This window comes from Lissotriton vulgaris, chromosome 7 (assembly GCF_964263255.1).
Source record: "Lissotriton vulgaris chromosome 7, aLisVul1.2, whole genome shotgun sequence".
In the NCBI taxonomy this organism is placed as follows: domain Eukaryota; kingdom Metazoa; phylum Chordata; class Amphibia; order Caudata; family Salamandridae; genus Lissotriton; species Lissotriton vulgaris.
In genome coordinates this window covers 600,718,289-600,840,184 of record NC_141695.1, presented here as the reverse complement: position 1 = coordinate 600,840,184, position 121,896 = coordinate 600,718,289, and the positions used below count along the sequence as shown (strand labels likewise).

Here is a 121,896-nt window from a genome sequence, read left to right as displayed (position 1 = left end):
ACCCAGTGCACGTCATCACAGCAAGCCTCCAGTAACTGTTTGTATCATGCCAGGCACCATGCGCCTCCCTAGGCCTGAAGTCCATCGTCTAGATCCGGACCATCGGCAGGTTCTGCTGGAGGCTCCAGAGTTAAACCCCTATAATCAGCCCACCTTTTCCAAATTTTGTAATGTTTTCGAGGGCATCCTCTGGCCTCAAACACTGGGCGCTCTAGCCCCATAAAATAGTCTAGTCCAGCCTTCCATGCGCTCAGTGGGAGGGCTAGCTCATTCTTCCATGCTCGTGCCAAGTCCCGCTTGGCCACAACCAGACCCAGTAACAAAAGGTGACGTTTGTAGATATTCCCTCCCACGCCCTCCAGTACATGGAGAAGGCCCAAACGATGGGTGCGGGGGAGATCCCATCCCAGTACCTCCGACAGACAGCTCCATACACCATTCCAGAACCTAGTCAGGCCAGCACAAGACCATACAGTATGCAACAGAGTACCCATCTCATCTCCACATCGCAGGCACTCCGGGGACACAATCAGGCCCGCCTTCCACAGCCGCTCCCGTGTATAGTAAGCCCTATGCAAATATTTAAATTAGATTAATCGGAGTCGTACCGCGATAGCGGTCCCACGCGGGGACTCCAAGGCCTCCCTCCAATCATCCTCATCCAGGGGTCCGACATCCTTTTCACTGGTTTCCTTTAATGGAAGTAGGGAAGAGGAACAGTGAGTGACTAGTGTTTGGTAGATATGGGATACCTTCTTATCCCCGAGGTCTCCCATGGAAACTTTCGCTTCCACAGGGCTGAATTCCGGCAGCGACCCCAAACCAACTAGACTAGGCGCGAGCGCGTGACGAAACTGCAGGTACCTGAAAAATTGGGTCTTGGGCATATGGAATTCGTTCCTAAGCTCCTGGAATGACTTAAGAGTTACACCAGTCATAACGTTTCCAAGCGAAGAGATCCCGATAGAATCCCATCCGCCAAACCCCACTAGCGAGGCCAGTGCGGGGAGCCACCCGTTATTCCACAACGTGGTCTCCGCCGTCAATCTACCCCACCAGCCCATGCGACGCAGTGCTTGTCGCCAAATCGCAAAAACCACTTGTGTTGCACATGGCAGCTGCCCCCGCAATCTGGCCGAGTATAAGATTGTGTGCAGCGTATTGTCCCCCATCAGCGAGCGTTATAGAGCGTATGCCGCGTCTCCTCCATCTCCGTACCACCATTCATTCAGTACTAACACATGGGAGGCCTGATAATATGACAGTAAGTCCGACGTAGCAAGACCACCACAATATGTGGATAGGAAGCATGTACGCAGCGGCACCCCCAGCCGCAAGATGCGGCCTAGGACAGAATTGACCTGCGGGAACCACTGAGGTGCGATCTGGTGCGGATGGTTCTGCAGCTGATATAAAAGGCGCGGAAGTGCGACCATTTTAACACATGCTGCAATTTTGAGATTGATTCTATAGGTATAAGCTACTGTTTTCAATTCATACTAACACGCAGATAGTGTTAGAATGAGAATAATCTTGTCACTCCACAGGTCTGTCACATATTAATAGTATGTCTCAGCAGTACTATGATGAGTGGCACACTGAGGGTGATCTGTCCTCTTATAGCGGTATGCACACATATTTTGGCATGCCACGCATGATACACCTTTTGGATATAATGCACTGACGAAATGTTTCTGTATATCCTTTATTTGTGTCTATTCCTGTTTAAACCCTTCAGATGGCGCTTGGCAACATACAGACTTTTTAATACTCCACACACCACGAGGGGGGGCTACTACACCCTCGCTTCACGTATAGGATAGGGACTCCCCTTCCTGTAAGTCTCCACACATAGGTTTTTTTTTTCCTCTTGCCCTGAAGAAAGACCTGGACCTTTATGGCCGTTTTGGACTGAAACATGTCGGCACTAGGGTCTTAGGACCATTAAACTCTAATAAGACCCGTTTTTTAGATTTTTATTGACCCAGCCAGACCCAAGAATAAAGGGAAACCAGGGATCTGACTGAGCTTTTTTTATCTTTAAGCCCCCTGGTCTTCATCTATCCAAAGAGCTCCCAACACTGTGGTTGAGCCCACCCCGGCTTTTAGGGGTCGGGGTGACCTGATAATGAAGCATGACACCAAGAGGGTGTGTGAGGGTAATTAAAACAGAAGATGCTCTTTCCCAAACACACGGGTGTGATTAGCATATCCTTTCACTAGAGAGGGTCCCCTCATATATATAGATTTTTCTCCTGTTCTGTCCCTGACTGTGAATAGGACATAGACCATCCATATTGACCACTGGATGGTCCACTGGAGTATTTTTTGTGATATATAGTCTTAAGGAGGCTATACTCCGGTTACAATTCCTCTTCAACCCTTCAGATACTGGGAAAGTTCCCGGTATTTTTTCATGTTAACGGATTTCAAGCAGCGCACAGCTGTGGGTTTACAGATCCTTGAGATCTAATCAGATCCATATTTACTTGAGAATTAACACCACACCTATATATTTTTAGTTTCTTGCAGCATTTAACGCAACACATTTATTATACACACCAACATTACATTATTGACCTGCCATGGCTGAACAATTAGGGATTGGCTATACGGATGATGATGCATCCGCTATTCTAGCGGGACCATCCCTGCTTCCTGACACTAACATTTGCCAGAGTTTATCCAAAGCACAAAACTGGGATGAATTGAAAGAAGTGAAACACTGTCAGATGCGAGTTCTTTTACATGGAGCCATCATGACCAAATATCTTAGGGGGAATGCAGCACCCAACAGGCTTGTTGGTTACCAATGCTCCCAGGATATTTCTGGACAATCCCGTTTTCAAAAAAGAATGGTCACTGATTGCATGGCGCTGCTCTCGGGATTGGCTAATCCTGATCATCAGCACAGCTAAGCGTCTCTCAGATGCAATATTAATAAAAATCAAAACCAGTGAAGGTCATTTACTCACGGAGATCAAGCTAATGCTCTATAAAAAGAAAGTTGAGGAAGTTAATAAAGACATAACGGAACACAAAGACTATCTGATGCAAAATAAAATGGCCAAACTATAAAAAGATCTCAAGAAGTTTAGTCATGAGAAGGTTTACCCATATATAAAAGATGACTACAAGGGACAAGAACTCTCTGACACAGGGTCATGGCGTAGCGGACAGTCAGGATCATCTGATTCAGAACAAGAAGACTAGTCAAGTGACGGCTCCAACAGAAGCTGGAGTAACAAGTCAAGAAGACCACAACGAGGTGGGTATAACCATACTTTTGGACAATCCCAGATATATCCATAGCCAGGCCCTATGGACCAGGACCCTACCATGGACCACCACAATATCAGGTGGGACCTTACTTCCAACCTCACTTTAACCAACATTTTTAGGACAGGGCGGAAGGAGAGGCAAACGTGGCAAATGAGAAAACAGGAGAATACAATGGGAGGAAGACAGATCAGGCCCACACACAAGGAGCAACACCAGGGGCCAAAATCAACCAGGGACCAGCGGAGTGAGGGATTGATTGTTAACCTCACAGACACCATTCTTACCACTGATGAGATGAGCGTCCTGGAAAAAGGCTTGGGTTTTGTGCCCACCACCCATCTAGATAAATTCCAAATGCGCTGTGAACTGGGTGATTTCTTCAGAAAGATTTGGCTTAAACCCTTTCTCAACAAAGAGGATACCACCGAGGAGGGAAATTTTACTGACCTCAAAATAAAATTTACCTTCTATCCTCCATCACACCTTATGCCCCCAGAAGTCCTCGCGTTTGAGGAGGCGGTAATAAATGAGGTGGAAGAACTCCAACCACAGAGGGATGCTTACAACAACTTGACCAACAACAAACGCGACGCTTTGGAGAAATTGAAAAGGAGATCGGAACTGATCATCAAACCGGCAGACAAGGGGGGAGCCACAGTTATTCAAGACAGGTGTGCATATCAAACAACCTGCCTTACCCTCTTGAGTGACACTAAGTTCTATAAAAAGATCAGCAAAGATCCTACACAAAGACTGAAGAAAACCATCTGAACAATAACAACAGACGCCCTTGAGAAAGGCTGGATCTCTAAGAAAGAACATATGTTCCTCAACCAGGATGAACCACGGATTCCTCTGTTCTATACCATTCCAAAAATACACTAAGGGAAAATACCTCCACATGGCAGACCAATTGTTTCCGGAATTGGAGCAATCCTTGAACCACTGTCCAAATACACTGACTTGTTGTTACGCCCGATTCAAAACATCTCCTTACCCTCCTTATGGACAGTGAGTACAATCCAAATGATAACATCTTTGTCTGCCTCGATGATGAAGCACTTTATGCTAGTATTCCATAGAGTTTAGGAACTGGGGGGTATGGCCCTGCGGACAGAAGTGGGGTTGGGCCCAATATATTGACAAAAAACAGAATTACCCACACTTCACGTTATTTCAGCAAATCTTACTCAAAAAAAGAAATGAACCAACTTTATCATGTTCATCTCGGCAATTATTTATGCCTTTTAATCGTTTTTTTAGAATAAACTGTTGCTTTTTAGAAAGAGAAGAAGGAGTTCTTCACAGACATAGCCACACGTTTTTGTTATCTAAATTGTGCAACAACATATGTGCAAAAAAAGTGAAACATACAGTCAATACGATTCATTTCATAGTATGACGTGTTCTAAAACAAACAGGTGGAAAAAGAAATTATTAAAGTGAAAAAAGATGTCAAACTTGTTTCAAATAGACATCAACACATAGATACAATTATTTCAAAGCAACAGTTTATTCTAAAAAAACGATTAAAAGGCATAAATAATTGCCGAGATGAACATGATAAAGTTGGTTCATTTCTTTTTTTGAGTAAGATTTGCTGAAATAACGTGAAGTGTGGGTAATTCTGTTTTTTGTCAGTATTCCATAGAGAGCATTTAGGTTATAGAGAAACTACTCAACAAAGAAGATTGGGAGTGGACTGCCCCTGTTGAATGGGTAATTACCCTCATACGACTAGCCCTCACTGAGAATTTTTTCAAATTTGAGAACCAACTGTACCTTCAGATTCATGGTACGTCTATGGGCAGCACATTTGCTCCTAGCATTGCCTGCCTGTACATGAGTCACTTTGAGGATCAACATATATGGGCAACCAACTCATATACCAGAAACATCTGTACCGACAAGAACTGTCTGATGAGGTTTGATAGTGCACGCCCACGATCACTCAGAGAAAACTTACCAGTGGTACAGTTTTTATGCATCCGTAGAAATTGCTCTGAGCTTAAGGACTACAAAAATTAGGCACACATACTAACTGACAAACTGAAACAGAAAAAATATCCCACCAAAATCATCCAAAGATACAAGAAGAAAGCACGTAATACCCCTAGAGAGTCCCTTTTGGAAACCCATGAGAGGACTCAACCACAACAAATGATCTGTGTTACCACGTGTAACTCATCCTCAAACCAGGTGAAAAAGATAATTAACAAAAAATGGACAATACTTACATCAAACAAACTGACCTATGAGAAACCCATGTTTTCATTTAAGAGAAACAAAAGTCTAAAAGATTCCCTGGTTCATACAGACACATACCAGCCAAAGATTGACAGTCAACTCACGTTGTGGGATGCCACGCCGGTCACTGGTCATTTTCCATGTGGGTCATGCGTGGTATGTGAATTCACTGAACACACCAAGAGCCTTGTTAAGCCTACACACACCATGGGAACAAAGGTCCCACACTAATTGTAACACCGAAGCAGTCATTTACCTCATCAGATGCCCTTGCCACCTGCTCTATGTGGGCATGACATCCCGGAAAATCAAGACTTGCATCAGCGAACATAGGAGCACAATCAGAGGAGCAGTCACTGCTACGAGACTTACAGCCCACTATGTAGAAAAACAACACAGTGACACTGAAATATGGTGGACGATTATTGAGAAAATTAAGGGAACCTGCAATTTACAAAAAAGACTTCTAGACAAAGAACAACGTTGGTTTTACCGTCTAAAAACTCGTGAAACTGGATTAAATGACGGGATCCCATGGAGCCAACTCAATAAATGAACATAAGCCAACTGAACGTAAGAATGACATCGGGGCCACTGACTGACTGACTGTGTCAGGTCCTCCCCATGACCATCTCCAACCAATGAACATTGAACACTGTCCTCTATACATATATGCATATATGAATTGCAACTAACTACACATACATGGAGATAGTACCCCCTTTTAGTTTAGTAATCTGTACACTACTATCTGTAGTTTATAGAGTGTTATCTTACCACCATTATGGGAAACATAAGAAATGCAAGACACAGTTCCTATTTTCCGCTCGATAATTACTAAGATGAAGAATTACCATCCACAGCACCTGGATTTATAGTCAATGGGTAGCCCACCAATGTTTCCTTATTACTAACAACTATTATCACGCCATGACTGATGATGGCTAACAATTGTTCTCTCACATGTAAGGGACACATTATTTTGCCTCACTGACCTTTCTCTGTCCAAAACGAAATTAAAATGTTTATTTCGAACTCAGGGCATTCATTATGCATTCATTCTTATTTTTAATGATCCTTGCATACATACGGCCCGAAAACACTTTCATTTTCTAAATTGAGGCATAAATGACGGCTCGAGCACGAGAATACTGCATCTCCCATGAATATTGACTCATCCTGTTCACGTTGGGCACTCTGCGTCATGACACAACGTTCACGTCCTGACGCCACTTCCGGTTTTTGCAGGGGAGACGTTCTTCCTCCCCCGCCTTTTACCGCGTCCCCGTGGCATTTATACCCCAGCCCCGATCCATACTTTCGCACAAGCCGGGGACTGGAACCTTATTAGGTGGATACGCTGGGTGAGAACTTGAATACAAGTAAGTGTGCTGGCTTTGCTGAGACATGCTCTGTGTCGGCATCTGAGGGCTATGTGCCCTTCCGCATTTTTTCGACCACCTTATAACAAGAAGGCTATCTACTACTGTCCTCTTCCCACTTCAAAGTCAATGGAAATTTCCCTGCACTAATTTATGGAAATTAATTTTGTATCCTAAATGACATTTAACTATGACACACGCATATTATTATTCAAAATAATTTTTGCCACCAACTAAAATGTAATGTTTACACGCTTTCTTTATTATAAAAATCTTGTTCCTCACTTGACAGGGTGTTTTCCTTAACATAAGGAACCCAAAGACAATTAAAATTTCACGGAAACCAGTTTTCCTGAAAGACAGTTAACACCTTGGCTGCTAGGGGTTTCCCACCCCCCCCTGTGCTGAAAATTGCCATTTTGCTGGTGTCATGACGAGCTCAGCTCGTCATCAGCACAGCTCAACTGTGCATCATGACGAGCTGAGCTCGTCATGAGCATCGAAAGGGTTAAAATAAACCTTTCTTGATATACAATAAAAATTAATAAAACATTCATCAATACAGAAAAGCTATTACAGTATGCATGAAGAACATAAATCACAAAATAAATACATATAACTAGATAAAAAAAACAGACAAGTAACCCCCTTCTTTTCAATGGAACAACAGATGTTGGTCCCAGATAATCAGATCCAATAGCCTTATTGTTATTCGTGGGAGCCTTCCAATGTCCAAGATTGGCGTATTTATGGAAACCACTCGGCTTTACTTGGATTCTATGAGCATTATGCGTCGATGCGTTTCGGTGTTAGAGCCTTGGATATGGTTACACCTTCCTCAGGACAGAGTTAATTGGGGTCATCAACACCAAGTTTGTGGAATCCTTCTTTATATTAGATCTCGTATTATCAGGGTCCTTGATGGGGAAATATGTCCTATTACATACGGTTGAATGCTCATTGTTCCCTCATCTCACTGGTTATGATTAAAATAGTATCCTTATAGGAGCTTTTGTATTCTATATGTAATCTTTTTCTTTGCAGTTTTCATATACTGCACTGCTTCCCTCAAAATTTCGTAATATTAATATGGATTTTGGTACAGAATTCCGTAGTTCTTGTCTCTGTTACGATCACCGCAGTAACACCTTGGGTATCGACTTTCAGGTTAATTAATCAACAAGGTTCTTTGAACTGGATATGTTCTTTTAGCTCTCCACCTCGTGTTTGACAGGCTTCTCACTCTACTCCACATCCTGCAACAAGCTTATGCTAGGAGTTGTCTGCCGATACCGGGCAGAGGCGCCGGTGGGGCTAGGTCAGCATGTCCTTGAGGGACCGATCCTTCTTCTCTGACGCCATGGCCCATAAAGACCGCTCTGCTACCTCGTTCACCCCGTATGAGAGTTGCTGTCCGTCCCCAGAAGTGGATATCCCGGACTGTTAGGCCAGGGGCCGTTCTTTTACTTCGAATGGGCAAGACTCCCAAGCACCGCAGCCTATGTTCAATGACCCAAAGGCCTCAACCCGATCTCAGGTCCAGGGTTTCAAAGAAATCCGGGCCCTCCGGTATATCCACTGACGCAGAGGCATCCCAGGCCGGAGCAGGCGCCGTAGTCTTGAGGGCCAATCCCACTGCACCTTGGAGGCAGGGCCACACGTCAGGATCGGGCACCGCAGCCAGCAGGAAGCCCCTCATCCAGCTCGCTGCCGGGCCCCCATCTACTTCGCTCCCCGTCACCTACTTCTGCCGCTGCAGTCGCCGTCGCAGACCAGCCCCACGCTGCAATCTCGGCCGCCCCGCCCCTCAAGCTCCTTGGTCAGCTCTCACAGTGCAGGCCTTTGCAGTTGACGCAAGCCAAGCCCCGGTGAAACCAAGAGACACCTGCGTGGCAAGCTTGCCCAAGCTAGCACTGCCCCCTCTGTTCAGCCACTCCCCTGGCCTAGAAATCCACCCAGCAGTATGCAGTCTCTGCCGGGTGCTCCGTGCCGCGGGCTGGCATTCTAGGCCACAACTGCCATCTTGATGCGCCGGCCTCTGTCATTCTCTCCTCTACTGATTGCAGCCAGCGGGCTCGGATGGGAGGAATCTCCCCTTCCCCCCCATCTGAATCTTTCAGTCGGGACACTCCTCGATGCTGCTCGGGAATCTCGCTGGGCCCTTACAGTGCAGGAAATGGCCATGGTCGGCAGTAGGTACGAGGAGACGAGTCCTACTCGCCCGCCATCTTGCCCATGCCCCCCACATGCACACTTTAAACAGTGCACAGGAAGCCCTCTGCCCATAACTCCTCCTTGCTGCCACTCAGCAGGCCCCACCCTGTCCTTACACTTGGTTCAGGAAAGGATTATGACAAAAAATGGTTATAAATTAACATTTTATTTATGATCTCTAGGGCTTTGTGGGCATTTAAGCGGGGCGACGCTCTTCCGCTCTAACATAGGAACCGGGGGAAAAATGGGGTGTTCCATCAAACGAGGAGTCAAAGGCAACTGCCTCTGTCATAAATATATGAGCAAGACCATCCTCACCTCTGTAGTTAAGGATAAGCCATGAGTTCCTCTGAAAAGGCACTTTTTTATCACTTAGAACTTTAATTCCTCTTGACCAGTCTGCACCAAACTTTTGCACAACTATTTAGTCCATTACAAATGCATGTGCCAAATTTAGAATAGAACCTTGACGAAAAGGAAAATGTGTAGGGGGCTTTCCAAAACTTCACTTCTTCATTCAAACCTATTTTTGAATTCACTTTGGAACAACTCAAAAATTGATGAATGGAATGAATGAAAGTACATCAGACTTTAAATGCTTAGCTTCATTTGTTACATTTTACAAGCTTTGTGAATATTTTGTCTAGCTGTTTGGAAACTGAAGAAAACTGTTGCTGCCCAAATTGCACATCTTTTATGAATTTTTCCATTAAATGTTTACTAACAGTTAGAAAATAAAAAAAGTTAACATGGCACCATTCAGTTCTCAATCACAACCTGCACGCAAGAAACTGTTGAATGAGCAGTTCCTCGGTCTTATGGTCCGTCAGGGACCGGGTGCTGCCATATTGCCTGCGGCCTGATGCGATCAGGGCAGCAGTCTCCTTGTGGTGTTGGCCATTGGGGATGTCCGGCCATGTGGTGACAGACTTAAGGCTGGCGGACACACACACAAGGCACACGCTTAGTTACAGTAGTGGTCAGAGAACTAACCACGCCCGGGATCTGGGCTCTTTATTAACTTGTCTTACGCTGGACTGGCGTACACCAGTCTAGCCTACTATGCTTACACATAGGAGGGAGAAACAAAGGTAATACAAACAGCAGCCACCCCTGTTGGGTCAGGTGGCATGGCCTCACCCTTCCATCTACGACATTACATTTATCTTATACCGGGCAATAACAAATGCAAACAGATCAAACACAAGAGGCATTAGCCCAAACTTGTGCTTACAGTCTGCACGTTAGATTCCTGGTCAATACAGTAAATATGGAACACTCTTACTTGGTCGCTGGAGATGGAAGCTCTTCTGCAGCGTGCTAACAGCAGTAGTTGCCCACGGCAGACTGGCACTTCAGTCATGTCAGGTTACTTGGGCACAAAGTCTCTGTGATGGCTTGGGGCGGGGTCTCAGTTCATATCGGCTCTGGTTGCATCGCAGCGACGGTGTTGGTGACAGCATCGGTGGACTGCTGCCTGTGCTTGACTCGGCGATCTCCTGTCCTCCCGTCTGACTTTTGGGACTCGGACCAGGACTGGCGGCAGTGGGGGGCAACAGGTTGGATTCTTCTGCTGTGGCACTCGGCTGTTCCATGTTTGCGGTGGGAGGGAGCACCAGGGTGTGGTCTCCCGGTGGTACACTCTCTGGGAAGTCTTCTACGCTGTCAGTGGGAGCCTTCTTGAATTGTGACACATTGCATGTTATAGTCTCCTGGCCCTATTGAGCTATCACCTGGGTGCCTCTGATGTTCACTACAACCCATGGATCTATCTCAAAAGGCAGCCGGAACTTCCCACCGGGATGGCGATCCTGTACCAGTACAGGGTCTCCCACTTGAAGCGAGGGTTCTCAGGTGCATCTTCTCTGGGAAGCTTTGTCATTAATGCATGCTCTTCTTGAGTCATATAGGTTTGGTGGGTTTGGAGCATCTTCGCACGTTGGGTGATGTGGATTGGTTCGACCTAGGCACAATTTACTTGGAGCAATGCCAGTGGTGCAGTGTGGGGTGAGCCAATACTCCCTGAAGAATTGGTAGAGGGCTTGTTCCAGGTTGTGGTTTTCGGCAAGGGCGATCTGTATGGTCTTGTTGAGAGTCCTCATCGGGCGCTCCACTTCGTCGTTTGCTTGGGGCCTTATTGGGGTTATTCTACGGTGCTTTATGTTGTGGGACGCCAGGTAGGTGGTCAGTTCGTCGCTGGTGAATGGGGGCCCATTGATGGTGTGAATGTCTTTGAACAGTTCATGAGTTGCCATGATTTTCTCTAGTTTGGGGATCACTGCAGCGGTGGACATTGTAGGAACGATCTCCACTTCTGGGTACCTGGAGAGGTCGTCCACCACTACCATGTGTAGATCACATGGAAGGTTGCCAAAGTCTGCGCTCACACTTTCACATGGGGTGCCAGGAGCTGCCTCTGTGATGATCAGCGCTGGCCGGTCTAGCAGGCTGGTCGCCAGACAGACTAGGCACTGCCTTACCACCGCTTCCACTTTCTGATCAAGGCCGGGGAACCAGACTTTACTCCGTAGTCGGCTTTTCAATTTGACGATGCCTTGGTGCACCCCTTGTGCAAGGAGGGCGCTTTGTGGGTCAGGATTTTCGGTAGGACGAGGCGGGGGCCTCTCAAGAGGCAGCCATCTGAGGTAACAGATAGTTCATGGAGAACCGCGTACACGGCCTTCAGCACTGATTGGGCGGTATCCGTGTGGCGTGGTGTTGGGTGCTGCAGGAGGCTCCAGTTACCAGATGCTACCACTTGGATGGCAATTTGGAGGCAGTCGTCATCCTTGGTGGCTGCCACAACATCTCCGAGAGAGATTGAGAGAGGTCTGGCTCGATCAACGACCAGCCGCACGTAGTCCTCCGTTGCGGCCGCTTCATCCGCTTCTGGTGCAGTGGCGGGTCGAGTGTGTCTGGATAGAAAATCCACCGGGTTCTGGTGCCAGATTGGTACACCACTGTGAACTGGAATTCTTGTAGCTGTTGAACACACTTTTCAATCCTCGGGGTAGTGGATGAGCTGATTACCCTTGAAAGAGCGGCCGTACAGGTAGATGTGGAAGTTGTCGGCAGCCCCACAAGATGGCGATCGCATCTTTTTCGATTTGTGAGTATCGCTGTTCTTTGGGCGTGAGGGTGCGGCTGGCATACGCCACTCAAGCCCATTCTTCACATTCAGCCACATTCTTCACATGGGCCAGCACCGCCCTGAGGCCTGTGGGGTTTACGTCCATGACGAGCTGTGACTCTCACTTGAGGTCGAAGTACACAAGGGTGGTAGTTTTGGATAGGGCCGCTTTTGTCCGCTGGAACGCTTCTCCTTGCGCCGACTCCCACGTCGACGCCGTGGTGGCTTTTGTCAGGTCTCGGAGCAGGCCCTGAGGTCTGCTAGGTTCTTGATGAAACGGCCGCAGTATGTCACCATACCCAGAAAACAGCGGACCCCGGAGACAGATGTTGGAGCTGGCACTTCTTGGATGTCCTTCACTTTTTCTGGGTCTGGGCCTTTGTCGGAAAACTTGTAGCCAAAGAAGCTGATGTCCCGTCGCAGGAAGTCACATTTTTCACGGTACAGCGTGAACCCACGGTCTTGGAGGCACGAGAAGACATCTTGGAGGCGGACGAGGTGCTCTTCCAGTGTGGGGGAGTGCACTAAGATATCATCACTCACATTGAGTACTTCTTCTAGGCCATGAAGGACATTCTTGATGATGTTCTGGAACACCTCAGCTGCACTGGAGATGCCAAAGTTGAGCCTAGTGTACCTCCAGAGCTCAGCGTGGGTCGAGAACGTGGTAATGGGGTGGGAGTTTGGGTGCAGTGGTATCTGGTGGTAGCCAGATCGGAGGTCCATCTTTGAGGACCACTTTAACCCCCTAGTTCGCCCATTATGTCGTCCACCCTGGATGTGAGATGGCTTTCCCGCTTGATAGCCAGGTTGAGAATCCTCATGTCTACGCAGATGCGCACTGCTCCGGGTTGCTTTGGCTTTTTGGCTACTACGATGGGTGACACCCATGGCGTTGGCCTGCTCACCCGTTCAATGATGCCTGCTTTCTCCAGGAGCCGAAGCTCGACCTCCACTTTTGGCCGTAGATGAAATGCCACTCTTCTGTGCCTGAGGGTGACTGGGGCTATTGACTTGTTGATATGCAATTTGATGGCAGGTCTTTTTAAGCGCCCAATGCCTTCGAACAGTGGTGAGAAGACAAGGAGCAGATGACTGAAACCTTGGGCATGCACATCGAATGCAAAGTGGATCAAGTTGAGGTCTTGAGCCATTTAGCAGCTGAGGAGGAACCCTGACCCTTCTTGTGACACATAAATTTTAGCGCGTTGCCTGGTACTGTCGTGAGAGAGTTCCGCTTGGAAGACGCCACACAGCTTGAGCGGAGAACGGTTGTCAAAAGCATACACTTGAACGCTGGTGTTGTGTAGCCTCGGGGGATTTGGCAGGCCATGGTAGACGTGTTCGGCCATGAGGTTGATTGTGGACCCAGTGTCGATAAGCGCAGCTATGGCGTGTTCTTGCACTGCTATGTTGCAGATTGGTGCCGACTGATGGGCAGCTGCGCGGGTATTCAGCATCTGTACCACGTGAACTGTGGCAGCTTTGTCCTCATCCATGTCGCTGTCAGTGTCAGCTCCACCGCATTCACTTGCTTATGCGAGCTTCTGGGCCAGAGTCTTTGTGATGAGCGGCAGACAGTGGAAAAATGATTCAGTTTCCCGCATGCGCTGTAGGTCTTGCCATTAGTGGCGCAAACCCCAGTGTGCGGGTACGGGCCGCTGCACCATCCACATTGATGACCTTGCGGGCGGTGCTTGGTTGGAGGAGGCGCTGACTTGGGGGGGCTTCGATCGAGTGTCACTCGTGTCCGTGCGCAGTGCGTTCACCGCTCTTCCTTGACTGTCGTCAACGAAGTAGGGTCCATATGGGCAGCTCGTGCCTTGGCTAGTTCTTTGGAGTACCCCAGAGTCAGGATGTCCTTCATGGGCATGTTGTGCTCCTGCAGGATGTGCTCCCAAAGCTTGGAGGGGGGTGCACCCCTGAATGAACTGTGCCCGGACCTTGATGTCCTCGTCTGGGAGGGTACATGTGCTTGCCAGTTCTTTGAGGCGCCCGTAGAAGATGAAGACCTGTTCTCTGGCACTGTGACTTCTCAGTTTTTGTATTTCGGGATTGTCCGCATCATTGTATTTGTGTTTAACATGCCCTGTAATTGATGTAAAGCACTCCTATACCCACTGGTCAGGTCAGCGCTATATAAAACTCCGCAAATAAATTTGTCAGGTTGCTGACGGGCTTGGCGAGGGAGGAACCGCTCTTAGTCAGGGTTAGCATAAGGTTCAAAGTGAGCTGTGATGGCATCACTCATGGAGGCGTAGTTTCTTGAGGGCCCAGCTTCATGCAGCCGTTTGGAGATTTTGTGTATGTCCGCTCCTCCCTGATGAGGGAGCATGGGCCGTCTCCGTAGCGCCGGGATGTCTGCTGCGTCGAAGTAGGTTTCTTGGCGCTCCACCCACGCTTTCCAGTGTGCAGCTTGAGGCCGGGGAGGGACAGTTACTGTGAAAGGTTCCAGCGTCGGTACTGAGGCCATTCTGCCAGGTGCAGGAGGCGAGTGGAGGGCCGAGTGGTATGTAGCGATGACTCCGCACGCAAAGCACTTGAGGCAGGGAACTGATGCACCTTTCGGGGTGTGCAGCTGCAGATGGGGGTCCTTGTTGGGAGCTGAGATGGTATATGCCGGGGGTTCACAGTTGGTAGCGTCGGCTGGATGGTGGTTCTGCAGGGTTGGCAGACCACGAGCAAAGCCTGTGTAGCAGCGTGGTGACGGAGCCAGACGTTGGGGCAGCAAGAGTCCGCCTTGGGCCCAGCATGGGGCAGATAACATTGGGCCTAGGAGGCTGCTGGGGCCTTGGGCGTGTGGTGTAGGCTGCAAGGGCTGCGCGTGGAGGCCCTAGGAGGGAGGCGCTGACCGTGGCATGCATTACTTGCTGGTTCCAGCAGGAGGTGTAGCGGTGGGACGCCAGTGGCGCATCGGCTCCAGCGGGTGTGGGGTGGCGGGATGCCAGCAGCGCGCGGGTCTGAGAACAGGCCATGCATACGCCGCGCAGGATTGGCAGCAGGGGCGTACTCACTGCTTTGTTGGTGGTAGCAGTTGTCGGGTGTATCGAGGCAGCCACAGATCGGTCGGCAGGCGAGCGGGAGGATGCGGCTCGCGCCATGCCCAGCGGCAGCCGCGTGGCTGAGAAGGGGCGCCACTCTTGATCGTGCAATCAATGCAGGTGAGGGGTGTGCAGAGGTGGGTGCAGGGCGAAGCCACCTCATCGCCAGTGTGGTGTTGGCCGTTGGGGGTGGGCGGCCACGTGGTAACAGGTCTAAGACTGGAGGACACACACACAAGGCACACGCTTAGAGACAGGAGTGGTCAAAGAACTAACCACGCCCGGGCTCTGGGCTCTTTCTTAACTTGCCTTACGCTGGACTGGCATATGCCAGTCCAACCCATTATTCTTATGCATAGGGGTGGAGAAACAAAGGTAATACAAACAGCAGTCAACCCTGCTAGGTCAGGTGGCACGGCCTCACCCAGCCATCTACGACATTATACTCCTCAGCTTCGGTGTCTGCAGCTCCCAAATCGTGTCCCCTCCTTGCAAGCCCTCCTGGGTGTTGAACTGCCCCGACGGCCCAGATGAGCGTTGATGGTCGGGCCAGCTTGCAGGGCATGTCTGCCATCTTGGCAGGCTCGGCCACGCCCCTCAGACTTCCAGTCTTAATTGAATGACCCAAGAACTTATAAAAAAAAGGCCTTAAGCCTTGATGAAATCATTGTGTTATGCATGGATGACGAAACACTTTGTGGCGGCTTGAGATGTTTGAAAATTCTGGAATAAAGGACTAAATGGAGTGCCCTAAGTTCATGTTTATTTTATTCAAACTAACTTTCCAACTTGAGGAACATGGGAGTGGCTGCCCTTCCTTGTTGAGCACCCTATTTTAAATCAATTTACACTGTACTACATACGATTATTATTGAACTGGTTTATCGCGTGCCAATAATTTCTCTCTACACTCCAATTGTAATTAGTATCTTGTGCCTGCTGGGTAAATTTAAAGTTACTAATCTGCCTCCAAATTGTTGCTACATTTCGTGTTCTAGATGCTGTACCCTGACAACTTTAGGGTTGTCATAGTGACGTCCTCCAACCTCCAACACCTACCAACAAACCTTAACAGAACTTTACGTTTTTTCAGTGATATAGACTATGCTCTAAGATCTTGTAACACAATAAACATTTGTGCACTAGTATGTTCACAAGCAATTAGCAGAGTCTCTTAATATGATTTATTCTTCTGTGTAGTGGTGGTCAAGTAACAAATCTGTTCCGACAATCTCGCCAGTATCTTTGCCCTCTAAGCTGAATTCTGTTAATATCAGCTGAATCCCTTTGGGCCCAATGCTGTGGCTGTGGAATCGCTGTGCAGTCTTATCAATGTTGGCCCGCCTTTTGTTACTGTCTTGATGAGAGGTCCTCAAAGACTGCTATGTAGGGTAGCACAATCAAATCGAAATACACCCCCAACATTTAATGGCTAATGCCAGGACTTCCTTCAACCCATCATGCACATGTAAAAACATTTTCTCAGTTGAAGAATTGCTTCAGTTCAGACATGTCTGAAACCCAAATATGTCATATCAGCAAAGCAGGTTTAACGAAAGGTTAGAACATTTTCAGAATCTCCTGGTTAAAGGCAGCAGAGGGGATTTAGACAAATTCCACCCATAGGTGATAGGTAATTCTTGTTCTATACAGAGTACCGTTAGGTGTCAGCTTTATTCTATGTGATACCCTAACCAGGGCACCATACTATATAGAAGCATTCAAACATATTTTGCAATACCTAAATATAGGTCATCAACTGTTCATTTTATTTAAAATTATATCTGGCAGACATGAATGAGGCAGACGGAGACGTACTGAAATTAGCCAATGCAGCATTCCAGTTTAATGGCAGGGAAACACTGACAACATTGATTTCACCTCTGCCTATACCTGCCATTTGCTTCCTGAAAACAAAAACATTACATGTAGTTCATTATTTCAACCTCTTTCTTTATACAAATTCTTAATATTCAGTTGGAGTTAACCTAATAAATCTGAAAGTATCCTTCACAAATGTACTTTTGCTGTAAAATTTGAGATTAAACTAGACAAACACTTTCTATAAATTTACTTTGGACAGTGCAACATGAAAATAAACTATAACTTTTTATTCAGTCAATATTTCTATATTATGAGATATTTTCCGTGAGGATTAAAATTGTGCAACCATATTTCTGTGATGGAGTCAGGTTATATATTCCTTTTGTAAACCCACAGAACAAAATTTTAACTGTTTCCCCAATTAGCACACTGAAAACAGACCAGCTTCAAGGCACCAATAAAAAACTAGAAGTTCTAACAAGGCGGCCCGAAATGCTACAAGTGTATTTTGTTTTGATCAAAATACCTAAGGAAGTACCTAGGTGCTGTATCGTATTCATAGTTAGATGGCCGACAATGAATGAAGTAACCAGGGAGCCCGTTGTAGAGACTTCAATAGAGAACATTTCTCAATTCACGTCTGAAGTATGGACTTGGTCCTGCATGCTCCATGAACAATACTCGAAACCTCTAGGTGCTCTTCGGTGTTGTTTAGAGTGAAACATATGGGGCTCCCAGGAGTACACCACATATAGTGATGCTTTATTCTGCTGCAGCTGCTAGACTGCAGTAAGCAGTTTCAGGCAACAGGGTGATTTGTAATTTCATAACTTTTGTTAACACATTTTGGCTAAAGTACTATGAATAGTTATTGGGGCAATCTGCCTCTCTGAGCAGTCTCCAGGTCCATACCAATACACAGTATTTGCAGCCTTCAGCTGTAGGACGAGGTGTCTTACAGACCAAGGTTCAGGGTATCACTCCAGGTTGAGGCAGCGCTTTAACCACAAATTAAGAAAAGTAAGGCCTCATGCTGATTACGACTTTGGCTGCCTTCGAGCGCGCCGTCACACCAGCGCCCTGCTCTAAGACCACCAAAGTAATCCACATACTGCCCACCGGATTGCAAGTTAAAATCCGGTGGGTGATCCCACGGCAGTGTTCCCACTACAGTGCCATGGTAAGGCTCATAGCAGAGCCTTAGAAAGGCACCACCTTGGGACTGCACACATGGACTGTGCAGTCCATACTGTGCAGGAACAGGGGGTGCAGAATGAGAGGGAGGAACCCCATGTGCCCCTCTGCATGCCCCGTGCACAAAGGCACAAGGGGGGCCCCTGGCCCACTTAGATTTCTCACCACCACACTTTTCATGGTAGGCTCACCTCCATAAAAACTCTGGCAGTGAGGAAACTCTTAATATGCACGGCCAGCAATATTGCGAGTCTCAGACCACTGCGATACCACCAGGAATCGCGGATCCCTGGCAGTAGCAGCAGACCTATGGCTGTCTGACCACCCAACTCGTAATACGGCAGGCCAGCCACCAGTGCGGCAGTAGCCACACCGCCACCACGGGTAACTCGGAATCGGCTCTTAAGTATTCAGTCATTACAGAGAAAATGCTCACCAGGACAGCAACATGAGCTTAACAGCCCTCACTGGGCCAAGAGATAGCGTGTGTTGATTTAGGTTACTACACAAAGCAGAATAAACTACCTACAGCGGACTGGGACCTCTGCTTTGGTTTTAGGCACCAGAGACATAAAACGTCATCAAAAGTGAGTAGACACACCCTTGAGCTCCAACTACTGACTTGTCATCACAGTTGTAACTTGGTTGTGCTTTCTATGACACTTTCATATCATGGACACTGCCTGTATTGTGAATGAGCTCCCGAATTCATACACATCCTGAGTCACTCTAAAAATGTTCATAGCAACTGATCATTCAAAATGAATGATTGTGTAAATGTAAGCAATATGTAAAACCGATTTGGTAATTGACAATGAGAGTAGTACAAATTGAAAGTCTGAGCATGAGTATCCTTGGCTGAACATCGGCTCCAGCTGAATGTGACTGTCCATCAGATGCCTGGTCTTCTTATAGCTTGCCCCGTAGGGGCTTGAGGTACTTGTAGAAAGAATCATGCACCTTTGGAGACAAAGGAGGGAAAATAAACAGAAACATGCATTCAATACATACAGCAAAATAGTGACATTTAATACTTTTTCTCAAAAAATTTCAAGTTATGATTAATGAACAGTAAAAACTACTTTAGATTATTATTTTCTCAAATGGCGCATCACTTTTTATATGACTGCCATCGATCAGTGTGATTAGGAGATCTTGTCCCAGTGATCGTGCAACAATCTAAGTTATACTTCCACATACAGATTTACTCTATTCTTTGACATAGATCGTGCTTTTAAGGGGATTGCAAGTCTTCACTGTTGAGTTCCACACCCTGTATAAAATCTAAATAAGCAGATGTAATACCAAGGGTTGGCTGTTACTCCTTTGCCAATTCATGCACCATATGTCCATCTATGTTGTTGTTCATGAGAGCCATGCAACCATGCAAACGAATCATCACGTTCAACCCTCAATTATGACTTGGGAAGTGATTGCTTACATAAGATTTGAACCTATTAAATAGTTTATTTAATTCAGTACGTCAAAGAGGCCTGAGACCTCCGTACTATCGCACTATTTTTGACAGAATCCCATCCATATCTGGTTCTGCTGATTTCATCCGGTTCGGTGAAAGTCTATGAAACTGCCCAGCCGGATGATCTTTAAACCTAAAGAACAAGTTACTTACCTTTGGTGACACTCTTTCTGGTCCATACTTTATCTAATTGCAGATTCCTCACCTTCAGAATATCTCCAGGCGTCACACTGGTTCAGAAAGAATTTAAATATCACTCCGTCAGGGGGCTCTGATGTGGAGCCCAACAATAAATAATTAGGGGTACCACTGGGAAAATTCCTAAATTTAGACTTTTTAGATTGGGCAAAAGACCATTACTCAGAATGGGGAGGCGTGACAAATCTGCTCTTAGATAGAGTATTTATCGGAAAGAGTCTCACCGAAAATCATTCAATCAATCAATCAATGGATTTGTAAGCCATGAATAATCACGCAAGAGGGTATCCAGGCGCTGAGGAGTAGAAGTTGCCGTAGAGATCAGTTGAACAGTCAGATCTTGAGTGCCTTCCTCCACTGTTACTTCGGCGGATGAGAGGGGTGTGAGCGAGGGACAGGGATGGGGATCGCAGGTGTCTGGAGGGCTGGTGGAAGTTCATGCATTGGTTGATGTATGCATGACCTTGGTAGTGCAGGGCCTTGTAGGAGTGGAACAACATCTTGAATTGGCATCTCTTCTGTACGGGGAGCTAGTGGAGTTTCCTAAGGTGATTGGTGATGTGGGTCTATTTAGGGAGGTTGAGGAAGAGTCTGGACGTGGAGTATATTTGTTCTTCTGAAGGATTCTTTTAACCACAGATTCTTCACCTTTAGAAAAAACACCAAAGCAGTACCTCTCAAGGTGGTGGGTGTGTAGAATGGCTCAGATAAAAAAATCATGGTGGAACAATCATGCGAACTGCTCTTCCCATTAGACCTGGCTGGTAAGGTGGTAGTGCTTTGTGAACATGAGTACTGATGCCCATATCGCAGCCTGACAGATGTTGAGGACAGGCACTACACATACCAGCACAGTGGTAGCAGGGATGGGCCGGGTGGAAGGGGCCCTCAGTCCTTTTGAAGGCTGCTTCTTAGCCTGTGCATAGCAGAACTTAATGCATGGAACTATCCATCATGCCAGAGCCTGTTTAGTAACTGCCATCATTTTCTATGCCTCGGAGAACCCCACAAGGAACTGATAGTCCACCATAGAGCCGAGCGTTCAATGTTGCTGCAGTTCCAATTAATGGGAGATATGGAAGGGAGGCTCAATTGTCGTCGCCGCAGTTCGAACAATGTCGATGATGAGCCGCGGGTCACAATTGAGCTCGCGGGGCACAGCCGGCGTGCCTGGTCCTTACTGCCGGTTCCGGTTTGAACCGGCAGTAAGGACCAGGCACGCCGGCTGTGCCCCGCGAGCTCAATTGTGACCCGCGGCTCATCATCGACATTGTTTGAACTGCGGCGACGGCCATTGAGCCTCCCGTCCATATCTCCCATTAATTGGAACTGCAGCAACATTGAATGCTCGGCTCCATGCCGTAATCGGCACAACAGAGAGCCTCAAATACTTTACTTCTAAGTGAACAATCAGGGATTCAGCCTCGCGATCTAAGGAATAAGTACCGGTTTGCCCCACTACCACAAGCCCCGGCGACGCCATCAGCACCCTGCTTAAGGAGTTGTTAATGCCAAACAACACCACCAGCCGCGCCATCCGATACCTCTAATCAAGAGGCGTTCTTAATTCAGGCAATTCTAATTACATAAGTCCTGAAGATGATCCCCTTTATTAATTGAGCGAGGGATCGAAACGCGACACCCATGAGTGGTCATACATGAAAATATTTTGTATTTGTTGTATGTACTACTCCAGGCGTTACTGTCGATATTCTTTACTTTTAAACAGTACCCTGACTGCTCTTTTCTTTTGCCTGAAACACCCCTTTCACCCTTTCCTATTTCCTTTTTCCTCCCGGTACAGCACAGGATTGTGTCTTGCTACTGTTGTAGAAATGTATTATAACTACTTACCTTCTATTTGTTGATAAATAAATTCCTTGCCCGGCTGGACAAGGAAGCTAAACATATAGTAGCCTATTGTGTTCTATATAATATTTGTCCTATTTTTCAAAAAGCTAAGAACCTTTGTTCTGAAAAACTCAATTTAAGGAAAATTCCACGCCATACTGGAGAAAACTGTACCCTTGACGAGATTGACGAGCTTATTGAGGAGGTTGAGGGCTTTTTACAGCCACCATGACGCAACTCGAGGAGGGAGTCGTGCATACACCCACACCAACTTCTGATCCCCCCCGCACAGGCCCTTGCCGTATCTGCTCCTGCTACCAAGACTGGAGGGGATAGCCAAGCAGTACCTTCCATTGAGTCCCTCCTCACATCAATGAGAGAGAAGATAAGAACAGGGTTTTTGTTTTCAGCAGAGAATCAATCAGAAATGAGGGCCGCATGTGATATCCTCGAGAGGAAGGTGGACCGGCTGAACAACAGAACAGAGGCATTGGAAGGATCAGTAGATGCACTCAAGGCAAGCCTGGGATCGGCCGAGTTACAGATCCAAACACTGCGAAGGGAAGGGGATGCAGTATGTGAGAGAGTGGAGTCTTTAGAAAACTATTTTAGGAGGAATAACCTCTGACTTTTGAAGATCCCGGAAGGGAAAGAAGGGAATGACATCAAGACTTTTGTCGTCGCAATATTAAAGGACACCCTTAACTTAGAGGAGTCCACGGACTTCCTCGAAAAAGATATACAAAGGATTCACAGGGACCCTTTCCGCTTGAACCCTGGGAGAGAGAGACCAAGAAAGATACTTGTTAACTTTTTGACTTTCTCAATCAAAGAAAAGATCCTAAACTTGGCCCTGAAAGCTAAGTCTCTGAAACCTTGGAACTCAAACTTTCAGTTTGAGATCTGTTCCGACCTATCCAAGACTACGCTGGATAGACAATGGGAATTGGGCCGGAGGATGGAGAAGTTTAGGGGACTCGGAGCCACGGTACAGATGAGATTCCCTACTTTTTTAAGAGTTATGTTCAACAATAAGATGCATTACCTTAGAACCCCCTTCGAAGCTGATGAAATATTGGAGTCTATTAAGGACTTCTCTCGGGGGGGGGGGCAGGGGGATGGAAGTTAAATAGGGATACATTCCGAGATTGAGATAATGTCCTCTAATACACATTATCCCTATAGGTTACTTTTGGAATTAAGGATTTGAATCGGGAAAAATGAAAAGTAAAAATATAGAAAATAAATCACTATTTGGAAAAAAATAATAATAATAAAAAAAAAAACAACACTAATCAAGTATGGAAGGATACTCCTTTCCTCTCCCAAAAAAAAAATTGGGGAAGAATAAGAAAGGAAAGGAGCGGTGAACATACGTTAGACACTTAAAATGATTATACACATAGAAAACCATTGCTAGCCTATACCGACAAAGTTTGGGTTGTGGGAAGAGGAGAGGAGAGGGAGTGGAGAGAGGGCAGACTTATTAAGAATATTGAAAGTGTTCCATGCTACCACGTATGGCAGACATCCAATACATTGCATGCAATACACACTAGCCTATGGCCGTGTCCGTCGTGGAGTATCACACCCTCTACCCTGTCAAGTTGTGCCGCGGCCACCTCATAGCAAATGTCCTGACAGCGGGGTCAGATGGCAGCCATTTTAGATTGTTAAATAGTATGTTAAGTGCATCACCACCACTCAAAATGGTCTCTACTTTGTTCACATATACTAAATGTTAATCTTTTTTTGCCCCAAAAAAGTGTTATCTAGTACCTTAATGTGGTTAGAAGCAGTATTTGCACAGTGTTGTTTATACAGCCATTGGCAAAAGTTTGGATGACAAAAATGTAAAATATATAATTTGCACACGTAAAAAAGATTTTTTTTAATTTATGCAAAACATATTAATGTTCTGTATAATTATGCTAACAAAATGTATATGTATTGAAAATTAGATGAAATGTGTGTTTTATTTAAAAAAAAGTTAGCAAACATATTTCTCAATATTTTAAATGCAGACATATGAACCCAGGAAAAGTGAGCCTGAAGTGTTCAGACCCTTTCCAGACCTTGCCACTATGGAAAAACAGGATATTATTTTTTAAAAAAAACAGATTGAGTAGGCAAACAATTCTTGATTGATGTCATCAGCTGGAACCAGATCTTCTGCCTCGCAACAGGAATACCACAACAAAAACATCAGTAGTCACTACATTTTCTTGCCACAGGATCTTTCCAATACACTAGAAGTATCTGGTGGAATCTTGTAAGCACCTTTCAGTGGTGTGCTACATGAAGTTCTTTCTTCAATGATAAGACACATAAACAGTTTCATCCAGTTTCCACAAAACATGGATTTTGCCAATGTGAAGGGAGATTTTTATTCTTTGGGTCACCTACCACATGGGGTTGATGCAATTGATAACCACATATATTGCCTTAGTGCCACCACACGCCAGAGAACTAGTCTACCACAATCGAAAAAACTTTCATTCAGTCAATGTGCAAGTTGTCTGCTAACCAGATTTGCACAACAGTGTGTGTGCATATTTTCAGGGATCAACCCATGATTCCTTTGTACTATGGAACAGTAGCATACCCCTGCAAATGTCCCAACTTGGACCTGAGCGGGCCTGGCTTGTTGGTAAGTTCAATCTGTCAGTATATTGTTTGGTTAATTTCAAGTTTAATCATCGAAAATATTGTTACATTTTTTGGCATTTTTTTTTATAGTAACCTCAGGTTATCCTAACCAACCCTGGTTGCTTGCACCGCTGAAGAATCCAACAGCACCAGGAGAAGTACGCCTCAGTGAGGCCCATGGATGCACATGGAGGCTGGTGGAGCGGGCTTTTGGGCATCTAGAGGACAGATTTCGATGTATGGATGTCTGGTAGAACCTTCCTCTATTCACCCGATAAGGCGTGCTGTATCACCATGGCCTATTGCATGTTACATAATATAGCCCTGGGACGGAACATCCTATCCATCACCAAGGATGGAGAACATAAAAGCCACGGACGAGGATGAGAAATGTCAAATGAAGATAGAAGTGGTGAAGAGAAAGGAATTGACTTACGTCAACATGTTATTGACAGCTTCTTCACAAGAGCATGAGCATATATTTAAAGTTTATTACATTGCATTTTTAAACTAACTTTTAATCTAATGAGGATGTCAGTCTGTGCTGGAAATATTTTAGAAAGGGCAAGTTAAGGAAAAGTGCAAACATGTTTTTGATCAAAGTTTTGACACACACATTGAGCACTCTGTTAATTTACATTGGTTATCTTTGATTGCTCCTAGAAAATGTGTCCTCAAAATGATTAATTTGTTATGTGAAAATTATGTGATGACATCAAGTAATTGCTTTTGTTTTTTAATCTGTTGTAGGTTCCTTCGCCATGTCATTTTAGTTTGGATATTTCAAAGTTGTGACATTTACAATTATATGATTCTGTTACAAAGTACAAAGATAACATGGGTTGATCCTGGGAAAGACACACACAAAGGTTGCGTGTACCTATCTTTTACACAGACAACTTACACAATGATTGAAGTTTTTAAGATTGCAATAGACGTGTTTTCTGTGAAATGTTGGCACCAAGCCAAAGTGTGCTGTTTAAATTGCTCTACCCACATATGGTAGTCAACACAAAGCATACTAATCTGCCTTCACATTTGCAAAATCCTCATTTTGTGTTAAGTGTCTGAGGCTGTTGATGTGTGTTATTGTAGCACAACACTTAAAAGATGTTTGACATTGCCCCAGATACTGCAACCTTGTATTGGAATAATCCTGTTGCCACTAAATGGAAGCCTGCCATGATCTAGACTATTTGTGTTACTGATGTGGGATTCCTATTGTGGGCCAGAAGATCTGGCTACAGCTGATGACATAATTCAATAATAGTTAGTCTATTTAATCTGATATATTTGATTATAATCCATTCTTCCATGGTGACAAGGTCTGGAACTGTACATGAGAAAAGGGCACTAATTATATGGGTTATGCATCAGCTGTAATGTTTAAGAATTTAATAAGAAAAAGACAAACATGCATTTCTTCCAATGTAATAAAATACTAGTTGATGATCTGTGGTTTGTGTAATTTTTGCTTATTTTTGTAAAATGTGGAAATAATTTTATGACTAAACAATCATTTTGATGTTAACATTTCAAAATGTATGCTGTAAATAACACATTTAACCAATTGAGAAATGAAATACAATAACAGTCTTTGACTTTGTCAGTTTGGTTTTATTCAACATAACCCCAAAAGAAAATACACAAGGTGACATGAAAAAAACAAACCAAAGATTACAACTGTGAATCATGGTGACTGTCTGCCCAGACAGACCAGATAGAGCAGGCAGCTCCTCAACACCCAGACTTGCAAGAGTATAGTCCCCACTGAAGGCTTGATCCTGGTCTGGAGTGGAGGTATTCTCAGTGGTAGATGGTTGTCCATGTACTCTAGCTGCAGGATGCTCTTTTGAAAAACGATAATTATGTGCACTGCCTCAGTTGTAACTAAGGACTGGTTTGTCTTGTTTTGTTATGCCGTGTCATTCAGAAGTATTGGTTTGCTTTTGATGTCTTTGTGAATATGTTTCAATTTTGACCATTTCCGTTTTGTTTAACTGTTTCATGGTGTATCTTTCTTCATGACATAAATTAAATGTTTATCATGTTTGTACTTGAAAAAGATAGGAAAAAAGAATAAAAGCACCAGAACTACTTTAGACTCCAAGGTGGTTACTTTGAATGTAATAATTATCAATGCACGTTGGAACTCCTTTCTGTTTTTCATAATATTGTGGCCCAGTTTGGACGTAAGTATAAGCCCAACCCCTCTGTGTATCATTAGTTTTAGAAAGTGGGCATTTATCTTCTCTTACTGCTCTGTGTGCAGTTCAAGTTTATTTCACGTTTATTTGGACCATTGGTCCACTGCTCTGTGGAACTTCAGCCTGACTCACATGTCTGGGGTGGGTGACAGTTTCACTTTGTGCTTTTCCTCTAGATAGCCACAAACACAGGAAGGTTAAGTCTGTCTGAGCACTCATTTGCATTCTCCGTGGCCCTTCCTGGGCAGGAAGGGAGGGAGGGGCTGACACTTGCACCTGAATATGCAGTGTCCTGTCCCCACACAAACGGCTGATTCCCCACTACTGATAGTCTGGAGCCAGGGCTGGGAAGAATGGACCTGTTTGCACTTCAAAGACCCTTCTTTGAAGTCAGCCCCACTTTAAAAGGCACAACTGGGTCTAAGTACTCGGTCTCTTACCCTACCAAACCAAACACTACTGGACCTGTGAAGAACTCTGCCAAGAGGAAGAACTGCTGCACTTCTACAAGGACTGCTGGACTGCTGCTCTGGAAGCACTGCCTGTCTGCTGTTCTGTGCTGCCTGCTACTCTTTGCTCTGCTGAGGAAAGGACTGGGACTATCTTACTTGAACCTCCCTACCTCGAGACCTTCGGCCCCGACCCCTACGCACAATTGCTACTGGGATTTACCCATGAACTACCATCAACATTTTATTCACATTAATACAACAAATGATTTACTTAAGGTTGAACATTTATTTCAACACCATAAATATTCGCTAGTTTAACTTATTATTAGATCATGAAACACAAATTGAATGCAATACTTGTCATAAAGTCATTTGTACATGATTTTTTTTTTTTCATTCTGACAATTTCTTCTGTGTTTTCTTGAAGATGCTCTATGCATTTCGGGTCACACAGGACCCTTCATCAAGAGCAAGTGCCATCTAAAAAACAATATCACACGGCAATGAGCATTATATACCAACTGGAGCATACAATGTGTCTACATTTTTCAAAGGAACAACATGCTTGTTCGCTTTCACAAGGTCTAAGAATCTCAAAGAGATCTTGAAATTTTCCACTTACAAAAAAGGAACTACAGCCAGTAGAGGAATGAAAAAATTTGTAAATTGTGTGCACTGCAGCAATGTCATTACTGGAAACATCATACATCATCCCCTGTCAGGCAAAGAAATTGTACTACATCACAATTCAGATTGTAACTCTATGACATAAAATGTCCCTGCGGGAAAGTCTACGTAGGTAAGACAGAGAGAAAACTAAAAGTGTGAATTTCAGAACACAAGAGCACCATAAGGAATAAAAATATGAAGAGTAGTCTAGCGTCCCATTGGACACAAGAAAGACATAGTATATCCCAATTACAGTTTGCAGTGCTAGAACAGGTAGTTCTCCCGGAGGGTGTGGATCGCACCAGATCCCTCCTTCAGCGAGAAATATTTTAGATAAAAAAACTGGGTACCCAAGAGCCAAAAGGATTAAATGAACGGATTGATTTATCTTGCTTCTTGTACATTTGCTCATTATTGTGGATATCTGTTGATCAGTACTCGTGTATATATAATGTACACTTTGTTAATATGCTGTATGGAGAACTTTGAAAATTTCTAACCAACATGCAAGTTTATTACCATTTCCCCACACTTTCACGTTTTTGTCATGGTGCAAGCACAGTGTTTTAGTAGCATTGAGGTGTTAGGTCATTGGTTGTCGTGTTGGTTTTTGAGGGTCGGGCACGTCAGGAATCTTATTTTGTGGATTTCAACCAGCATTGTGGTTCAGAAAGTGACGTTTAGTTTACATGGCATTTAAATGCGTTTCGAGTGTTCAGCAGCTCGTTGTTCAGTTACTCAGTACCATTTAATAATGGCGGCCGTTGGATAGCCTGAAGAGTAGTCCGTCTTTTCTGTTAATCCCCGGTATTAGTTCCAACGCACATGCGGAGTTCGCGGAGTTGTATCAAACGGAGGCACGGGCCAGCGGAGTTGTGTAGTTTGCCCTTGAAAGACTCGGTAAGAAGTAATGATTGTAGATGCCTTGTGCCTTCGAATCGGTTCCTAGAGCGGAGCTCTGATTTACAGTCTGCTCGATATTGTCGTTTCAGGGTTCACGATTGTTGATTCCCTTCGGGCGTTGATAAACACGGATTCCCAGCAACAGGCACTATATTATAGAAGTCCTTCGGTAAGTTCTGAAGGCAAGGCCATATATGTTTTTGCATTACAAAACTAGAGGCACTTTTTCAATGAAGGTTCTTTTAAAGGATTGGCTCCTCTTTTTTTCAGGTCACGAGCGTACTTTATAGGATGGAACAAGTAAGCAGATATTAGGAAGTTTGGTTTGTTTTGAGCACTGCGGTGAAGGGTATTTTCACGAGGTAGCACACATTACAGAGTCATTTCAAACTCCATGTTAGCATGTTGTTCCTTTGAAAAATGTAGACACATTGTATGCTCCAGTTGGTATATAATGCTCATTGCCGTGTGATCTTGTTTTTTAGATGGCACTTGCTCCTGATGAAGGATCCTGTGTGACCCGAAATGCATAGAGCATCTTCAAGAAAACACAGAAGAAATTGTCAGAATGAAAAAAAAAATTTCATGTACAAATGACTTTATGACAAGTATTGCATTCAATTTGTGTTTCATGATCTAATAATAAGTTAAACTAGCGAATATTTATGGTGTCGAAATAAATGTTCAACCTTAAGTAAATCATTTGTTGTATTAATGTGTATATAATGTTGATGGTAGTTCATGGGTAAATCCCAGTAGCAATTGTGCGTAGTGGTCGGGACCGAAGGTCTCGAGGTAGGGAGGTTTAGTTTTGGACACGGAAAGGACAAACGTGTCACCCCTGCAGCACGCTGAATAATTACAGTTTAAATAGTGTGAATATATAAAACTGAAAGTATAAAGCAGAATAGAAGGTAGTGCATCTCTAAATTCTCAATAAACTATCTTACTTGAACCCAGAGTGACCTTGAGGGCATGCTAGCTTGCCTCCTGCTCTGAAGTGTCACGACCATCAAAGTATTCCTGTAGTCCTGGGCCTTTTGAAGTGAGTTTTCTGTGAAGACCCAGCAGAATCGACACATTGTCTCCATTGCACCGATCCGAACTGACACATCTTCACTGATGAATCACTGCTTAAGGATATCAATTCGACGACTCTGTGGCTCGACGATGCATCGCAAAGGGCTTCACCGACGAGGTTTTGCCGACTTCACGGATCAAAACTGACACTTCGCCTCCATCCAAGGGATCGACGATGACTGTATTTGATGTAGACACATCCTCCATCCAAGGTATTTTCTCAGCGGGCCATGGCTGGTCTCTGTTTCCAACCCAAGCTCCATTTCGGTCAGCCTGGATTTTGGATTTGTCCCGGTCAAGCACGGCCAGATGTGGTTTTGGTCTTGATTTAGTCATGCAACTATTATCTATTTTTCTAACCCCGTGTGGAGTCTTTTTGTGGTGATTTCATTGTGTGACTGTGTGTGTGTATGTGTGTGTGTGTGTGTTGTACAAATACTTTACACATTGCCTCTTTAGATACAACTGACTGCTCTGTGCCAAGCTACCAGAGGTGAGCTCAGGTTATCTTTTAGTGTGTATCTAGCTTACCCTGACTAGAGTGCTGGTCCTTACTTGGACAGGGTGCATACCTCTGCCAACTAGAGACCCCATTTCTAACTGCACCTTTAGCCAGAGTCATGATTTAGGCCAAGAAGGCTTCTGTAGCCCAGGCCTGCATTTAGCGCCAATGGCATCACAGCTGAGATTAGGTTAGAAGGTTACTCCACAGCAACAGCTGATCATAGCTCCCAAAACATGGGGCCTAGAAATATATAACTCCTGGAATGTGGAAGCTAAGAATAAGAGGCTCACAACTCCTTAAGAACTTCTCGCAAATGTTCTCTTTTCATCAATATAGCTGGGGAGGGAGAATGCAAAGAAGCTAAATTCTGGTACTTACAAAGTGAGTGTGGAGCCAGGCAAGAAGACAGTATCTATGACAATTGGTCTAAGGAATTGCTTCTGCAACTGAGACAATCGATTGTACTGAGGTCTTGCCTGTAGTCGTTGCTATAGGCTGCAGCCTGGAGTTCTAATTTCAGCCCAAAATACCACTGACAGGATTCTCAAAACCCGGGTGGTCTGTGGTGTCTCCATGATTCGATATCTCTGGTCATCCAGCTCATAGTAGTTGTTGGGTAGGGAGCTGGTCTCCTAGTTCGCCCCTATGGAATGATTCCCAGAAATAAACGATCATCTGATTTATCAGTGCTATGCCTGCAGATAGGGCACCTAGGCTCGATGGCCTCACCCCTGTGTTATATAAAGAATATGACCCACTGCTTGCCCCATATCTTCTCGCCATGTATGAATAATCTCTTTCCTCTAGAGGCCTGCCTCCCTCCCTATGCGAAGCCCACATTGTAACAATCCTTACACCCGGTAAAGATCCCCACCGCTGCAACTCATATCATCTGCTATCCATGATTAACACGGTTAAAAGATCCTTGTCAAATGTATCGCCTCACGCCTCCTTCCACTACTACCAACCCTGGCTTTTCACCTGGCAGGTCCATAACTTTCATGCTTTCTTTGCACTACACCACACCATTGACCCAGCCTTGCGTGCAGTAGAGTATTCCTAGATGCCACTAAGGCATTCGATTCTCTTAAATGACCATACATCTTTGCCTTGTTGAAACACTTAGGACTGAGCTCCACATTCATTAAACTAATTGGTTTGCTCTATTCTTAACCAGCGGCTCAACTACATGTAAACGGTTGAATCTTAGCCCCCTTTGTAGTGACAAGGGGTACCCTGAGTGAAGTTGCTTATTTTCTCACTGACAGACGAGATGTCCCCCATCGCTTAGAAATTCCCACTTGCCTGGGCAGATGGTCCTGTCAAGTATCTTGGGGTGTCGTTCAGAAGACATATCGATGACTTGTGGAAGTTCAACTATGGTTGACTCTTTGCATGGCTAGATGAGAAAGTTGAGGGCTGGAAGTGACTCCCTTGCCCCTGTCTGGCCTCATAGCCATCGTGAAAATGATAATCCTCCCTAGATTCCTCTATCTCTTAATTAACTTACCGCTTCCCTTACTACTTCACTTCCGCCAACAGCTTAGAAAGCGCCCCATTTCCTTGGCATGGGCGGGTTGGCGCTGCATATTCCCTAGGAGAGCATGACACTTCTCTTTGAGCAAGGCAGCTTGGTGCCCCAGATATGGACTTGTATTTCTTTAGTGCTCAGGCCCAGTTTGTCCACCAATAGCTCTTCCCTCTTTAATTTCTTGCCCAAACAGCTCTTGAATCTGATCACAAAGCACCCTGTCCTCTCCTGATGGTGATGTTTATGGCCCCTGAGCACCCGCGAGCGCAGATTGATACGGTGAGATGTACAGTATGGGCGTGGAATGAGCTCAAGATTAGGGCCCACACTGAACATCTCTTTGCTCCGTCTGTGCCGCTCATTGGACACCCTTCTTTCCCAATCACGTTCGACCATGGCACATACACTAGACTGCGCAAACTACACCTTACCTCTATGGGCTTGATTTATCCTGACGGCACCTTTATCTCACCGCAGCAAGCCCTACAAGGCGATGATATAAACTTGCTTAACACTTAAGTATTAATAACTACACTCTGTGACCTGTGCGATCCATGCTTCATTTCCAGATGCTCCACTTACATTTCAAGTGCTTGAGGCATTCCTGACTGCCCTATCTCCCTGCAAGCTCATAACGCGGCTCAATGCTGGAATACAGAACTTAGCATCCATACGCACTCTGAGGAGCAGCAGCTTATGGGATACAGCCATAACACCCCTTTCACAGATGAACAGTGGTGCTACTTCTGTGCCCAGGCATGCATGCTCTCCCCCAACTACTGCCTTCACCTTATTCATTTTTTTTGTTAAAGATATTTTTATTGAGAGAATAGAAAGATAGAAACAACAGAAGAGAAAGGGGATGAAAGCACATGAATTGCAAATCAAAGAAGTGCCCACGCAGGGGCCAATGCAAAAGGCTGAGCAGCAGTAACAGTTTATGAAGGGCTGAGCAGCGTCATCACTCAGGGCAGGACATAAGAGTTCAAAAAAAAAAAAAGTTCGAAAATCTGCCCGGGATAATGTCAAGCCCCCCGTGAAATCCGGAGGGGAAAGCCCGCCTTGGTATCGGGCAAGTCTATCCAAGTCAGAGGCTTAGTCGACCAAGTCCATGTACGCCTCCAAGCAGTTCGGCCATAAGAAAAACAACGCGGCAAAGAAGATCATAAAAATCAAATCGTCCACATCCCCCTTCAGAAAAGAAAAACAAACCAAACCCCCCCCAGAGGCTCCAACCTCCCCAGTGCACCCATCCCCCCCGATGGTGGCAGCCTGACAACAACCATTCACACAAGCACAGTTCACACCTGAAACAGATGTAAGGCACGTACAGTGGGCGGGCAAACCGCTGACGGCAACCCCCGAGAGAGAAAGCGGACCAGTGGGCCCCATCTGAAAGTAAAGTTCTTAAAGTTATTTCTGAAAATATCCACCATACGCTCCACACTCAGCAACCTCCATAACCTAGCAAACCAAAGGGAAAGAGCTGGGGCCTCCCTCTTTTTCCATGCAACAGCCACAGTCAGTTTGGCCGCTCCCAAACAGAGCCAAAGGATGTGCTTGTCAGCCCTGGTTTGGTGCTCCAGAAGCGGGTCCCGAAGGCCCAGGAGCACGAAGCCAATGGAATCTGGAATCGGGTAGCCCAGGATCTCCCTAATATGAGACAGAATCTCCTCCCAATAAGGGCGTATGATGGGGCAATCCCACCAGATATGGCGAAAGTCCCCCAGGAGACCACAGCCCCGCCAACATCTGTCAGAAGCTGAGGGAAAAATCTTTTTCAACCGGGTCGGATACAGATACCAATCTAGCATGGTCTTCATATGTGCTTCTCTCAGATCGATCGAATGATTGAATGTGTGTAGATCTCGCCAAAGATGGGACCACTCTTCGTCGGAGATGTCCCGCCCCAGGTGCTCCTCCCACAAACCCATGTATCTAGGGCGAGGTGAGATAGCCGTGGTTAACAGTAAATCATAGAGGAAGGAAATCACCCCCTTCATAGATGATGTGTGAGTAATGTAAGATTCGAAATCCGTGGGAGGCCTCGTCGCAGCGTCCCGCACCTCAGGAGACAATGCCCAATGTAGCAGCTGGGCGTGCCGGTAGCGCTCAGTAGGTGGCACACCATAGTCACGCATGCAATTTTGGAAGGTGAGCGGCTCATAGCCATGAAACAAATGTGTAAGTGCGTGGCAGCCCCCCGCCTTCCACCCATCAAAGGGCCCCTCAACAAGAGCCGGCGGAAACGCTGGATTAAAGTGAATAGGTGTGAAGGGGGAAGGAAAGGAGGTCCATCTTTCATCATTAGAGACCGAGTCCCAGACCTTCAGAGTGGTGCTCGTAGGGGTGCTAATGTATGCGTTGCGAGGCTGATCCCCCTTCGCCTTCCAAACCAGGTCCCAAACAGAGCGCCCCGCCACACTCCTGTCCATATGCAGCCAATGCTTCTCTGACTCCATTTGGGTCCATTCAGCCAACACCCGGAGTTGTGCCGCCTTGTAGTAAAGAAGCATGTCTGGAAGGCCAGCCCCGCCCTTCCTCAAAGGCCGGCGAAGCGTAAGAAAGGAGAGTCTAGCACGGCCCCCTTGCCAGATGTAACGCAGAACCATAGTCTTCAGACGTTGAAAAAAAACCCCGTCCAAGGGAATGGGGAGGGCCTGGAACAGATATAGAAGCTTGGGGAGCAGCGTCATCTTGACAGCATGCACGCGTCCAAGCCAAGAGATAAACATAGGCTTCCAGCGATTCAGCTCAGCCTGTATCTGAGTCAGCAGAGGAGGGAAGTTAGCTGCATACAAGGTGGCGATGGAGGAGGTCAGCTTGACCCCGAGATATTGAATGGAGGAGCCAGACCAGGCCAGGGGCGTGAGCGGTCGAATGCGCTCTACCTCAGAGGGCGGAAACGTGAGATTGAGTATGTACGATTTGCCGGGGTTCACCCGAAATCCCGCTACTGCTTCGAACTGGGACAGCACGTCCTGCACCCGCGGAAGGGAAGTCCCGGGGTCAGCTAGCGAGAAGAGGACATCATCAGCAAACAAAGATATTTTGTGCTGTTCCCCCGAAAAGGGGAGGCCCACAATATCTGGGTCCTCTCGCACCCTAATGGCAAGAGGCTCAATGCTAAGCGCAAAAAGTAAGGGAGATAGGGGGCAGCCCTGCCTTGTGCCTCGGGAATGAGCAAAAAATGGTGAGACATGACCATTCACCATAACTCTCGAACGCGGGCCCTGATAGTTGGCCCGAAGCATATCTATAAATTTGGGAGAAAAGCCAAAAGCATGAAGAGTACCAAAGAGAAAGTTCCAGTCCACCCGATCAAACGCCTTTTCAGCGTCAAGGCCTAACAGAACAGCTGGAATCCTAAAGCGCTCGGCTTTCTCAATCAGGTGAATCAGCCGTCTGGTGTTATCATGGGTCTGACGACCCTTTATAAAGCCCGATTGATCCGTATGGATGAGAGCAGGCATAAGGTCCTTGAGCCGGGTGGCTAAGATAGAAGAATACAATTTGGCATCAACATTCAGGAGGGCTATGGGCCGGTACGATTCACATTTGGAGGGGTCTTTCCCCGCCTTGGGAATAATCGAAATCATAGCCTCCGCCATAGTGCCCGAAGTGTGGCCCGCCTCCCTCATGTTGTTGAAAAGGAGCACCAAGTGGTCTCCCAACTCGGACGCGAACGTCTGATAAAAGGAGGCCGTATAGCCGTCCGGGTCCGGGGCCTTTTGCGGTTTGAGGGACCGAATGGCTGAAAGCACCTCCTCCCTAGTAAACGGGGCCTCCAAGAGCTCGTTCCATTCCTTGGAGACCTGCGGTAGCGACAGGCCCTCCAAGTATGCTTGTTGAGCGGCCGGCACCAGGCGGTCCGCCGAGTATAGTGCGGCATAGAAGTCGCCGAAGAGCTCTGCCTTAACCGCATCCCTGTGTTCCACTACCCCGGAGGGGGTCCGAATGCCACCCACATATTCCCTCTCACGTTTATCACGGAGCTGCCGTGCTAAGTGCTTCCCCACTTTGTTGCCCTGAGCGTAGGAGAGGCGCCGTAGGCGCAGGAGGGTATATTCAGCTCGATTATTATAGTCCCCCCTGAGCTTCCCTCGCACCGCAGCAAGAGGGCGAAGGGTCTTTCTAGAAGGATTCTGCTTATGCGCAGTTTCCAACGTCGTCAGTTCCGCCTCCAGCGCCTCCCTCTCCTCACGACGAAGCCTGTTCAGGGCGGAGTTCAATGCAATGCACGTGCCCCGTGTTGTCGCCTTGAAGGCGTCCCATTGGGTAAAGATCGAGGTGTCACCAATCTTATTCAGCTCAAAGAACTCACCAATGGCCGCCCTAAGCTTCTTGCAGGATTCCTCATCTCGCGTAAGGGATGCCGGGAAATACCATTTGCGATGAGGGGACGACTCTGGGGCCCAGTTCAAGCACGTCGCCAAAAGGCTATGATCCGAAACTGAAAGTGGAAAAATGTTGCTATCGCGCAGGTCGCCCTGTAAAGATTGATGCACAAAAATATGGTCGAGACGGGAATATGTGTGGTGAACATGTGAATAGAACGTGTAGTCCCTAGTGCGGGGGTGGAGGGAGCGCCAGCTATCAATAAGGCCCAGACTTAACAAAGTATCGCGCAGCTCCGGGGAAAAGACCCGTCTCCGTCCTCTGTTGATGTGAACAGTCAAGACTTTTATCCCAAACCAAATTGAAATCCCCCAACACAATCAACGCTCCCTCCCCAAAGTCCCCAATCACACTCAGAAGAGTCTCAAGGAACCCATGTTGCCCTGTATTTGGAGCATAAACCACCACCCAGGTACAAAGCTTACCCATGAGCATTCCCTTCACCATCAACAACCGCCCCTCCTTGTCCCCCCGCTCCCCCACAGGCTGAAATTGAAGGGCAGATCGGAACAAAAGCGCAACCCCACGGTGCTTAGTAGTGGCTGAGGATTTATAGATCAGGGGATACTGCCTGTGCTTAAGCCTGGATTCATCTTTGCGGGCTAAATGAGTCTCGTGCAGGCCCACCACATCTAGCTGATGATCTAAAATATACTTCCAAACTTTCTGGCGCTTTTGAGGAGAATTAAGGCCTTTAACGTTCCAGGAGCCTATCGTAACAGGCAACATCAAGACCAACTTCCCCCCCCCAGTGCTCCAATCAATGCAGCCCACCGCTAAACACAAACCAGACACACCACAGCTATACCAGGCCCCCATCCACCACCACTGGGATCCATCCCCAACAAGCCTACCTAAACCCACAGAAGCCTCAGAAACAAACCATAAAAAAGGGAAAGCAAAAAGTAGAAAGAGAACAATGAAAGCCGGACATGACCGTAAGGGTCGGGGGTAGAAGACCCTGGTAATGCCCCCCCCGAATCCAGGGTCGGGGTAACCCTCCATCGGAGAACTGTCCCACAGAGTACCTGAGGTGGTAGAGCCCCCCGGCTCCCACGGGCCGCTGTTGAGGGGGCCTAAGCCGCCAAGGAGCTGTCAACTCGGCTTGATTCAGTCACCTGGGCCACCGAGGCCAAAGCATCTCCCCTTTCACTCAGGCTCGCCGATGGGGATGGCCCCTCTGCTGCGCCATGTCGGCCCACTCTCTGCCAAGCTGGGGATCGGGAACGGCGATGTCTTCTCGGTGAGGCGCTGGCGTCCGCCGACGCAGATGTTTCCTCCAGTCCGAGCAAGTCCCTTGCGGCTGCTACTGTTCGCACTTGCACCAGCCTATTTTGCCACCGGAAGATAAGCCGAAAGGGGTGACCCCAGGAGTAGGACACCCCGTGCTCCCTCAGGAAGGCCGTGATCGGGCGAAAGTCCCGTCGCTTTTGCAGGGTGGAGGCCGCCAGGTCTTGGAAAAGTTGAGGGCTGTGCCCACGAAAAAGCAAATTGTTAGAGTCTCTCGCCTTCCGCAGGATCGTCTCCTTCAGCTGAAAGTCGTGGACACAAACCAAGATGTCGGGAGGCGGCGAGCGCGCGGCACGTGGTAGGCCCACCCGATGTACTCTGTCCATCTTGACTTCATTGCGATCGTCCTCCGCCAAAATGTGCAAAAAGAGAGCCTCCACATATTCCCGCAGGTTTCCACCGTCTCCATCCCACGGCACCGCTCGTATTCGGATGTTATTACGACGGGACCGGTTTTCCAAGTCCTCGCAGTGGGTCTGGAGGTCCAGATTCTGCTCGCGAAGCTGGAGCACGTCTTGCTGTAGCTGATGGACATCCCCACTGAGGCCCAAGTCGTGGTCCTCCAAGGTCGCTACATGCTCGCCGATGCCGTCTATATCACGGCGGACCTCACGGAGGTCGGAGGCTAGTTGTGCTTTCAGCTCCGTGATATCCTCCTTGATGGAGGAAAAAAGCTCAATCAGGAAGGCCTTCGTGACCGGGCCATCAGCGTCGTCTTTGGTCGGCAAATTGCTAGGACCAGGGGGCGATCCAGATGCCCCCTTACCGGGACCATCCTTCCCCGGTTTATTCAGGCGATTCCTCGTCGACATGATGCGACGCCTCAGCTCAGATGGTGAGAGGCAAGATGGCACCTCCTCTCCGCCCGTTCGTCGTCTGCGCAGTCCAGCAAACCTCCAGACAGGCCGGCGCCTCCTCGTCACCTCTGCTCGGCGACAACCGCCAGCTAGGACGCCGGAATCACAGGCAGGCTCGTCACAATCCCAGTGGGGGGGACTCGCACAGAAGCGCTTCACTCGATCACTTGCCAGAGTCCCGAGTCCCCTCTTGCGACGAGTCGATGCCGCCCAGACAAAGCCCCGTAGGCCGCTCCGGTGCTCGTGCGTCACCAAAGTAACACCTCGGCTAAGTCCGCCGTCCCGTGTCGTAGCTCGACGGGAGAAGGGACAAACCAATGCAGGACGCCTCAGCGAACCCAGGAGAGTCAAAAGCCGGGGCTGAAATCGGCCCAATGCCGCTAAACAAAGCTATGAAGGGCTTGGGGTGCCGGAGGAGCTCGCAGGCACGTCTTACTCCGTCGCCATCTTGGCCACGCCCCCCCACCTTATTCATTTTAAATACTTCCACCGACTTTATCACACTCCTGAGAGACTGTTCAGGAAGATAATAAAACAGAAGGCAAGACGCCGCTCGTGCCGAGGTTCCAGGAGCTGTCACCCTATCAAAGGTGCGGTTTCTGCTAAGTGGGGCTCACACTCAGGCAATCACCGGACCGATGGCGGTTGGGTGATACGATTAATCTCGAGACCTCGGTTTTCCATATACGTGGGAAACACACATATGCGTCGCTGGACTTATATCTGAACTGTTTTGGAGACGTTATTGCCGTGATATACTAAATGTGACTCGTGAGGAGGCGTGGCCAAGATGGCGGGGTGAGCGGACGCTTCCTCCCGTAGCTCCTCCGGCCCAGCTCGGCCTGAGCCCTGATTTCTGCACTTCTCTCCCCCCGCGGCTGCACCGCGGGTGAGAGGGCTGTGCCGGAGCTCGAGGGGCACATTTTGGTGCCACTTTGCTTTCTGTGGCCCCGGGGGAAGTTCCCGAAAAGTTTATTCAGAGATCGCTCCGAGGAGTAAAGCCCGGGTCGCCCCGAGGAGAAGAGCCTGGAGGCGGAGCGTAGTGCGGCGCTGTCCGCGCGCCTCGGCTGGCCCGAGTGCTGAAGAGCGGAAAGCCGGAGATCCCGAGGGAGCGGACTGGACGGACTCCGCGGAGTGCGGTAGCTTCCTGGCCGGTGCCCTGGTGACGGGCACCATTGCTGGGCGACGGACCTTAGCCCTGCGCCGGCGGTCTCCCCCCTCCCGGGGTCTCGAGGGGTGACGACTTGCGAACTCCGCGCCTGGAGGCACTGGATGGCGGAGTTCGAGCGGTGCCCGAGCCGGGCATACCCACTGGAGGTGGAGGGAGGCATCGGTTTTCTACTTTCCGGACTCGTTACCATTTGAGAGTCGCCCACGGACTTGCTGGCCCGGGCTGCCTTCTTGGGTCCCACCCTCCCGCCATCTTGTCTTTGTGTGACTGAGCCCAGTGACCCCGACCCGCGCCCTTCTCACACGGGCACCTCGGCTGGTCCTGGCTCCAACTCATCTGCTGCCCCCCCTGGGAACATGAGACGGGAGGCCTACACTTCAGACGTTGCTGCCTGCCCTACTGGCCCGGAGGCCGTCTTGCCCGGGCTCAGACCGCCATCTTGTCGCCTGTGACGCACTACCCTTGTCCTCGGCGGAGGCCTCACATCTGGTGCCCGCGAGCGGCGGCGCTCGCCCCCAGCAACTGATCCTGGGCTTTGCCGGGCCCCAAGATGACTGGAAGACGTGGCGCGGCGCGAGGAGATCGCACTTTGCCGGAAATGCTCGGCAGGACCCAGCAACTACGCGACAGGACGCAGCCGTCCCCGGGGGCCTCCCGGGCATCAACGGACGCAACTGTGGGCGAGCCGCCAGTCACGCGGTCCTTCATGGAGGGCTTGTTCAGCTCCCTCAAGGAGGAATTTCAAACTCTTAAGACCGAGGTGGCTGGAGAGGTCCGGGAGGTGCGCAGGGAGGTCGAGGGCCTGGGCGAGCGGGTCGATGCGGTGGAGACGGCGGCTCAACGTCGCGATGAGGAGATAACCCATCTCCAGCAGGACGTCCTCCGCCTCCGGGAGCAGTGTGTAGAGCTCCAGGCCCACTCGGAAGACCTCGAGAACAGGTCCAGGCGGAACAACATCCGGGTGCGGGGTGTTCCATCCGCGGATGAAGGTACGGACCTGGTGGCTTATCTGCAGGACCTGTTCCGCGACATCTTGGAGGAAGGAGCGGATTTCCCAATCCGCATTGACAGGGCCCACAGGGTGGGCCGCCAACGCCAGTCATCGGCACCCCCGCCTGATATCCTGGCGTTCTTGACGGACTTCCCCCTAAAGGAGCGCATCATGGCGGAGGCCCGCAGGAAGCAACCACTGACCTTCCGAGAAAGACCTGTGGCACTCTATCAGGACCTGTCCGCTATCACACTGCAGAAGCGCAGGTCTTTCCGCATCGCTACGGACTTTCTGCGGGAGCACGAGACAGCCTATTCCTGGGGTCACCCCTTCCGTCTTATCTTTCGTTGGAATGGGGTGCTGCATCAGCTGCGCTCCTTACAAGATGTCTGCGGAGTGCTGGGCCTTACTGCTACGGAGGAGGAAGGGGCTACGCCCACATGGCGGCGTCCCGAGCGGCGGGGCCGACGGAGATCGAGAAGGCGCCCATCGTCAGCGCCAACGAGTCGCCCAGACTCGCCCACCATCAGAGCTGAAATGGCGGAGGCCCTGAGGACTGCGGCCAGGAACTTGCCCGAACCTACTGGTGTGGCCCTGACGGCCTAACTTTTCTCCGGGGGGAGAGGTTATTAGCTTTAACGATGCTGGGCTGGGGGCTGGGGGGGCGAGGGGGGTGGTGTGTGGCTGGACGTCCACTTGACTGTTTTCTGCAGACTCGCCCATTTGGGCTAGACTGAGACTATGGGGTGCTGTTTTCTGCTTTTTGTTTTGGCTGGTTGCCATGAGTGGGTTTTGGGGGGGATTCACTGTTGGTTTGTTGTGGAGGGGGTCCTGTCCGAAACTGTCCGAACATGTGCGATGCCGCTTCTGGCCTTCCCTGTGCCCCTACCCCGCGCGCCCCCGCCGCTGGTCCTTCGCCTGCTGCATAGCGCGTTGTTTCCCTGGAGGCGATGCCACCTCTGAAAGTAGTGACCCTTAATGTTAAGGGTCTGAATAACCCCGTGAAGCGTAGGGCGATCCTCTCCCTGTTGGAGGGGTCGCAAGCGGATATCTGCCTCCTGCAGGAGACCCATCTGCTTCCCAGGGATTGCCATCGGTTGCGCTCTGCCAGGTTCCCCACGCAACTCTTTTCCTCTGCTGCGACTAAAACCGCTGGGGTGGCCATTCTTTTAGCCAGCTCCTTTAGGGGGGAGGTGTTGTATAAACATGCTGAGCAGAAGGGGAGGCTTTTGGTGTATCGCATGCGCTTCGGAGGTGTTACCTTTACGGTTGGTTCGGTTTACAGCCCCAACGACCACCAGGATCGTTTCCTGGAGTCGGTGTTGGTGGACGTTACTGCCTCGCCCGATCGCCATATTATCTTGGGGGGTGACCTGAATATGGTCTTCGACTCTACTCTAGATAGGTCTGCCCAGCGCTTCCCGCAGACAGGGGAGCTTTCAAAGGCGGTACAGGACCGGATTGCGGAGATGGACCTGCATGACCTCTGGCGCACCATGCATCCCACCGTTAGAGATTACTCATATTTTTCCCACGCACACCGCACTTATTCGCGGTTGGATTATCTTTTGGTGAGCGGCCCGCTCCGCTCGACCGCCACAGCGGCGGACATAGGGGTCTTGTCCCTGTCCGATCACGCGCCGGTTTCAGGGGTCTTTGCTTGGCCGGCGGCCTCCCCCTCCAGAGGGATGTGGCGGCTTCGGGACACGCTTCTCCATAAGAAATCGGTAGTGAAGCGAGTGGAGGAAGTCATCCAGGACTACCTGACCCACAATAACAACTCTGACACGTCCCTGGCTACGCAGTGGGCGGCTTTGAAGACAGTCGTCAGGGGAGAGTTTATCTCCATTTCCTCGGCGGAAAACAAGGAACGCCAGCGCAAGAGGGAGGAACTGACGGCGCAGGTTAGGGAGCTTGAGCAGGTCCACCGCAGAACGGGGGCTCCTCGTGTTTGGAAGCAACTGAAGGCGGCACGGAAACTCCTCTCTGCGTTGGATCTAGATCGGGCGGAGTACGCAGCGCTGCGCCTGAAACACGCCTTTTACACCGGCGGAGACAGGTGCGGTAAGCTCCTGGCCCACAGGCTCAGGGCTGCGCAGCAACGCAATGTGGTGAAGGAGTTGGTGGGAGTGGACGGGATCCCGGTTTCCGGTGACGCGGAGGTGGCAGACACCTTTCGCTCCTTTTACGAGGCACTGTACGCTTCAGAACCTTCCCCACCGGGAGAGGCTGAGGCCTATTTGGAATCCGTGACCCTCCCGGCCTTGGACCCCTCCCAGGCGGACCACCTTGAGAGGGACATTCACGTGGAGGAGGTCATCTCCGCGATCGCACGGCTGAAGCATGGTAAAGCCCCGGGCCCGGATGGCTACACGGCCTTGTTCTACAAGACCTTCTGTCCCACTGTCGCTCCTCTCCTGGCTCGCTTGTTTAATTCCTTCTCCGAACCCGGTGCCATCCCACCGGACCTCCTCTCGGCGACTGTGTCGGTTATCCCCAAGCCGGGGAAGGACCGGACCTTGTGCGGCTCGTACCGGCCCATTTCGCTCCTAAATGTGGACCTCAAGCTTTACACCGGAATCTTGGCGGCCAGACTGGGTCTACATCTACCGGGTTTGGTGGAGGCGGATCAGGCCGGCTTTGTACCCGGTAGGCAGACGGTCGACAACACGAAGAGGGTGACACACGTGCTGGAAAAGGCCTCACGCGTCCCGGGGGAGCGGATGCTGCTATCGGTCGACGCGGAGAAGGCCTTTGATAGGGTTCATTGGCCCTACCTCGAGCTGGTTCTTGGGAAACTGGGGATCGGCGAAAAGTTCCGCACTATGGTCTTCAACTGCTATAGGAGACCGTCGGCGTCAGTGCGTGTCAATGGACACAGCTCCAGCAGCTTCGCCATTGAGCGCGGCACGAGACAGGGTTGCCCCCTCTCGCCGCTCCTCTTTGCCCTTTATATGGAGCCGTTTGCGCAGAGGATTCGCGACAACCCGGACGCGGTTGGGGTGAAGATGGGGCAATACACTCATACCGTCAGCTTATACGCGGACGATGTCTTGCTGTCCCTGGATGACCCCAGGCGGTCACTCCCTGCCTGCGTCCAGGAACTGAACGCTTTTGCCCGCGTAGCGGGCTTTAAAATGAACATGGCTAAGTCGGCTGCACTGGATGTGTCGCTCTCTGCCGACGCCAGGCGGGACCTTCAGAGTCTCTTCCCTTTGCAGTGGTCCTCCTCCACGGTGCCTTACCTGGGCATTTTGCTTGCTCCCTCCCTGCCTGCCATGGTTGCAGCTAACTATTCCTCTCTGGGCAAAAAGATCAAAGAGGAACTCAGCCGCTGGAGCAAGGGCCTACTCTCGTGGCTGGGCCGTATCGCAGCGGTGAAGATGACGATACTGCCCCAGATCCTGTATCTTTTTCGCGCTCTACCTCTTCAGCCCCCTGTGGGTTGGATACGGCAGACGCAGGCAGACATCTCCCGCTTTGTGTGGCAGGGCCGTAGGCCTCGGATGAAGCGGGTCCTCTCCACGCTTGCCCCGGAGGCGGGAGGTCTCGGAGTCCCGGACCTCCGGAAGTACTTTCAGGCGGCGCAGCTCCGGTACCTGGTGGAGTGGAGCCGGTGGGAGTCGGACAAACACTGGCTCTTCCAAGACCAGGCAGTTGCAGGCCGTACCCTCCAGGAGGTCCCGTTCCTGCGGCGCATACATCGCCCGCCTAATCTCTATGCCTCCTTTATCACCCGGGTCCCGCTAAGAGTGTGGGACGCGGTGTGCGAGCTTCGGGAGCTCACCACTTTTCCATCGCCGTTCACTCCCATTGCTGGCAACCCGGACTTCGCTCCGGGTCTGGAGCCGGGGGCATTTTCCCACTGGGTGAGTGCGGGATGCAGAGCGCTTTTCCAGATCTACGGGCCGGAGGGCGTGCTCCCCTTCCAGCAGCTCCGACAGGAGTTTGGCCTGACGGAAGGGGACAGACTGCGTTATATGCAAGTCCGCCATTGGGCTCTTCAACCCCCAGTGCGTGATGTCGCCGCCCGTTCGATTACGCCCTATGAGCGATGGTTGGTAACCCGGGCCTCGGACGCCAAACTCATCACGGATTTGTATAAGTTTCTCCAACCCCCGCCGTTTCATTACCATAACCCAGGGAGGGAGCGCTGGCACGGGGAACTGAGCAGGACCCTGAGCCACAAGGAGTGGGACAAGATTGCATATCGGGCGAGGCACTCTGCGTACCACACCGGGCTGACGGAAACCTTCACTAAAGTATCCACCTATTGGTACTACACCCCGGAGCGGCTCTACGAGATGCGCAAAATAGGCGATAAGGGTTGCTGGCGCGGCTGCGGACAGGAGGGCACCCTCACGCACATTCTCTGGGAGTGCCCGGTGCTGTCGGCCTACTGGAAGGAAGTCTTAGATGAGGTGGATAGGCATTTTGAGATCGAGCTTCCGCGCTTCCCCGCGTATGTCTTGCTTGGCCTCCCCAATGACCTGATGTACCCGTTGAAATCCCGCAGAGGCAGGCAGATTGCGATTGCGCTAGGCTCCGCCGTTCAGAACATACTTGTACTTTGGCGCACCCCCACTGCCCCCTCTGTCACTGGTTGGTTGCATAGGCTCTGGCAGGTACTGGGCATGGAGAAGATGTCGCTGACGGTGGCTGGGAATGTTGACCAGTTTGAGGAGCTCTGGCATCCCTTTTTGGCACTGCTGTCCACGGAATTCCGCGAGCTTACGTGTCCACGGTACTTGCGCCTCCTTAGGCTGACACCGCCGGCGCCGGCGGCGGAGTGAGTGTGCGGATTGGGGGCGGGGGGCGGGGGTGGGAAGTGGAGTTGTATGCTTTTAATGCTGACTTTCGGACGGGGATGTTGGGGTGTTGTTTTCTTCCCTTTCCTTCTTTGCTTTTCTTTCTCCTTCGTTTCTGGGGTCAGGGGGCTGGTGGAACGGTATGCTTTTCTTTTGCTGTGTCGCGGAGTCCTGTTCTGGCTTGGCCTTGCCTAGGGAGTGGGGGCCTACAGGGGGGTCGTTCACGATGCCTTATTGCCTTATGTTTTTGCCTGTTACCCTCTGGGGCATCCTGCCCCCCTCTTTTTCTTCTGACTCGTTGCAATAATTTGCTTTTTGTACTGTATGTTTACCTGACTTCCTGATCCCCTCCCCGTGTTTGTTTTTATGCCTTAATAAAATACTTTAAACCTAAATGTGACTCGTGCTTTGGGGCTGTCATTAGCTTCTGTTTCACTTTGGACTACACCACACCCCAGGAACCACTTGATACTTTGCCTAGTGAGGTGCTCTTCATTTAAATCAAGGACATCATTTCTGGTCCATTGAACTGGCCTTCACTTCCAGCCTAATCCTACTTGGTTTGAGTCCAGCCCCCTTTCCGTCCTATGAACTCGCCCTGACGAAGTTCCTTAAAAGGCAAAAAGAGGAACGAAACGCGTTGGCTGTGCCTATGCTTCATGAACATTTTTCAGAATAAAGAAGAATTTACTAAAAATTTACTATTTCTATTGACTTTATTCAAGTGCACCTTCCACTTTGTTTTTGACTGTTCAGGAAGAGCCTGGTTACAGACATCTGATATACACGTTGCTCCTTACCCAGCACTGGTTTCTTACACCTTGCTTGCGACTGCTCGGGAATCTCTGATTATTGGTCTGAAGTATTTGCAATGATTGCTGGCATCATGGGACAACACCTCTAGTGCACCCCTAGAGTTGCGCTATTGGGTTATGTGAAGGAGGAGTTGCAATTCAAGCTGGGCCACCAAGCGACACCTCGCAACACGCTGCGGAGTCCCAGACAGCACCAGAACCAATGCCTCCGTAGTATGCATATGACTTCATCCCCCCTGCCTTCAACACACTCCGCCACCCCTCGCTGCTCGCCCCGCCGCCCTCCTCGCTTCCCCTCTGCCATCCCTCTCCCATCGCCTTCCTAATGGATGCACCCTGTACAATCTGCTTAATTCTGCCCCCCCAGCCTCAGTCTTTGCCTCCCGTTCCCCTCTCCCCCGGTTTCTTCCTTTTTTCTTCCCTCCTTGGGGTGCTTTCCTCCCTTTCCCCCGCAATCCGCGGCTCACGCTCTCCATCTCCTTCTACCCACAAGGGGTTCCTAGCTCCCCCCCTCTTACCCCCAAGGGTTCCCCCCGTTCTCACATTGGATCAGTCATTAGCGGCCTCATGTCCCTAATCCGTTGATACACAGATTTTTGTATCCACCCCATTGGCATGACTGCAATGTTGTAACGCCTCTAACTGCTAATGATGTATCGTGAAAGCTTTTCAGTTGATAAAAAAGTTAATAAAAGTCGTAAATTGACAGCGATCCTCCTCCTGCTCGCCAATTGCAGGGTTGCGATGTGAAGGGGCCGACGCACATTGCCGCTTGCAACTAATTGGCTTAAAGACATAGAATACTGTCAAGAACATCTCCTGTCTTCTGGGAACTCATGCCCATAGGCTCCCGACCTACAACCGCAGCAGAGAATGGACAAGCTAATGCAGAGACTGAGCCTTCAGCTCCATCAAGTGCTGTGTAACCATAGCCCCCCGTAAACTGTACAATATTTGTTGCATTTTTAGCTCAATGCTTGATATGGGCCTTCCTATTCAGCCACCTTATTTTATTTAATTTTTATTTAATTTATAAAGTTTTATATAGCGCGAACATGATCCCGAGGGATATCAGAGCGCTTTACAATAGGAGGGAGAGGTAGGTAAAAGTTGCAGTACATGTGTCAAATCGGGATACCAAACAGAGCACATATCAAAATAGAACTCCCAGAACAAGAACGGATAGAAATGCAACGGGTCGACAAAGAGTAAGATAATAACTGGTTATTGCAATGTCAATTTAACCCATGCATGTGACTGTAAATGTTCTAGCATGATTCCGCTGAGTGACTGTTTCTCTCTTTATTCTTTGGTTCCTCTCCCCAGGCTTTACTCCTATATGCAGCAGATTATTGAGGACAATGCCTATCTTTACATATACTGATCTGTGAAACCTTGCCATCATTGTGCTCCATGTAGCGTTGTATGATGTATACCTATGCACTGTTTGAAAATTAATAAACAGAATGTTCTAAAAGGAATGGGCTGCTGCAAGAAGAGAAGGAGAAGGAATACAATGCAAAAAAGATTGTCACGGAAGAAATATTTTTAAAGCAACATATAGAAACTCAAATGAATCACTAAAGTTCCTGTCCACACAGTGGAGAATATTCAAGCTGTTATGAATCTGCTTTTACTGCCCAATAATAATGACTATATGGTATTGATTAAAGACTTGTAACCCTAGTTCTGCACAGTCGGGTTAATTATTGAAATCACATGTTCGCTGTACGCAGAACTGTATTAACTTTTAAAGTTTTGTATTTGATGACATAACAGACAGTCACCTGAATACTCGGTCACACTCATATTATTATAGAGAACACAAAAAAGACAGACCAGAGAATATAGACGAGACCACAAAAAGAAGACAGCCATTTCCCATACAGTGCGTGCTGAGTCAGAGCTCTGCAAGGGAACTTGAAGGGGTTCTCCCCCCTAGAAAACGTTGTAAAAAATGTCATCGTAACGTGGCACTATCGACCAGCAAGACATACCCCTTTAATTTCGATATTGTTTGAAATATTGGCTTTAGGCCATTCCAGTTCGACGATCAAGATTTAGGATCTAGACATACGTTTATGCTGTGATACCAAAACAATTTTAGATAGTGATTAGTGAATTTTGATAAAATGTGTCAAAATTTAAAAGGAAAGACTGAAATGCTTTAATGAATTAGTGATATCTAAAGCTCTTTAGATCGTTTTTGTTCTGGTGCTTGGCAGCTCTACCTTCCTGCCAGGCTTAAAGGCAGTCTTCTGGTGACCTCTTATACTGCTAATTCTGAACGCCGTACCACCTAATAATACCTGGAGGCCATAATCGTTCAGGTTTGTGGCAGTGAACACCTCTATTTAATACAGAAGTCACCAAATATAAACTCTGGAAGTAGTGATGAAGGGGGTACTGTAACACCCCCAAAAAACTTGCTGGGGTTCAGAAGATGAATGAGTAATTTAAGATGCCTTTAAAAAAATGTTTATCTTGTCACATTCGCTGTGCGTTCAAAACAGTGCCTGCCTGTGTCTTCTGTCATGTTGCTGCTTATTCTTTTAACACAGAGATTGGTGTTTTTTTCTCTGCCTGCAGAGTGAGAGGATTTTGTGAAGTGATGTGACAATCTTGCTGGGGTACAGAGAGTCTGAACAAAAAGGATGTACGTAGGATATCAACAAAATATCATTTTCACACATTGTTAGTGTGGCATATAGTTGTATCTGTGCAGATTTTGACCATTTCAATGGAAACTGTGCTGTCTGTAAATGACACTGCGCTACCACACCATGCTTTAGTAATATGTGTGACAGGGTGCTCCAAAATACACCACCGCTATACACTACACCTTACCACTCTCCTGCTGAATGGCATTGATCATCTGCTAAACTTGTTGTGAGTGTGGCACTTAAAATGTTCACAACCCCTGTGACTTCAGTGATGTGATATGGACGGCAGCACTTCCACTCTCAAAATCGTTCCAGCTCCACTGGTACAAAACAGGCCCACATTTTCGTTTCAAATCCGGCAGCACTTTGATGCAGTATGTAGTAAATTAATCAACATTTATATCCCTGCCCATATGCATCCAACAGACTGCGTCGATGTGATCCCATTAGAAGTATTTAACAAGCATTTACACATGCAGTACGTTTGATCTTGCTCTACCCTCTCTTCCAAGCCTGGGCTTGAGCAAGAGAGAAAAGCACAGTTGGGGAAAGAGGTCAAAGAGAACTCAACTGGGGACAGGGGCAAGAGCTCCAAATGAAATTCACCCACATCAGACATTGCTGAAAGAACTTCATGCACATGCATGGTCCCACTGTCTCCCATCTGCTGCATTGGTGCAGGTCATTAATCACTGAGGGGAAACAGTCACTCATTCAGTCAAAGTTTTTGCTTTGCATTCGGGGATTCGTAGTCCTGATTTTATAATGGGATTAAATGTACAAGCCCCAGCAAGCAACTCAAAATCCTATACTGGATGAGCTTGAAAGCTTTGAGATCTTTCTTGTGTGGATGTACTATATGTTATTCACTACTCGATGTGACGAGAAACAGGGACCCCCGAGACTAAATGAGGGTTCCAAGGGCAAGGGATGAAGCAACAATTGTAAATAAACACCCCTGGGCAATCTAGGGTTAAACTAAATTATTGATATAGATACGGACCTGAGGAACATGTGCAAATATAATTACATACTTTTATTTTATACATGAATTTTATATTAAGTTGTTGGGGTCTGAAAACCTCCTAAAAACAGAATAACATCTATATAATAATAATAGATAGAATGTGCTCAAAGATATAAAAACAATTTTTACAATGACACGAGACACGTAACACATAATAAAATCAATAAAACTATGACAGGAACTGGGCACACAAATTACAAACAAAAAAATTAACAATTTGATTGCGCAAGGCCCAGGAACATTTGGGCCCCTTTTGTTGTGTGGCCCGAGAGCATCAGGGGACTGCTGGGGATACGACGCCATAACCTGGGGCTTCATGAGCCAGCACAGGTGGCCTGGGGGAGGTCGGGGACTGGGGGATGGACGTTTCCTGGGAAGAACTATTCAATTTATTGCCACTGTGTCTAATTAAGTGTGTACCCTGGGTGGTCCTGTGGTGGACTCTTTTCTTAAACTGTTTTTTGGAACGTGGCAGCTGTTGGATTTTAAAAATGTTCATGCTAGGATGTATTTTTTCTCTTTCATGTACTATGCAGTGGAGCACGCATGCACTGGCATTTGTAATTTTCACGGTGGACGAATGTCGAGATAATTATGTATCGATTAGGAACTGGCTTGTTGTTTGTGTTGTTTTGAAATGCCAATAAATACAATTAAAAAAAATTGATTGCGCAAAATTGTGAATCATAGAATAGGCAAATGATAATGTCTACGATCTGAAATAATGAGTAATATCTGATGCAAGTTCAGTGTTAGACTATCAAAGTGGCTGTCTATATAGCAAATTCTACATGTGTTTCGGCGAACTAGAGCGCCTTCTTCAGGAAAAGCCACAACTTGAAATCTGAACCCAAGATATATGTGTTCGGAACACTGGAATGAGTGGAATCACGATGCAAAATGGCTTGTGACAACACATGTGGGATAGTTAGGTGTATAATGGCTCTCAATGTAGCTCAAGAACAGGAAGAGGAAAAACGGCAACAAAGCTCTTAAGTTTTCCATAACTGAAGGAATCGTAATATTTTCACTCCAAATATTGGGCCTGAATGTGATTCTAAAGATGGACCTTGTTTCTGTTGAGGTACGTGTGGAAACTGATAGTGGGGATATTCGTGCCATTCGTCCACCACACACACCCCCCCCATAAGGACACTTTACACGAACTTGGTGTTCACTGCGTAGTTTTTATTACTTGTCAATAACACCATCTTTATTTGTTATTAAACCGTCAACTTTTGACCCATTTATTAACCATCAAAGTACCATTACTGAACATAAGGAGGCGCAGTATCCGTCTGCGCCACAGGTTACCATGTATTTACAATTCGTCAGCTCCAGATCCACATATACATGCTGCTATAAATCGCTAACCGGTACAGAAAGTAAAACGCTCTCTCCGGATCAGAATTTCTTCAAATGTTGATTACACTGAGTCATCTAGCACCGCTTTAATAAAGACAAGGCTGTGTATCGACAAGGTACACAATGTCTTCTATTTAAGAACAGCATACGTGTTCATGAGTGCATGCATAGCCCAAGTGTGCTTTCTTCATGCGAGATCTCTAGCGTCATTCCCAAATTAGCCTGTTCTTTTTTATCCATTTGTAAAAAAGCACACAGAGGTTTCCCCTAGGGGTGGGCAGAACTTGCGGAATTTCATAAAAACTCCACAAGATTCCACGTAGTTCCGCGGACGGGCAGAATATGACACATTACGCTGCTCGCTCTGATTTTTAGCACCTGGAGCTTGTTTTGTGCTGTAAAATCAGCACGAACAGCACCACACAGCGTGCCAGAGGGCACAGCTTCTTTCTGCCGCTTGTGTAGATTTCCTACTCCTCACTTAGGAACTTTCTCAATGTGAACAGTCGCGACTGCCTGCATTGAGAAATCTTGCCAAGAAGCATTCTAACACCCAAAAATCGCATTAGGGGACCCACATTTTTGCTCGACAACTTAGTGTCAGCGAGCCATGCAGGAGAAAAAACTGCACCATTAACCGTTGGCAGAGTTTTGCCAGAACTCCGTGTTCCAAGTGGAACGCAGAGTGGGCATAACTATGCGAACTTTGCCGGCGGAGCAGAGTTTATCACCCACCTCTAGTTTTGCCACAATCCTATGAAATGAATGAATTCCTCCTTGTTTGAACCTGTGACCGTTCCGTACTTCAAAGAGAGTTAAATCCTCACACAAGACTTCTCGGTTTACCCCTGACCTTTCCATTCGTCATCACTGTTTTTAAATGTCCCTGCAACACAATTCACAGACTTTCACAACTCTCTGCTTTATACCAGGACACTCCCTTCCTTGTCTTCTTTGTCATGCATAGCCAACGACTACTGAGAGACTGATTACATACACTAAATTCCACATGCTATATGTATATAATAAGCATTGTATTACATCCCAGAGGGGTTGACATGTTGCAAAGAAAACACATATTGGGAAAAACAAAAGCACCTCCATGAAGCTTCTGATTTTTGGATCGAAGTCAATGAAGAGACACACATAGAAACATGTAACATTTTTGGTGACAGTAGGCAGCTCAGGACAGATTGGAGGACTTATGCTAGAAACACACCCAGGCAGAGTGACGCTCTGCTAGCCTGCTCAAGCTTGTGGTATCTGCAACAGCGTGACCAATAGCTGGAAAGTCTTCAGACTGCTCATGTTTGACAGTATGCATATGCGTGACATTCCATTGCCAAATGTGTGACATGTCAAGTGACAGATTAATAAAGCAAAAAGGGGAACCTTCAATGGACAATTTTTAATGGGGTCCAGTGTACAAGTCCATAGAACTGTAAGCAACACAGGGTACAAAGTTCCCCAAAGGGAGTGAGAGGACAAGGAGGTATTTGTTGAGGAGTCGAGAGTATCTGCACAGGGAACTAAGGGGTTCCCTTATTGGAACTAGAAAGCCTCACACACCCAGCAAGCTAGATGCCATGCTTCATCACTGGCCTTCTGCTCCTCGTCAGACTGGCGCTGCAATGTCTGACGGGCACCTTATAGGTGCTCTTTGTCGGAGTTCTTCTGTTCCGGCCAGTTGGTGAGTGCGTGTGAGGGGTTCAGAAAAACTCGTGTAGTCGTGCGGGAGTGGTGAATTAAAACCAGGTGAAACAGTCCACAATGACCTTTATTGATGTGGCTGGTTCTCTCATTTAAAAAGTGTGAGGGGAGATAGAGAGTCAGGAAGGTAGTTGCTAGCTATCTCGACCCTCTAGTGAGGTCGACATGTTTCTTGCCTAACGGGCAATTCTTAAGGACCTATAGTGCCAGTTCTACACATTGAACAATTTGTGATAAAGAAAAAGAAAAACACCGAGACACTGAGTGTCGCGTGTGTTGTGGGGGTAGGTGTGAGAGGCGATGACCTCACGCCGCCAAGGTACCTAACCAGACCGTGCAGGTCCCACAGGAACAGTCTGCGAGGCCCAGCAGGGTATCCCTAGGGGTCTCCATACCAGAGTAGGACATTAAGCCTGCCAATTACCGACCTAGTGAGGTTGTAGTTTTTCTTTTTTCTTTTTCTTTATCACAAATTGTTCACTGTGTACTACTGTCACTATAGGTACTGAAGAATTGCCCGTTAGGCAAGAAACATGTCGACCTCACTAGAGGGTCGAGATAGCTAGCAACTACCTTCCTGTCTCTCTATCTCCCCTCCCACTTTTTAAATGAGGGAACCAGCCACATCAATAAAGGTCGTTGTGGACTGTTTCACCTGGTTTTAATTCACCACTCTCGCACGACTACACGCAAATTCCAGAAATTTCCGTCACAGATCCATGCAAGGTACACACTCCCCCCCCAGGTGTCTAGTTTAAAATAAATATCTGGATTTGGTAGGTTTTCATGGTTGGCAGATGAGCCCAGGCCCAAAATCTACTGCCAGCCACATTGCCTCAAAAAAGGGTTGATTTTGAATGGAAAAATGTCATCTGTTGATGTTGCTTTTTGGGGCCTTGTCTGTCACAGGCACTTGGTCCACCCACATAAATGGTATATCGTATTAATAGGGAGAAGCGTGGGAACCCTGAGTGATAGGAACTGTGTGGATCCCCACAGTTTACGGAACTTTCTCACAGAGAAATGTGAGGAAATAGTGTGTTTTTAGCCAAAGTTTGAGGTTTGCAATGGTTAATGGGTAGGAAAACCTCATAGTATCCAAACGAGTCACATATCCCTAGAGTCCCTGGGTGTCTAGTTTTCAGACATGTTTGGTTTTGGTAGGTTTCCCTGGGTGGCAGCGGAGCCCAATTTCTGCAGCTTCCCAAATTGCTCAACTGGTTAATTTTTTCTCTCAAATTTTTGATGTCTCCACATTGTGCTTTGGACTGTTATGCGTCTCTGGCGCTAGGCCCAACCACACAAGTAGAATACCACTTTTTTCAGAAGTGTAAGAATGCTGAGTGGTAGGATTTTTGAGGATCCTGGATTGCTGATGAAAAATTTTCAGAACAAAAAACCTACATTTCCTTGTACAGTATTTTGTTTCACCATGAACCCAAAATGTGGCTATATTTTGGCTACTTTTTTACATTGTCATCCATGGTAATCCTCAAACCCTGGGTTCCTTTAGAATCCCCAGCATATTGGAAATGTGTAAGGGTAAAGTACCTTACCTCAAATTTAAAAAATGGTCTCAGCACTGGGGGTAGAAAAGCCACAGCAGTTAAGGCGTCAATTCCTCGATATTGTCATCGTATATTGCACCGATGTGGAGAGTATTCCATCCTTGTGTGTGCGTCAGCGTTCCGTATGGGCGCCACCTTAGACCTCCAATTTAAAGAGTCCCTACCATATCCATGACGCAAGTCAGCTGACTAAATATTAAAAATTCCTGTGAGTTCAGCAAACCAACTTATAGTAGGTTGACAAGTTAGCAGCCATCTTAAAAGAGTGTATTATACCCCGACTAACTAAGGGGCTGATTATGATGGCAGATGGACCAGTCCGTTCACCATCGTTTCGTATTTGGGACTATCCGCCTACAAGGTGGCAGTCCCACATACCCTTATTACGATGCAACCACCTTCAAGGCGTCGCATTCTCTATATTTTGTATTGTGGCAGGGATGCGGTCAGCATCCCCCGGCTCAATAGAAAAACTAGGGTGTTGACATGTCCCTGCACTACGTGGCAGGCACTACGTGGTGCCTGCCACTGGTACAGGGATATGGTGCCCCCCAGGGCCCAAATACCAGGCCCAGGGGGCAATCGGGCTCCCAAATCTGTTTCCGTCAGCCGTTTCGCGGCAGGTCTACCGCCGCAGAACGACCATAGAAAAGGAATATTTTAATCTCTACAGCGGTGCCTGACAGGCACCGCCACCTTTCAGGAACTACAGGAAAGTCTGACGGGTGGTCGGATCACATCTGCACATCAGACAGTGGCAGTCGGTCCTTGGAATGGAATGGGATGGAATGAGGATTTGTAGAGCGCGATGGCTACCCAGGGGCGTCCCAGCGCATACTTCTGACCGCCACACATCCACCTACCATTGTAGTCTGGTGGGCGGACATCCCTGTTACGATGGCGGAGGAACCGCCACCGACAGCCTGCCGGTGGCAGTCCTTCCACCATCGTAATGAGGCCCTAAGTATTCAAACCTCACATGAGGTTGGTAAACCAACTTAACATATATTGACTATTTGTTAGCCATCTTAAAAGAGTGTATTATACCCCGAATGCCATCCTATAAACGTTTAAAAGTTTAAAAGTTTCAAATTATAATATACATCCATTTATATTGTGCATTTAGTAACATATGGCGAATAGACAAGAAGCCCTTTTAGCACAACATAAAACCCATTGTAAAAGTTCAACACTAACGAAGTTCACTAATAATTGACAGAAATATCATAGTCTTTAGCACTCAACCAGCGCCCATCGTCCTCAAAGTGTAGGAGCCACACAAGCAAAAGGTTAGCTTGCATATGTCCAAAGTTACTTTCTAATCTCGAGAACTATCTGATATCATACACCACTTTGATTTATCTAAGGTTTATGCCAGATAATTAGAAGGAACCAGTCACCATAAACCCGCACATCGCAGCCAACTCCAATCATCCAAAAAACCACCCCCCAATCAAAAAACAGACAGCTATAACGTCCTCGAATCATTCCAATCTTCCTACAGTAATGCCAATATAAATCACTGTGCAACACATTTAACTCCATCAGAACCACAGCACGGTTCTGTGTATGCCAATATTCTACTCAAATGCAAAAGACAAACGTACCAATAGTACTGTCTCATGAAGAAGAATAACCAGAGGTCACATAAGGCCAGAATCATTTGCTCACAGATGCGCCCCTTGTACATCCTATATAGGTAAATCTGTGCTCCGCTGTAGTCCATGAGGTCTAAGCCATGCAGACTAAAACCTTGAACCTAAGGGGCATATTCGCAAGGACGCATCGCCAATTTATCGGCACTTTTCTGCCACGAAAGTGGCGATAGATTTATCGCCCTAGTCACAAGCCTGCGTTAACAGCCGACATCGCCAGTTTACCTGCAATAGCTGCCACTAAAAATATCACCAAGGCTGGCAGCTAATCATATGCAGAGTAGGCGTTCCCGTCCAAAAACACAAGCTAACACCACTTTGCGATATTCTCAACGGCCAGCCATATCGGTGATGCGGGCGAAAAACAAGAGATAAGGCATGTTAGCAGCAGGGACTTAAAACCTGCTTCTTCCTGGTCTTAAGTAGGACGAAAACCTGCAGTAGAAAGGGAGCTCAGCCCAGAGCCACATCTGAAGACCAACAGATGCCATGGAGTTACTAATCATGCAGCTCGGAAACCCAAGAGGGCCCCAACACCCACCGCTACCACCCCCAGGACCACCCCCACCCCCAGAACAACACCCCCGGACTACCACCAAGGCAGCGCAGAACAAGACAATATTTCACCCTCTCGTACGTGTCCACAATAAGAATAATCAGAGTCACTAAATAAGTTCAAAATGTTTATTTCGACTATAGTGATTCATGAAACAGTGAACCACGAGCAGCAGCAAAATGCATGAAGCGTGCATCATCAGCATTGGAACTATACCATAGAATACAAAAGGAGTCGTCATGTTACAAAGACTGTGAAAAAGGCACAATCTGTGAAAAAATAGACCGTTCATAGACAAAGCCCAAGGCACATTGAGCTTTTGGAAAAAGAGTCAATAATGCAGACAGCGGAGTTGTGACAACCTAAGCAGTTAATCAATGAAGGTACGTGTGCAAAGAAATGCAATTCCCTCTAAAAGTTCATCCTTGTCATTGGTAGAAAAAAGCGATGACATCCAATTAAGTAAGTCGAAGGAAGAATCATGTACCTCATAAGCAGGAGCATCTAAAACCAGAAATGGGAAACTTGCGTGATATTCAATGAAACTCCGCTGTAGGAAAGTCTGTGCAGCCGCACAGATATCCCATTGAGCCAAGATTCCAAGTAAAGCTGCACGCATCATTCGAACATCCACAGAACAAGCCTGGTCATATGCCTACAAGGGACCCATCACCAGCTGAAATCAGGGATTGGATACTACATGTTCGGTAAGCAAAGTTCCATCGCCCAGGAGAAATGACATCTCTTGAAATGTGGCACAAGTTGCATGCACGTATAGTATGCAAATCGAAAAGTCAAGTCAGAACTTACGCCAATCATTGCTAAGGCCAAGCATCCAAAAGTCTCATACAGCCCATTGCGGTACAGTTGGAGCTGGGCTGGCCTGTGCATAGCCTAAAAGTGAGCAGCCATTACAAAGCACAAAGAGGAGAAGCAGGACGCCAGCTTCTAGCACCAATATTAAGTGACACCCACCGAAGACGCTGGAATAAATAGAATGAATGAAAGCTGGTATTACCCTGAATATAATTGAACAGAACAGACCATGCCAGATCCCACACATTTAAAAAAAATTGCCAGGCCTATCATCTCAGATGCATTGAATATTTGGTGATTTAGTCTCACACAATGAGGTAGGAGGTCAGTTGTAAGAAGTGACTATATCTCACTCGAGGTCCGAAGCACCTGCAATATGAATGAGTCTCTGGCGGAAGTGAGCGCTTCCTCTTGATAGAATAAAAGGGCTTTGTGCCTGCTCAACTTGTTGAACTCTGCTTTCAAGGTAGGAATGGATGGCCAAAGTGTAGAACCTATACTCCCTTGCGGGGGCGGGGAAGAGACATTGCCACAGCAAGTTGCGCACTGCGACTCTGTAGTTGCTCCAGCTTCCTCCATTGTGCTTCTCAGTTCTTTGTTTTTTTTGCAGCTTTCATGGTGAATTTTCCCGCATGACGTGGGAATGGCAAGCCTGGTGCTGCTTATCACTGATATTCTTATCCCTGTTGGGCACATCGCAACTTTTTTCATGTTCTGGTTTCCTTTTTTATCAGCGTCCTGGTAATTTTAGTGCAGACATTTGACTCCTTATCTGGGAACTATCGCCCGTTGCCGGCGTGTTGAGAATACGGCGTTAACACAGCGTTAGTTTCACATGATAGACGCTGTTATATAAAATTGCGTTAGCATAGGTGGGCGAAGATTATCAAACGTTCTTGAGAATATCCCCCTAAGAATCATCTAGAGGTCGTGCAACATAATTAGAGACCGAAAAGTAGTGTACATGCCAAAAGATAGAGACACAAGGAGTGAAAGTCCGCCTGTATAAGGAATCATCATGTGCCCAAGAAATATTGCATTTTGTGGTCAATATTCAAACCCTTCTCAACAGAGTGTAATAGCATGATCCATATTGCTTCACATTGACTTTAGTTCACGATTACCCCCTTGACATCATTCTGGATCACATCAATTCACATGGAACCTAAAACTCAAGTGTGCATCCTGATCCTCACAATCTTTAGCATGCATACCCAGCATCTTGTGTCTTCATGGCTCTGAAGTGTTCACTTATCCTTTCGTGTAGGGGCCTAATTGTACTCCCTACATATATTTTATCACATGTGTACATAGGTATATACACAACATAGCGAGTTCTACAATCAATATGCATATGAATACTGTTGTCACACGATTTGTTGTGCCTAAATTTGGTACTTTCATCCACAGCCAACCTACATATATGGCAATGGCCACGTCTATAGAAACCTATTGATAGCCTCGATTACCATGTGTCTTTAGCACCACTTCTGGGATGACTTGGAGAAATAATGTTTCTAAGAGACCCAATTCTACGATACGTGATACTTGGTCGTTTCGTAAGACATGGTCGCAGACTTTTGTCAGATATAAACAAAGGCCAATGTCAACAGAGAATATTTTACACCTTATCAGATAATGGGTAATAGTCAGTGACCAACCTCACCTGGAAGGTTTGTTTCTTAGTATTATGTTTAGTGTCTGCTATGATGCTGGAACGGCTCAACTTGTGTACCTTCTTACTTGCATTGGAAATCACACGCGTATCATAATCACGTGCCCAAAATCTCTCCTCAGCATCACACAGAGCTCTTTTGATATACAAATCATTACTACAGTTACCTCTTGCTCTATGCATCTCAACATATGGTATGGAATCTATTTGCCACTCAGGGTGAGAGCTTGAAGCCTGTAGTAGAGAATTACAAGATGTTTTGCTCCTATACATTTTGCTCTGTATTTTGTCATTGCGAACATAGTTCCATGTCCAAAAATCCTTACTGTATTTTCAGGTGAACATCATATTTTACATGTTTTTGTTAAGATGTACAAAAAATCTGCCAAGTCAGTCTGTTCACCCATCCAGTTCATAGGGCAGTCATCAATTTAGCAACCCCAGTAATAAATACTGTCAATCCATTTTACACCATCAGGGCCCCAGATATGCACCCCCTCAAACCAACCGATAAAAAGGTTGGCAAAAGAAGGCGCGAATCAGGACCCCATCAAAGTCCCGCACAACTGCTTGTACCATTCACTGTTGAAAAGAAACACTTTGTTCTCAAGTATTAATCATAACATAGTAATGAGCATTTTTGAGTGCTCAAAAAGTTCTACCGGTCTCCTATCAAGAATAGTGCGGTTATTCCATGTTCATGCAAGATGTTAGTATATAATGATATTATACCCATGGTAACCAATTACATACCCGGTTTCCATGTCACATTGTTCAGGAGGTTTATGACGTGCTTAGTGTGACATAAATACGGGGGGAGGTTTGAAACAAATGGACATAAGAAAATATCCAGGAATTTTGAGTGCCTTTCTGTAGATCACCCAATCCCAGCTATTATTGGTCTACCTGGAGGTAAAAGGTTGTCTTATGTACCTTTGGCAAAGTAAACATACAAGGTACAGAGGGCGGTCCTCCCGCAATTAGAGTACTCATCACTGTTAATCAGTTCCATGTCATGCCCTTCTTTCAAAATTCGTATTAATGTGTTTAGATATTTCAAGAATAGGATTATGTCCAAATCTTAGAAAGCGGGAAGAGTTATGAAGTTGAGTATATATATCTCTCTTTCGTAATCCTTTCTGTCCATTAGCACCATGTTCCCTCCCTTGTCCGCCTCTCGATTAATCAGGTCATGGTCTAAGAGTAATTGTTTCATAGCCTCTTTTTCCCATATGTCAGATTCTTCTGGCTATGTCTTCTATGCCTGTAATGTGAGCTAAGCTCCCAATTATCCAAATCAGTGATTTGGATAACTGTAGTAATGATTTGGATTCCATAAGAGCTCTGTGTGATGTTGAGGGGAGATTTTGGGCATGTGGGTATGATGTCCTTTTGTGTAAGAGTATGTGCAGGTTGAGCCGTTCTAGCATGCTAGGAGACTCTAACTGTAATACTAAGAAACATACCTCCCTGGTGAGGGTTGTCATTGACTTTCACCCATTATCTAATAAGGTGTACAATATATTATCTGTAGTTATTGGCCTTTGATAATATCTGACAAAAATCTGCAACCATGTCTTACAGATTTGCTGAGTATCACGTACACACCCATAGACTTACTTGATTGGGGGGCTTTCCACTCTGTCCTGAAGCCTGCGCTCGATTTCCTCGGCGCCTGATTTTAACTGCACTGAGGAATCTAAAATGATCACTTAGCGCATTTGGTGCAATTTGTGTGTGTCAGCTGCATTTTAATATTTTTAGCATTTGAAGCTTACTTGATTGGGGGGCTGTCCACTCTGTTCTGAAGCCTACGCTTGATTTCCTCCTTCCTGCCCCCGTTCGACGCGGTGACTAGCACCGTTGCGCGGAGGGGGAGGAAGGGTAGAGACAGGCATTTCCGGTTGGCTAGGGGGCCGGTTAGCGGTCTAGTGCTCTTTACCTGCAGAGGCTTTCAGGGATAAAAGGCGGATGCTTAAACGGCGCCGGCGGCGCGTCGAAGGCAAGCCCATCTGCGCCCGTCTGCGGCCGGACGGGGACCGGGCCCAGATCCCCTGGTCGGTTAGCAGTAGCAAGAATAAAATATAATGCGGTAGAACTGCGTGGACTGTGCCTGTCTGTAGCCAGGGACTGCAGGCACAGTATGATGGTTACTAAAGCTGGCTCTTGCAGACACTGCGCGTTTAGGTGGAACAGGGACCACATAAGGCAGTTAGAGAGTGTGGAATTCTGTGGTGGGCTACTGAACTGTAGATCCCTAAGTAAACACAGAATTGAAATCTTTTACCTGCTCTTGGATAGAAAGCTTGATCTCGTGTTTCCTTGGGAGACCTGGCTAGACGCTGACTCTGAGCCCGACATTCTTGAGGCACTTCCCCCAGGCTATACGATAGCCAGAATTGATAGGGCGACAGGTAGAGGAGGGGGAATAGCGGTTATTTTTAAAGCCCCCCTTGAATGCTCTCTTGAACCTATTATGATATGTGAGAGTGAGGCCGGCCTTTTAATGATTAAAATCAACCCCAACCTTACGGTCAAAGGGTTCCTGGTCTACAGACCCCCTGGTCCCACTGCATGTTTTCTGCCCAGGTTGGTTGAGGGTATTGCCCATCAAGCTCTAAGATATGACAAGCTTTTATTTTAGGCGACCTTAATCTTCATTTGGAGGATCCTATGAAAAAAGAGGCCTCTGAGCTACGCCAGGATCTTATGGCGCTTTACCTGAGCCTTAGATCAAATGCCCCTACACATCAGCATGGGCACTTACTTGATCCAGTGTTCGCCAGCTGGGAGAATGTAGAAGTTACCACTCCTATCCCTGTTCCATGGTCGGATCATTCTCTGGTTCCTTTTGTAGTGAGGGTACCAGAGACCGAAGTGCAGGAAAAAGTTACCTGCAAACATCTACACAGGAAATGGAAACAGTTTGTGCGGGATGACTTCAACAGGGCATTAATTCAGGGGGGGGGGGCCCTGGTGGCTCAGATAGGGAAACCGCCGGCCTAAATCTGGAAAGGCGGATAGTTAATGCTCTTAATAAGGTGGCCCCACTGCTCCCCAATAAACCAATGGGGAGGGCACATAAATCTGCACCCTGGTTTACCACAGCTTTGCATGTTGCAAGAGCCGAATGTAGACGCTTGGAGAGGCAGTGGAGAAAGGGATTCCTATGCCAAGATAGATTAAAGTATAAGGTGGAACAGAAAAAATACTACGGTCTTATTAGGCGGGCAAAAGCCACCTATTATCAGGTGAGAATTGGGACAGCAGAGAACTCCACTAAAGAGCTCTTTCAAGTCTATAAGGAGATTTCCTCCATTTCAGCCAGGGCTATCCCAATAGATGGCTCGGTTGAGACTTGCAACCGGGTTGCGAATTATTTCTCGGAAAAGGTGTAGAAAATCTATTCATCCTTTCCTGGGACGGTAAGGAGGGACATGGAATTTGAGGAAATAGCGGGTGAAGCTGAGACAGGTCAGATACTGAGCATTGTTACTATTCCTCCTCCGGAGCTGCTCAGTAAAATCTGTCTCAGCATTAAGTCTGGCTCTCCGAGAGATCCCGCCTCTCCTAATTTGCTGGGCGAGAGTATGGAGACTCTTGAACCTTACATTAGGCACGTTTTGGAGGTCTCCTTTAAATCGCACATGGTGCCAGGGAGTTGGAAAAGAGCTATTGTTCTACCACTCCAGAAGAAGCCAAATATCAGCCAGGACACATTGGAAAATCTAAGACCTATCTCGCTTTTGCCATATTTAGCGAAGGTAGGAGAGAAGGTGGTAAACCGACAGCTTATAACTCATATTGAAGACTCTAGTCTCCTACACCTGTCTCAATCGGGCTTCCGTGTGTGTCACACACAACAGCTTCAGCACTCAACCGACGAACACAACAGCTTCAGCACTCAACCGACGAACACCATGACCGAACCACCGCCCCCCACCACCACCCTCCGCGCCTGGACTCCGATCAGCACCGAAGACACCGTCCGCACGATGAACTCCATCCACTCCGGATCTCCGACCGACCCCTGCCCTCACCACGTCTTCAACAAGGCCGACGCTGTCATCGCACCCTACCTGCGGGACATCATCAACACATCCTTCGACACCGCTTCCTTCCCGGAGAGCGGGAAGCACGCCAAACTCAGCGCTCTACTCAAGAAGCCATCGGCTGACCCCACCGACCTCAAAAACTACCGCCCCATCTCGCTGCTCCCGTTTCCTGCAAAAGTCATCGAGAAGACCATCAACAAGCAGCTGGCCGCCTTCCTCGAGACGAACGGATCCCTCGACCCCTCGCAGTCCGGCTTCCGGGCCAACCACAGCGCCGAGACCGCCCTGATCGCAGTCACCGATGATATCCGAGCGCTGCTCGACAACGGAGAAACAGCGGCCCTCATCCTCCTCGACCTCTCCGCTGCCTTCGACACTGTCTGCCATCGTACCCTAATACAACGCCTCAGCAACGTCGAAGTCCAGGAGAAGGCACTGGAGTGGATCATCTCCTTCCTCGCCGGAAGGACACAGAGAGTCCGCCTCCCTCCGTTCAGATCTGAAGCCACCAAAGTCATCTGCGGCGTCCCTCAAGGCTCCTCGCTCAGTCCAACCCTCTTCAACATCTATATGAGCCCCCTCGCAGACATCGCACGCCAGCACAACCTCAACATCATCTCCAAGCCGACGACACCCAGCTGATCCTCTCCCTTACCAACGACCCCGCCACCGCCAGAGCCAACCTTCGCGAAGGGATGAAAGAGGTAGCCGAATGGATGAAGAACAGCCGCCTGAAACTGAACTCAGATAAGATGGAAGTCCTCATCCTGGGATCCTCACCCGCCGCTTGGGACGACTCCTGGTGGCCCCCCGCCCTAGGCAGCGCACCCAAACCAACAGACCACGCACGCAACCTGGGCTTCATCCTGGACTCCTCCCTCTCCATGACCAGACAAGTCAACGCCATCTCCTCGTCGTGCTTCAACATCCTGCACATGCTACGTAAGATCTTCCGGTGGATCCCCACCGAGACCAGGAAGACGGTCACCCAGGCCCTCGTCACCAGCCGTCTGGACTACGGCAACACCCTCTACGCCGGAACCACCGCCAAACTCCAGAAGAGACTCCAGCGGATCCAGAACGCCTCAGCACGACTCATCCTGGACATCCCCCGCCGCAGCCACATCTCCGGACACCTGAGAGACCTGCACTGGCTCCGGGTCAACAAGAGAATCACCTTCCGTCTCCTCACCCACGCACACAAAGCCCTACACAGCCAAGGCCCAGGATACCTCAACAGCCGCCTCAACTTCTACGCTCCCAAACGCCAGCTTCGATCGACCAGCCACGCCCTCGCCACCGTCCCCCGCATCCGTAGAGCCACCATAGGGGGACGGTCCTTCTCCTACCTCGCCGCCAAGACATGGAACTCCCTCCCCACCCACCTCCGCCTGACCCAGGACCACCTCGCATTCAGGAAGCAACTCAAGACCTGGTTGTTTGAGCAGTAGCAGATCCCCCTTCCCCAGCGCCTTGAGACCCTCTGGGTAAGTAGTGTGCTATATAAATGCGATGATTGATTGATTGATTGATTGACTCCATGGAGACCGCAATACTGCTTGAAATGGAGTCCATCAGGAAGGGGGTCGATGCAGGACAAACTATGGCCCTGATTATGCCGGACCTGAGTGCCGCCTTCGACACTGTAGCCCACTACACCTTGCTACAGTGCCTGAATAAGGGGGGTGTCTCAGGCCCGGCCCTGAAATGGCTGAAGTCCTTCCTGGTTGAACGCAGTTTTCAGGTTAGACAGGGAGCGCACTACTCCAGGGATTTCAAACTGGAGCAGGGCGTGCCCCAGGGCTCTGCCCTGAGCCCTACCCTGTTTAACCTGTACGTAACTCCGTTGGTGGAAATAGTGCAGGGCTTTGGTGTGGGGGTCGTCTCTTATGCAGACGACACCCAGCTGGGGATCTCCCTGTCTCAGGCACCGGATGTGGCATCCTCTAATTTCAGGGCATGCATGCAGGAGCTTGCCTCCTGGATGGCTAAGAACTGCCTGAAACTTAATGGCAATAAGACTGAGGTGCTTGTGGTAGGGGGTGATCCGGCAGGTTGGACGTTGGCGTGGTGGCCTCCAAGTTTGGGCCCGACACCTATACCATGTACCCAGGCGAAAAATCTTGGGGTATGGCTGGACCCCACTCTTTCCTATGAAGTGCACTCCAGGCACGTAGTGGGGAAATGTTTTGGAGTCTTAAAAAGTCTACGCAAAACGATGGAGCTCCTTCCGATAGAGGCAAGAAAGACGCTAGTGCACGCCCTTATAACATCTCGCCTGGTCTATGGCAACATACTCTATCTGGGTGCCACTGCTAAGTGTCTTGGTAGACTGCAGGTTATGCAGAATGCCGCTGCATGACTGGTCCTCATGCAGACTATGAGGGCTGCCTCTAAAAGAGCCCTGGATACCTTGTACTGGCTCCCAGTAAGGAAAAGAGTAATGTTTAAGGCACTTTGTACCTGCCATCGCATCACCAAGGGATCTGGTCCCGCTTATCTGAGGGATCTTGTCACCAGCTATGTGCCGGGTAGGTCCCTGAGATCAAGTGGGACTGGCTTGTTAAAAGCACCGAAGGTGAAGAAAGCCAGAATGGGAGGCAGATCTTTCCGGTTCTTGGCAGCTCAGAACTGGAACAAACTCCTGTAAAAACTCCGGATGGAGACCTCTGAAGTTAAGTTCAGAAAGGTGTTTAAAACCTATATGTTCTCAAGTTAATCCCGCAGCCGCCGTGTAACGCAGGATGAGCTGCCTCCTCCTCTCTCACTGCAGAGCGGGGACACTACAAGATGGCGTAACCATGCGCTTTATAAATTCCTTTATTATTATTATTAATATTAGACTGACCGAGGCTGTAATCCTTCCCAGGGGACTCTCCGACCATTCTATGGAGTTTATTCTCCGATCCCTAGGCTCTAGAAGGTCCCGATTTTGGTGGCGTTTATCACCGTGGTTATTGAGGAATGAGAACTATACGGCGCATATGCATTCATCTTTAGCGGACTATCTACTGCTTAACATGGGATCAGTGGAGTCGCTGGTCACCCTGCACCCTGCACTTTTAGATATGCGAGTGGGTAAGGCCCCAGACCCAAGCGGCTACCCTTGCGAGTTCTTTTAAAAATATCACCTGCAACTCTTAAAACCCTTCTTAGCTGCCCTGGAGGCTTCCTGGGAACATGGTCGCCTTCCGCCAGATTGGTGACATGCTGAGATCTTTGTGTTTTTGAAGCCGGGCAGACCACCGGGACACTTCTCATCCTACCCTCCAATCTCCTTACTCAGTGTGGAAGCTAAGCTTCTGGCTAAGGTGATTGCCAGCCATCTAGTCCTGTATATCACAGAGTTGATCCATCCAGATCAGGCAGGATTTATGCTGAATCGCGCTACATGACACAATATTAGGCGGGCCAATAATGCAATCGCTGCGGTTGATAAACTTGGCACTCCTGCTGCGCTCCTTCTGGCAGACATGAAAAAGGCCTTTGATTCGCTTAGCTGGGCGAATCATTTTGCTTTGCTAGCTCTCCTTAACATTGTCCCCCGGTTGCTTAACTTTATTCGGCTGCTTTACACAGATATAACCACCTCAGTTCGTGTGGCTGACTCGGTCTCAACACTTTGTCGGGCGGGGGACGCGCCAAGAGCTGCCCGCTCTCCCCCTATCTTTTTGCACTAGCTATGGAGCCGCTCGCGGCTTGGGTATGTATATACTCGCAATTGTGCAGTTTGAGTCAGCGCCAGGCATCTCCCACCACATAGCACTTTATGCAGACAATGTACTGTTCTTTCTCACTGATCTCGACCGGACTGACCCGCGCCTTCTCCGCATTATGCAGACCTTTGGCGAAACCTCTGGCCTTTATATGAACCGGGGAAAAACCTTTTTGTGGTCACTGCAGGGTAGAGATCGGCTGGGTGCCTGGTCACGGTAATGGGTCATGGCCCCAGACGGCTTTATGTATTTGGGTGTGCATATCTCTTCGTCTCAGGCCCTGGCATGGAATAAGAACCTTGCTCCCCCTTATGAACACAGGTGGGAGACCAGGCACGTGGTAGATCCGCTATTTTAAAATGATTTCTCTTCCTCATCTCCTTTATCAGCTACAGAACCATTGCTCTCTGATAAAACCTACATGATTTCGACAATTGAATGCTATCCTCGCACATTTTATGTGGGGGGGGGGGGGGGCGGTGTGTCGCGGGTGGCTTTGAGGACATGTTTCCAGTATACCTACTCCGGCGGAGTAGCCACCCCGGATGTTCAGGCGTATTATATGGCCTCCCATTTACTTGTTCTCAATGACTAGTGGTATGGTAATCGTGGGGACCTGGCATATGCAGTGGAGCACTGGCTCCTGGGAGGCAATGCTCTCCACAAGGTTCTCTATTTAGCAGCACTGTGTTGTGAGCTACCACCTGCTACAGTCACGATCTTTAAGATCTGGAAGGTGGCGCTCTGTCAGATGGGTTGGTGGGAAAGACTCACTAGGGAAACCCCACTGTGGAACAATGGACAATTCCCACAGTTGTCCTGCTTCCGGGGGTGGGAGGCCATTGGGATAGATACGGTGGGGGCAGTTGTAAGTGGATGTACTCGCAAGTCTTTTCTGGATATCCAAGCAGAATATATGTCCTGCTCACAATTTTACCGCTATCTCCAGTTCAGACATGCCTTTACCCCATACATATCTCACTTACCAGAGATTCCGGAATTTAACCCTATCAAGGAGAAGGTTTTCATGAGACTTAGGGGATCATAAAATTACTAAAATATACAGCACACTTATCAACCATACCCCTACCACACTCCATAAAACTAGAGAGGCATGGCAGCAAGATCTAGGTCCCTTGAATGAGGATGACTGGGTGGAGGCTCTGGAGTCCTCACGCAGCGAATATATGATGTTATTCGGCGGGATAATATCCCGCATACCATTACTCGGCATTTTTTATAACGCAAGTGCCTTCACTCCCACATACCATGACCCCGCAAACTTTTACTCCGCATATGCCTTTACCACGCATGCCATTACAGCGCAAAGGCATGCGTGGTGAAGGCATATACTTTGTAAAAGTGCTTTATGTAAATATATATATATGTATATGTATATATATATATATATATATATATATATATATATATATATATATATATAACATATATATATATATATATATAACAACGCAAAAATCCCCCAGTCCTCGGGATTAATTCAAAATAAGAGCACTCTCAGCCAATGTAGCGTAGGTTCGCCAGGTATTTATTCACAGAATCTTTCAGCAAAGACAGTTTACAAACGCGTTTCGGCGTTGCCGCCTTCGTCAGTGTAAACTGACGTTTGTTTCTATCATTTTTTAAATGAAACCTTGGTGACCATATGTCACGTGTTGCCAACAAAAATAACCATAAACATAAAAGAAGGCACATCATTGTAATTCCATCATTACTTTCACGGCAGCCATCTTATAACGGCTAATATGCTAATGACAATTAATCTCTTGCAATGCATTTGAAGCCCTTATATTTATCAAAGAATGATTCTGGTATGTATCACTACATAATTAAGTCAGATAATTATATTCATCACCTTTCACGGCATCTTATGCTGCATTTTTACTTTTTATGGCGCCTAGGTAAGTAGTGCCTTTAAATCGTGATGTTCATTGTAGCCTCTCAATGAATCACCACAGGAATTTCACAGTTTCATGGCACATTTCAAGACAAGCTATCATTCTTGGAATTAGGTGCAATCAGGCCCTGAATGGGCATAACATTATACAGTTGCATATTTACACAGAACACTAGTTGAAGTTGCCAATGTGATTTACCATGAATAAGAAATTCTTTTTAAAAAAATGTATTGGGTAGTGGGACAGACAGTACTGATTTACAGAAAACAATGTATTATATCTATTTTTCCAGGTTTACAAGAAAACAGAAATAGGAGCTAGATGTAATTGCTTAGATGTGAGTCCACATCTCTTCCTCATTATTCATCCCTTCCGGGGTCTTGGTCTGTAGCTGGATGATAAATCTTGATTCTAAAGTTCTTAATTTTTTCACCCAGTTGCCTCCTCTTTCTGTCCTGACTAGTTGGTCCAGAATAAAATAGCTCAAAAGATTGCTGTTGCTGTTATGTACTTGCTCGAAGTGACGAGCTACTGGGTAGCTTGGATCCTTTGAGGTAATTGCCCTCATATGTTCAAGGATCCTTAATTTAGTGGGTTTTACTGTACTCCCAATATATTTCTTACCGCAGGGACATATCAAACAGTAAACCGTGTAGTCAGAATTACAGCTTACCAATTTCGTTATTTTACTTTTTGTTTTCTTGCCTGGAATTTGATATTCCTTGACTTTCTTAGAGTTTTTACAGGCCTTGCACTTCATGCAAGGAAAGAAGCCTGAAACAGTGGGTTTTCTCTTTCTTTTCTTCTCATAGTGACTGTTCACTAGATGGTCTTTAAAAGAATTTCCCTTTCTATATGTGATGAGAGGATAATCAGATATGGATTTTCCGATTACTGAGTCTGATTTCAGGATCTTCCAGTTTTTCCGCATTATATTAAAAACTTCAGGAGACTTTTCTGAGTAATCGGTGATTAGTCTGATCTTTGAATCTGGGGATCTAGGTTTATCAATTAGCAGGTCTTTTCTCTCCACTAAATTACTTCTGACTTCTGCTCGATCCAAGATTCCTCTCCCATACCCTCTCTGTGAGAATCTTCTTTTAGACTGTTCCTTTGCTTTTTCGAACTCCTGTGTAGTTGAGCAGTTGCGTTTGATTCGCAAAAACTCTCCCAGGGGGATGTTGTTTATGACACTACGCGGATGATAGCTACGTGAGTGCAATATAGTATTGCCCGCAGTAGGTTTTCTATAGACTGCGGTTTGTATGATGTCATTTTCCACATAGACCCGAAGGTCCAAGTAGAATACCTCATTTTTGCTAATGTTGCTTGTGAAGCTGAGGTTTAAATCATTTCTGTTCAGTTCAGCAATATATTCCTCAGCCTCATTCTGTGGTCCCCGCCACACCAAAAACAAATCGTCGATGTAGCTGACCATGTCATGAATGATGTAATATGTGACATCATCAGCAGTGGATGGCGGGTGCGCGATATATAGTTAGTGCAACTAACTATATATGCGAATTTCAATGGTTTTGTGTGAGTAAAATAAGGTTTTGTAAATGCTAATCCCTAACTATTTATGGTCTATAACCTATGGTTTTTTCAGTGAATTTTCAAGGTTTTGTAAATGCTAATCCCTAACTATATATGGTCTATAACCTAAGGTTTTTTCAGTGAATTTCAATGGTTTTTTAATAGCAAATATCAAAAGCTGTAAAATGTATTCTTCTTTTAAATGAAAAATATATTTTATATGTTTTTATTATAATTGTTTTATGCATCTGCCAAACCCTGACCTCTTAATAGTGCACTGTGGTGGAAATGATTTTGTGACTATGACTGGGGTTGGTCTGGAAATGCTTTTAAAGGACACCTTTCATCAATTGATGACACTTTTTCCCCAAACTGCCTTGGTATATTCCAATATATGCCAAAGACAGAAATGGAACTGGTCCAACCAATTCTGTCCACAATTTGGGAAAGCACGGAAACATGTGAATAAATCTCTTTCTGCTTACATGAGAGACTTTAGAATGGGTTCAATATACAAAAATAACTTGCGTTACAACATGCAAGACATCTACAGAGGAGATGGTGTGCACTTCTCAGATGAGGGGAATAGAATATTCCTCCTGAATTTAAAACTGTGTATTGGAACCTACTTGTAGGTACCTAAATCAGCCACAGAACCCAATAGCTCTTTTCAGAGCTACCCTACCTCTGATCATTCTTAACGTTTATCTTTTTCTAACTTTTTTCACTATTTTTCACCAAAGTACGCTCCCCGGTTCGCTTACCGGTGCGCGTACCGGGCGCTCCCCCGCGAAATTTTTCAAATTTTTTATTTTATTTTTGCATATATCAGCGTCCTAAGCCCCCCTCAGAAAACCTAGAGGGTCACAAAGTGTCTACCGTGCCCCCTTCTAACCATTCCGACCATTGTTTCCCCTCCATCTTGTGTCTCAATTCTACCGATACACAAAATGGAGGACTCCCGTAACGCTGCCGGTACGCGTACCGGGGCGCGCACCGGCGAGCGCTCGCTAAAGAAAGGTGGGAAAGTAATCTACAGAAAAACCACTGGAGACACTTTCATCAAATATAGAATAGGCCCTACTACATAGCAGTCCCTACCATTTACCCAAATTTGATGGAATTCCATTGAGAACATTATGCTGTAGGACTGACTAAATATCCTGAGGTAAATTACATGACAGAAACACATATGAAGTGTTAGAATTGACAACCAATTAAAATGTTACTTTCATTTTCTACTATTATTTCAAGACATTTGATTGGTTATGTACCTGAATATATATAAAGAAAGAGAGAGAAACACAGCCATTTTGACTACTACTTCCTGAAGTACATTTCAAGAGCATTTTGACTGTCAACTTTAACTTCTTTTTCAAAGGTAAGATATAATTTTAAAAATGTGAAAGGAGAACTATGTTATGCACTTTAAATTAAATAAGGAAAACGTTTTCAGATAGTTACATACTGTCCCTCTATAAGAGTTAGTCATTGAGAAAGACTTAATTATTTAAATTATTGATTGAGTTAGGCTTCTGTGGTATAATTATGAATTTACTTAGGCTTCATCACAGGCACTTTTTAATAGTTTTACTTCCTGCCTGAAACCATGCACTGCCCAAAGATTACTTCACTGTTAAAAACTCACAAGCACCTGTCTGAACTTAAACCCAACAGTGCCCTATCTCCACTGATATATTTTTTTAATGCAATTTACAGCAAGAAAATGGAAGCACAGCCAAAAGAAAATACAATTTCATTTGAAATTAAGATTGAAAGCAATCCAAACCAAGAAAAAGAAGAACTAGAGTTTATGGATGAATCAGTAGACCAAGAATTATTAAAATGTGCTGAAGAATGTGAATGTGATTCTTGAAATGAAAAGGAGGATATTCCTGATGATTTAATGTTACAAATTCTCTTAGATTTTGAAAAATCAGAACAATAAATTTACATTTAAAAAGTTAAAATTGTTTGAGACATTATTCTTTTTAATATGAAAATTATGAAATAGTACCCAAAAAGATAAAATATAAACTGAGACTTAAAATATACTGTGCAACTTTTTTTGTGTTACATAGTAAGTTTGCTCATAGTTACTTTCTTTCTCCCACTATATTATCTCCAATGTGTATTTAACATCTCTTTATCATCTCCTGCCTCCATGTTCTTTCTGCTTTCCTCACAGACTATGCTATGAATTCCATATACCACAATAACTTCTGAAACAACATGCAAGATATCTACAAAGAAAACGGTGTATATTTATTTTTAGACTCTGCATTGATACCTACATGTTGGTACTTAAATAAAAAAAATAAAAAAAATACAACAAAAAGAACAATCAATAAACATACAATATTTGAACATTCTTTCATTCTTTTTTCCGTATATTACGCTCCCCGGACCGCTTCCCGGTGCGCGTACCGGGCGCTCCCCCCGCAAAAAAAACGATAATAAAAATTATTTTTTTTTGCCCCGCGGGGCCCTTTTAAAGCCCCCTCATCAAACCTAGGGGGTCAGGGAGGATGTACTCTGCCCCCTTATGCTCATTTCCCCCTTTTGTTTTTCCCACCTCTTGTGTCTCGATCCTACCGAGACACAAGATGGCGGCCGCTCCGGACTGTTTAGAATGTTCACAGTCACCGGGGAGCCAATCCGCTTCTCCTCGCGAAGTTCCGTTACGCGCCAGGTACGCGAACCGGGGCGCTAACCGGGACGCTGTCACAGATATATCTGTTTTTAAAAACGTTAATTTCTCAAAATCCACTGGAGCACATATATTGAGACATAGCAAAGGCACGTCGGGCAAACCATATCTACAATTTTGCCAAGTTTCGTATAAATCCATTCAGCCGTTCGAGCTAAAAGTGATTCCAACCGCCCTATGGAAAAATGAATGGGAAAAATGCGTTTTGGGACCCCCCTTTTTTCTCGGCCCCCCCTTGACGAAACCCCCCCCCCAAATTTTCAGGGGCTGCTCAGAAACAAAATGTGCCATTTTCCTGAAAATTTCAGCCAATTCCGTCCACAAACGCCAAAGTTATTCGACATAGAATTTTCAGAAATCCCATAGGAAAAAAATCCTAACTATGTATACCTACAGGCGACCGCCAGTAGGTAATATATATATATATATAGTCAAGTCAATTTTTATTGTATAAAATTATTTAAAATTATTACAAAATGCATTTAGATCATCATAGGACATAAAACACGTGTTAAAATATTGGCAAATAGAACTGTTTGTCAAATGACAAAGTAAATGTCATATATTTCAGTTTGGTGGTGTGATTCCAAGTTCAGCTTGCTGCAAGAGAGATTGGGCTTTCATCATATATTTGACCCCCCTGCAGGCCAACATAGGACATGATCCATCTAGCCATCAAATTACGGCTTGCCTACAAGTCCGAATGTTCAATTTGTTAAAAATGTTCTTTAAAAGCCGTCTCCTCAAGTCCTTTAGCGCCGGGCACACACATAGTAAGTGCGTTAATGTTTCATTTTGGCATCCACATAAACGACAATGGGGGTCGGTGTGACAATTTTTCCAGGATGGTAACAAATCCTTTGAGAACTGTAGTCCTAGTCGATGTTTTATGTATCTTTGTTTTAGGGAACTATTAAAGTGGCTTTCTAGGTAGGTCTGTGGTTTTATACCGAAATATGAATTTATCACGGTCCACCCGTGTCGTCTTTTTGCGGTATTTATTTTGTCTTCCAGGTAGGATTCCCATTTGACCGCGTTGTTTGCAATTTTGTCAGAAGTGTGTCTATCTGGCCTCGTGTCCCAAGTTTCTTCAATTCCTATACAGGTCAGGGATTGAGACAGATAGCCTCCCCAACTGTTTGGAACGTGCTGTTTCTGCTGGGTGTCGATTTCTTTCCAGCACAGGTTGTCCAATGAATTGTCTTCCGACATGCGTATTTTATGGCAGAGTTTCACAAAGATTCCCATACTGCGAAACTTCTGATTTAGAAGGCCAAATTCTAGCCGAACCTGCGCCGGTGCCGACGATTTTGGGAGGTTTAAAACTGCCTTGTATACTTTTGTTTGTAGGCTGTTTAACAGCCCTGCTTCTTTGCCACACCAGGTGGCCAGTGCGTATGACAAGGATGGTAGGGTTTGTGCTTTTATCACTTTCAGCAGGTGTGTATAATTTGGACTACTTCGTTTTTTTTGTAATTGCCGGTATGCGTAGATCAAAGACTGCTTTAGCTTTTAGCTCGATTTTATGTTCTTTATTCGTCGGCCCTCGCCCCAATTTCAAACCTAAGTGCTTGTATGATGTTTCCTCCTTTATTGGGGAACTATTTGCATACCATTTGAATATTGGCTTTTTTGGATCCACAATGCGGACAACTTTAGTTTTGTCTTTATTCAGTTCCAAATATTCGTGTTCCAAATAAGTTGTCAAATTGTTGATCGATCTTTGCAGGCCTATTGGTGTTTGACTCAGAACAACAATGTCATCTGCATACTGCAGGAAAGGGATAGGGATTTTTGACATGTGTGGTGGGTGGCATTCCCCGATCTCCATGTGGTTAACAATATCTGCCATGTACAGGTTGAATAAACTTGGGGCCAGTACACAGCCTTGTTTTAAGCCCTGTTGTGTTCTTATTTCGGCCGTTACGCTGCTACCGTCTCCCAGTTTTACTCGAGCCCAGGTGTTGCTGTACAAGACTATAATAGCCTCCAATAGCTTCTTCGGGATACCCCATGATCTTAGTTTTTCCCATAGCCGGGTTCTGTTCACTTTGTCAAAGGCTGCTCGCAGGTCTATAAAGCAAGCATACTGTCTCGTCTTCCTTTTTTCAGCTTTTTCTTTCAAGAGCGCCAGGGTTATCAAGTTTGTTAGTGTACCCGTCCTTGGCCGGAAACCAGTTTGGAACATTGGTATAATGTTAGTATCTTCCATCCAGTCTGAAGAAGTGATAGTAGGCATGATCCGTATAACTTTGCCTCAACATCCATTAGCGATATCAGCCTGTAGTTCCCCGGCTCGTTGTGATCACCTTGTTTGAAAATGGGGTGAATTATGCTCCCATCCCAGGATCTTGGCGGTTTGTTCTGATTGTAGATTGAATTAAAGAGTGGTGCTAAGTTTTCTGCCCAGAATTCAGGTGAATATTTAAAGATAGAGTTTGGAAGCCCATTTGAACCCGCTGCACCCTCTTTTTTCAGGCAATTTATTATGGCTTTAAGCTGGTCTGTTGTTACTAGGGTGTTGGTGACGGCGTTCACTAGTTTTTCTGATTTGCTAGACTGTGAGTTTTCAGGTTTGTTCTCGTTTCCACTACCCAACGATTGCTTCAGCTTTTCTTCTGGTGGATTATCTCCTTTTCCTAGGATAGTTTCTGAATGTTCGGAGTTTCTAGTGCATACTTTGCACTCCGGTTTACAGTGCCTTTTTTCACCTTCCGTCCTGCCGATGAACATGTTTTCAACATGCTGGGTCCATGTACTTTCTCCGATACCTGCCTCCTGTCTTAGGGTGTTCCCCCTTGTCAGTTTGTTGATAATACCCCAAAATGTTCCGGCGGTTTTGTGTTTACCAGCGATTAATAAGTTTGTCCACATTTCCTCTTGGTACAATGTTTTTGCGCTACTTAGCATGATCTTATATTTTTTTCGCATGACTTTCTGCCTGCTAGCGGACTTCTCGTGCGATTTTTCTTTTTTCTTCCCTCAGGGTGATTGTATACCAAGGCTTTTTCCCAGTATTGAATCTTGTTGAATTTTGATTTGTAATTGGGAGATTTCTTGTTACTGCTTCACATAGATGTTCCCATGTTTTTACCGGATTTTCTTTTTTTCCGATGTTAGACTAAGCAGTTCATTTTTGAATTTGTCCATTGTTGGTTTTATATCCTTTCCTCTCCATTTCAGTTTGCGTAGATTGAATTTTTCGGTATGCTGGATGACAGTGTTTTGTTTTTCCGTCTTGGTGACCAACATTTTCATTTTAGTAATTAGAGGGAAATGGTCACTTTCCATGCGTTGCACCACTGAAAATGCACTCACCGTCGATATCAGGCTATTGCTCAGTATTGTGAAGTCTTTTGTTGACTTTCGGTTACCGCTTAAAAAAGTTATAGGTATACCACTATCTTTCTTATTTAGGATAAAAAGGCCCAGTTCTTCAAGAGCTTGAGTTATTTTGTCATCTTTTGTTAGATTGCTATTAAAATCACCTGATATAATCATGGAGTACGACTCGTGAGTGATTTGCAAGGCCCTGATCAAGGTTAGTAGAGTAATCAGTTCTTAATTTTTCTCCTTCTTTTCCGGGTGAACATAAACGTTGAGCAATAGTAGATTGCAAGAACCTGAACCGGGGACCAACTTCTCCGTAAGTTTTATTACTTGTATCCAGTTTACCACAGTGTCTACTTCTTCCGTATGCCATCTGTATTGTTGGGCGATATACGTTGATAAGCCTCCTCTAGGGTGACCAAAGTTAGAGAGTTTTTCGGCGAGGACGTGAAATTCGATATAGACCGGGATGGAGATTTGGCGCAGGTTCCAGGTTTCTTGTAGCAGTATTAAGTCATGTTGATCCAAGAAGTTTGCGGTTTTGTGGTCATGACACATACTATTGAAATCGTGAACGTTCCAGGAACAGAGGCTGATCGTGTGCGGGTTTGCAGCAATGGATTCCTCTTGATTATCAGCTATTATCCGTGGATGTAATATTGTATCTTTTTTTAAATGACTCGACATGTTAGGAGCATTTATATATATATATATATTATTCCGAGTGCCCTGTGCATAGAGGACGCTACTCCATGAGGATTGAATTCACTGAACATTTATTCTCAAAACAGCCTTCCAAACAGAGTATTATTTCCAGCAATCCCTGACGCGTTTCGAGGCAAACATACATCTTAATCATAGGGAAATAGCAGTGGGTTCATGGCTGCGCACTACAGTCTATTTCAATGTTCATCATCACATACCGCTCACAGGTGAGTTTTCTTACGGCATGCTGGGGGTTGTAGTGCGTTGATTGTATGCCTCCAGTGGCTGCCGCGCACCAACAACAATGTTCGCTTTTTTCAATGTTTTTAGAGCCCTCCAGTGGGCCTCTGCGTTGAAAGCTGTTTGGTTTGGAGACAATCCTTGTGCCGCTTGTCCGCCAGAATGATCCCGACGAGCAGACCCGCACTTCCTTTACGCGGGCGGTGCATCCTCCCACGGCCGGGCTGCCGTGTAGAATATTATTCCGAGTGCCCTGTGCATAGAGGACGCTACTCCATGAGGATTGAATTCACTGAACATTTATTCTCAAAACAGCCTTCCAAACAGAGTATTATTTCCAGCAATCCCTGACGCGTTTCGAGGCAAACATACCTCTTAATCATAGGGAAATAGCAGTGGGTTCACGGCTGCGCACTACAGTCTATTTCAATGTTCATCATCGCATACCGCTCACAGGTGAGTTTTCTTACGGCATGCTGGGGGTTGTAGTGCGTTGATTGTATGCCTCCAGTGGCTGCCGCGCACCAACAACAATGTTCGCTTTTTTCAATGTTTTTAGAGCCCTCCAGTGGGCCTCTGCGTTGAAAGCTGTTTGGTTTGGAGACAATCCTTGTGCCGCTTGTCCGCCAGAATGATCCCGACGAGCAGACCCGCACTTCCTTTACGCGGGCGGTGCATCCTCCCACGGCCGGGCTGCCGTGTAGAATATTATTCCGAGTGCCCTGTGCATAGAGGACGCTACTCCATGAGGATTGAATTCACTGAACATTTATTCTCAAAACAGCCTTCCAAACAGAGTATTATTTCCAGCAATCCCTGACGCGTTTCGAGGCAAACATACCTCTTAATCATAGGGAAATAGCAGTGGGTTCACGGCTGCGCACTACAGTCTATTTCAATGTTCATCATCGCATACCGCTCACAGGTGAGTTTTCTTACGGCATGCTGGGGGTTGTAGTGCGTTGATTGTATGCCTCCAGTGGCTGCCGCGCACCAACAACAATGTTCGCTTTTTTCAATGTTTTTAGAGCCCTCCAGTGGGCCTCTGCGTTGAAAGCTGTTTGGTTTGGAGACAATCCTTGTGCCGCTTGTCCGCCAGAATGATCCCGACGAGCAGACCCGCACTTCCTTTACGCGGGCGGTGCATCCTCCCACGGCCGGGCTGCCGTGTAGAATATTATTCCGAGTGCCCTGTGCATAGAGGACGCTACTCCATGAGGATTGAATTCACTGAACATTTATTCTCAAAACAGCCTTCCAAACAGAGTATTATTTCCAGCAATCCCTGACGCGTTTCGAGGCAAACATACCTCTTAATCATAGGGAAATAGCAGTGGGTTCACGGCTGCGCACTACAGTCTATTTCAATGTTCATCATCGCATACCGCTCACAGGTGAGTTTTCTTACGGCATGCTGGGGGTTGTAGTGCGTTGATTGTATGCCTCCAGTGGCTGCCGCGCACCAACAACAATGTTCGCTTTTTTCAATGTTTTTAGAGCCCTCCAGTGGGCCTCTGCGTTGAAAGCTGTTTGGTTTGGAGACAATCCTTGTGCCGCTTGTCCGCCAGAATGATCCCGACGAGCAGACCCGCACTTCCTTTATGCGGGCGGTGCATCCTCCCACGGCCGGGCTGCCGTGTAGAATATTATTCCGAGTGCCCTGTGCATAGAGGACGCTACTCCATGAGGATTGAATTCACTGAACATTTATTCTCAAAACAGCCTTCCAAACAGAGTATTATTTCCAGCAATCCCTGACGCGTTTCGAGGCAAACATACCTCTTAATCATAGGGAAATAGCAGTGGGTTCACGGCTGCGCACTACAGTCTATTTCAATGTTCATCATCGCATACCGCTCACAGGTGAGTTTTCTTACGGCATGCTGGGGGTTGTAGTGCGTTGATTGTATGCCTCCAGTGGCTGCCGCGCACCAACAACAATGTTCGCTTTTTTCAATGTTTTTAGAGCCCTCCAGTGGGCCTCTGCGTTGAAAGCTGTTTGGTTTGGAGACAATCCTTGTGCCGCTTGTCCGCCAGAATGATCCCGACGAGCAGACCCGCACTTCCTTTACGCGGGCGGTGCATCCTCCCACGGCCGGGCTGCCGTGTAGAATATTATTCCGAGTGCCCTGTGCATAGAGGACGCTACTCCATGAGGATTGAATTCACTGAACATTTATTCTCAAAACAGCCTTCCAAACAGAGTATTATTTCCAGCAATCCCTGACGCGTTTCGAGGCAAACATACCTCTTAATCATAGGGAAATAGCAGTGGGTTCACGGCTGCGCACTACAGTCTATTTCAATGTTCATCATCGCATACCGCTCACAGGTGAGTTTTCTTACGGCATGCTGGGGGTTGTAGTGCGTTGATTGTATGCCTCCAGTGGCTGCCGCGCACCAACAACAATGTTCGCTTTTTTCAATGTTTTTAGAGCCCTCGAGTGGGCCTCTGCGTTGAAAGCTGTTTGGTTTGGAGACAATCCTTGTGCCGCTTGTCCGCCAGAATGATCCCGACGAGCAGACCCGCACTTCCTTTACGCGGGCGGTGCATCCTCCCACGGCCGGGCTGCCGTGTAGAATATTATTCCGAGTGCCCTGTGCATAGAGGACGCTACTCCATGAGGATTGAATTCACTGAACATTTATTCTCAAAACAGCCTTCCAAACAGAGTATTATTTCCAGCAATCCCTGACGCGTTTCGAGGCAAACATACCTCTTAATCATAGGGAAATAGCAGTGGGTTCACGGCTGCGCACTACAGTCTATTTCAATGTTCATCATCGCATACCGCTCACAGGTGAGTTTTCTTACGGCATGCTGGGGGTTGTAGTGCGTTGATTGTATGCCTCCAGTGGCTGCCGCGCACCAACAACAATGTTCGCTTTTTTCAATGTTTTTAGAGCCCTCCAGTGGGCCTCTGCGTTGAAAGCTGTTTGGTTTGGAGACAATCCTTGTGCCGCTTGTCCGCCAGAATGATCCCGACGAGCAGACCCGCACTTCCTTTACGCGGGCGGTGCATCCTCCCACGGCCGGGCTGCCGTGTAGAATATTATTCCGAGGCCCACTGGAGGGCTCTAAAAACATTGAAAAAAGCGAACATTGTTGTTGGTGCGCGCGTAAAGGAAGTGCTGGTCTGCTCGTCGGGATCATTCTGGCGGACAAGCGGCACAAGGATTGTCTCCAAACCAAACAGCTTTCAACGCAGAGGCCCACTGGAGGGCTCTAAAAACATTGAAAAAAGCGAACATTGTTGTTGGTGCGCGGCAGCCACTGGAGGCATACAATCAACGCACTACAACCCCCAGCATGCCGTAAGAAAACTCACCTGTGAGCGGTATGCGATGATGAACATTGAAATAGACTGTAGTGCGCAGCCGTGAACCCACTGCTATTTCCCTATGATTAAGAGGTATGTTTGCCTCGAAACGCGTCAGGGATTGCTGGAAATAATACTCTGTTTGGAAGGCTGTTTTGAGAATAAATGTTCAGTGAATTCAATCCTCATGGAGTAGCGTCCTCTATGCACAGGGCACTCGGAATAATATTCTACACGGCAGCCCGGCCGTGGGAGGATGCACCGCCCGCGTAAAGGAAGTGCGGGTCTGCTCGTCGGGATCATTCTGGCGGACAAGCGGCACAAGGATTGTCTCCAAACCAAACAGCTTTCAACGCAGAGGCCCACTGGAGGGCTCTAAAAACATTGAAAAAAGCGAACATTGTTGTTGGTGCGCGGCAGCCACTGGAGGCATACAATCAACGCACTACAACCCCCAGCATGCCGTAAGAAAACTCACCTGTGAGCGGTATGCGATGATGAACATTGAAATAGACTGTAGTGCGCAGCCGTGAACCCACTGCTATTTCCCTATGATTAAGAGGTATGTTTGCCTCGAAACGCGTCAGGGATTGCTGGAAATAATACTCTGTTTGGAAGGCTGTTTTGAGAATAAATGTTCAGTGAATTCAATCCTCATGGAGTAGCGTCCTCTATGCACAGGGCACTCGGAATAATATTCTACACGGCAGCCCGGCCGAGGGAGGATGCACCGCCCGCGTAAAGGAAGTGCTGGTCTGCTCGTCGGGATCATTCTGGCGGACAAGCGGCACAAGGATTGTCTCCAAACCAAACAGCTTTCAACGCAGAGGCCCACTGGAGGGCTCTAAAAACATTGAAAAAAGCGAACATTGTTGTTGGTGCGCGGCAGCCACTGGAGGCATACAATCAACGCACTACAACCCCCAGCATGCCGTAAGAAAACTCACCTGTGAGCGGTATGCGATGATGAACATTGAAATAGACTGTAGTGCGCAGCCGTGAACCCACTGCTATTTCCCTATGATTAAGAGGTATGTTTGCCTCGAAACGCGTCAGGGATTGCTGGAAATAATACTCTGTTTGGAAGGCTGTTTTGAGAATAAATGTTCAGTGAATTCAATCCTCATGGAGTAGCGTCCTCTATGCACAGGGCACTCGGAATAATATATATATATATATATATATATATATATATATATATATATATATATATATATATATATATATATATATATATATATATATTACCTACTGGCGGTCGCCAGTAGGTATATATAGTTAGGACCTAGTTTCCATAGGAAATCCGCAACATTCTATTGGGAATAACTTTGGCGCCGGTTGATCAATCTATGTGAATTTCTCAAAGAAGATGGCGCGTTACGCTCCGCTCCTTGCCTGAAAGTTTCGGGGGGATTCGTGAAGCGGGGGCCGAGAAAAAAGGGGGGGTCCCAAAACGTGTTTTCCACATGCAATTTTCCATAGGACCTTTAGACACGGCTACAGCCCAAACGGCTGAACGGAATTACAAGAAATTTGGCAAAATGGTAGAGTCTGATTCACAGATCACGCTTTTGCTTAAATGGTGTAAATCCCTCTAGTAGTTGCTGAGAAAATTCAAGTTGAAATCAATTATATATCTATAGGCGCGCACAGTGCGAGCACCGTGCGCGCACCGTGCGAGCACCCCGCGATTTAAAAAAAAAAAAAAAAAATTTTTAGGGGCCTTGGGGGTCCTTGTGGGACCCCCTGAGCAGGCCTAGAGGGTCGGGGTGCTTCTACCCTGCCCCCTTTTTGAGTTCTACACATTTGTTTTCCTGCTTTCCTGTGCCTTAGTCTACTGAGGCACAAGATGGCTGCCAACTGTTTCTGTTTTGGAGTGTTGATAGACAGTAGCAGCCAATCAGCATGCCTTCCAGAGAAAGTTGCATGCTCATTGGCTGTCAACACTACAAACCAGGAAGTGTTGGCATCCATCTTGTGCTAGGGAGACCGAGGCACAAAAGAAGCAGAGCTCACAGCCCACACAGCTCTCACAGCCCACACAGCTCTCACAGCCCACACAGCTCTCAGCCCACACAGCTCTCACAGCCAACACAGCTCTCACAGCCCACACAGCCCTCACAGCCCACACATCTCTCACAGCCAACACAGCCCATACAGTTCTCACAGCCCACACAGCTCTCACAGCCCACACAGCTCTCACAGCCCACATGGCTCACACTCTCACAGCCCAAACAGCTCTCACAGCTCTCACAGCCCACAGAGACCTCACAGCCCACACAGTCCTCACAGCCCACACAGCTCTCACATCCCACACAGCTCTCACAGCCCACACAGCTCTCACAGCCCGCCTAGGTAGACCGAGGCACAAAAGAAGCAGAGCTCACAGCCCACACAGCTCTCACAGCCCACACAGCTCTCACAGCCCACACAGCTCTCACAGCCCACACAGCTCTCACAGCCCACACAGCCCACACAGCCCACACAGCCCTCACAGCCCTCACAGCACACAGAGCTCTCACAGCCAACACAGTTCTCACAGCCCCACAGGTCTCACAGCCCACACAGCTCTCACAGGCCTCACAGCCCACACAGCCCTCACAGCCCACACATCTCTCACAGCCCACACAGCTCTCACAGCCTTCACAGCCCACACAGCCCACACTCTCACAGCCCAAACAGCTCTCATAGCCCACACAGCTCTCACAGCCCAAACAGCTCTCACAGCCCACACAGCTCTCACAGCCCACACAGCTCCCACAGCCCTGGCAAAGATAATACCAGCAGAGAACAAGCACTGGCAAAGACAATAACGGCAGCAAAAAAAAAAACACGGACAAAGGCAATACCAGCAGCGAACCAACACTGGCAAAGATAATACAATCAGGGGGGCAGGGGCACAAAAAACGGCACAATCAGGGGACAGAAGGCCCGACAAACGGCACAATCAGTGGGCAGAAGGCAAGAAAAAACGGCACAATCAGTGGGCAGAAGGCAACAAATACGGCACAATCAGGGAGCAGAAGGCAAAAAATACAGCACAATTAGGGTGCAGAAGGCAAGAAATATGGCACAATCAGGGTGCATGAGGCAGGAAATACGTCATAATCAGGGGGGCAGAAGCCAAGAAATACGGCACAATCAGGGGGGCAGAAGGCAAGAAATACGGCCCCATCAGAGAGCATCTTGCTCCGGTCCAAAAATCGGATCCCTAGGGCTGCTCAGGTGGTCCCACAAGGATATTAACATATTTAAACGTTATCTGCTAATAGAATTTGCATTTTCAAAACCTTGCAAATTCACTGAAAAAACCATAGGTTTCAGGCCTTATTCAGGTAGGAATTGGCATTTAAAAAACCTTTGAAATTCACTGAAATAACCATAGGTTTTAGGCCTTATATAGTTAGGAATTAACATATAAAAAAACCATTGAAATTCACTGAAAAAACCATAGGTTTCAGGCCCTATATAGTTAGGAATTAACATATAAAAAACCACTGAAATTGCTCCTATATAGTTAGTTGAACTAACTATATATTTCGCGCATTCGCAATCCACTGCTGATGATGTCACATATTACATCATTCATGACATGGTCAGTGACATCACTGATGACATCTCAAATGACATCACTGATGACATCACTGATGACATCATCCAGTGTCTGTGTGTTTTTGTAAAGTTTAAATATGTTTTACATATTGAAGAATGAGTGGATGTATAAGAGTATGGATGAAGGATTTGATTGTATAAGTGAGTAAGTATGTGTTAGTATATCTGTGAAAATGTAAGCTGTTCTGTGTTTAACTGTATAGATGAAGAAATCAAAGTGTGATTGATTCTTTACAGGACTGACTAGGTGTGTGAGTAACTCCATGGATGAGTGGCAGTGTGTGAGTGTCTGCATAGGTGTATGAGTGCATATGATAGTGTTGTAATAATGAGTGACTGTATGTACGAGTGATTGTATGACTGAATGAGTGAATGTGTGTGTAGACGTAGGAATCAGTGAGTGTGTATGTAGTAACTGGTATACGTGTGTCAATGGTTTAAATAATGATACTCTGTATTTAACCCTAGGTGTAACAGGTTATACTAGAGTGTAAGGAGGAGCATTGTATTATCACATGAAGTATATCATCAGTGGTGTGATCATTGATGTCAAATTAGATGTCATCAGTGATGTCATCAGTGATGTCATTTGAGATGTCATCAGTGATGTCATCAGTGATGTCACTGACCATGTCATAAATGATGTAATATGTGACATCATCAGCAGTGGATTGCGAATGCGCGAAATATATAGTTAGTTCAACTAACTATATAGGAGCAATTTCAGTGGTTTTTTATATGTTAATTCCTAACTATATAGAGCCTGAAACCTATGGTTTTTTCAGTGAATTTTCAAGGTTTTTTAAATGCTAATTCCTAACTATATAAGGCCTAAAACCTATGGTTTTTTCAGTGAATATATATATATATATATATATACTCCACCAGTACCGGTAAGAGATCGTTCAGCTGTCGCAAGCGGCCCGGGTCAGGTCACCGGCAGACCTCAATCTTCTTTCCAATATACCTCCCATTCCAGGAAGTAAACCAGGACACCCAAAGCTTCTTGCAGAGAAAGTTTATTTAGCAAGTGAAAAAACAACGACGCGTTTCAACATTACGGCTTGATCACGCTCATATATATATATATAAACACATATATATATTTTGTTAATTTAAAAAAAACATGTTGTCATTTAAATTGAATTATTTATATATATATCAAATATATATATTTTTATGTATATATATATTTTTTAATTACCCTGTACACCCTAAAAAATAATCCCACCCTGGTCCCTTTAAATACCCCTGCACCCCAAAACCCAAACATAGCCCTAAACCCTACAAATACCCCTGTACCCCAAAACCCATACCTAGCCCTCAACCCTAAAAATACCCCTGTACCCCAAAACCCATACCTACCCCATAACCCTAAAAATACCCCTGTACCCCAAAACCAAAACCTAGCACTTGACCCTAAAAATACCCCTGTACCCCAAAACCCAAACCTAGTCCTGAACTCTAAAAATTCTCCTGTACTCCAAACCCCATACCTAGTCCTGAACCCTAAAAATACCCCTGTACCCCAAAACCCATATTAAGCCCTGAACGCTAAAAATACCCCTGTACCCCAAAACCCATACCTAGCCCTGAACCCTAAAAATACCCCTGTAACCCAAAACCCATACCTAGCCCTGAACCCTAAAAATACCCCTGTACCCCAAAGCCCAAACCTAGCCTGAACCCTAAAATTACCCCTGTACCGCAAAACCCATACCTAGCCCTGAACCCTAAAAATACTCCTGTACCCCAAAACCCATACCTAGCCCGAACCCTAAAAATACCCCTGTACCCCAAAACCTAAATCTAGCCCTGAACCAAATCCACCCTATACCCTAAAATTACCCTGTGCACCCCACTACTCAAACCCACCCTGAACCCTTAAAATACCCCTGTACCCCAAAACATATACTACTACACCCCAAAACCATATACTTACCTTAAATTTAAAAAAACATGATTTTACCATTCATGCATTTACAACTAGTTTCGTTGTAAAAGCATGCGTGGTAAACGCATATAAAATGTAATGCCATACGTTATAATGGCATTGCGGAGTAATGGTACTTTCGTTATCTTTGTATGCGGAGTGTTGGTATGTGGGAAAAAAGTTTTTCGTTGTAAAGGTGGATTACCCACGCAGCGCAGCAATTGCAGCTCCCTTTCGCCTTATCAAATTTAAATACTTACACATAGCTTACTACACCAGGCACAGGCTATGGTTTGCCGGACTCATCTCATCCCTGTTTTCGTTGCAAATCTATGGAGGACACATTCTTCCTTACCGTGTGGGCATGACCAGCTCTGTCAAAATTCTGTAGGGGGGATGTTCACATGTCTGTCTGAGGTTCTGGGATGGGTTCTTGCTTCCTCAATGAGACTGGCTATGCTACACATTACAGAGGACATAGGTGGGAATAGATATAAGCACCACCTCCTCTTTCTGGGCCTAACACTGGCCAAGAGGGATATCGCCCGGGCCTGGAAGGATGAATCTTCGCCATCACTTGGGGTGTAGAAGAAGGTCCTAGGTTTTTGTATGGGCATAGAACTCCCGGTTTTCGGGTCCAGGGGCTGCCCCCATAAAGATTAAAAAATTTGGAAACGGTGGGATGATTACAGGGGACTATATCTGAAGCCTCCTCCCCCCTACCTGATGTTGGCGAGCCCTTAATATGATATTGGTTAGACGGCAAGTCTGTAGAGCTTGTAATTGCTTTGATATGGATGGCAGACTCTTTCTCTCCACTTAGGATTCATATATTTGTTGAGGGGAAGCAAAATGGCACAGTTGTTTTTTTTTCTTTCTTTCCTCTTTTATTTACAGGCTTTCTTGCAATGTATCTTCTGTGGAATCCATCCCTTATAATTACAGGAAATGTTGATTCATATGTTTGCTAACATGTGTATTTGCATTGAGTGCTCTGTGGGGCACTTGCACTATATTGGTTGGCAACAATAAAAGTATGTTTTGAAAAAAAAGAACACTGTGTACTGAGTGTCTCCTAAGAATGGATTTTCGTTGAATTTTGGTGCTCAGGAATCTGTTTATCTGCACTAGTTAGTGTTTATATCTAGTAGCAGATTTGTAGGAGCAACCGATGAAGGAGTAATATTGTGATATGCATATCTTTCTATAGCCTGAATGAGCTGCTGCCTTTGAGAAGTCAGCTGTCCAGGTATGGATACACATAGCTAATCTGGAGATATGAGTGGACAGCTACTACTGGAATTAATTTGGAGCACGTCTGAGGAATGTAGTTCAGCCTGAAAAGAAGGACAACATTCTGAAAATGCGTCTTTTTCTTCTACCTGAAAATAAAAAATCTTTCTGTACTTCTTTATGATTGGGATGTCGATATATGCACCATAAAGACTGATTACATACATCTCATCTCCTGTCATCAGTTGACAGAAAATCTGATGTAATGCTAGTATATGGAATTTCTCGTCTGATTCATTTATTGACTTAATGCAAGTCTAGGATGGATCTGAAGTGTTCCTTCTGGCCTCTCTTTTATCAGGAATTATCTTGACTAAATGCCTTTGAAGATTTGGGGGGATAGGTGTCGGTATTGCTTTCTTTTCAACAAATATAGTAAGTAAACTGGTGGGTGTAGGCGCCATTGCTATGGGTTGTAGCGGTATTTTGAAAGGAAGAGAACATCCATCTTGCACAAAAACTCATTTGTCGCTTGTCACACTTTAAGTTATTAAAATATACAATCCCCCACTGGGGTGAGCACAGCAGGTGGGGTAAGGGGCAGATGGTCACTTTAATGTCTGGTCTTGGAGAAGGCAGGCCCAAAGAGTTGGCCGAGTACAGCAGATTAGGTGATCTTATTTGGCATATCGCTGGTTACAGTAAAAATACGTCTGCACAAGGTTGAATATATTTTTAGGAAAATGTTTTGAGGTTCCATTATGAAGTTGGGGAGTTGCTCTAAGTTCATAAGTCTGTAACGTACTATCCACTGGAGAAGGAAAAGCTAAAATGTCCATGCAGTTTCTGCCAAGATCCAGAGAAACATAGAGGGCTTTGGCAGGCAGAACAAACAGCACTTCTTACTCCTACAACACACCAACAACTTTTGTACCTCCTTACCTGTGTTTTGTTGAGTGGGGACTTTTTGGCCCATTCAAACATATGCTCATAAACATTGCCATCGTAGCGGCCAAGCACTGAACCAAGCTGAGCATCACTGTAGTCAAAAGCATCTACCAGGGCTACAGCATTGGGACGGATTATAGCCAGCAGCTCCTTGATGCGAAGCTGCACTTGTGTCAGCTGAGGAGTGGTGAGCAGCCCTGCCTGGAAGAATAAAACACAGGAGGTAGAGAGCCATCAATACATGTAAATGCTAGTACACTCACAGAGAAATGGAGGGCTCCATTATGGAGGTATGCAACGCAAAGAAGGAACACTGGTGATAGGAAGGTCTGCATTATGGTACACGTTGGATATGAGGGAGAATCTGAGACACACATGGCTTCGCCATTGACTCAAATCTGTACATCCATCTAGGAGACCTCAACTTTCACCTCAAGAACACTGATAAATGCCAACAAGACTGACCGGCTGGAAAGTCTTGCCAACCTCAGACTCAGACTACCTTCTGAGCCAGCATCAGAGTAAAATACACCCACACCGAGGAGATCACCTGGACCGACCACACCTGCGTACACTTCATCATCTTGGAATCTCCCAAAACCCCGCCCTCCACCGCCATCAAGACATGGCACAGCTGGTCACAGGTATCAGAACAATGATGGACCAATGCTCTCAACTCCCACATACCCACCACTACTGAAGAAACAGAATAAGCAGTGGATAATTCCACGAACTGGATCACTCAAGCACAGACAAAGCCTTACATAGGAAACCTAACAACCCCAAGAAATGGACACCCCAACTGGTTCATGCAGAACTGAAAAAACAGAAACGTTACTGCAGACAGAAGGAAAGAAGATGGCGTGCCAGTAAGACGCTCGAGGACCTGAAACGCTCCAAAGAAACTCTCAACCGATACCACCACCTCTTGCAAAACACCAAGAAGCCTGCTCTGGCCACTTGCATCAGTGACAGCTCCAACAACAGCAAGGACCTTTTCAATACAGTCAAGGAGTTCACCAACCCCTCGGCAACCGTTAACAACATCACACCATCTCAAACACTCTGAGACACCCTCGCAGACTTTTTCCACAACAAAATCAACAACATCTACCAAGACTTTGCACCCCAACCCCGCACTGAGAACAGCATAAACCTCCTCACGCTGACCAATGCCCACCCACACCAGTTCAATTTGTGAAACATCCTCACTGAGAAGAAAATGGTGTTCATCATGATATCATCCACTCCTGAGGCCCAAAAGACCACTGCCTCCGCCACACATTCAACCTCGAAAACTAACCCATCAGCAAAGAACTCACCAAGGTCCTCAACCCCTCGATCACCACGGCGCACTTACCCCAGAAATGGAAAGATAACGATGTAAAGCTGTTTCTGAAGAAGCCATCCACGGACCCAGGAGAACCTAAGAAACTACCAGCCCATCTACCTGCTCCCCTTCCCAGCCAATATCATAGAGAAATTGATCAAAATCCAGCTCACCAACAATCTGGAGAACCACAACCTGCTGGACCCCTCCCAAACTGGCTTCAGAGCAAACCACAGCACTAAGACAGTTCTAGTCATACCCACGGATGGTATCAGAATGCTGCTAGACCACAGAGAAACATCAGCCCTCATCCTCCTTGACCTACTTGCAGCTTTCAACACCATATCCCACCACACACTGATCAACAGACTTCATCAGATCGGAATCCAAGGAGCAGCTCATGTGGATTGCATCCTACCTCACTGGAAGAAGGCAGATTATCCACTCCCCCTACCCCTCTCTCCCTAAGAACATCACCAGTGGTGTACCTCAAGGCTCATCTCAACCCTCTTTAACGCATACATGACATCCCTGACCAACACTGTCAAGCGTCATGGACTCAAAATATCTCCTACACCGACGACACCTAACTCATCCTCTCCCCGGCAAACGACCATCAAAGACAAGATCCAAAGATGCGGCCGTCTGGATGAACAACAACTGTCTCAAACTCAACACCGACAAGACAGAAGTACTCATTTTCGGGAAAGGCAAGGACACCCTCTTGAACAATGAACGGTGGCCCGCATAGCTGAGCCCAACCCCCAAACCCACAAAATACACCAGCAACCTCGGCATCATCCTTGACATCCAGCTATCTATGAAGAAGCAGGTCATCGCTGTCTCCTCCGCTTGCTAACTCACCCTTCAAATGCTTAGGAAGGTCTTCAGATGACTCCTACCTAACAACGAGTGAAGACTCGTGCAAGCTCTTGTCACCAGCCGACACGACTACGGAAACTCCCTCTATGTGTGAATCACCACCAAACTCATGAGGAAACATCAGATGATCCAGAACACCTGGAACCTTGACCTCGGTCCAGGTCAGCACTCTCCCCAGCAGCTCCGCTTTCCTAGCCGCATCGCCTCAGTTCCAGAGCACCTCCCCCGAGTAGGGTTCGTGTCTGCAGCCCGATCCCAGTCAGAGGTTAGTAGTATTGCTCCCTCCCCAGCCCGCTAACTGCATTTTTCTTCTTCCCTTGTTTACAGTTTTTCTCCCGCTGCACACAGGCATTCTCTTCCCACGGGCTATTTTATTTATTTTAATTGGACTGCTCTTCCCCAGTTTCCCGCTGCTGCTGCCCCTGCAGCCCCTCCCCCTGACTCAGCCCCTGCTCCCGCCTCCCTACCTTGAGTCCCGCCCCCTCCCCAACTTAATGGCGGCCGCTGCGGGGTCGCGCGCAGCAGGCGCGCTAAAGGCAAGCCCGTCTGCGCCTGTCCGCGACCCGACTGTGGCCAGCGACAAGAACCCTGGATCTACGGAACCCCGCCGATACAATGCCTCTGCCCTTCACGCACTCAACCCCGGAAGGCAGAACGAAAGCCAAAGAGCAACTCCGAACTCCACCCAAGGACAGTTCTCCTGCAGGCACTGCCGACTTTCCTTCTCCATCAACGGCACCCCCATGACCTCCGAACACTTGCCGGACACCCGCACCACCTAATCCCTGAGATGCATCCTCCTCAACGTACTCTCCCTACACAGACACGCCGTCGAGATCTGGGACCTGCTCGACACCCTCTCGCCTGACGTCACCTTCCTCACTGAGACCTGGACTAACGTTACCTCCGACCTGGTCATCGCCACCGCCATCCCCGACAGATACAAGAACTAGAGAAGGGACCGCCCCCACCGCCCAGGAGGAGGACTCGCCATCGCACACAAGACCTCCCTTCGATTCTCCACCCCCACTCCAACACAGAACACCTCCACTTCCAGATCCAGACCAACCCCAGAACCATGCTACGCTGCACCCTCGCCTACAGACCCCCTGGACCGTCCTCCCAGGCCGCAACCTCCATCCCTCGACCTCGTCGCCCCTGCGCCATCACTTCGACAGACTACATCCTACTCGGAGACCTGAACTTTCACCTTGACAACTGCAGCGACCCGACTCCATCACCCTCGTAGACAACCTCTCCAACCTCGGACTGGAGCAGCTCGCCACCACCCCCACACACAGAGAAGGACACACCCTCAACCCTGTCTTCGCAGGAGGGACGAACATCCATTTCACCTACACCTCACAGCCCCTCTGGACAGACCACCACTGCGTACACTTCACCTTCAACACACCCACCGGACTCAACCCCCCCGCGCCCGCCACTTAAGAACTGGAGTAAGATGACAGAGGAGCACCTTAACACCACCCTCATCCAAGACCCACCCTGCGCCACGACTGACACCAACTATGCAGCCAAGGAATTTCACTGCTGGATCTTTAGCTGCGCCGACAAGCTTGCATCCCTCTGCCACCCCAGCAAACCACATCCCATGAAAGCTGCCTGGTTCACCACTTAACTGCAATAAGGCAGGCGCTCCTGCAGACGCCTTGAGAAAATCTGGCGAAACCAGAAAACCACGGAAGAACTAAACAGCTACCGTAACGTCCTGAAGGAATACCACCAGCGCATAAGAGACGCCAATCGGTCTTTCATCAAGAACAAAATCAACACCAACGCAACCAACGCTAAAGAACTCTTCTACGTCTTACAGAAACTCACCAAACCCACCAGCGAAGCCGCGGATGTCACACCATCCCAGGAACTTTGCAACAAACTCAGCTCCTATTTCCACTCAAAAATCAAGGAACTCTATGACAACTTCCGTGAACAGACGCCACACACCACCCCCTCCCCACCAACACCGACAAAGAGCCGACCATCACAGCTTAGAATCCTGCCACCGTCAAACTCACCATCATGACCATGAGGAACACCCACTCCGGAGCCCCCACGGACCCCTGCCCACCTCACATCTACAACAAGGCCGCCGCCGCCGCCGCCATCGCAACCGAACTAGGACGGACCAACAACGCCACCTTCGAATATGGCGTCTCCCCAGACGCATGGAAGCAGGCAGAGATCAAATCCCTCCTTGAGAAGCCCTCGACCGACCCGACAGACCTGAAAAACTACCGGCCCATCTCTCTCCTCCCCTTCACCGCCAAAGTCACAGAAAGACTCGGAAACACACAGCTGACAGCCTTCATCGAGAGAACTCCATCCTAGACTCATCCCAGTCCAGCTTCCGCAGCAACCATAGCACTGAGACCGCCCTCCTCGCTGCCACAGATGACATCCGCAAGCTACTCGACCAGGGACACACCGCAGTGCTCATCCTACTAGACCTCACTGCAGCTTTTGTCTCTCATCACACTCTCGCTGCCAGACTGCACAATGCTGGGATACGAGGAACCGCCCTATCCTGGATCCATTCCTTTCTCTCTGGCAGAAACCAGAGAATCAGACTTTCCCCGTTCCTTTCTGAACCCACAGAGATCAACTGTGGAGTACCCCAAGGATCAACACTCAGTCCTACTCTTTTCAACATCTACATGGCCCCTCTCACCGCCATTGTCAGACAGAACAGGCTCAGCATAATATCATAAGCCGACGACACCCAGCTCACCCTCTCTCTTACCAACAATCCCGAAGACACCAGACTCTGCTTTCAGCAATACGTTGTGGCCTGGATGAATAGCAGTTGCCTGAAGCTCAACTCAGAGAAGACCGAGGTCCTCATCCTCGGACCCACCACCTCCGCTGGGGACAACATCTGGTGGCCCCCTGCCCTCGGGAGCCCGCACACCCCGACAGACCACGCACGGAACCTCAACATCATCCTCGACTCCTCCCTCACCATGACCCGCCAGATCAACTCCCTCGCCTCCACCAGTTTCAACTGCCTTGTGATCCTCCACAAGACCTTCAAATGGATCCCACCCGAATGCAGAAAAACCGTCACCCACGCTCTCATAACCAGCAGACTCTCCTTCACGAAGTCCAAACCATCCAGAATGCAGCAGCCAGACTCGTCCTCGGCACCCCACGGCATGAGCACATGACCCAATACCTGTGAGACCTCCACTGGCTCCCTAACAAGAAGAGAGTAACCTTTAAACTGCTCACCCACACCTGGAAATCCCACCACAACATCGGACCCAAATACTTCAACAAGAGAGTCTCCTGTCACGTTCCCAAAAGGAATCTCCACTCCGCCGACCTTGTCCTAGCTGAGACCCCCCGCATCCACCGAACCAGAGCAGGCAGAAGAGTTTTCTTCTACGTAGTAGCCAAAGCCTGGAATCAGCTCCCTGTCGGCATCAGACGCTCACCCACCCTCCCCACCTTCAGGAAGAACGTCAAGACCTGGCTTTTTGACTGAATCGGAGCTGCACCCCTCCCTCCCCCTGCACTTCCTTGAGACCCTTGCAGATGAGTAGCGCACTCTACAAACTCCCTGATTGATTGATTGATTGATTGTAGCCAGACTCATCTTTGACCTACTCAGATGGACTCACATAACCCCTCAACTCAGGAAACTCCACTGGCTACCAGTTGCGCAGAGGTGCCAGTTTAAGCTGCTCACCCTGGCATACAAGCCACTACACAATGAAGGACAAGCGTACCTCAACAAACAAATTAATTTCCACCAACTGACCAGGAAACTTTGAACTGGATCTCTCTCTGTAGCAGCCACCCAAAGCATCTGCCTGACAAACAGTGGAGGCCATGCCTTCTCCCACCTGGCAGCTAAGGCCTAGAACGACCTCACCCTGCACCTCAGAGCCTCACCATCGCTCAAGCAATTCAGGAAATACATTAAGGTCTGGATGGTCAACCAATAGGAGACACAGGCAGCTTGATTCCTTCAGTGCCTCAAGGCCCTCTTGTTGAAGCAGCCACGCAATACAAATCTTGATTGATTGATGGCTTCAGTAAAGGTTTTCTATAGAGAAGGGGGTTGGAGAGCTGCAGGTGTCCAGTAGGGCTAGATGTTATGGATAAGTAGACAGATATGCATGCCTGCTTCCTTCAATGGTGGGCTAAATTGGAGCGATCAAGGTCTGCACTAAGGGGATAAGCTTCTGAGTCAGGGACACTGAGATGTGCAGGGTTCCACTGGGGGAACATGAGTGGATCAAAAAGGGAACCAGTAGTGAATACTGCATCAAAGAAAGATGAACCTGCCACATTCCTACCCATATGAGGGAATAAGATGCAGAAAAGGGCAAGGTGGAGTTGGGTGTGGACCTTCAAAGTGTCTGTGTACTGGAGACACATGGTTTAGAGAGGCTAGGCACCTATTTTATACATAGAGTTTGTATTTGGCTAGTCTGCGCTTAATTGTAGATAAGACACACTACAATCATGGAAGCAAATCTTGGGAGTATCTTGGGTAAAGGCTGAGGAATGGGATGACAACGATGACTCACCTGCAGAAAGTTCCCAGTGTTTCGGTTGATGCCCTGCAGTGCATAGAGCAGACACAGAGAGTTGAGCACGTTGTGAACAGCCACATCGGCAATCTCTGTGAGCTTGTCTGTGAAAAGTTTCACAACCACGTAATGACAGTGTGCCTGAAGAGAAAACATGGATTTGTGAGGAAAAGCTACCTGGTTGAGTGTACATGCCCTCACATTACATGACCCATCCCATCCACAAATCTCCCCATAAAACAAAAACAGACCTCAGAAGCTCGTACCAGCTCCACAGAGCTCAGATTCCAGGCATCTTCCTTGGCCTGTCGGCGGTTCTGTTCTATCTGCATACTGTTGGCTACTGTCTCCACAAGCCTATGTTACACCAGGAGGAAGAAAGGAAAGAGGATACTGGTTAAGAAAAGGAATCCTCCTCTAACAAAATCCAAGCTATAGAGACCATCTACATAAAGAAACATTTTCACAGCAAACAGCTTGCAAAAAAGCCATCCAAAATAGCAGAAAAGATAGAAAGAGGGATTATCGGAAAAAAGCTCATACAAAAATGTTCCTTTTTAGGTCTCGCATAGCGTTGCAGCGCGTATGCGCTGCTCGCTCTACGAGGGCCTTTTGGAATCGATACAGATTCGGAAGGGACTTTAAGCCACGCCCTTGTTTTCAATTGGCTTGCTTCATCGTTTATGTTCAACGCTGGCGCGTGATTGAACACCGGGCTTTTGGGTTACCGCCTTGTCCACTTTTAGGATGGCCCATGTGGACAGGCCAACGCCATCTTTGTTTGGCGTGACGTAGGAGGGTGTGCTGCTAGAGGAAACTCTGGCTCCTCATTGGGAATTCTACCAGCTCCTCCCTCCCCTTCCCCCATTCAAAAGCAAACTCCCCAGAATTGCACTGTTCAGTGTGTTAACGTTCCTTGCTGTTGGCCAAGTACACCCACTGCCCCCCAACACAAGCAGTGCCTTGCTTTTTTTGAGTGCTTGATTTCGGAATGCCGCGGGCCGACTAAGCCATGCCTGTTTTGTATGCACGAGCCCGCCTGTTACTTTTGCTTAAGAATAGCATGCCGCCTGCCTCACGGCTGCCGCACTTTATCTTAAATCATGGCGGCCGCTTCTGGAGGCCACCGGACTTTGGGAGGAGTTTGCAATCGTTCTTTGCACTACATAACGATGGTGATGACGACCACACAGAGTGCAACAGCTTGCTAATGACCCTCCTACAAAGCTCATCTCAAATCCCTCCTTCCACTTTAAACTCGCCAAAACAATCGTCTTCACACTTTAACATTTATTTGAGGCAGATTAGGTGCCAATGTGAGCCGGGAAAGTCTATTTCCAATTTCTGTTTTTTTTTTTTACCAATAAAATATGACAAATGTACTCAGGAGAATAAACATCATGAGCACCTAGGAAAGGCGATGTTGCCTAATGGCAGGACTTGGTGACTAAGGAACTGGGGAACCTGGATCGCTTCCCAGCGTCTACTTACATCTTGTAATTCAGAGCAAATCACTTGGGGCCAGATGTAGGTGAAATAGATTTACCGATTTTTAATTACTGAATTTTACCGATTCGGTAATTAAAAATCGGTAAATCTATGGGGTGGACATGTAGGTATTCCAGATGTGCTGGAATACCGATTCGGATGATTTCGGTATTTACAGATTCGGTAAATACCGAATCGGTAATGCCCATTCATTCCTATGGGCTTTGAAGCCCATAGGAATGAATGGGCATTACCGATTCGGTATTTACTGAATCGGTAAATACCGATTTTCACAAGGGTGCAGGGGGTGTCACTTTGACACCCTCTGGCACCCCCAAAACAGGCTCGGGTGCCATGTGGCAGGCATACATGCCCTAAGGGCAGGTCTGCCTGTCACATGGCATAGGTGTGGATTTGATGGTAAAATACCGATTCAGTAAGGCCTCTGGGACTCTGAAGAGTCCCACCTACATCTGGGTGGCTCAGATTCGGTAAATTTACCGATTTTTTATTTTACCGAATCGGTAAAATTACCGAATCGGTAATTTTACTGATTCTGTAAAATAATGCCCCCTACATACCTATCACCTATTTACCGATCGGTAACGGCCGAAAATACCGATTTTCGGCCGTTACCGACCGACCTACATCTGGCCCTTAATCTCCCCATCTAAATATTTTGAAAAGCTGCACTGTAGTCTAATGTCATGTAAAACGCTCGAAATTACCCTTCGGGCAGCCAAGTTGGAGCTACATTGAAATTCCAAAAAACAACTAATTATAAATAGCTTTCTTTCTTTGTGGGAAGCTCCAGAGTTCATCAGGAATTTCAATATGCATTTTTATTGACTATTTCTATCTTTTTCCAGGTGATTGGTAAAACTAGGCTCCCCATTTATCTGACTGGGAAACCCAGGGTGGCATCACTCTAACCCCTCTGCCCCACTCCACCTCATAGCTTCCCACTCTACCCCTTCCAAACCCAGACACCCACAGGTTTACTATCTTCTCTGCTGAGGGGCTAGAGCCTTTTGCCAAATATTCAATAAAGCCATAGAGTGATTTTAGGACTGAAAGTCAAGTACTGGTTTGCCATACTTTTCCCCCTATTTTTAGTCATGTTCTTTTTAGTTTAATGCAACACTGCATATCCACATAAATTATTTATAAACAGACATTGTTACTCATTCTTTCATTCAGTCTTTCACCATTCCGTAAATCCCCCATTCCATATTCAAACCTATGCTTCCATCTATATATCCAGCCTTCCTTTCAATCATCATCTCTCCATCCACCCTTTCTCTCATTCTTCCTTTCAGTCATTCATTTGTCCATCTACCCTTTCACTCCATCCATCACGGCACTTCATCCATCCATCAACCCTTTTACTGATCTATCTATCCACTAAGCCATCCATCCATTCTTTCACTCATTCATCCATCCACTCAACCACTCATCCATCCGCTCACTCATCCATGCTTTCACTCATCTGTTCATCCATCCACTTCCCTTTCACTCATCCACATAGTATAGTGTATTCCACATAATCCCACTACAAACAACATAACCCCACTCCACTAAAAGCAAAAAAACATAAATAAACACAATGTCATTTACAACGACAAAAGCTCTAACTTTCACAAATGCGAGTCAGATTGCATTGCAAATGCTTGTTTGTTACGGCAGTAGGTCTTGAGTGACACTTTCTACCAGCAGACAACTGGATGCAAAATGGTCCATGAAAGAAGAGTCATACCTATTGCAATCTAGAAATTAGCTGGTTAAGCCGCATTTCTAGACTCATAAAATTACGAGATAGGAGGCAGCAAACACTGCACATGCTCTTTCCTGCACTGTCTCTGCCATAACCAAGGCCTCTTTGATGCTCACAGTTACCCAAACTAATACAATCCTCCATTTACATACACACAGCTGTCATACTAAGAAAGCACAATGCTTGCAAATTGCACTTGGAAGGCAAGTTGTCACTCCAATCATGTATTTCCCAAGAATCAAGAGTGCCATCCTAGATTAAGAAGGCATCTAGACCAGGGGTCTCCAACCACTTCTGTAATAAGAGTTACTTATGTTAAAGGAAAATCTTGGCGAGCTACTAATATTATTAGACATGTGATAGTTACCATATCAAACAAGATTACATTAGTGGCCACTATATCCAAGATTACCAGCAGCGACCACCTCAGTGTATAAGGCAAGGTTGCCATTTAGTTACATAAAAAATACTTTGTTAATGTTAAAATCCTCTACATGGTAATACATTCCAGCCGTATCTGCACTGCCTCTAGTACTAAGTTAATAATATTAGGAATAGTCTCCCCAATTTAATTTTCATCACTCAAATAGCTTAAAATATATTTTGAAAACTCTACCACATTTCTCCAAATATCAGCTTATGAATTCTGAAAATGCACACATTTTCGTCTCGAATACACATTTAGATTTTTGGGATTTTGGACATTTTGCAACCAAGCAAAAGCTTCTAATTCCGTTCACTGGGTTGCATGCAGGAGGACTACTCATAGGTAACTGGAGTAGCTCACGAGCTACTCGTTGGAGAAGCCTGATATAGACAGAGACACTCAGTTTGCGCTATACTTGGACATAGGATGTCATCTGATATACTATAGAGCTAGGCTGCATAACTTAGCTAGGAAAAGGATCGTGCAACACACTCTCATATAGATTAGGACTTGCACGGGATTCCAAAATAAACTTAGAGCTCAATTTAAATAACCAAGTTTTGTTTCAGAGTACTACACGCATAAAGAGTTGCTTAGCTGACTTTCACATTATTAAATCACAGAAAGAAAAGCCAGATCCACATCCGAACTTCCCTTCCCCTACATGCGGTACTCTCCCCCACTATCCAGACAAACTAATGATCAAGTGCTGGTACTTCGGAAAACAGTATCCCTGAATATCCAAAAGTGATTGTATTTATATAGTGCACACAATGCTGTTAAGACACAAAGCACTATCAAGAGGGGTTTGGAGAGAATTTAAGATCATGTACAACAAGTGGAGAGGGAGAGGATGCCTCTTTTTGTAATTGTAATTGTAATTGTAAAAATATTTATTGAGCGCGGTTGCTGCCCGTGGGCGTCCAAGCGCTGAGTTGAAGCAGAGAGGTGACGGAAAGAGGAGTTAGGGCACATAGGATTTGGCAAACAGTAGTGTCTTCAAGCTTTTCCGGAATGAGAGCAGGTTTGGGTTGGACCGGAGTGAGAGGGATTGTCTGCAGGTAGGGAGTGGGCTCTGGGTGTTTTCTCTTCAATTACAGGTAAGTTGCCACTTCAATTTGTTTTAGAGAGGGGCAAGCAGGATGTGTGGTGGTAAATTGATCAAGATTCAGAATAGGAAGGGGTTTGTCTCTTTTCTTTTCGTGCAGATCTGGACTGCTAGTCTAGAAATGTTCTGGATGCAATGACGTTCAGTTGCTCTGTCAAGTAGTGCTGGGAGTTGAAGGTTACTGCTTTGAGGTGATGTACTTGATTTTGAAAATGGTGTAGTCTTGAAGGGGAAGCGAGTGCTGATCCAGCAGAGATGTGATTTAATTGGTCCTGTGATAAGATGTGTGGTGTACAAGTATAACCACTGTCAAAGTGGTATAGTAGGTCGGTGTGGGTGGTGTTTCTTAGATTTGCTTTGCAGAGGTACGGTTTCCATTAGCTCTGGATGCCCAGCACACCTATTAGGACCCCTCCTAAGGCTAGTTGTGATTCTGAGCTATTCTGGCTTGCTTTCTTTTGTTGACATCTACTCAACATATTATCCCAATTTGAGCAGTGTACCAGCCTTGAGGCATGTCCATCCCTTCCCACTATTATTTTTTAGGGCATTCTTTTAAGGTAAATCTCCTGGGTGGAGCACTAAAAGAACAAAACATAGAAATTCACGTTAAACAAGAAGGCCGTTTCATGTAGAACACTATACAAATGAGGGCCATTCTGAGGCGTGCAAAGTGAGACTCTCTGACCTGATTCGGAAGAGGGATGCACAGGTACTTTGGCTTCCAATCATGTTAGTTGAGGTTGCTTGACACTGGTGCTCTAGGGTCTTTCCTACTATGGTCACAATAATCGCAGCACACCGCTTATCACAACAATAATAATATTTTATCTAGAGAAGCATTAAACAATCCAAAGGGCTCTTGAAGATTTCTTCTTTTTTAATTATTTTCAATTCCAATCCCATGTCAACGCGTTTCGCATATATAAAATGCATCTGCATTCGTTCTGCGTTTTCAATGCCTGCACTCGGGTGGAACACAACGCGGAAGGGAGAGACGTTAATAAGCAGGCGGTGGCAAAATGCAGAATTCGGATTCAGATCGGCGAGATTGAGATGGGACGAGTGTAGCCCTAAATTGGGATTGGAATTTTGTGACATCGAGATACAGCTTTTGCTACACGCCCCGCATTGAAAACGCAGAACAAATGCGGATGCCTTTTATATATATTTTATGACCCCTTATGAAGCAAGGACACTGGATGAGAAGTCGTTTCCAGATAGGAGGTATTAAAGTGACACAAAGTCGAGCCCTGAGGAAGCCGATGGGTTATGTTTAACCACTGCGAAACGCGTTGGCATGGGATTGGAATTAAAAATAATTAAAAAAGAAGAAATCTTCAAGAGCCCTTGGGATTGTTTAATGCTTCTCTAGATAACATATTATTATTGTTGTGATAAGCGGTGTGCTGCCATTATTGTGACTGTCAAGTGTGCTTAATCTTCGGATTACGCAGAGAGAAGTGGGGTGTTCTCTTCTCCCATTGTTATTGCAAGCACCCAATTGTATTGTGTCAAAAAAAGAGATGTTCAAGTGTATTTCTACATGAGCGCTACAAATCTCCTTTAACACCCAACGTTTAAGTCTTTCCTACTATGGCTCTGCAAACTATGCCAAGTACAACCTTTCTACTCTTGAATTTCAGGTTATCAACAGCAAGCAGTCACAGGTTTCTCAAGGAGATTTTGTGTGTGGGCGGGTGGGGGTGGCACAAGCTCAGAACTCAACAGTCAACTATTAGACAAGAAAACAATAATGTTCAGCCTAGTGCTTGGGAAAATAAATTACTTTTTAAATACACAGCAGTACTCACTTCAACTTTCAATACAAGGTGGCACCGCTGATAACGATTCTGTGGATGCTACACCCGTTAGCCCCCTCTCCCAACCCAGAGTGCCCCTAGTTGGATATGTTTCATTAAAAAGCTATGGATTATGTCCTCAGCCCCACAAATGTAAAATGCACAATCCATCACAGTTTTTTCAGGTTCTTACTCTCATGTCGTGGTAGGTAAGAAATCAATCTATAGTCCCTTGTGCTTTCTTTCAGTTCGAGCTCAGCAGCTCAGTGCCATTGCAGGCAGAGGCAGCTGCAGAGGGAGTTGGGCACGGCTCATGTTTTCTCCTAGCACTGCCACGTTGAATGGTCTGTCACTCAACAGGCCTGGCACAACTGTGCAAGAGCTCCTGGCAGTCATAGTCCGCTTTTGGCTGACCTGGTCCGATTCACATGTCAAGGCAGCTACAGCCCAAACTGAGATGGTATGCACTTAGTCAAGCAGTTGCCTGACCTAGTTCAGTCCACACTGCAAGACAGATGGAGCTCCATCCTGGGGAAATGCACACTACAAAATAGATGCAACCCACCATGGGCCAATGTGAGGCTTGGGGTTCTTGCCTGGAACAGTAGAGAGACAGGACACCCTCTGCTACATGGCTGCTCAAGTTTTATCTTCTCACACTGTCCACTTTTTTTGGGTGTTCCTCGGTTCACGAATCCGGTGAGCTTCTTCTCCAAGACAGTCTCTCAACCTGCAGGTTGAGGAAGAGTCCTTCCCTGTCTCAACAGGCAGGCACACTTCCGGGCACCAGACAGACTCTGCGCTCCTTCAGGAGAAAGCACAGTCTTTATGAGATGTCCTTTCACCTCTGGTAGACTGGTTAACAAGCAGACACCAGGCCTGGTCACACAGCAGTCCAACAAGTTAGGGTTAGGGCATCGCAGCCCGGGCGTCGAGGCTAAGGTCAGAGAGGACAAGGGCAGTTTCCTGTTTGAGCCTGTTCGAGACTGACCAGGACCTGGGCCAAAAATGCTGCCCAATATACTTACCTCCTTTATGCATCTATGTACTTATGGATCTATAGTTATCACTTTCTTCTAATTTAGCATTTCCAATGCACTTCCCTATTTCCCACCCTATACTTCGCTCAATATATCCTCTAGCCCAACCTTCTGACTCATCTCAAACTTCTTTCTACTAATCTTTCCAATGCACTACCCTATCTCCCATCCTATACATCTATCAATATATCCTCTACATCCACTCTCTCATTCATCCCAAACCCCATACCACTACTATGACCTCCAAAATAACCATTTCTATATTCTCTCCAACTCTACCCCTCCTTGCATCATCTGACACCTCTTTTACTTTACCGATCCCCCAAAACAAACCTTTCTAAACTCTTCCCTCTTTTCTACCCCTCCACAACCCTTCTCAATCCAAATAACTGACTAACATATCCACCACAAAAATTACTTTCATGTTTCACCATACTAATTCAACACTAATCCTGATGGGTTCCAGAGTAGCGTGCCTTGTTGCACTTCAAAACCCCATCAGGGGTAGGAAGCGCTATATAAATACAAACCTCTTTCCCTTCACTATCCTGCCACCTACCCTTCTCTACCCAAATAACTGAATAACATATCCACTACTCAAATTACTTCATATTTTACTGTACAAATTTTCAACACTAATCCTTTATGGGTTCCGAAGTGGCGTGCTACTCGCCAGAAAAGCGCTTCAACATCCATCAGGGGTAACAAGTGCTATATGAATGCAAACCTTTCTTCCCCTTTTATCCCTCTGCTATCCTTCTCACTCCAAATAACTGACTAATATCCACCCCTGAAATTACTTTCATATTTCACCATATTAATTTACCATTAATCCTTTATGGGCTTCATGAATAGCGTGCTTCAACACCCCATCAGGGGTAACAAGCGCTATATAAATACAAACCTTTTTTCCTCCTCTGTCCTTCTGCTATCATTCCAAATCCAAATAACTGACTAACCTATCCACCACTTAAAATGTACTTGCATGTTTCACTATACTATGGGGTCCGGAGTAGCGTGCTACTCGCCAAAACAGCGCTTTGACGCCTCGGCAGGGTTAGTAAGTGCTATATAAATGCAATTACAATACAATTGTGTAAAGTTATGCTTCCTACAGCATGTAGCACCGGGGCTGTCTCCAAACTGGAAAACGCATAACATGGGCATAACGAAAGGTGAGGTTTTAGAATCTCACATCAGCCTCCCTGAAGTAAAAATCACAGATAGACAAAAGAGAAAGCCTGACTTAGAAAAATTTCTACCTTGAACAACAGACACTGTATCCCGCCCTTCACCGCTACCAGGTACCAAGTGGCAGTGCTCATTAAGAACTAATCAGCAACCCTTTGCTAACAAAGTCTTCATTTAATTTCTAAAGGTAGCTTTTACTCTACCATCCTTACTTCAGTGTCTGAATCGCAATACTCTGGCCATAGGAATTCAGACATTACTTTTCCATTATTGGGGCCATAGGAATTCAGACAATACTCTTCCATTATCTGGGGAAGCTGTCCTTATCTTCCATCTCGGACCATGGTAATCCAAGGGTATCCAATGTGGATACCACTGGTTTCAGTACTCAGACTCTGACACTCAAACAGCTCTCTTACTATAACTGAGCAAACTACACACACATACCTACACACACTTGAGATACACACAGGATGTTAGTCCAAAGTTTTCACATAATAGTGAACCTTTACACAAGAGGATTCAGTAGGCCACCCTCCCACTGACACAGGTAAAAGGTCAGGTAAACAATATGAGATCACAAAACACAATATACTGCCACCATTGTCTGAAGTGCTAACCGGAAGACAAGGACAGTAATTCTTCTCTATCCTCTATCCCCTCGGAGGGTGCGATTGGTGCACTCCTCCTAGTCACAGATTAGGTCATAGGCCTTGCAGGAACATGTCTAGGACTCTAAGCACATGCTACATTAGTGTGATGCCAGACCAAAAATAAGTCAGGGAACCAGATACACACAGTGCTGGGGACATTCCTATCTCAATAGAGACAGTATCAAAGAATACATGGCGACCCACCTGTACACCATATGTGACCCCCCCGATACTTCTCTGATCAGACTTGGTCCCACTCACTGAATAAAAGCACTGGCTATAGAAAGACATCGATAACACCAGATATTGTAACAAGAGTGCAGACGTAGATCTGACAATGCAGCAAGTTTGGGCTAAGGATGTAGTGATCTACAATGGGTGCAAACTGTAACTATACCAAGACCTTTCAGCTCCCACATGTGCAAGTGTAGAGACATATGCCCACAAACTTTCTCAGGAATATCAAATCCCCATCAATGCGCTCATCCTTTCGGCATCCTCTTCCATAGGAAGGATAACAGCTAACAGTTCCATCGAAGGACATCTTAAAGCTTGCGGAAGATCAAAACAAGCTGGGTGTTGAGGAGGACCTTTCTCTTATGGAAATAAATGTGGCCTACCTTGCAGATAAGCAGGTGCAACAGGGGTGCCAGAGAGATGGCCAGGGCAGTATGACTGAAGAGAAGAAAGACACTTAACAACACTTGAAGAACCTGGGAACCAGCGCAGAACAGACACAGTAGAAGGCTACTTACTGAGAGCAGGTGGAAAGTATAATGATCCCTTAGTGACTTGTGGTAACATAGCTGAAATATGATGTTTAATTTCATGTTGAGTGCTGAGGGTTTGTTGCAGCCAGGTTGAATCGGCCAAGTGGAACCCATACACAGATGCCACTCAACACTAACACAATACACACTTGATGTAACTGTTTTTGTCTAATAAGGAGAGGATTACCATCTCCAGTACCCGAAGTAGATTGTTTTGTTAGACACTTCCAGACATGAAGGTCAGGCTCTGTTTTCCCTGGTTCTATTACAATGGAGGAAGGACTTTGACCTCACGGAATGGGGAGGTAAATGTGACTTGCCCAAGACATTCCGCAGTACTAACACTGAATGATCGACCCCTGTAAGATTGTTTCTGTTGATTTTAATATGGGATTGCACACTGTATATTGTGACTATTGTTTTGAGAGTTGCACTGTTGATTAAACTGAAATTAATAAATAAAGGTTTCAAAGAAAGATAGAGAAAGGAGAAAAGTGGCTTTTAATATTAACCGGGAAATCATTAGAAAAACAGAGCTTTCAAGGGCAGTTAGACAAGAGCTTTCGCTAACAAGAGGTTATTCAAACTTCTGACCTTCAATATAAAAGGGCTAAATTCCCAGAACAAAAGACAACAGCACTTAAGTTACACTAGGAAGCATGACCAAAATGTTGTATTCTTGCAAGAACACCATCTTCTGCAGAAAGACCAGTTTTGCATACACCACAAACTATCCCAATAAATACTGTGCTTTTACTAAAACAAAGACTTCAGGAGAAGGGATCCACAGAAGGAGAGGGGGCTAGGGTCAAAAGAGATATGGAGGGCTCACACTCCTTTATGGACACTATGTTCTCCTGAACCTCTACACCCCTAATACCCCAGAGGAGAGCTTATTGACAGGACTTGTGCATGGACTGCTTGTACAGATGGCCATTTGGTAGTGGGGGAGGGACTCTAGTCCATTCTGACCTCCATCTGCTCAGGATGGGAGGCTCTCCTGGTGTAGTCTCTCACCTGCCTTAGTGCTTATTGTCCGTTAGGCTTGATACCATAGTTCAATCAATCAATCAATCATAGAATTTGTAGAACGTGCTACTCACCCGTGAGGGTCTCAAGGCGCTGGGGGAGGGGGTGCTGCTACTGCTCGAAGAGCCAGGTCTTGAGGTGCTTCCTGAAGCTGTGGTGGTCCTGAGTCAGTCGGAGGTGAGTGGGGAGGGAGTTCCAGGTCTTTGCTGCGAAGTAGGAGAAGGATCTTCCTCCAGTGGTGGCTCTGCGTATCCGTGGGACGATGGCGAGGGCGGGGTTGGTGGACCGCAGCTGGCGGGTGGGGGTGTAGAACGTGAGTCGGTTGTTGAGGTATTCAGGTCCCAAGTTGTGGAGTGCTTCGTGTGCGTGGGTGAGCAGTCTGAACGTGATCCTTTTGCTGACGGGGAGCCAGTGGAGATTTCTCAGGTGTGTAGAGATGTGGTTGCGGCGGGGAATGTTGAGGATGAGTCGTGCGGAGGCGTTTTGTATGCGCTGGAGGCGGTTCTGGAGTTTGGTGGTTGTTCCTGCATAGAGGGCGTTACCGTAGTCCAGTCGGCTGGTGACGAGGGCCTGGGTGACTTTTTTCTGGTTTCGGTGGGGACCATCGGAAGATCTTCCGGAGAATGCGTAGGGTGTTGAAGCATGAGGATGAGACGGCGTTGACTTGTTTGGTCATTGTGAGCGAGGAGTCTAGGTTGAAGCCCAGGTTGCGTGCGTGGTCTGTGGGAGTCGGTGCGGTGCCCAGCGCCGGGGCCACCAGGAGTCGTCCCAAGCCGAGGGGGATGGTCCGAGGATGAGGACCCCCGTCTTGTCAGAGTTGAATTTGAGACGGCTGTACTTCATCCAGTCTGCTACTTCTTTCATTCCTTCCTGGAAGTTTGATTTGGCGGTGGCTGGGTCCTTGGAGAGGGAGAGTATCAGCTGGGTGTCGTCGGCATAGGAGATGATGTTGATGTCGTGTTTCCGTGCGATGGGGGCGAGGGGGCTCATGTAGATGTTGAAGAGTATAGGGCTGAGTGAGGAACCTTGGGGTACGCCGCAGATGATTTCTGTCGCAGGGGAGCGGAAGGGGGGGAGGCGGACTCCCTGGGTTCTGCCGGTGAGGAATGAGGAGATCCATTCCAGCGCCTTCCCCTGGATGCCCGTGTTGTTGAGTAGGTGTAGTAGAGTGCGGTGGCATACGGTGTCGAAGGCTGCTGAGAGGTCCAGGAGGATGAGGGCGGCTGTTTCCCCATTGTCCATCAGGGTTCTGATGTCGTCTGTGGCTGCGATGAGGGCCGTCTTGGTGCTGTGGTTTGCCCGGAATCCGGACTGGGAGGGGTCGAGTACGTTGTTGTCCTCGAGGAAGGTGGTCAGTTGTTTGTTGATGGTCTTCTCGATGACTTTCGCCGGGAAGGGAAGGAGTGAGATGGGCCGTAAGTTCTTGAGGTCCCTGGGGTCTGCAGTGTTTTTTTTTCAGGAGGGCGTTAATCTCAGCGTGCTTCCAGCTCTCAGGGAAGGAGCTGTTGATGATGTTCCGTAGGTGGGGGGCGATGATGGTGTTGGCCTTGTTGAAGATGTGATGAGGGCAGGGGTCGGAGGGGGAGCCGGAGTGGATGGTGTTCATGGCGTGGATGGTGTCTTCGCTGCTGATGGGAGTCTATGACATGATAGTGGTGGTGGTGGTGGGGGTCGCTGGGCTGGTGTCCGGAGGTGGAGGTTGGGGTCCAAAGCTGTCGTGTATGTCTGCGATCTTGCGGTGGAAGAAGTTTGCCAGGGAGTTGCAGAGGTCTTGCGTCGGAGCAATGCCGTTGTTACTGGCGTTGGGGTTGGAGAACTCTTTGACGATGCTGAAGAGTTCCTTGCTGTTGTGGGTGTTGTTGTCAAGTCGTTCCTTGAGCGATGTCCTCTTGGTGTTCCGGATCTGCTGATGATATTCGCAGGTGGCGGTTTTAAGGGCAGTCATGTTTTCCGGAGTTCGTTCTTTTCGCCAGGTCTTTTCGAGATTACATCAGGATTTCTTTGCGGCTTTGAGGCCGTCTGTGAACCATGAGGGTTTTCTGGTGGAGGTCTTGTTGTTGGCGTTCTTTAGTGGGGCGAGGTCGTCTGCGCAGTTGTTGATGCAGTGTGTGAGGTTGAGTGTCGCGCTGCTGGTGTCGGGTGCGTTGGTGTCGGCGGGTGGGTTCTGGCTGAGAGATGCGGTGAGTTGGTCCATGCTGATTTTGCTCCAGTATCTGCGGGGGATCCGAAGCATGTGCTGGTGTGATGTTGTCCTCTTGAATGTGAAGTGTATGCAGCTGTGGTCAGTCCAGTGTAGTCCTGCGGCGTGGTTGAAGGCGATGTGGTAGCTCGCTGAGAAGATGGCGTCGAGGGTGTGGCCGGCGCGGTGCGTGGGAGAGTTGACCAGTTGCTTGAGTCCAAGGCTGGCGAGGTTGTCGAGTAGGGTGGAGGTGGCGTTGTCGTTGTTGTTTTCTAGGTAGAAGTTGAGGTCCCCTAGGTGAATGTACTCTGGTGAGGCTAAGGCGTGCGGGCTGATGAGGTCGGCAATGGTCTCGCTGAATTGTGTGCGTGGGCCCGGGGGTCGGTAGATGAGTGTTCCTCTGAGGGTGAAATGAGGGTTGGTGTGGATCTGGAAGTGTAGGAGTTCAGTGGTGGGGGTGGCGTCATCGGTGTTGGCTGTGACGCTGATGGTGTTTCTGTAGATGATGGCGATCCCTCCTCCTGTTTTGTTAGTGCGGTCCTTCCGGGTGATTTTGTAGCCGTCCGGGATGGCTATGGTGATGTCGGGGGCTGTTGTGTTGAGGAGGTCCCAGAGTTCGATGGCGTGCTTGTGTACGGAGCGGGTGTTGAGGAGGATGCATTTGAGGTGGTTGGTGTTGCTGTTTGGTTCGGCGGGCGTGACACAGGTTTGGAGGTAGGTGAATTTGCAGATTTGACATGTGATGGGTCCGTGGGTGCGTCTGGGGGTGGCTTGATAGCAGGCGGGCGGTCGTCCGGGGTTGAGTGCGATGTGTGCTGCGTTGTTGTATCTCCGTTGGTTGGGTTGTGTCTTGCGTGGTCCAGGGGTTCTGGTGCTGGGCGCGGTCCAGGCGTGGACGGGTGTAGACGGGCTTGCCTTTGGTGCGCATTCGGCGCGTAAACGGCGCGCCCGCTGCACGTACGCGCAGACTCCGCCATAGGTGGCGAAGTGGGAGGGAGGAGCAGCTGGGAGGCGGGAGGGGGTGGCGAATGGGAATGGGAGAAAGGTACAGAAGAAAACAAGGGGCGGGGCCGCAGGGGAGCAGCGGCAGGGAGCAGGGAGCGGGGGGGTCTACACAGCGGGAAAGCGTTCCCGGGGGTGGCAGAAGGAAACGGGCAGTCACATAAACAGGGGCACAAGTATAGGAAATGCGATACAATGCAGGAAATACGATTTAAATAAACTAGGGGCACAAAATACAGAGAACAGCACCGAATGCAGGCACAGAGTACACAAGAAATACGGCGGAAAAGGAACCTCAGCCTCAGGGGCAGCGGCGAACTCGCGGTGGCAGCGAGGTGACTAGGCACACTCAGAGGGAGATGCCCGGTGCGATGAGCGACCGGCCTTGAGCAAGGTCAGGTCAGGTCACAACTCACCGCCGCGCGGGCTCAACCCTAAATTGCCAGTGGGAGGGAGGAGCAGCTGGGAGGCGGGAGCCGGGTGGCGAATGGGAATGGGAGAAGGGTACAGGAGAAAACAAGGGGCGGGGTCACAGGGGAGCAGCGGCAGGGAGCGAGGAGCGGGGGGGGGTCTACACAGCGGGAAAGCGGTCCCGGGGGCAGTCACATAAACAGGGGCACAAGTACAGGAAATGCGATACAATGCAGGCGCAAAGCACACACGATTGAAAGAAATTAGGGGCACAAAATACAGAGAACAGCACTGAATGCAGGCACAGAATACACAAGAAATACGGCGGAAAAGGAACCTCAGCCTCAGGGGCAGCGGCGAACTCGCGGTGGCAGCGGGGTGACTAGGCGCACTCAGAGGGAGCCGCACGGTGCGAGGAGCTACCGGCCCTGAGCAAGGTCAGGTCAGGTCACAGTTGCTCTCAGTCTGCTCTTAGAGTGCGCACTACGGGTGATTTACTGGCATCCCTGAGGCGCATTCTAGGGTGCTCTTCTTCCTCAATGCTAGTGTGTGCAGCTACTCTGAAATGCCACTCGTGGTTGATATCTTGCATCAATTCCTGTTACCTAATAGTCGAGTTCTGAAATTTTGGCTGGATTAGTTCCATTTGGTCTTACTCAATGTTCTTTGTTTTCCCAAGACAAGATGGAAGGAATTCACTTCCTAGCCAGAGGGACGCCTCTTCCTGTCAAATTACTATAAAGGAAGACTTGAACTGAGGCCAGAAGTTATGCAAGTTTTAGTCTGTGCATGTAGCTTGCTTGTGGTTCCTTTACTCCTTCCTGCTCTCCAGCTTCTCAGCTCTCATACACTTTGTTTGGCTTACAATTTGTGAGGTTTTTCTGCTTGTCAATTTTATCAATGCCAAGCCTTTGTTCTGCATTTGCACACCTGAAGTCTGAAGTTGTTTCCGTGAGCAGCGGCCCTACCTCTACTCCAAGAAGATCATCAAGTTGTTGCCTAGAAGACCTGTCCTTTACAGTTGGAGGATCTGTCCTGATGAAAGTTGACCTGTACAATTTGCAAGCCTGGTTGACGAGCCTGTCCATCAATGCAGTTTTTGAGGAGTGATAGTTGATTGATGTGCTCATGCAGGCGGGGCATTTCCAAAGTCTAGTATAACCATCAGGATTCAGTTGCTATGGGGCAATGACGTGACACGGCACCTTATGAAATACTTTAAAATGTTAAGAAGTTCCTGCAAACTACTAGTTTTTCTACTGCAGCTGTGTGCTTCCCTTAAATAACATTTTTGTAAATGTTCACATATACAGAATATATTGTTACATCTGTAAATCAACAATATTTCAATTAAAATGAAAAAATATGAATGGATGCCAAGGATCTATTGATGTTTATTTTTTTGGTTCAATTGATTGTTGTTTTTTTCCCTCTTGGCACAAGTTGGCTCTACTTTCAATCATATAATGTTCGAGATAAACTCATAAGACTCCTGATCCTCACAATCTGTTAATCTGGTCAAAGCAAAAGCTAACTATAGTAGACACCAATGTAACTCTGCCCTGGTTTAGAGCGTTCAGTACGCTTGTGGACAACAATTTAAGAATAATACCCTGAGCATACCAGCCTCATACATCGCCCTTTGAGAAATACAATACCTCTTTTGTGCCAGGCCTAGGGATGTTCTTTCACAAGAGAAGAAAAGTAAGACAAAGGCTGAGAGCTTGTGAAAACAATACTTTACCAAGCTGCCCGCAGTCTGTAGGCCTTCACCAGATCAGCCAGGTCATTAATGTCCACCACCACAGGCCGAACAGCCACTGGGTGGGGGTGGACACGCTGCAGTGACAAATCATTGAGATAGGAGACCATGCCACCCACTGTCTTCCCAGTGCTGACCTGCATGTAACTCTTCACCAGGAACCTGCAAAGGATAAGAAACAAGATTTCAGTACTGTTTCATCAAGAGTGCACAGCATATTCCAAGACCTCGCCCAATCAACTGAGGCCGCGACCAGAGGGAAAAAGCAAGGGGATACCCTTTATGCAATGAGAGCAAGTTAGTGGCAGTTGAGGAGATGTAGACTTCTGTGATGAAGAGAGGAGAATGGGCTTGGTTATAAAATTATATTCTTGACTGGCTATGACGTATGCACAACGGGGCAGGGATTAAAATGCAACACATCCCTTATAATTAAAGCATTATTTGTGGAAATGAGGAACTCTAAGGATGGATCTTGCCAGTTCTACAATACAAGCTCATTAGTGTGCGCTAATTCAACATTTGATGAATGGAATTTTGAGAAGAACAGTCCCTGCTGTTTTGCTTCATTGGAGGACCAACTCACAACGTATTAAAGGTTTTTTCAAATTACAAAAGATATATGTTTTTCCGTATTCCTCTGCAAAATGCAGATCAAATGAGAAACTGCATTCTTATGGCAATGTCCAAAGCAAGAGAGTTAACTGATGCTTTACAATTCAGTGGGAAACATTCATTTTATTTTGAACGCTCAATGTGGTGGAGTCTGAGCAGCTGGTCCTTCATGGGAATTGGAATATTGCCATTCATAGCAAAGAGGGATTTTGTCACATACACTTAATGGCAAAGTCAAATAACCAAGGCTGTTTGACAGAAGCAATGCAACCGAGTGCATAATTCCTGGGGGTGAGAAACAAATAATACTCCTCCTCCCAAGGAAGATTAAAATGAACAGTCACTCTTTACATCGGAATGTCAGACCCTTAAACCAGGGAAAACAAAGGTTTAGTGAGAGAAGATATGCTGAAACAGTGGAACACATGGATGCTGTTTGTTACCTGGCTGTCTGAAGCATCATGACTGTGTTCTCGCCTTCGTAGGTGCACGCTGGGGTGAAGTTTGCATAGATATCAGGCAGCCCACTACAGCGGGAATAGCCGTGCCCACCACATGCCATCCTGCACTCTTTGATCCCAGCGCTGGCAATCCAGCTAGTGAAAGCTTTCAGACCAGCAGACAGTGCATGGAGCTAATGGTACAAGGAGAAAAATAGTGAAATGTCAAAAAGAAAAGGCTTTCTATAGAGTAAAATGTGCACCTCCGGTTAATCCTATCACAGCCTAGCCTTGTCCAGGCATTGATGAATAGCACAATTCTGCCCTGAGCTATATATGTCCCCATGTTCTCATCAAGCTCCAGGCATTGAGAACTACCTAGGCCCAGCAACCCCTTGTCCAATGAAATAAGCATTCTCTGCACAACAGTGTAAAGAATGTGAGGTTGCACCAGAAGCATGCTGAATCTGAATGACCTCTCTGGCAAAGTCTAAACTGCTCAAATATAAGCTTATCAAAGTGTAGCGTCCTCCCCAGCCAGCATTCAAATCAACATGCCACACACAGAGTTCTGGATGATATATTTTTATTCCTCAGCACTCTGCTGTCTGATTACGTCATAACCGTTAATAACCACACCTTAACACCTCCCAACCAGTTACGTACTTCCTCTTCTAAGTCTGCCCAGAACCTCGAGGTCCCTGCACACATAGTCTCATGACACTACATTTCCCCCTTTGTTACATAAAAAGTACAAACAACAGTTATATAGTATTTCTTTGATGAGTCGTCGAGGTGCTCGCAGTAGTCGACCAGATCGAGTGACAGAGAGTGGTTGAGATGCACTCTGTTCAGCCACCGATGGTTCAGGTTCTGATGCTTGATCTGGACTGTCAGGCGGGACTACCTCACAAGTAGGTTTAGAAGCTGACGATCGCAGGGGTATGTGTTTGAAATGTGACGAGCCCAATGTGATGGACTGTCCAGGACAATGTGTAGTCACCATATGCCTTTTGCATGCCACTAACGTCAGAGGATTAACAGCAAATGAAGTGTTTGTTTTCCACTTTCGCTTCTGGCACACCAGTACTAAGTCACCTTTACTTCACTGAAGACTGGGTCTTGGGCTCTCAGACGCCGATCCGCATATGTCTTCATCTTGCATTTTTGAGAAGTGTCGGTGACACAAATCTTCAGCTGTCTTGAATGTCAAACTGTAATGATTTAGTCGTACTCGTGAAAAATAATCATCGGGTTTCTTTACCCGACTTGTGTATAGTTGTATGAATGTACTCTTGCAGTCTCGGGCCTCACCTCTAATTGCAAGGGGGCATCTTGGCTTTCGGATTTCCGAAGATGGTGAGTAGTACTTGGTGATCTGTGATGACAGTCAAAACATTTTCCATACAGAAACACATAAAAATGTTCGCAGGCCCACACTACAGCCTTCTCCTGCTGAGAATAGGCACACAGTGTCAAACAGACTCTGACTGGCATGTGCCACAATGTGTCTCTGAGCATTCAGATGACCATTATGTAAGCAAGGATTGGCCCCAGCCCCACTGGGATTGCATCCACTGTGATCTTAGTGTGTAGTTTTGGGGTCAAAGTAGACTATCTCGGTTGTATTCTCAATTGCATGTTTTTTTTAAATTCTTTTTATTTTAGGAACAATGCTCATAGTTCAAAGTCACTATGATCTGAGAACAAAGATCATACCATAAGATAACACAGTGGTGGTCAGCAACATCAATATAACAGTATATCATCAGGATGAACAGTTGCCAGGTTACTCTTCCAGCCCCCCATCCTCCTCCCTGTACTTTCAACATTGTCCCCACATCTTTTTTCCATTTCTTCGTGCAGCCCCTGCTCTTATAGATGGTTTCCTTGGCCCTCTGGCACCAATCTAGGTTCCTCCTCCAGTGTTCCCATGACAGAGGTGTCTGAGATCCCCACCCCCTGGCAATATTTCTCGACCACCGCTGCTGCTAGTGCAAGCCAAAGTTCCATGTGCCTTGACCAGTTTGCGTCCCCCCTTATCATCAATAACAACCATTACGGCTCCCTTGGGACAGGTGCGACATTGTAGCTGCCACCCTAGTCCAGAAAGGGACTATGGTGGGGCACTCCTATAGTATGTGGTAAAAGGTGCCTTCCCCTGGTAGACCCTCACGCAAAGGGCCGATGGGCTCCTGTACCATTTATACAGTTGTGTACGAGGGTAGTATGTGCGGTGCAATATTTTCAGTTGGATCAGGCGGAACCTTGGGCGGATTGCCTTTGTATGGCATCTTGCCAGTCAACGTCGTCAATGTCGCCTAAGTCCCGAGTCCACGTCTCTAAGATTTACCAATGGGTCAGGCATATTGTTAATAAGTTTTCGATAGATGGTGGACGTGGGCTTCTCTAAAATGGGATCCAACAACAGCCTGTCCTCCATAGGGGAGTACTCCGGGATGTATGTGTCTCTGTCCATGTGGAAGTGAATGGCATGTATGAGGCGGTAGTGCTGTGACTCGTGAAGGTCGTATTCCTTCTTGAGGTGGGCAAAAGAGCGGGGAGCCGAGCCCTTCCACACGTCAGGCAGATAGTCTATCCCGATTAGTTTCCATCCCCCAAAGTCTGTCAACCGTGTCACTTCGCGTAGCTGATCTCCCAGCCACAGGGGTGTGCGACCAGTTAATTTGTCCGTCCAACCCAGGACCCTGTACGCTTCCTTCCAACACTGGACCACGACCCTAGTATGTCCAGGCCACTCTTTCCCCACTCTTCGAGCATAGAGCAGGTGTTTGCAGTTTCCCTTGGGCATTTCCAGTCTGTCCACTCTGTATGCCGGTTCAGAGCTTTCTGTATACACCCAGTCATTCACTACCTGCAGCTGGGAGGCCCAGTAGTACAGTTGCATGTCTGGGAGTGCCACCCCCATCATATACCACCATAGTAAGTTTGTTAAGCGCTATTCTGGGAGCCCCACTATTCTAGAGTTGCGCCCGCACTGCCTGAGAAATCCGCTTGAACACTCCCTGGGGGACTGGATATGGTGTATTTTGTAAGATGTACAGCAGTCTCGCCAGGGCGAGCATCTTGAATAGTGCTGCCCGACCCATGAGAGAAAGTGGGAGGGATCTCCAATGGTTGACATCAGCCCCAAGGCGCACCAGCTGCGATTCAAGGTTTTTATTGAAAAAGTCCCTCACATCCGTAATTAAGTAGACCCCTAGATATTTAAAGTCATCCGTTGCAATGGTGTCTGGGCATCTAGAGGGGACCCGTGGGGAAGAGTCCGATAGCGGGAAGATCACGGACATCCCCCAATTAATAGTGTATCCAGAGTAGCTGCCGAACAGTTCAAAAAGATGGAGCGCTTGTGCCATCGAGCGATAGGGCCATGACATATATAGGCTGACGTCATCGGCATATAGAGAAATGCGCTCCTCCCAGTCATCCATTAGGGCCAAGCCCCAAAAAGACCTGTCCCTCCTGATTCACTGTGCCAATGGCTCCAATGCCAGGGCAAACAGGTGAGGAGACAGGGGGCAACCCTGCCTGGTACCTCTCTTGAGGGGGAACAATCTAGACACCGTCCCATTCACTCTAAGCCAGGCCATCGGTTGTTCGTATAAAAGATGCACCCATGCACAAAAGGTGGGGCCAAAGTCAAATTTCCACAGCACCATAAACATGTAGGGCCATTCGATGCTATCGAAAGCCATTGACGCATCTAAAGACATCAATGCCGTCTGGGTATCACCGACATCCTCCGTCATATATAACACACAGTATAGCCGTCGCAGATTATGGCGGGTGCTTCTATGGGGCATGAAGCCTGACTGGTCTAAGTGTACCAAGTCAGGCAGGACCGACAGCAGTCTGTCCACCAAGGCCTTGGCCAGAACCTTGGCCTCCGCATTGATAAGAGAGTTAGGGCGGTACGAGGAGCAGTGGTCCGGTGGCTTCCCAGCCTTGTGAATAACCACTATAGTGGTCTCCTGTTGGTCGTTCGGGGGGGAGCGTGCCCCTCTCTCTGGCTTCCATGAACATCTGGACAAGGGGTTTGGTGATGACCTTTGCCTGTCTCTTGTAGATTTCTATCGGAGGCCCGTTGGGCCCAGATGCCTTTCCAGACTGTAGGGAGTTAAGGGCATTACTAATTTCCTCTGCTGTGAGGTCCGCATCAAGGTAGTCGCTCTGTTCCCTGGACAGATACGGCAGCCGGAAGTCCTGCAGGAATTCAGCGCAGTACCCCTCAGTTCTATTGCATACTGGTGAGTACACCCTTTCAAAATGGGACACGAACGCTTCTGCTACGTGCATACTGTTGGACACCAGAGACCCTGACTCGTCTATTACCTGTGCTACCCAGAAGCGTTCCCTATCTCGCCGCTCTAGCCAGGCCAGCAGCTTTAGGGATTTGTCGCCCACATCATACAGCCAGCGTTGCGTGGCCAGTGCGTAAGCCTGTGCCTCCTCTTCTGCCAGGGAGCAAAGCTCCAGTTGTTTGAGTAGCAGCCTATGACGGAGTTCTTCCGAGGGGGCTGTGCCAGCATCCCCATCTAATTGCTCAATGTCCTGTTCGATTTGGCTAATCTGCAGGTGTTCTTCTTTCCTTTGGGCCCCAATAAGTGCTTGTGCCTGTCCCCTCAATACAGTTTTGTAGGCTTCCCACAACACTACATGGGAATCCACTGAGCCTTGGCTTTCTTCAAAATAGAGCCGTGAACTCTCTCGGAGCTTGTCACCAATCGCCTGATCGCGGAGACGCCATGAGTCAATCCTTGGGAAAGAGGCCCTGTTTATGAATGGACCCTGGACTGTGACCCCAACCGGCGGGAGATCTGAGATTCCGCGGGCCAAGATGCAGGGGTCGGTAAAGGCTCCCAGCTGAACGGAGCGAGCGAAGAAATAATCAAGCCTAGAGGATGACGTATGCCTGGCGGAGTAGAAAGTGTACTGCCTCCTGGTTGGGTTATGTGCGCGCCACAGGTCACTAAGGCCCATCGCTGTAGCAAAGTCTCCCAGGCCCGCTCTCCCCTAAAACCAATCCCATCCCCCGACCAGTCCATATCAGCTGTCATCACTGCGTTCATGTTGCCCCCTAACAGGAGAAGCCCCTGGGGAAGATCCGCCAGGAAGGAGCCCAGCCGTGGGAGCGTGGATAAGTCTAGGCCTGGCAGGATATAACAGGAGCAGAAGACTACTGTGCGACCCTCCCACTTCACCGCAGCTGCGGCGAGGCAGCCCGTATCATCGGTCTACGTGCCCAAGGACCACATCAGGAGCATGTCGTTTAAGGTACTGTAGGATGAGGATCCTCTTCATTTTGTTGCCCAACCTGTTCACATTCCACGTCCATATGGTGCACTTAGCTTGAGAGCCCATTGTAGACCAAGAACAATTAACAGCTTCGGACAGCCAGGAGGACCTTTTGTGTCATCTGGGCTAGAACCATGTGTTACATGACTATGTTGGACTCGAGCATAACATACAAACCCCCGCCCACCAACTCCCCCCACCATACCTCCCTGCTAGATGGGTCCCCAACCTCCCACCTTGTGAACATGCACAGTGCCTGTTGCCCTGTTACATTCCCGCAAAACATGCAAGAGGAAACGTGAACTTCCAGTCAGCCGAAGAGTTATGCAAAACTAACGAATGTCCCATCCCTATGAACAGTTTGACGTTAGGGCAATCCAGTGAGATATTGCAATTGATAGTCCCCAAAGGAGGACATCCCCCGTTAGGGTCGTGCACCCCCATGGCTTCCAGTCCCCCGAGGAATGACTTAGAGATCCAACAGATCCCACCCAATAAGGCTCCGCAGGTGTCCATCATCCCCTTCTCACCTATATCTCCTCATACATCTAGAACACTGAGATTGAGGGATAAAGTCAGTGAGTCACAGTAGCTTCACAACGCCGGATTATTTCGAACCTCTCTTCTCGGGGCCCTGATGACCCCCCAAGGGTCCCGCGGCGTCTACCGGAACCTACTCCTTCGAGCGCTGATTTGGCCTCGGGGGATTTCCCTTCTTTCTGACAGTTCGCCAACATTCCAGCCAGTTGTGTGCCTCCTCCGGTGAGTCGAAGAAGTAGACATTGGGAACATCCAGGCTCTTGATTAGCGCCGGGAAGAGCATCATATATTTCACACCTGGCTCCCTGAGGGCTCTCTTCAGCCCCTCGAAGGATCGACGCTGGCGCTGGACATGCAGGGTGAAGTCCGCGAAGAATCGGATCGTGACATTCCCCAGTCTAAGGTCTCCTGTCGACCTCGCTGCCTGCAGGATGGCATCCCAGTCTCCAAAATTCAGGATACGGACAATGATGGTGCGTGGGGGGGCCTCTGGCTTGGGCCTACCTCCCTGTGTTCGATGAGCGAGGTCAACTGAGAAAAAGTTAGATAAACGTTTAGGATTCAGATGGTTCAATATCAGATCTTCGATGAACCAGTCCATGGCCGGCCCCTCCAGGCCCTCCGGCAACCCCACCACACAGATGTTATTTCGCCTGGTCTGCCCTTCCTGATCCTCGAGCCTGGCGAAGATGTCAGCCTGGTTCTTAGTGAGTGCTGCCATCTTTTCTTTGAGCTTTTGGGTTTTTGACGGGAGGCCCCCAATTCCTGACTCCGCCGCTGCTACCTTGTCCGATATTTTCCTAAAATCCGCCAAGAGGAGGGTGACCTCCTCCATAACCGAGTCCAGTTTGGGCTCTTGTGTGCCCCTGAAGTCCGGAATGGCCGCCATTATGTCCCTCAGGGATGGGTTGGGCCGATGACGTCAGGGTCCTCCATTTGGCTTCCACCTAGAGCTGCTTCATCTTTGCTGATAGCCACCGTGTACCGGTCAATCTTGTTAGTCTGCCCCTGGCCTGGTGGTCTGTTACGGCCCATGTGTCCGGCCGGCCCCTGTTCCAATGCGTCAGTGGGGTGGGACTCCCCGGTAGACCGATGCTGTGGCAGTGAGGGAGGGCGAAATCGGGTCTTCCATTACTCCTCCGGCCCGATCGTCACCCCCGGGCAGCACGGGTGCGGCAGTCCACCCCCTCCAATCCGAACCCCATCCCCCAGCTGTGCAGGTGCTGATCACGGCCCCCAAGGAGTCCAGCACTGCCCCTGTGTGCTCCCGCCCGCAGATCTAAGTCTCTTGAGCTGACCAGATCTGTGCCGCCATGGAGGGAGAGGCCGGGTCCACCCCACTTTCCACTGCCCAGCAGCCGCCCTTGAGCAATATTAGTGGATCCAGCGGCCCCCGCACGGCCAGTCACGATCACGGCCACTGCCTTATACAATTGCGTGGTCTTCTTCCCACCACACACAGCCTTGGGGGCACCAGGCCGCACCCCCTCAGCACGTGGCCCTCCGCTCTTGTTGGATGTAGGCCTCCTGAAAGCCCCGGGCTCGCGACGGGCCTCACTCACACGTGTGGGGGGAGCCTGATGTGTCAGATCGTGGAGCAGTCCCGATCAGCCCCCGCGCCGGGCAGTCAATTTGGTTAATTACAGCCTTCCCCGCAGTCCCGCTGCGCCAGTCCTCCGCACTCACTGGTTGATCCACTGGGCCGCCTCTCGCAGCGTGTGGCACAATCTTGCAGCCGCTGCCTGCCAACAGTCCAAGATGAGCGAGGTCATTCTCTGGCAGGCCTCCTGCTCAGCGACCCCGGCCTCAGATTTCAGTCCCTGAGGCGGCTGGGCGCCATTTTGTCGCCGACAGTGGGGAGTCAGGCCACATGCTGTTTTCTGACTCTGGCGGTCTGGGACTGCCCTTTTGGTGACCTCTGCGTGTCTCCTGACGTGGCGATGCAGAGTGCCGGGTTGCCGTGTCTATGTGCCCTCGGATGATGACGGATGGTGGGTCTGTTTGCTGACCGCTAGCGGAGCTCAAGCAACCTGCAGCCATCTTCCGCGGCTGCAAGCCACGCCCCGAATGTTTGAGTCCTTCTAAAATGTTATCACAATCAACAGACCATTGGAACAGAACATTTTATTTTGTCAACTCTCTTAATGGCAAAAAGAACCATTGATGGACAGAATGCTGAACAATGTCAGACATTCACCCCAGTACAGAGATCTGGACTTAAATTCATTGTTTATTGCCCCATGCCATTCCCCATGGGAACAGTCCAGCCTGAACTGTCAGGCCAGATCTTTCTTGGACTGGAAACAAGCATCCTGGGACTGGTTTTGGGGTAACACCCTCATCAGCCAGGCTAGCACTTACAGTAGCAAATTCACTAATGTACCTTGAGGAATAGCTGCCCACACCTAGAAAGTATTGCATAGTGATGACATCTTGCGGGAGGCATGTAACTGACAAGGCTTTTACTTTGTCAGCAGTCAATGTATACCATCCTGAAATAGTTCTGCAGCTGATGACATTCCAAAACTAAACCTTTTGCAACTGAACAAACCAGCGGGAATCGAAAAAGTTGTGAAGTACCTGCGATTCTCTTCCAACTCGAGTTGATGATATCCCTTGTTCAGGTCAAGATGGGAGAAAACTTTGGCACCATTCAGGTGCATGATCATGTAGCCTATATGTTGCTCAGGATGTCTTTCTCTCTTTGTTGGCCTGGCGCATATCAACACAAATGCACACTGCACCTTTACTGTCCTTTCATGGTACCACCACTGAGGGCGACCCCATGCCGTTGGACCAGTGGAGTGCTCAATAATGTCATGCTTCAACAGCGTTTCTAATTCTTCCTCAATGGCTTCTTGCAAGTGGAAAGCAACTCTGCAGTGCCACTGGGCAACACGGCAAACGTCGTCAATAATGTGAAGTCGCACTTTCTTAGTCTTGAGCCTGTTCAAGTTGTCAAATAATGACGGAAATAGACTCTCAACTTCAGATTGAGTGTGGAGGTTGTAATTGATTGATTTATTTATTTTTGAGATTTATAAAGCGCTCAAATACCCAAGGGTGTCTCAGTGCTATGGACAACAGGCAGAAACAATAGTGAAGATATTATTGGTTGAA

General features: G+C 47.3%; 1 protein-coding gene across 1 annotated transcript; it reads right to left on the bottom strand.

Annotated features, from left to right (window-relative positions):
• Positions 1-17,094: 17,094 nt before the first annotated feature.
• On the bottom strand, positions 17,095-95,581 carry LOC147702090 (peroxisomal acyl-coenzyme A oxidase 1-like). Its single transcript, XM_086930719.1, has 4 exons — positions 95,481-95,581; positions 95,227-95,370; positions 88,453-88,659; positions 17,095-19,274 (listed from the first exon to the last, which is right to left on the bottom strand). The coding sequence occupies exons 1-4, from the start codon at positions 95,559-95,561 to the stop codon at positions 19,224-19,226; spliced, it is 483 nt and encodes a 160-aa protein (XP_086786845.1). The 5' UTR covers positions 95,562-95,581; the 3' UTR covers positions 17,095-19,223.
• Between the last annotated feature and the right edge of the window lie 26,315 nt (positions 95,582-121,896).

Excerpts from the sequence above, each read along its gene's own strand:
- LOC147702090 (XM_086930719.1), bottom strand. The coding sequence starts at position 95,561 with ATGCAGATAGAACAGAACCGCCGACAGGCCAAGGAAGATGCCTGGAAT. Across the intron at positions 95,371-95,480 it reads AGCTGGTACGAGCTTCTGAG|GCACACTGTCATTACGTGGT; the intron begins GTCTGTTTTTGT and ends TTTTCTCTTCAG. Across the intron at positions 88,660-95,226 it reads ACACTGGGAACTTTCTGCAG|GCAGGGCTGCTCACCACTCC; the intron begins GTGAGTCATCGT and ends TTATTCTTCCAG.